General features: G+C 37.7%; 2 protein-coding genes across 3 annotated transcripts; one reads left to right on the plus strand and one right to left on the minus strand.

Annotated features, from left to right (window-relative positions):
* Positions 1-9,476: 9,476 nt before the first annotated feature.
* Positions 9,477-68,372, plus strand: B4GALT6 (beta-1,4-galactosyltransferase 6). Of its 2 annotated transcripts, none has more exons than XM_039843909.1 (9): positions 9,477-9,607; positions 27,697-27,813; positions 33,987-34,100; positions 48,402-48,526; positions 54,158-54,274; positions 60,488-60,675; positions 63,965-64,087; positions 64,367-64,468; positions 64,971-68,372. In XM_039843909.1, exons 2-9 carry the CDS (start codon positions 27,714-27,716, stop codon positions 65,116-65,118), a joined length of 1,017 nt encoding a protein of 338 aa, XP_039699843.1. In that variant the 5' UTR covers positions 9,477-9,607; positions 27,697-27,713; the 3' UTR covers positions 65,119-68,372. The 2 variants fall into 2 exon arrangements, with proteins under 2 accessions (XP_039699843.1, XP_039699836.1); XM_039843902.1 differs by lacking the exon at positions 9,477-9,607 and adding an exon at positions 9,668-10,018.
* Positions 68,373-83,223: 14,851 nt separating this feature from the next.
* TTR (transthyretin) lies at positions 83,224-89,547 on the minus strand. Its single transcript, XM_039843923.1, has 4 exons — positions 89,405-89,547; positions 88,377-88,507; positions 86,486-86,621; positions 83,224-83,477 (listed from the first exon to the last, which is right to left on the minus strand). Exons 1-4 carry the CDS (start codon positions 89,471-89,473, stop codon positions 83,370-83,372), a joined length of 444 nt encoding a protein of 147 aa, XP_039699857.1. The 5' UTR covers positions 89,474-89,547; the 3' UTR covers positions 83,224-83,369.
* Positions 89,548-113,491: the final 23,944 nt, after the last annotated feature.

The raw sequence follows: 113,491 nt of genomic DNA on the forward strand, positions 1-113,491 counted from the left end.
CTGAGTTTTCGCTGGGTAGTCTTTGAGTTTTAGCCTACATATTCTATTTGCTTAGAATTTGTTTCAAATTATTGATATCCTAGAGACATCATTCCTTACTTATTAGTCTTTGTGTATTGAGTTCCACAGAAGTATTAAAACCTTCCTATAATCATCGATGATTACTTGGCCATCTGTGTTTCAGAATAACATGGAATCTGATGAACCTTGAATGAGAAAGATTATAGAGGATGTATATTTATAGGCTGCAGAATTCTCACTGTCACATACCCCAGTGCCTGTTTTTTTTTTTAAATTAGAGAGAAAAGGCTCTTTTAACTTATGTAACTCAATACTCCCAAAACTAACAATTTAATTAAAAAACGAGCAGAAGACCTGAATAGACATTCCTCTAAAGAGGACAGATGGCCAATAGACATATCATATCACTAATCATTAGAGAAATACAAATTAAAACCACAATGAGATGTCACCGCACACCTGTCAGATAGCTGTTATCAATGAATCAGTAAACAAGTGTTGGTGAGGATGTAGAGAAAAGGGAACACCCATGCACTATTGGTGGGATTGCAAATTGGTGCAGCCACTATGGAAAGCAGTATGGAGGATCCTCAAAATTCCACTTCTGGGTATTTATCCAAAGAAATCCAAATCACTAATTCAAAAAGATATATGCACCCCAATGTCCATTACAGCATTATTCACAATAGCCAAGATATGGAAGCAACCTAAGTGCCCATCAATAGACAGCTAGATAAAGAAGATGTGGTACATATATACAATGAACTATTTCTTGGCCATAAAAAGAATGAAATCTTATCATTTGTGACAACATGGATAGACCTAGAACGTATTATGCTAGGTGAAATAAATCAGAGAAAGACAAATACCATGTGATCTTACTTATATGTGGAACCTAAAGAACAAAATAAATGAACAAACAAAACATAAATAGACTCATAGATACAGAGAACAAACTGATGATTGTTGGATGGAAGGAGGTTTGGGGGATGGGTACAAATGATAGAGGAATTAAGAAGCATAAATTGGTAATTATGAAATACTCAAGGGGATATAAATTACAGCATAAGGAATATAGTAAATGATATTATAATAACTATGTATGGTGCTGGGTGTGTACTAGACTAATTGGGGGAAATCACTTCGTAAATTATATAAAGACCACTATGCTGTACACCTGAAACTAATATAAAATAATACAGAATGTCAACTGTAATTGAAAGTAAAAAAAATAATATATAAAATAAAACAATAAAAAACAAATTAAATTAAATACACTAAAAAAGAAAAGAGCTTTCAGAAAAGCTCTTTTCCTGAAATGTGGTCAATTATAAAATAAAATAAATTGCTTTGTCATGGAACTAAAGAATGTTAGAGGTGAAAAGTGCTATAGGTTAATCTAATCGAGCTCACACATTTTGCAAACAACCTGATGTAGGGGAGATTGACTTGTCAAAGATAGAGCAGCTAAAGAGTAAAAGATACTAGAATCTAGCGCTCATCCCATTTACTTTTATTGCTTACATTTGCAACAGTTGTGGAAATTAAATACATAGGTAGAAGCCCTGATGAAATGAAACAAGCATTTAAAATTTAAAACAAGCATTTCATAATAATGCATCTAGAATGACAAACCTGGTCTCATTCTTTTTCAGTCACTTAGTCTAAAACCTGAGGATGGCTTCTATCCCACATTACTATCACTATTTCGATTCTTTATAATTAAGTATGTTAGTTGAATAAATGAATTCTTTGCTTTTTTGACAATATTATTTTCTTTTCTCCTGCCAATATCTCCTAGTATCTTCTGTTGAACTTTTCTTGTCCTAGCTTCCTTTGGCTCTGTATTTTCTCCAAAAATCTATCTAATCTTTAACTGTTTTCCCTTCCATGGTATAAGTGGGAAAGTCAGAGTCTGGGGGAGAAACAAGGAAGAAAGGTGGAAGGGAATAAAGGGAGAGAGAGAGAGAATAAAGATAAGATCCTTTGTAACTTTCTATTTTTTCTGTTTTTCATTTGTCAATATTCTATAATGTTGTATATAAAAAAAAACCCAAAATGTAAAATGTCCATCAACAAGAAATCTGTTAACTAAGTAGTCCTCAAAATTTGGTCTGTATCAGAATCTTCTCTGAAGAGTCTAAAAAATACAGATGTTTGAGCCCCACATTAGATCTTCTAAATCTAAATATGTATAAGCTGGACATTGACAGCAGGATAATTATTAAACTTCACAGGTGATTGCAAAGTAAACTGAAATTTGCTAATTTATATATTAGATTACTTCATGATAAATTCAAGCAAAGGAATACTATGCAGCTATCAAAAAGGGTAATGTAGATCCATATGAATTGACATTGGATTAATGTCCATACTATGTTGTGTGAAAAAGTCAGAATAAAGAATGATCAGGGTTAAGATTTCATTTATTTTCTAATATATATCATACATATAATATGATATATAGCTTATGTACTATATGGCTTATTATGTAATATGTATATATATTTATAAGTCTAGTATCTGAAAGAGTAGAGTGCCAATATTCTACAGTGGTAGTTCAATATATTTCTGTTTTCAAATTTTTATGAGTCTATTATGAACCATGCATAATTGGGGGGAAATATTAAAATAAGAAACTACTTAGAAGCTCCTCTCCTTAAGTGACAATATCAGGGACACTTCTGAGGAGGATTAAATTAATACCATTTAAATAATTTACCATTGTGAAAATGGTTTATTCATCTCTTTCTTGAGCTTACTCTTTTCAAACATGCTAAATTACAAATAGTACATGTTTAACTTATCTTCTAAATTAACTTTCTATCAAGTACAGGGAAGAATACAAAATTCTCTGCCTACCTTTTCATGGTAAAAGCAGAAACTCTAAATGAGGTCAGTTAATCAGCTTCTATGAGTGAGAAAGAAATAAAATAATCATCTTCAAGCCAGATACATTGGGTCATAGGCACTAGTAAAATATTTCATTGTGTACTAACAATATAGTCTCTTAGAACATGAATGAATATTTTATTGAAGAGGGATAAACAGACTCTGTTTTCTTAGGTGGCATTAAATGTAAAAAACTTTTTTAATAAATAAATTTATCACTTTTCACAGGTAGGGGTATAGTTAATCATTTTGGGTCCCTGAATAAAAAGTTCAGGAATAGTTCACTTTCTTATTTTCATTTGCAAGGTCAATGGTTTCCCAGACACTTTTCTGTGCAGCCATCCTAATGAAGACAGAAAAAGTACAGACAAGTAGTACTTATTTATGTTTCTTTTTGCTGTTTCCTTCTGCTTTTTATTGAGCATTTACTATGTTCCAGGTATGTTGTCTCATTTAAATACCATAATTATGGATCTAAATAGAATTTTCAAGAAACTAAAAATGTGATTCTCATTCTAATATACAATGAACACATACTAAAGATTTATTAACTCATTAATGAGTGGATAAGCAAGATAGTAAAGGTGTTCGAAGAGTATTTTGAAGAACTATGTACTTATAGGCATTTAAGAGGAATATTAGAATAAGATAGATCTACAGGGCAACACAAACACATTCTTGGGGGCTTCTTCTCTATCTGACAGAAATTACTTGCAGCTCCACCGTATCTACCCTGAAATGATCACGTAACTTCACAGAGCCTAAGATCTTAATTCATTTACAAATCATACAAAAAGGTCTGCACAAAAGTCAGACAATGAACATTACCTAGATAATGAAATAATCCGTGAGGGGGCTGGTTAAACTATGCTCCAGTATGACATTGAAAACACATGCTGCACTCTTTGCCTTACAGCCAAGTTTTAGGTAATATCTTTTAACATACCCTATTGCGTAAATACTTTTATTATCCTCATTAATTTGGTAGAGTTAAAAAAATGGATCAGTTTTAAATATGCTTAATCACATATATTTTATAAAGCAGCAAAAAGATGTTTGAGTAGTCTAGCTTCATTCTATAATTCCATCTATAAATTCCATCTGTAAATAGTTTCATACTTATTACATGGCTTTTACGTTATTCGTCTTTGACTGATTTGGCATTGTACCGTATCTGTGATTTTTAAATTAGAGACTATGCCAAATTCTTTTGTAGGTATATAGAATATTAATATAGAGTTACGGCTATAAAGATTTAACTTTGTATGCCTGTGTACATGTCTCTATATCTCTTTCTCAAATTGTAAATTAATTCCTAATAATGTGACTCTCTTCACTTTCCCAAAACTCTGGGTCGCTCAGCCCAGTTGAATATTGCATGTATTATACAAATGAGATCTCTAGAGGTTGCTTAATTTTAATATGAAAAAAACTGATGGCCATTGCCTGCAGCCCTAAACCAATTGGTTAATTTACTGGTATGCATTATTGTTCCAGAGAAAGCAAAACCTTACATATTATATCTTTGAAAGATGCAACCCATCGTCATTCTTGGAAAAATAAATCCAAATAACTATTTCTCATGTTTTATGTATTTGGAATAAGGCATAACAAAAACTGTGCTGAGGATAAATACAAAAGAGATCTCTTACGCTCTTATAAAAGATCTTGGTTTTGTTCAACCAAATTTATTATTCCCATATATCTTAAAGCCCCCTAGGTTCTTCAGGTTAGTAATTAATTATAAAATTATTATTATTTGTACTTGATATTCTGACATCATTTACTGCAAAACTTGTAGGACCAATTTTCTATATTCAGTTTTTGCTGTCATTGATATTTTTGCTGAAAACAGTATAACAAGGAAGGATTAAAATCTTGGACCTGTATACATGATTTATTGCGATAAAAAAAAAAAGGAAAAGTCTGTTAGCCTCTTCTACATCATAAAGTACTGGCTATAAACTCCCAGAATAATTTGAAACCTCAAAACCCCGCTGATATACAAAAGAGCCTATGCAAAGCAGCTGAGGTCAGAGCTTTACATATTTCTTCGTATGAATTCTTAGACATTTGCAGAATACCTGAGTCAGATCTGGCCTGGAATATATTTATCTGACTTTCTTCTAATTCTATATATATCACACAGCTCCCCAGGCATCTTCGGAGCTCTAGCTATTCAGGCTCACTCTTTTCTTAATACTGCCTTGATCTCCGACCTCAAATATGGCGAGAATCAGCATTTCTCTTACATCGCTGAAGACTTTCTAGGTGCTTATATTTTCCTAAGTCAGATTCTGTCCTAATTTCTGACTTAGAAAGAAATGTTTTTTTGTGTCTGGGCAACTGGAATTCTTCTTTATTCTCAGTCCTGAAACAGTTCAAATAGGAAACAGAGTCCCTATTCCTTTAATTTCGCTCACCTACCCTAACCACATACCATGAACACAAGGCAGAGAATGTAGCTGGTTTTTCTAAAGGATTGGGGCAGTACGAAACCGAGTATTACTAGAGAGCCTGTTCTTAGAATTCTGTGTTATCCTTGTCTTTTTTTCTCCTCAGGTCTCAGCTACCCAGTATTTTCTGGGCTTATTGTTTCTCTCCTCAAATTCTTCACTTTTCCTCACTATGTAGCTATTCCTGAGTTCCCTCATTCCCTCTAAATTATTCTTAACAGAGTTTTAGTTTTTTTTTTGTTTTTTTAATTTTAACTACAATGCAGTATTATGGTGAAGTTCAGTATTATTTCATATATATAAGGTTATTAAAGTCTGGCTTTAAGATGATTTGTTTGCTCTCAAATATGAGACTTATTTATTTTTAAATTTCTTTAATAGAACCTAAATAAGATATAGGGACTAATACTTTTTCCTCAGCAGAACTCATATTTATAATGGAAATCAGTAGGAAAATTGGCTTTATTTAAGAGAAAATTCTGTACTACAACAATCTTTTGGAATACATACTCCATTTTATGACTCATGTAAGATATCTAACTTTTATACAATCCACATTCCAATTATATAAATTAAAAATTCAACTGTCTAAGCACAATTAATCAACCTAACAATTTTCTTTAACTGAATCTCAGATGCTGAGAGCATGCATTTAAATATATAAAATTACTATATTTAATCAGTGATTGTAATATGGAGGTGAGAACCCTCAGCCACCTTAAAAATGAGATTCTATGTGCTATTTTCTTTCATTCCTATTTTTTAAAATTCATAGGAAGAAAACATTGATTTTTATTTTACCAAGGTTGTGAGCAAATCAGAAATACTTAAAGGATATTGTTTGTTGTCACTCAGCACAGATCGAGTAAAATGTTGTCCATCTCTTTAAACATTAAAAAAGTACATTTTTCTTTTTTGTTATTGCAGTCTCAGTGATATATTTCTGGTTAATATAAATAGAAAACCATAAGTTATAACTTAACTTATTGATACTTAAATATTTAAGAACATGGTGTCTCCAGCAGAAAGAAAGGAATAAAAGAAATACTTGGTGGTAATAAATGTAGAACAAAGCAGTTAAGTGAAATTTACTTGTGGCTTACTATTATGTTATGTTATACTATTAAGTAAGACAAGCTATGTCTTACTATTGTAAGTTTAAGGTCTTTTCCATATCATAAAAATAAACTTAGTAATTTCTGCAAGGTCACTGTTGTGAGCCTTACCTGGTTCCTGATAAAGTATTCAGTTGATAATCTGGGCTTGAAAAGGTTTGGTTAGCATTTCTCAGGCTCTGAATACTTCCATCTTTCTTTGCCTTACAAATAAAGGACTCAGACATTCCTCAGACTATTAGAGACAGAGATTTCATGGGTGACTTAGTCGGAAAATTTTTTCAAAAATTAAATTTATTGGGGTGACATTGGTTAGGAAATTTGGTTTTTAAACAGGAAGAGACCTGCATCACTTCTCACTGTTTGCAGAGAGTGAAATAAAGGAGAGATTAAAAAAATTTTTTTAATAAGTATTCAAATACTGCTTATTAGGTACTAGGTTCTTTAGAGGCATTAACTCATTTAATTTAATCCCCACAACAACCGTAATAGGTACAATGATTACCTTCTTTAACTGATAAGGAAATGGAGGTAAGGAAGCTTAAGTAACCTATGAAGTCACTTGCGGGAGAGTGATTGAGATTCAACCCCAGGTTGCCTGACTCCACACTATGTGGCTGAATGAAGATAAACAATGCTAACCTGTCCACCGAATGAGCTGGTTTTCTGGTACAGGCTTTACACCAGGATAGAACCAATTACTCTCAACAACTACTGTGGTGAACTTTGGAGCGATACTAAGGGCAGTCACCTATGCTGGCCAGGTACATTTATACATGGACTTCGTATTTTTTAAAATAAGATTAATCATCAATTTCTAACATGTTAATACTTCTTAGTTTTATTGTAAACTTTCCTTTTAAAAAGCCAACCTTGCCTGAGAATTATCCATCAGTTGGCCAGCACCATGGTATCATGTTTGTAAACAACCAGTCGAATGGGTGCAAATAAAGTGATGAAAAGTCAGCAGTGTCAGAGATGGAAATATTAAAATTTTGCTTCCTTACATTCATGGAAAGCTTTCACTTGCATATGTTTTTTTTTTTTTAACAAGTGAGTTTTACCTTTTATTTAATATGTTGCTCCATTTTGCATTTCAGATTCTGCTTAAGCATCTAAAAATGTTACTAAATAGTGTCATATCCTTTCACATTAGATATCAAATTAGCTAGGGAAGTTGAGTTAACTTGTAAGTACTCTAACAAGCCAAATATTAGAAAGTGAATTTGAATTTGGTGATTCCATCCAGTCAACTGTCCAATGGGGTGTAAGGGAACCTCTTATGTGCCAGACGTCATGCTTAGCATTTTTCAGTTATCTTGTTTAATTCCACAGCCTTGCTAAGTGTTATCATACCCACCTTTTGAGGGCTGAGAAAAGAGGCTTGCAGAGGGGTAGTAACTTGCTATGGGTTTCACAGTTAATAACGGCCTTGGTGGAATGATAAACTCGTGTTTCAGGCTACACATAGCATAGTACTATCTCAGCACAATCTAAGGCATGAGTATCTTGCTAAGAAGGTTCCAAATTTGCTGGCAATCAAGTGATACTTTGATACCACCGCATCTGGAAATAAGGAGCAAATAATGGCAGTAGGGGGCAGGCATCAGTTACTTCCTACATGATTAGCTGAAAAAGAAACACCTGCACACACATGTTGGAAAAATGTGATATATCTAAGGATCCGACCTAATTTAGGCAGCAGGAAGAAGCGGCTTTTGAACAAAGGATTGGTCACGGCCTAGGTGAACTGAAACAATTTGTCTATGGAAGCTGGTTGGTGCTGCAGAGCTCAAGGGCCTATAGGCTGCACAGGAGTCTTTCCACCCGCCCAAATAGATATACAACAGCAACAGCAGAGCTACCCACTGCTCACCTTCAGATGGGAAGGCAAGTCCTATTAAAAGAGATATACATAGATCCACACCACATCCTGACAGTACGTTTCCACAGGAAGTGCAGGATGGGAGGTTTCATTAATTTAAGACGGAAAAACTTGTTCCCCTGGCGTGTATTTTGGGAGGAAATTACACCATTGAGGTCACGTCCCCGAGATACTCTTTTTCCCTCCAGGTACATCATCCTTCATTATCGATCCCTAGGGTGCAACTATGAGGCTCAAAATCCGTCCCTCGGCCCCAGGGTGCGCGGCAAACACTAGGGTCCCCAGGCGGGCGGGGGCGGCGGTGACGCAGGAGGTGGCCGGGGCCCAGGTCCAGGCGCGAGGAGTAGGGGCAGGTTCTCCGCGCGGTGCGGGCCAATCAGCAGGCGCGGCGTTTAGGGCGCAGCGGGGGTAGAGGAGGGCCGGGGCTCCCAGGTTTCCTCGGGTGCCGGCGCAGCGCCGCCTGCAGTTTCCAGGGACGGCGCGGAGCCCCCGGGGGTCTCCGGGAGCGCCTGCTTGTCCCGCTTTTCCTCCGCGGCTCCCCCGCCCCTTCAGGTCCGCCCCCGCCACGACCCAGACGCGGCTCCGACGGCGTCCGGCCTCCTCCTTTTCGGGCTCCTGGGCTGTGCCCGCAGCGGGAGACGCCGGGCTGCTTCTCTCTTGGTGTCCGCGGGCCGTGCGGGGGCGGCGGTAATGCGGCTGCGGTTGCCGCCCTTGCAGCCGGGCGGGCAGCTGGCGGTGGCAAGAGCCGGAGCGCGCTCGTCGCCGTTCGGGACGCCACCTTCGCCTGCGCTCGGTTTCCGCGGCCGCCGCGGGGCGCCGGTGCCCGGTGCGGCATGAGGAGGAGGCTGCACGCCGGCGAGCGCCCAGCTCCGCGGCCCCCAGGGCCCCCGCAGGCCCCCGCGTGCCGCGCGCGCCGGTCGCGGCCCGGGCGCCCACGCTAGCCCCGCGCAGGCACCGGACGCCGCCGCCCGGAGGAGGAGGAGGAGGAGGAGGAGGAGGAGGAGCAGGAGGAGCAGGAGGAGGAGAAGGTGGTCCCGGCCTGCGGAGCGCGGGCGGCCCAGATCCTGAACGCGGGGGCTTCGCGTCCCGGACCCCGGCGGACGCGGCAGCCAGAGCCGCGGGAGACACCGGGCGTGCTGCAGTTTGCTGCCGTCTCCGCAGGGGCGTCGCGAAGCGCAGCCTGCGCCTCTCCCCACCACCTGCAGTTCCTCCTCCCGCCTCTGCCGGGCAGATAAAACGTGCGTCCTCGGCCTCCGCAGGTCCTTGCGTCCCCGGGCCCCCGCCCCGCGTCTCCTCTCCGGTTTCCACCCCGGCGCTCTCGTCCTCCCGCGCCTCCCCTCCCCGGCCTCCCATTCATTTTGTCCGCTCCCTCCACTTTCTTTCTTCCTGCTCGAGCCCTCTCCCCAGAGGCTCACCGCGTGGACCCCGTTGCAGTCTCGGGGTTCTTAGCACATTCATGGAAGTTTAGGGCCTGGACGTTGCCCGCATGTCCGGCCGGAGAGCGCAGCCCGAGCTGCCGGCCGGGAAGAGGAAGATGTCTGTGCTCAGGCGGATGATGCGGGTCTCCAATCGCTCCCTGCTCGCCTTCATCTTCTTCTTCTCCCTCTCCTCATCTTGTCTATACTTCATCTATGTGGCTCCGGGCATCGGTAAGCACAGAGACACACCCTCACTTCCCATGGTCACACTGGAAGAAACGCAGAATGTTACTTAGCGATTTGGAAACTGTGTAAACAGGCCCGGCAGAAAGCATTTTATTTGAAATGCTTTTTTCAAATAACATTTTCTGAAATGTTATTTCAGAAGTGTCAAATGAACTGCTTCCGGGCATGGCCTTTGTATCTTGAGTTTTGTTAATGCACGTTTAAGTAACTTAACGACTGCATTAAATGGACATAGCAAAATTACGGACGATGGCCCCAGGTGCCCTGTTCGCTTTCATGAGTATTCATGACAGCTTTATCCATCTAATATCAAGTTTTAAGCTTAAACTCAGTTGTTAATCGTACTTTTATTAAAACACGCTCAGCTATAATAACTGGTTGTAAAAATATGATGGAGAGACCAAGAGCAGGAAATGTGATTGAGTTCAAGAATGTCCGTATTCTAGTGTTCTAGGTCACTTTTTTAGAATGGGGTCAGTGAACATTTGTGCTATACTTCAGGAATTTTCAGGCGATGAGTTGTCTTGTAAAAACAATGCTCCATTATTTAATCTGCTTAGGTCTGCTTTTAAAGGGTAATTAGCTTCTGCTACCTGTTAAGATGACTTCTGAGATAAAAGAATGATTAAAATAACAATTATGTAAGATAGTTTGTAGTTTAAATTTTTAACCTATTGTTTGGCCTTTGGTCCAAATTAGATTTATATAATCTGCTTGAATTGGCTTCTTGATTAAATATCCCAATTTCTCAGCCCCCCTTGGTTGAAAAGGTGCCAATGTAGCATTCTAATGAATAAAAGATAGGCATTTCTTATGGATATTAAAACATTTTATTTCCAAAACTTTTCCGAGTTTTTCCTGGTTATTATGTATTTAACGTTAAATTACTTAGTAACAGTGTGCATCTTCTATCGTTTCTTTTTAGATACTAGTAGTCTTTTAAGCCAGCGTCATTTCTTCTCTTGAGTTAGCTACAAAGGGAATGGGTACAGTGTGAAAACACCTGCAGACTTTTGAGATGGAATTATTATCAAGGCATTGTCTTGTGTGGTAATAGAGTATTGTAATAAATTGCGGGAGGAGGGAGGCGCGGGTATTGGGGGAGGAAGAAGTAAACCTCATTGAGACCATTTAATTTCCTAAAATAACTGACTTTTTTTTAAATGAAATACTTTATTGGCTCTTGAACATTTTAATTTATTTCAGTACTCAAAATAGAAAAATATGCACTGAATTAATCTTTATATCTTATTTTTTTATTAATTTTTATTAAAATAGTTAACATATGATATTATATTAGTTTTAGGTGTACGACCTGACTTTTTCTTGATTAAATTTATGGATTCAAGTAAGATACATGAGTTCAGATAATGCTTGAGAAGACAAATTGTTGGAGCACTGATGTATCCCAAAATAGAAGTTTGAGCTTAAAGTATGAAGTATGAATATTTTAACATATTATTTTCCTGTAATGCACCTTTTTTTCATTGGGCTAAATAAGACAGACCTTGAAGCCTGTAGTAGAATGACAGTGACAGCTCAGTGGATTTGAGAGTAGTTAACCAAAATATTCAGCAGGCTTTTCTTAAAATCCTCTGCCATTTTGGAAATCTTATAAATTACCTCCTCATTCTGTAATAATTTTTATTTTCTCATGTAGCTCTTTAAAGATTGGACATCTTTGGGGGATGTTATTTTATTAGATATTTAACAGATTTTGGAGAATTTTTTTTTACAGTTAGATCTAACTTTTTTTTTCTTTAAATATTTTTGGTATTTTGGTTAAAGTTATGTTACTCAAAAAGCTAACAAAAAGAAATCAGAATTCCAGCCATTATTTGATAGTCATTTCTTTTAATGCATTAATATATTATCTATAGATTCTTAAAATTGAATCGACATGAAATACTAATATATTTTTCTTATTTGTATGTTAATGTTTGCCACAGAACAATTACTGACATGTCATAAAAAATTAGGTAATTTTCTTAGGTTGACAGAGTAAACTATTGTTTTGATGGGTCTTACAATTTATACCTTTAGAAAATTATTAAAGCCAGTAAGAATGAAAACCAGAACTTACAAACTGCTATCAGTTTATTAAACAAAATTAATTTCCCGAACCCAATGTGAGTAAGCAGAAAAAAAAAGCCTCCTTATTTATTTTAAGATTCAGGAAGCAGTTTTCCAAATTTCACATTTTTGCTTGAAAGCTCGAATTTTATCATTGGTTACAAATAACTGTCTATTTTCCTTGAAGTGTCAGGCTCACTGTTCATTTTTGGGAAAATGCAGGTCAAATACAGAAATCTAAATAATTATCTTTCGTCATTTCTTTTAAGTGAAAATGATGTTCCATGAAAAATGTGGCCAGTTCAGCTCACAATGCAACAATCAGTTGCACAGTTTGATTTTTAAAACAACCATGGTACTTTTGGTATGCTTCAGAAACGCCTTATGCATACTTTCTGTTTCATCATAGATTTCTTATTAATGAGATATACTCAAAACTAATTAGGTTCTTATAACTAGTTTACATTATAGGTACATAGAATCTTATTGAAATAATTCGTATTTTACATCTTGGTGCAAAATTTTCTTATGATTAAAATATATGTTGTATAAGAGATCACTTTATTAATGTAAATATTTTGAATCTCTTCTGTTAAGTGATTCTATTACTCCTATCCACATCAACCTGTTAGTAGACATCAATTATTTTTCCCCATCTTTTCTATCTAGAGACGTATTTTTGTCACGTGCCTTTCCCAGGCAGTCTTTCTAATATTTTACTTTTCCTTAGTCTCCTTCACCTGTGTTCTTCCTTTTCTCCATCTCTTCCTTCTGAGCAGGTGGTACCACATAGTTGCAGATAGTATAATCTGTTTAGTTTCTAATGTTTTCTCACATTGCTCAACATTTTTTTGGCTATTTTGGCTTAATTTGCAATGAGGCCCATCAGACTCAAAGCTAATTATTTTAAGAATAATTTGAAACATTTCCCTTGAAATTCTAATTCATGCAGGAAACACAGGGATAGTCTTTATATTATGAACTTTAGTACCATAAAGGGAAATTGGTCAGTAGACATCCCTTCCCCTCTTTCCCCTGGAAGTCCATGGACAAATTGCCCTAGCCCACCCAGTAAAGGCAGGAGCCATGAATCATTTCTCATTCTATTTCCACCTTTGTGCTTGATTGAAAACAGATGAGTAAAGTTTCCGTCCAAGGTCTTGACCTGGCTGGATTGAGATTGGAATTCCATTTAGTATGAAACAGTTCCTAGTATAACTTCCAAAACAACATAGTCATTTTCCTGTGATAGTATCAAAAGAGATTGATTCAGCAAACATGAACAGAGCACCTCAGATAGGCTGGATGTTGTCTGAGGCATGGAAGATGGAGAGATGACTAAGATGCAGTTCCTTTCCTCAATCTACAATGGGGTGAGCATCATGAAAGAGCTGCAGCAAGTCCTTGGAGAAAGCATGCAGTGAGGGCTGGGTAAAGATTTCCAGAGAAGATGGTGGTTGGAGTGGGCCATTGAGGATGGATAGGAGTTATCTGGACTGAGCAAAGGGATTCTAGTCAGAAGGAACAGCGTAACCAAAGGTAGGTTCCAGAAAATAGGATTATTTCCATCTGGCTACCAGTTACAGTGTAGGGTGGTAGGTGGGGGCAGATTGGGAAAAGCCTCTGGGTTCCCCCACCCAGCCTAGTGTTCTGGTGCTTGAGGTCCCTAAATTTTGTGGCAGAGAGAAACTGGTCTTGGCTCACACAGCTTTCTTGAAGCTGTCTATGGGTAAGAAAGCAGTTTATGTGCCTGTTATCAGTGGGGTGATATTGTGGGGACAACTGCGTAACTCCCCTGGGAGTGGGGGTGTCACTGTCCATTTGACTCACAGGAGGCCCTATCTTCTCCTAGACAGCTGAACAGGCTGTTTTATTATTTGAGCTGAGGTGGAATCCGGTTGGGCCACTTTGGTCTGAATTCCTATGGACCCTTTGAAGGAATTACCTGGCCAAGTGCTTTGTTATTCAGGCCTCCAGGGGGTTTGTGCCCTGCTAGAACTGGTGGTGTTGGTGATGGGTGGTCAAGGTGTGGGGTTATATGTGCAAGCATAGGTGTTGTGAGAGAGGGTGCCTTAGGGCCTTGTTCAGAGGCCCCTGACCTTTGACTGGGTTTCTCTTGGCTAGCTCACAAGGTAGCTAGTTGCCCTGTAGCTTTCTTATTGAAGTTTTTTAGTCTCCTGGCCCTGGTTGGGTAAGCCTGGTTGTGTTCTTTTTGATCTGTTACAGTCTGCTTTGTATTTCAAAGGTCCTTTTGTTTCTTTCATCACCAAGCACTCTGATCTACACCACTTCTTTCAGGGTTTTGGACTTGGGCCATGGATTTGGGCATTTCTTTCCTTTGGACCTTTCTTCCTAGCCACGCATCCCATGTTAAAATTTTTGTCCTTTGAGTAGCAGGAACCATCCAAACTTTTGAAAAGGGAGATAATGAAATTCTCTATTTTAGAGCAATTGTTCTAGCATGGAGTACAGTTTAGATGGCTGCCCAAGGAGAGCTTGTGGAGGCTGAAGAGAAGGTAGCCACAGATAAAATCCAACAGGGGTCGGGGCTGAACCCAGGAGATAAATCTTGCTCTAGTTATACACATCCTTGTAGGCTGGTTTTGAGAACTTGTTCTTTAACTTAAGGACGGTGTCAAACCAATGAGCTTAAATTTTAAGTGGGAGAGTGACATGATCAGATTTGCATCGTAGAAATATTTAGGCTATACAAGTATGAACGCATCGAAGGGAGCAAGATTGGAATCAGGGAGACTGGGTAGAGGGAGTGAGATCAAATGTGTAGGTAAATTAATTTTGAGATGGGAGAGGAGGAGATAAAGATGTTTATGATAGCAAAAATTAGATAGATGTATATGGAGAGGGAAGTTGAGGGAGTTCATATCTGATTTAGTGGGTGACTGAGTTATCTGTTAAAGTGAGGGGCTCTGTTTATGTGAACAGATCTTAGTATAGAGTGAACTGTTTCCTAGACTGGGTTAAGAGATTTGATTTTTCCCTTAGCACATTCAGAAGACTTAGGAGAGAATTGTTGATTGACTGAATGTTCCTGATTAAATTACTTCCTTTGATATGGCAGCTCCAGTTTGTTCTCTCACCAGCTGACTCATCAATGCTCTTCTGATGTTGGATGTTAGTTTGGGAGAATATGGAAGAGATTAGGAGCAATGGAGAAAATGCCAAGATTGGTTAGAGTAGTAGTTATCTATTTAGACTCTGTAACAAATTACCTCCAAATTTAAGGACTTAAAACAATAAATATGTATTATCTCATAGTTTCTGTGGGCCAGGAATCTGGACGTGGTTCGTCTGGGTGCCCCTGGTTCAATGTCTCTTACTAGGCTACAAAGTATTGGTCAGGGCTGTGGCTGAAGGCTCCATTGGAGGAGGATCTGCTTCCAAGTTGACCCACATGATTTTGAGGGTTGTCGGACTGAGGACTTCAATTCTTCAAGGTTGTTGGCTGGAGGATTCAGTCAGTTCCTTGACACATGGGCCGCTCCATATTTTCTTTGCCATATTTTCTTTATCAGAAAAGAGTCACTAGGTTCATTCTACACCCAGAGGGATGGGGAGTCCTTCTTAGAAACTGCCTACAACACTCAGATTGCCATTCTTGAGCAGCATATGTAACTCAGATGTGTTGTTTCAGCACAAGTGAATCTAAATCCTCTGGCCTTGTGGGAAATGAGGTATTTTTTAAGGGAAAGTTGGTTCATTAAAATCTGACAATGCTAAATACCATTCTCCATGTTATTCTTTTTTGAATAAATTTGAGGTGTATCGAACAATGAAATACTGGTGAATGAAATACTGATGTATTTATTCTGCAGCCGTGTTTATCATTACTGCCTTTTAATGTTTATTAAAGGTAAAATAGCCATGTCTGTGGATACTTTTAAAAGAAAAACTCCTAATCTAGGTTTGTAGTCTCCATATATGGTAGGTATTCCAAATACTGTGTGGAATTTGGGAACAGAGTACATTTTCCTCTTGAGCCAGGGTTATAAAGGGTAGGTAATTTTCTCACTCACCCTGGGACCAGCCTGTTTATCGCAGGAGGTACTATAAGGTTTCTCAAGGTGTTTGTGCTGTAGGTCTTGGTCTCTGGTGGTCTCAGCTGTGGCTGCTTCTCTCCCCACCAGAGCCCCTACATGTGCTCCTCTGGCCAAGGGTCCAGGGCCGTGGGAACCTTGGACACAGGCCCGTGTCTCTGGAGCCAAAGCTGTGTGCAGAGAAACCCTAGGAGCAAAATGCCAAAGAAAGCCCACCGTTTTGTCCATTGTTGGAGCTCCATGCAGGTGTCCCTACCATTCCTCCAACCCCGTGCTAGCAGGATAACCTTGTAAAGAAAGAGAAGGAAAGACAGGCTCCCAAATATAGTCACTTGCCAAAAGTCACACATTACTATTGAAGGAGCTGAAATGGACACTTTTTGGAATAAGTGAAATGTACACCTTGGAGTATCTTACTACATTGTGCTTGAGTTGAAGGAACTAATTATTGTTCCCCTGGAAAATTAAATATTTGGGGGGAAATATGAGCTCTCTCTTCTTCAGCTTAAAAGGATGCCATATAGAGGAGAGATGAAACTTTTTTTGCATAGCTTCAAATACAATGAGAGTAATTTCAAGAAGGCAGATTTTCTGCTCATTGTCCAAGAAACCAAACCATTCTAACTGAGCTGCAAAGAATGAAATACGTGGCCTTATAATTACTCCTTTCATTACATGTTTTCGAGCTGAGGGTTTCAAACCTGCTGTCTGGAAAAGATGCCTCCACCTGTCTCTTTTTCCACCCACACTTCATTTTGTGACTCGCTTTCTCTTTCAAGCCTGCCTTTCATGTTTGTTTTAACCTAGATAAAAACATGGAGGTGGGTGGGTAGCTAAGGTGAGACAAGTGGAAGGAGGTGCATTGCAGAGTGATTTTTCTAGAGCTTGGATTTCCTAGGTCATGTTTCAGAGTTCTTAGAAAGTCAAGAGCCCCTCAGGCTTTGTGTGTTTACAGTGTTCTCCTTTTGGTCAATTTTCCTGGCCTCCTCCCAAGCCGACTGTTGTCACCACTGCCTCAGACTGCAGTTTATCAGAACAGCTGTCCTTGTCATTTCTTTCATCTCTCTTTTTTCTCTTTTTATTTCCATTTTCCCTTTGAATCTGGTTTTTTTTCCTTAATTTTTAGAGGACACAGTGATTTAATATTTAAAAGACCTTTTCTTTCCATTTTCTGTCTTTTATCAGGGTAATAAAGTGAATAATATATCAGTAATATTGTGATTTGAGTTGAAGATGAGGTCAATTGAAGGTTGAAAGTAGGTTTTTATTGAAATTGCCTACAATGCCATTAACATGCCATTGGAAAATTGAGTTTATTCCGGTTATTACTAGGTATTTTTACCTCATTTCTTGGGACCACGAAATGAGGTAAAAATACCTAGTAATAACCGGAATAAATAAAATAGCACCCTATTTTATTTTTCTCTAGCATGTAAATCCTATGTTGGACCAACTTGATTTGTTATGTTTCATGGGCATACTTGCTTTTGATTATAGCAGAACTTGGTAGAGTTTGGTTTAAGCTACAGCAAAACCCCTCCTCAGTTAAAATAGGAAAGATAGCTTAAAGAATGTTCTTTGAAAAGATAAACAAAATTGACAAACCTTTAGCTAGACTCACCAAGAAAAAAAGGGGACTCAAGTAAACAAGAGCAGACACGAAAGGAGAAATTACAACTGATACCAAAGAAATATAAAAGATCATAAGAGACTACTAGGAACAGTTATGGAATCTTCCAAAATTGAATCATGAAGAAATAGAAAATCTGAATAGACTGATTACTAGTAAGGAGATTGAATCAATATTCAAAAATCAAAAGTCCAGGACAAGATGACTTCACTGGTGAATTCTATCAAGTATTCAAAGAAGATTTGATACCTAGCCTTCTCAAATTCTCTTAAAACATTGAAGAAGAGGGAGCACCACAATAACCCACAAAACACCACAAAAAGAGAAAATTACAAGACAATATCTCTGATTAATACAGATACACAAATCCTCAGTAAAATATTGGCAAACCAAATTCAACAATACAGTAAAAGGATCATACACCATGATCAAGGGGGATTTATTCTAGGGATGGTTCAACATCTGCAGATCAATCAGTGTGATATACCACATTACAAAATTACATAAAAATCATTTCAATCGATACAGAAAAAGCATTTGATAAAATCCACATCCCTTTATGATAAACCTTTTGACCAAGTGGGTGTAGACTGAACATACCTGAACATAATAAAGGCCATATATGACATGCTGCTAGCTAACATTATACTCAACAGTGAAAACACTGAAAGCTTTTCCTTTAAAATCAGGAACAAGACAAGGATGCCCACTCTTTCTATTTTTGTTTTAACATAGTATTGGAAGTCTTAGCCAGAGCAATTAGGCAGGAGAAAGAAAGAAAAGCATCCAAATTGGAAAGGAAGATGTAAAACTATCACCATTTGTGGATAACATAATTTTGTATGCAGAAAACTACAGATTCTACCAAAAAACTGTTAAAACTAATAAATGAATTCAGTAAAGTTGCAGGGTACAAAATCAATATGCAAAAATCTGTTGTGTTTTTATACATTAAAACTGAACCGTCAGAAAAATTAAGAAAATCTCACAATTGTATCAAAAAGAATAAAATACCTAGGAATTTAACCAAGGAGGTGAAAGACCTGTACACTGAAAACTATGACATTGATGAAAGAAGTCGAAGACAAATAAATGGAAAGATGTTTTGTGCTCATAGATTAGAAGAAATAAAATGTTAAAATGTCCATAGTACCCAAAGGGATCGACAGATTCAATGCAATCTCTTTTGAAACTTTAATGGCTTTTTTCACAGAAATAGAACAAACAATCCTAAAAATTGGAAGCTCAAAAGTCCCAAACAACCAGAGCAATCTTGAGAAAGAAGAGCAAAGCTGGAGGCATCATGCTTCCAGATTTCAAACTATATTACAAATGGTAGTAAGCAAAATAATATAGTATTGGCATAAAAACAGACACATAGATCAATAGGATAGAATAGAGAGCCCAGAAATAAACCCATGCATATATGGTCAGTTAATTTATGATGAAGGAGGTAAGAATATACAGTGGGGGAAAGGACAATCTTTTCAATAAATGGTGTTGGGAAAACTGGATAGCCACATGCAAAGAATGAAACTGGATGGCTATCTTATACCATACACAAAAATTAACTCAAAATGGATTACTTAAATGTAAGACCTGAAATCATAAAAGTCCTGGAAGAAAACAGGCAGTAAGCTCCTTGACATTGGTCTTAACTATATTTTTATGGCAACAAAAGCAAAAATAAATGGGACTACTTCAAACTAAAAATCTGCATAGAAAAGGAAATCAACAAAATGAAAGGGCAATCTACTGAATGGGAGAAGATATTGCAAATTATATATCTGATAAGGAGTTAATATTCAAAATATATAAAGAACTTCTGCAACAATAATAAAGAAACAATTTGATTTAAAAATGGGTAGAGGATCTGAACAGATGATTTTACAAAGAGAACATTCAAATGGCCAACAGGCATGTGAAAAGATGCTCATGAAATTCTATGTCCATGTATTTATCCAAATTAGAAATTGCCGTTTCTAATTATAGTGCTATTTCCAGTTTGCCAAGAAAGTAAATCTTAAAAGTTTTTATTACAAGAAAAATTTGTAACTGTATAATAGGTGGTACCTAGACTTAGTATGGCAATCGTTTTGTAATATATACAAATGTTGAATCATGTTGTACACCTGAAACTAATATAATGTATGTCAATTATACTTCAATTAAAAACAAACAAAGAAAAAACTCCCCAAAATTTCATATAGCATTTGGGTTTTTTCATATAGAAAAGTCATTTTGTAATATCTTTATAGTTAAGTGGCTATATGAGGTTTGTTAATGTACATATTTTGACTGAAATATCTCATGTTTTAAATATTCGAGGCTTGCTAGTCTTACTATAACTTTACTAAAACCATGTTATATAGATTGCCTTCCTGTTAATTAAGTTAATTGCTCAGAAATTGCCATTTCTAATTATAGTGCTATTTCCAGTTTAACTCAGAAAAGGAAAAATTAGACCTTATTTTCATTTGAATCAGGAGACCTATGATACAGAATTATAAGATGCCTTGTTTATTGATTTGAAAATATTTTTTTGCTTTGGAAATCTTTGAAATTCATTTCCCACTCAGTGTCCTTTCTCTCCTGCTTGTTTTATAGTTATTTTCCTTTCATGAATAAGTAAATCGAAATTGTAAAAGGTATTTTAATTGTGGAAACACATGGAAATTGGTGATGATTGTAAAACATATAATTCGGATTGATCTCACTTTTATTTTTTCTCATGAGATAATTCTTAAGGGGATCAAGATTCATTTCACATTCACCTTATGCACTCCGAAATCATTATTTTTCCATAATTATATAATGTTTCCGGGGAGTGATGTTTGTTTATGGTTTGATCTTTTCGTCTGTAATTTCATTAAGTAAATTTCCCTACTGATTTGATTTTAAACCTCTATGTTATTGCCTGCATTCTTCCTTTCTTGATTCCCTCACTTCTTTCCAATTTTACTTTTCTCCAGTGTGGTTTATAACTCTTAACTTTTGGGGCTCCTGTCATGCTTTAAAGAAGCTATGCATTTATTTTAAGTGAATAATAGTAAATGAAGAAATGGCAGTGCTGATAGCTATCTTGTGTTAGATAGTTTTCATATTTCTAGGTTCAGGGTCTATTTTTTTGAATTATCAGCTAAGTTCAAACTACCTTGAACTGGTGATCTGGTTGTTGCAAAAGTAATTCTGATGTTTTAGGCGGTTTTTGCTTCTTCAGAGTTTTGATTTTTACAGAGGAACCCCCACGGCCCCTTAGTTTCTGGTATAGCTTGGCAAATGGTAGGTATTCAATAAACGTTAAATTCATATCTCCACCCTGAACATCTTTAATAAGATCATTGGAAAGTCACATTTTATTTAAAAATATTTAAATTTGATCAGTATTCAAACACAAATAATCTTCAAAAATAATTTAAAACTGTTAAATTGCGGAGTGGAAGTGGTAAAGCACCTGTTGTAGAGAATTTCTTGTTAATTTTTAGTGTCTATCAGCAAAGCTTGAGCTGTTGGCTGAGGTCTAAACTAGATCTGTACCATATATGAGCACTGTATATGATTGCTTGATAAAATGGGATTCTGAACACACAATTCTTTCACTCTCTTTATTCATTAGTCAGCCTATGACTCACTTGAAAGATGGGGTGGAGGATATTATAGGTTGGTAATTATTTGTACTGCAGATTACCTTGAGCCCATACCTGGCTTTGAATAGTTATCACCATGGTAAGATACACTGTTTAAATAGTACTTGGACATAAAGTGAATCACTTGTGTTATAACCTGGCACAGCCTAGAAGTTTGTCATTTTTTTGTTTTTAACCTAAACAATACTTTGGTCTTAGGCAAAGTATGAACTATATGTCATATATAGTGTGACCTTGGCCTAATCCTGGGATTTATAACATTATTATTGGAGATAATATATTTAGCTTTATCAGTTTGGATGAGTAATTTCTGGGAATTTCTGGAACAAGGGGCTAGATGTGGAAAGAAGAAAACCTTTAAGCATCTGAAATAAATATTTAAAAAAATTATTGTGAGTTCTTAGAAATTCAGAGATACCTGGTTCAGATATCTGTAAGTTAAATGGTATGTGTAAGCATTATTTGCCTTTTTCATATTGTTTATTTCCTTATAAAATGTGTAGATAATATGGGAAACCATTTTCTCTCCTGTAGCTTTTAAGTGCCCCTCTGACTTCCTCCTGTCCCTTGCATTAGTTGGAAACTGGCTTATCCCTCCTATTGTCACTTCCCTCATAACTTTTTACATTGAAGATTTTTCTTTTTCTTTGTCCCTCCCTCTTCTCTATGACTTTCAACAATTGCTTTTTCTAACTTGCTGCCCATCGAGTCATTCAGACCTGTGCTTGAATCCTGATTTTTTAATTTTACCTATGTCATTTAATTCTGAGTTTGATTTTTGATCTTATAATGGGGAAAGTTGTAGCTATATCCTGGGGTGCTGTATTAGTTTATTAGGGCTGCTATACACATTACCACATACTGAATGGCTCAAAACCACAGAAATTTATCATCTCACAGTTCTAGAGCCCAGAAGTCTGAAATCAAGGTGTTGGTAGGGCCACGCTGCTTCTAAAGGCTCTAGAAAAGAATCCTTCCTTGCCTCCAGGTTCAGGTGCCTTTTGGCATTCTTTGGCTTCTTGGGCTGGTGGCCACATCACTTCAATTTCTGCCTCCATCTTCACATTGCTTTCTTGTGTGTGTGAGTGTGTGTGTATGTGTAAAATCTCCCTCTGCCTTTCTCTTTTCTGAGCTCTTGTCATTGGATTTAGGGCCCACTCAGATAATCCAGGATGATCTTCTCATCTCAAGATCCTTAATTCTATCTGCAAAGACTTCTTTTCCAAATGAGATAACATTCATGGGGTCTGGGAATGAGGATATGCACATATCTTTTTTGGGGCCCCCATTCAAACTGCTGCACATAGGTGGTTATTAACATTAAATCAAATATAATTTTATATGTGTATATTTGCACGTATTTATATATGGCATTTAACTCAGTGCTTGACCAATTTAGGTACTCAGTAAATGTTAATTCATTTCTCTCTAGAAACCTATGGCCCCCAGCATTCTGCACCCTGGGGTAATTTTAGCAGTTAGTACTCAGTTCAGAATGTTCCCACTCTACTGTCCCCCACTCATGTCCCTGTGGTGATCATTGGGAAGTCAAGTCCTTGTCTTCCATCTTCACCTGCATGTACATGCCCTGGGTGCCCTCATAGCTGTGGCCTGTTCTCCCTTGCACCTTTCCAGACCACAGTCCTCCCAGCCTTCACTTCTGGCACTTTCTCACCTTGTAAACATTTTCTAATCTTCACAATGCCCTCTAGTCCTCGCCCCCTCCTTTCTGATTTTTTTTTTTTTCAAACCACCCATCTGCTTGGACCTTTGCAACTTATTTTCCATCGCTACCCAATTCTACTCTGTTGGATTGTTAGGCCCTGGATATGTGCTGTACCCGTGCACCTCAGAGCCTCTGCTTATACTGTCCTATCAATGGAAATATTTTCTTTCCCTCCTTCCATTTACTTTGTTAGTGCCTTAAATTGAAGTTTACTCTTTCCTCCCTTACTCAGGCCATGGTCATGGTCAGGTCCATCTTGTTCCAAAAAAACTTCCTTTGACCTTGTTCTCACTTAGTTTTTCTGAAATTTAACCGCTTTCATTTTGTCACTATCTAGTTAACTCAACTATTTTCCTTTTGTTTCCATTACTTTCCCCAAACTGTTCTTTTAAAGATGGGCCATGACCTCCTGCTAGTAGCGTTTTTAAGAGGTGTAATGGTGTGGTGGTAAAGAGCTAAACGCTGGAGACAAACTATGGGTTTGTGGCTCTACCACTTGTTAGTAACTATGTGATCTTGAGCAAGTTAACTCCATGCTTCAATTTCTTTATCTGTGAAATGGGAATAATATTAGTACCTACCCTATAGGGTTACTTGTAAGGATTAAATAGGTTAGTGTATGTAAAGCTCTTCTCAGGATGCCTGGCAGAGTATTCACTGAATATCTGTTTTTTGTTTTTTTTTAAGCTATTGTTTCTTAGTTTTTGTTTTTAGCCTCTTCAGCATTTGACATGGTTGACGGTTTCCCCTTCTTCCTTCAATGTGTTCAAGCTCAGACTAATTTATCTTGTGGTCTTTTATCTGTGTGTCTCCTATTTGTGGTCTGTCTCCACATCCGCATCTGAACTTCACTTTATCTCCTTTCTAGATAATTTTTCCTGTGGTAATTTATCACCATAGTTCCCACTTTTACTTTGATATGAATGTCTCCCCAAATTGTACTTCTAGCTCCTCTTTCTTAGCTCAGTCTTATATTTATAACTTCGTGCCAGAATGCCTAACCAACATGATTTCCCTCAATATCGGCTCTTCACTTGGCTTACCTTTTGTTAAGGAAAATGTGGCAGTGTGTCATAACGGTTAGGAATGTGATCACAGGATCAGAGAGATGTTGTGTTTGAGTCTTTCATAGCTCAGGAAAACTTTCCAAATCACTGTATTCTGGCACATAATCTTTGTCTTGGATACTTACCGTGCTTTCACTGAACAAAGCTGGATGTGGAAAGGGGCGGGGAGACCAAATAATAGCAAGTGCACTGCTTAGTTTTCTTAAGTTGAGAATGAGGCAAGTTCATAAATTTCTTTCCTCATAAACCCAGGATAGGATGCCTAGAAGCTGTTGCAAACTGTTGATTTTTAAAGGGTTTTTTTTTTTTTCTTAAGTTGTGGTTTTTCTTCCCCTGGAAAGTAGAACTGATAAATAAGTTAAATTTATGTCTCACAATGCAGAAGCAAATCGCAGATTAAATTAGAGAACACATGGCATGATTTTAATTAAGCAATGTTAGTTTTTAGTGTATTTCTGAGTTGTGTTGAGACCAGAGGGCAAGGCTGGGAAAGATTTCTCTATTTGTTTTCTGAGATGTAGTTTCTTGTAAGTTGAAATAGAAATTTTAGACAAGGGTTTCCTCTAATTTATTAGCTTGCCAATAAGACATCACATTTTATATTAATGATATTAGGCACATAGTTACTTGAGTGTGGGTTAACTTATGGGTTAAGTTTTATGATATTTGGAAATCAGACGATCAGACCATTCTCCTGCTGGTTTAGTGTGCCTAGCAGCACTTTGACACATCATGTTCTTCCTGTTAGCATTTAAACACAGCTTCATGCCCTAATGGGTTTTGATCTTTAGGGATTAAACCCATGAGGACCATTAACCTAAGGAATGTAACTCAATTAGCTGTACATGATTTAAAATAAACTAATAGATTTCCCATTTGGAGAGGTTGGTGTCTCACTTTCCGATAGTTTTCTCCATTGATCTAGTGAATAGTAGATGCATTCTTTTTATCTCTTTCTTTCTTTCTTTCTTCTTTTTTTTTTTAAGGTAAAAGGCTTTATTACTCAGGATCAGCCCAAAGTCTGATAAACAGGGATAATTATTATCTCATTACATTTGACTTTTGGCACCCATTTGAAGTACTAGTTTTCCAAGTGGGACACGTTACACCCAGTAGATACTCAGCAGCTTTTGACAGCCACATTTACCTGAGTATCACTGAGTAGAGGTGTCAGGAGATGTGCAAGGATACAAAGAACAAAATCATCTATTTTAGTTGTCTTTTTCATTTTCAAGGATCCTTTTCTCCACTGGCTTTCAAATCAAGAGAGAGAGAGAGCATTCATTATTGGCAGGTATTGTCATAAATAACAGCTTCCCACAGCTAACAAAGATGCATTATTTAGGTAAATAGTTCACCTTTGTCACAGGTGCCATCAGTAATCATTTTATTTTCTTAACAGTGTTGTAACCTGATAGTTTGAAAGTTTTAGGAAAATTTGACTTCGATTAATTTTTTCTATCCAGATCTTTTTCTTGCTACTTAAATTTGACTTGGTTTCAAGATGTCGAACAATTTTCTTTATATGAGTAGGTACATTAATTAAAATCAAAAGCTATTTTGTTAAAAAAAATTCTGGTTTCAGGACACACAGTAATGTGCATACATTTTTACCAAGCATATTCTTGCTTAGGTCAGTACTGTTTTCTGAAGTCTGAGAAACAATATTGGCCTTGGTTTGACCTTTGGCTTAGTTCTGCTACTTCAAGATGTCTTCTTTTTACATTTTGATGTAGAACAAATATAAAGATGTATACTTCCCTGCTAAGAAGTTTCTTGTATACCTTTAGGGTTAAGTGATACAAGGTGTTGTAAACAAATTGGTGTTAGTAATCTACTTGATGGTTTTTTTTTCCTGCATAATTTCAGTTGAATTGAGATCTTGGTTTAGGTAGAATTGCTAATGTTAGTTTGGCTTTTATTAAACATTTTCCCATAGTTTTGGTTGGCTATTCTTTTTGTTTTTCACTTTGTCTCTTTTCTTTTTTTAAAGTCCACTCAAGAGTAAAAACGTAGTAAAAACGTGTGGTGTTTGTGACCCAGTATCATAAATTCAAGCCTAAACAAGTTAAATCTAATTATAGGACTGCTTTCTAGAGAGAGTATAAACATGCTCTTAAAAATAAAGTAATGCTTATATGAAACCTGGATTTCTGTTCCTCCAATATGAATTGAAGGTGACAGGAAAAGTGTTATTTTACTCTGCTTCTCTACTGGTTTTATTTACTTTGTGCTCATTTGTAATTTGAGCAAGTTCTAGTTTACATAAAAAATAGGAAAGGAGGTAGTAAACAATACATTTTGCTCATCATTTTGTACTATCTTGAGGAAGTAGAACAGGGCCCAGAAAATTAGTTGTCATTTTCAGTGTTTTCATTTGGCATTCATTTTCCAAGAATATCATGACTGTTCAGAGATAGCTTATCTTAAAATTGAGTCATTAAGCCTTGCACTTTCTTGGTTTTCTCATGATGATGAGCCTCCTTCTCTTGTCTGAATGGAGTTTATTATTTTTGGGTTTTATGCTTGGAAAATTTAGAGTAAAAGGGGCTTTAGAGAACATCTAGTGTAATGTTGCCTTTTTTAGATGAGGACACTGAGATCTAGTCAGTTGCCCAAAGTTATGCACTGCTCTAGCAGAATCAGGACCAAGAAAGAAAGGATCTTTTGACTTTAGTTCTGTGCCTCTCTGAGGAGGTGTGGCATCTCAAAAGGCAGAGATTTTTGTAATCTTTGTCAATCTACCAGTTTCTCCCAAAAGAAGACATTAAGGGCTTGTTTTTGAAGCACTTACCACGAAGAATAAAACTGACCAACTTGGAAAATGCCCATTCGATTTCATCTGCTTTTATAATCTTGATAGGTAGAATTGTGATATAAAGGGAGTATAAAAGTTCAAGTAATAAACTCTTAGGAATTATCAAAATAGATATGGATTCTAGATAATCCTGCCCCACACCAACCTAACACATTGACAGTTTGCAGGAATATCCATATTAGATATTATGGTGATTTATGGTGATTTATGATGTATTTATAAGTACGTAAAGAATCCTCACCTTGGTGGAGGTTTTGGTTTGGGGGAATTAATATAGAATTAGAGGAAGTGAATTTTATAACTATATGATTGCATACTTGTAATAAAATTCCTCTTTGAAGTTTCTAAGTATATGTATAGTGGAAAATCATTTATCAATAAAGAAGTTCATTATTTCAGTTTGTTCATTTAGTCTCATTCTATTTGATGTTGCTACTTTATTTTTTTCATCTTTATTGTTTAAAAAAACCGTTTTTGTAAATTTTTGATAATGGGAAATAGTGATTTTATGTTTATGTATTCCCTTTGGACATCCTAATTGAGTCAGTTTGGGTTTATTGTGCAATGTCCCCAATCTGAATATTTTATTAAATTAAAAAAAAAGCGTAACTGAATCATGAGATTCTCTGTCTCTCTTTTTTTAATAGCCAACACATATCTCTTTATGGTACAAGCTCGAGGAATAATGTTGAGAGAAAATGTGAAAACAATAGGACATATGATCAGGCTTTACACGAATAAAAATACTACACTCAACGGTACAGGTAAGATTGCTTCCTGCTTAATCTCAGTACAGGTAAGATTGCTTCCTGCTTAATCTCACTTTGCTGCTGCTGCTTATTATCCCTGTAGTCTAAAGCAGGAAACCGAATCTCTCAAGCTCTGGTTTTGCCTCCAGCTAACTTCCTGTTAAAGGTGAGGGTATCTCCTGCCAAGTGTACTGGGAAGTTCTTTTACTGCTTGAGCCAGGACTGTTAGGTATTCTGTCTATTCTAGGACATATGAAGGTATGGGCAGAAAGGTAATGAGGATTTTGTACAAAGATATTTAAGTTTCTTGAAAACATAGGTTAAACACAATAGAAAAGCAGCTTGTACTTTTTGAATATACCTATTGTATTTAAGAGAAAATTACTACAAAATGAATAAATAATTTGTTCATTTTCGTCATTCTGCCCCCTTTCTTTATGTTCATTTTAATTCTTAAAATGTTTTTCTATGTCTAGAAAATACTTACTGTTTTTAATTATAGAAGGTTCTTACTAATTTAGTAGACTTTTTAGGGGCTAAAGGAGAGATTATATAAAATTAGAAATCAGTAGCTGCTCCGTCTTTTTAAAATATTGTGTAAAAGATGATGATCCATTAGAACCACATAAAGGTTAATATTTAAGTAATAGGCCAAACTACTGATTTAATGATGGTGGAATTGATGTAAATAGGTTTAACTATTGTGGGAGAATGATTATAGTCCTCTATGGCAGTGTTTCCACATTGTCTCTTGAGGTGTTACTTCAAAGCGTTCGACGGCTGATTGTCAGTTTTTGCATCCTCTGTATTCTCATTTTAAAAACTTAAAATTAAAGAATTAAATTGTGTCAACAGTTCTTCATGGTGCCACTGTAAACTACACACACATACCACACACAGACACCACTAATAGGAAGTTCTTATCTCCCAACTATATATGTTTTTTCTTAAAATGCATGTTAAGGTGGGTAATAGTTTTAGATTCTTCTAAAAATTTAAGACTGTAACATAATTGATTTTTTTTATTTAAATTCATACATGCTTCTACAAAATCCTTTATAGTCATTTGCCTAAATTGTATTATGGTGCCACAAATCAAGACAGTTTTATTTGTTTTCTCTCTTTTAATTTCAAAGAAATTTCTTTTAGAAAGACTGTCTCGTAGTGATATTTTAATAGTACAGTCAGTCTCATTAACTGGTCTTCTGCATTAATTGGTCTTCTGAATAGTATCTCAATTTTAGGAGAAATTTCAACATTTTACAAGCTGCTTTAGGACTTGTCCAGGTTGAATAAGTTGACTGTGAAAGTGTTAATTAAAAGTTCATTCAACTGAACGGAGATATTAAGCATCTTTAGTTTACTCTGTATAAGTAGTACTAAAAATCTGTGCATAATCAGGTTCTTTTCCTGGAGTTATATGTGTGAATGTTAAGCATAGTTAAGAGAGCTGATTATTTGGACAAGATGAACTTTCCCCTCAGCTTCCTGCAACTGAAAAGGAAAAAAAAAAAAAAGGAAATCCTCTTTTCCCTTCACCAAATCATAGTTTGAATAAAGACTGACTAGACAATACATACTTAGATTAAAGTTTGCTCCTAAAATTTCTCTTAAACTGTTCTCAGGAGACTGGATTTGGTTGTAAGAGAGACCCACCTATGATGCTTTAAATATAAAGGTTATGTTCTTCTGCAAGAGAAGTTTAAGTTGAATACCTGTGGCTTTTGTGGAGAAAGTCTTTACACGCTTTCCATCATCTGCTCTGTCATGTGGCTTCACAGTCTAAGGTGGCTGCCAGAGCTCCAGTCAGTAAGGAGGAGAGGAAGGAGGAAGAAGAACAAAGAAGAACAAAAGAGTGCCCCTTTTAGGGAGGCTCACTGAAAGCCCTACACAGCATTAGTGCTTAAATTTCATTGGCCAGAACTTAGTTGTGAGGGCACTGGGAATTATAGTCTTTGAGCTAGCTCACTGGTGCTTTGAATGAAATTGGGTTCCGTTACCTAGGGAGAAAAGGAAAAGGGAGTCTGAGTAGACAGCTATGAGGCTCTGCCATTTCACCTATATTGAACAATTAGTATAGTTAGTATACTTACCTAGATACTGAGGATACAACATTAAGAAAAACACTCTCTTTATATGAGGATCTCTAGGCTTCTGGAAGAGATGGATGCATAAATAATTATTTATAAGGCAATTGTTTATTTCTGTACAGACTTACACAAATATAATCTGTGAAAAAGGAGATAATGGCCAATAAGATATACAAAGTGCTAATTGAATTCTAGGGGAGAATTGGTTAACATGTACTGGCTCATTTAAAATTTAATACTTAGATTAGAGCTTCAAAGTTATTAGTACAAAAAAATAAATTTGTAACTATGTGAGGTGATGGATATTAACTTTTTGTGGTAATTATTTTGCAACATATATATATATCAAATTATGTCGTATGCTTTAAACTAATGCAATGTTATATGTCAATAAAAGTAGCTTACAAAAGATAAAATTGAACACCTAATGGCAAATAGGTTGTGATATTCATGAGTACATTTGATTTCAAATGAAGGAGTTTATAGCCTGTACTGACTTCTGGAAGCATTAGAATTAGCAAGTACACAAAGAATCCTGCTCTCTCATAATCAAATGGTGTTTTGTCTTGTAGCTATGGTCTCAAGAAAACAAGATGTATTCAGTGAATAATTACCAAAGCAGATGATAAGGGTCATGCAATGTTAGAGCTGGTAGGTTTGTTAGAAGTAACCCAGCACACTTATTTAATGGGGTGCATGCTCCAATGCCCTCAGACACTGCCAGACTGACATGACAAGCTAGTGATAAACATACTAGAACTCTCACTGAGTTTCTATTACCAATTTAAACTGTCCTTTTGCAGGAAAAACAAAGCCCTCGAGAGGTCTCCTTCGTCCTGTTCTCCTTTTACCTTAGGTGATAAGGTCTAGTGAGAGCTGGGGAGGGGACCTGTCTGGTAGTTTTCATTCTGTGCTTCTTTCATTCAGGTGTGGCTCTGGAAGGACAAAAGAAGGCAGGGGGCCCAGAACACATGTTTCATCCATTCATTAGATGAAATAATGTCTACCTTTTAGAACAGTTGTGGTGGGTCAGTCTCAAATGCATCTATTACACATGTTAAAACTAATCCCAATTTTGAAAACAGTGGTTATATTCGATGGACCTAACCATTTTGTAGGAATATGATTTTGTGGGTTTATTACAATACAGTCCCCAGAACCTTAAATCATTGAAAGCTGTACTATCAGTTGTGAAGTGTTCATTTGCAGTAAATTTCTACTCTGTTGTAAGTGCTTTATCAGATACTAGAAATAAGAGGCAATTGATTTCAGAAAAGAGGTGTTTGAACTAGTGGCAGGGGGCCAGGGTGGAGAGACTTGTATACAAAATACATTGGGATAATGTAAATGCCCCTGGACACAGTACTCATGGAGTGCAGAGATGTTTCTGTAAGTCTGGCCATGAGTTGAGATCCTTATGATTATTTATAATGATGTGGCTAAGAATAACACATTTAACTCCAAAACATTGTTTATGTATACTGATATTGCATGTCTTTAAGGTTTTAAAAAAAATGTTGTGTTTTAAAAACTGATAAAAGTAATGCATTGGTTCTTTTGTGAAAGATTCAGTCCTCCTCACACTAAAATAAAAAGAGAAACAGTCCTCTGGCCCTCCTGTTGCCACCAACTCCTTGGGGAGCTAACATTTTGTTTGGCAGAAATGTCGAGAGAGCTCAGAATTTTTCTGAGTCGTATGTGGATTTATAGACCCCACGGTGTGTGGCTAAGAGAAGGGGCTCCAGCATTAATGACAAAAATTAACAAATTATGCAGATTAAGAAAATACTCTGAAGTTAACGACATGACATTAAGGATTGCATGAGAATGTTAATATTTATCTGCCTCAGGATGATAAGAAAACGAGTCTTGGAACACATAAAGGCAGTGGCTCTAAGGGACAGCCTTGTTTATATTCTGTTTTCAGCTCCTGCAAATACATAGTGTGCAGTAGATGCTTAGCTAGCATAGCAAGAGTCCCCAGCAAAGGAGAAAATTTTTTTGGAATCTAACTTTAAATTTGTACATATCTAGATATATTTTTATAAAGCATCTTAAAGAAAGAATCAGAACTTCCTTAGATTTCCTTACATTTATTTTGTTTAGTATCTTTAAATCTTGCAGATATTTATGGGTGAGATTGAGATTATGGGCTACTGGGGGGATTTTTGTGGTGTTAGTCTGTCTCTGGACATACAAAACAATATCTACTGAGTCCTCATCCCCTTTGGGTTGGAGGATTTTCCTTGTCAAATGCTTTCCAGGGCTCCTCCAGAGAAAGGCGTTAGAAGATTCTCTTCCTGGGGCTTTCCTACTTCCTGGTGAAATAGGCCTTAGCAGTTGTACCAGCATTGGTCCCTATTTGTCATGTTTGGGTTTTGGTAGTACAGTTACCTTAAAACCTTGCTAATGCCCTGCCAGATTTCTAAATAGATTTCTGTGCAGTTCTTTGGAATTGGATCTTCTTCTCTAGCTTCTGTCTCTTCCTTGGTACCAGATCCCTAGAAACCTCTGCTTAGCAGCCTCTGCAGGGCCCCTTACAACCGGTAGGGCTGGAGGTGGGGTGAGTCTCTTTGCTCTGAAGTGCTATTCTGGCTCCCAGGCTGCATCCCATCTCCATCAACTCTACATTGATGAATGAATGAATATTTATGGTAGACAAAGGTGTACAAAGGAGGTGTTTAGTTTTTTTGACTCTTCTCATATACTTCATATTGAATTTCCAGGATTCTACCATTTTTTCACAGTGAGAGGGTTTCGCTTTTACAGTTCAAGAAAGTATATGATTTTGACCCTCAGCCTTTTTTGCTTGCTGGTTACTGGCAGACAGGCCTGTTCTCCTCTTTCCTATCTCTTTTCATGCAGGCTAGTTCAGATAGAAATATTTCTCATCAGAGCAGATTACTGAAGATTGAAGGACTATCTTCCTGTTTTCCTGAAGTGTCTGTTAGAGCTTCATTTTCTGGGTGTACATGGTATGTGATCCAGAAGACAGACAGTAGTTTAATCAGCTGTTTCCATCTCTTGTTTCTTACTACATTTTAGTTTCATTCTTTTAGATCAGCTTCCTCTTACATAGCAGGAAACTGGCAGGTCATGGTTCCCAGATTTGCATCTCAGAACTTTGTTCCAGAAAGGGACCGAAATGTGATCTCTTTGGCTCCATGTTCAAGACTCTTAAGGCTCTGACTGTCCTAGGTTGGGTCAGGTGTTCATTTCTAAACCAATTGCTCATATCTACAGTTATTGAATATTGAGTATGTATGTGGGCCAGGGATTATTCTAAGTACTTTATACATTTATCTTATTGAAATCTGAAAATGACAATACGAGGTGGGCACAGCTGAGAAACCATGTTGTCTTGCCCTGGATCACAAAGCTCGTGTGTGTTGGAGCAAGGATTTGAACTCAGCATTTGACTTTGGGCCGCTAAACCAACGCCTTCTATGCTTTATAACTGGCTGATTCTAAAGACAATGTAATAATAGCTTCAGGGCTTCCTAGGGACTGCAGCCCACCGGTTGGAAATGACTAATTTAAAGATTTAAAATGGGCTATGTTACAGAAGTAAGTAGTGTGGGTAAATCTCAGTTTCCTGAGTGTGGGGTGGTGAGAAAACATTACTCCCACCTCTGTGCTCTGTGGATGCTAGAAGCAGCACTGTGTCTATGTGATGGTCCTGAATACCCTTGGCTGTTTGGTAGTAGAGAGGATTCCTGGAGCCCCTGGGGTACTGTCACACTCTCTTTCAGTCCGGCTCAGCCAGGGGAGGGATGGGAGCAGGTGCTCTCATATGGTCGCAAATGGGCTGGCTCTGTATGTCTGCAGAGAGCAGGCCAGACTGCTTTCTAGACTTGTCCCAGGGTTCCCCTGGGAAATCTTGCTGAGCGGTCCATTCTGGAGCAGGGAATGATAAATGGGAGAGTAGCCATGGCAGCTGCATTTTGTTTTTCGATAGTTCTTTAGAGGTCACTGCTTTTAAGTACTTCTGTAGATTGCATATTGCAGACCTTCTCACAGTGACGGTGACATATTTCATTTACTAGCAGCAAAGCAAAGGGCAATTTTCTGGTTGTAACTTTTTTCTCTCTCTTCAAGATTATCCTGAAGGCAGTAATTCAAGTGATTATCTTGTTCAAACAACAACATATCTTCCAGAAAACTTCACATATTCGCCATACCTCCCCTGCCCAGAAAAACTACCTTACATGCGTAAGTGTCATCTAATTTTGACTTAACTGTTTGCTTGAATTATAATAAAATAATAAAAATCAGAGCACTAGGCTCAGTTCATTACTGTGAGTGCTAATGTTTGTATTATGTAGCATGTTATTCGATTGTTTTTTTTTTTTTGGCAAAGGACTTTTTTGGAGAGGGAGGGGGATTGAAAAGCTGAAGAAAAAACTTACCCTTACCTAGAAGTAACCTCTGTTGTGAGTGTGATGTGTATTCTGACAGGTTATTTTAAAATTATTTTCTACAGAGATGGCTGGATAGATCAAAAATTAAAATGTTTCAGATTTAAGAACTTAATATAAATGATTTTAATTACATTTAATTTTGGAAATTTTTTTTTCTTAACACTTTTTGTGAACTATCCAGGTTGATACAATCTGGATATAGATCTGTTTATTTCTCTTAACTATTGCATAATAGGTCTTTGAATAAATGTACCACATTTCATTTACCTTTTACTTTGCTGATGAAAATTTAGGCTATTTCCACTTTTTTGCTATCACAAAACAGTGCTGTGAAGAACAACATAGTGCACATTTTTCTGTGCACGTGTGTGTATGTTACTGAATGTTCATAGCCACAAGTGGCTATGGCTTGGTGGCGTGCCAGAGCAGCTGTACCAATTTATATCTCCAACACCAAAGCATAAAAGTACCACTTTGAAAAAAAAATGATATCTCATTGTTTCAGCTTCCACTTTCATTGCTAGTGGGTTTAAGTAACTTCAAGTCTTTTTGAATGGTTTTAAATTTTCTCTCTTGTGACTTGCTCAAGAATGTGCTTTATAAGTACCTTATTGGTTAATTAGATTTTTGTATTAATCAGTAGGAGTTCTTTATATATGTCCTGGCAGTGACCTGTTGTCTGCTTTATGTGTTGTAATAACTTTTTAGTCCCTGGATTGTCCTTTTATTTTGTTTAAGGAATCTTTTATTTTATAGCAGTTCAAAATTATGATGTTTTCAAGTGTGTCAATCACTTTATTTAAGGTTTTTGTTTTTTTGTCTTAAGAAAGTTTTCCTTCCCTCAACACCATACAAATACTCTTCTTTATTTTCTCTCTTTTTTTTACAATTTTGTTTTTAACTTTTGTGTATAGTATGAGGTAGGGATCAAGATATTGGACTTTAAATATATATTTTTCAAAATTATGAAGGTAATACATTATCATTTAAAAAAACATTATAACTCAGAAGCCACATGGCTATTTTGGCTTTTTCTTTGTATGTCCCTCCCCCCATTTTAAGTTTACTTTATACATATGTTTATATCTTGATTTTTATATAATTAAAAATCTAGTAAACATCTTTTTGAATTACTTATTTATCCTGTGTTCTAATGTCCTCAGTATCTAAGGATGTTTTGAATGTTTTTACTTGAGTTTTCTTTATTGAGGAAATTAGCCTTTGCCTGCCATATTTGTTAGATTTTTTTCAGTTTATCATTGATAGGTATTATGTATCTATAATAAAAAGAAAGATTCACCTTTTAATACCATCTTAGGCTGTGGTTCTCAAACTTTAGGGTGCATCAGAGTCACCTGGATGGTCTTATAAAACAGATTGCTGAGCCTCACCCTCAGAGTTTCAGATCCATCTGGAGTGGGGTCTAAGAATTTTCATTTCTAACAGGTTCCCTTGTAACATTGATATTAGTGATTCTTGGGTCACGCTTTGATCTAGAGCAGTAGAACTCATTTCTGGCTACACAACAGCCTGAGGGACTTTTATAATTCTTGTGCCCAACCCCTAAATTTCTGATTTTATTGATCTGACATATGGCCTGGGCTTTGCTATTTAAAACAAAAAACTTCCCAGTTGATTTTAATCTTGGTCTCTCCTTGTTGTGTCCCATAATAGAGAATGAAACTATGATTTTTGTGACTGTATATTTGTTATTACTTTGTTATTGCAGCCTTGATTTTCTAAGAATGAATGTTTTTGTCTGTACAGAACTGAAATTGCTGAGTAATGTTCTATTGAAATATTGATTACAATAATTTTATTTTCATAATTTGCATATTCAAAAGTTTTAATTTGAGGAAATATTTCTGTTCTTGATTTAGTTGCCATTTTCTCAATTAGTGCTTTATGAGTACTAATTAAAGTGTTTAAGAGCATCTGCCTGCCAGGACTTCCTATTAGCACTCCTCTCCTCCAGTCTTATAATTCATAAATATCTCTGTCACAGTGCTTGAGAGATTGTGTCATGGCTGCAACTCACTGCCTTTTCACTGAGTGTGTTGGTCTTACTGCTCCTTTTCTCTGTTTCTCTCAGAGTCTTGCATTCTTCTACAAGAGAGGGTCACATTTGTTTGGCCAGTCACCTTTTCACAAAAGGCCTCCTCAGGGGCTTCCAGCTCTGGGTCCATCATCAATCCCTTGTCCAGTTAGCTGTGGCCGGAATGACAGGGTTATTTGGTAGGAAATCTGGCCATATACAGATAACTCCTTAGAAAGGAGCCATGGGCCTAGCCAATATAATGAGGCTTTCTCCAAGTGGGCCTTGCATGAGCCATCCAGGAGAGCCCATTCACTAGTCGTGTGACCTTTGCAAAGTAGAGCCTCAGTTTACCCACATGTAAAATCTGGGATTATAATATCAACTCACTGTGTTGCAAGGATAAATAGAAGTGCTGTGGTTGAAGCTTAACAGAAGTTAATATGACATTCTCTTTCCTTTCCTTCACTTCTTTGAATGATGTAGCTAGTCTTTATAATGAGCAAGGGAATGAGAAACCCAGGAGAAATGTATAGAGTTAGGAGTTTTATAAGCAGCTATGCATCTTTAATTTTTTTAATTAACAGGATTATTTCCCATCAAAGATAGAGAATAGCGTAATAAAATTCCTATGTATAAAATCTTATGATAACATCACACAAAATAATTGAATATGATACCTCCCCAAATAATAGTTAAAGGAAGTCTGTGTAAGAATAAGCTACTTAGATAAAACCATTCAAGTATGAATGATACTTAATTTTCCTATAATCACCAAAACTGAAGTTAAGGCTTAAAATCAATGTGTTTGATTATCTAGCTGTAACTTCTTTTTGATTTTTCTCTAGTGTAGCAATGAGACTACTAGCACTAAATTACTATAAAGATAAAATTTGAACTTTCCAATTGGAATTCAGATAAAATTGATTTCAAGGGGGTCAGCAATATTTTATATTCAGTCATTTAAACCATACAACTACTTTTAATGTGATTATTTATACAACATAAGTAAATGAATACTTCTTTGTTACTGTTAGTATTTAGAGATTTTTCAGAGGACAAAACACATTCAGCTTTATTAAATTTATGTGAGATTCTCTGTGCTAACAAAGTAAAATAGAAATTTTACTTTATTTAGAGCTAGAAAGCAGTAAATGCTTAGCATAGATATGTTGATATTTCTGGGTGAAGAATAGACAAAAATGTCAGTTGTGCACTTTGCATTAAAATGAAGATAGACTTACCTGCGGTTTTCCTACCTTTTAATTCTTATTCAAATAGAATACATTTGCAATGGCTTTTATATATTCTGTTCTTACTGTTTGTGGAATAGTTCACTTTATGGGTTAACCCTGATAGTTTCTATAGTTGCTAGCTTTTTAAACATAACAAAAGCTACAAGGAATTTTCGAGATGTTTAAATAATTCAAATGAAAATCGACAAAGAGGGAAAAGATAAACAAATCAACGTCAGGAAAGCTCAAATGATAATATAACAAATCACTATATTTATTTTTTTTGCATATATTTATTGTAGAAAAGAGAGATGGGAGCCATTTTAGAGTAAGCAAGCAATTTTTGAACTGCGGTTGCACACACAGCGAGCTCTGTCTTGTTCATAGGGGCAGAACGAGGAGAAACAAAGCTGCAGATGATCTTGTGCCTACCAGCTAGAGGAGGTAATGCACTCAGAGAAAGGCAGTGTGCTAATTGTTACACAAGGGCTATTATGTGATGAAAGGAAGACTGCAGTTCATGCTGAAAGGAGAAGGGAGACTTTTGAGAGAGGGGGCATTGGAAGTGGTTCTTGGAAGATAATTCAGTAGGTAGGTAAGGGGAACAGTGTCAGAGCACAAGACGCCTTGTATTCTAGGAATGGAGGCTGGTCCACTTGACTGAGGTGGGGCTTTATAGTGAGGTGTGTGAGAAATAAGGCAGGCGAAGGGCCTGTGTAAAGGACTAACCAGTTTGAGGGCTTCGTGGGTTCCATGAATACCTAGGCATCCATGAGATGGACTTCAGAGGGAGTTGAGCCCCGAAGTATTGTATGCATTTATGGCGTTTTGTTCGATTTATGGCGTTTTGTTCATCCCTCTAAGGCAAGGGCCCCTAACCCCCAGGCTGTGGACTGGTACCACTCTGTGGCCTGTTAGGAACTGGGCCACACAGCAGGAGGTGAATGGCAGGCATGCGAGCGAAGCTTCATCTGTATTTGCAGCTGCTCTCCAGAGCTAGCATCACTGCCTCAGCTCCATCCCAGATCATCAGGCATTAGATTCTCATAGGAGCACTGGTCTCTGGTGCCAAAAATGTTGGAGACCACTGCTCTAAGAATAGGGTGTAGAGTTTTCAAAGTTCCAGAGGCAAAAAAAGGTAAAACAGACACAAACAAACAAATAAACAAACAAAAAACAGTGCTTTAGGGAATTTAACATTCATATGCTTTAGGCAGATGAATAATGTGACTGGGATGGTCCTTCAGAAAGACTATTCTAACGAGAAGCTGAAAAATGGATGAGAATGGGAAAATACTGGAGAATGAAAGACCAATAAGGAGCTTGCTACAAGGGGCCAAGAGGAATGACAAGGGCATGTGACAAGGCTGTGGCACTGGAGAGAGGGGGAGGCACCAGAGAAGAGCTCTAGGGATGTTATTGGCCAGAAGTGGTGATCAGGGTTAATTTGCAGGTTTCTGGCTTGGTGATTATTAACTGAAACAAGTAATGCAGGATAAATAGCACATTTGGACAATGGAGAAGTTAATGAGTTCATTGTTGGACTCGTTTTGTTTAAAGCTCAAGAGAGTTAATTTGGGGGTCTGAGTTTTGTCAGATAGATCTGGGCTACAAGTAAGAGGAAGTGAGACATGAAGGAGTTTCTGGGCAACTTTAGCACTTATGGGTGTAAGGGGCAGTCAGTAGAAGAAGGGAAAACAGTCAGGGACATAGAAGAGTCAAAAAATGGTGTCCCAGAGACCAATATGGAGAGAGTTCCAAGGAGAGAGTATTCTGTCTTGTCAAAGAAAGCAGGTAGAATGAGGAACCATGAAAGGACATTGGATTTGGCACATAGAGTATGGGAACCATAGCGAACTCAATTTTAGTAGAGTAGTGGGGTAAGAACAAAACGTACTGTCCTGAGATGTGAGTCAGAGTGCATACAAACTAGTTGGTTTTAAAAAAAATGTTTGGGAGAATCGAGCAAAATGGTGTTGATGATAGAAGCTTAGCTCATCTGCTCTTGTCAACCACATCAAAGTTGAGATGGAAACACAGAGCAAACAGCAAGCAGAGTTGCCTGGGGTCTAGAAGCCCTACAACTAGGGAGAGAAATAAGAAATCACCCTGCAACATTTGGAGGTAGGACAGGATGAAGAATAGAGGCTGCCTGGTCTCTATTCTGGGACAGAGGCTACGGCAGCTGCAACTGGTGGTTGCAGCTGCCTCTTAAAGGGGCCATGTCTGCAAACCAGACTTTCGCGGTGACGGACCTGCTTGCTCTGAGCACCAGTGCCGGGTTGGCTGCTCGGGGGTCACCAGGGACTTATAGGGATACACTGAATTGTCAGAGTGAGGGCCGGAGGCCAAGCTTTCTATCGTGCAGAAATGCTGGTGGTATCCATTGTCCCTCGGTTGAGCCCTTCCCCTTCCCAGTGTGCAGATGCAATGCCGCCATAGCTGAGATGTCATCAAATTGGATAACAGAGGTCACTCTGTCCAGAGGATTCCCTGAAACCCTGCCTACCCCAACTCACGGCCCCATGCAAGCCACATCCAGTTGTGTCCTCGGCGAGTCCTGTGCCACTTGCTGAGCAGCGCTAAGATTCACACCGGTGGCAGCCGATCTTGGTTTCTGGTGTGGCTTCTTGAGGCAACTATAAGCACAGCACCTGTGAATTGCATGCCAAATCTTAACAGATGGTTCTGGAGGGGCACAGGCTGGGGATAAACTTAGCCTGCAGCTGAACCCCTCTCAGGACTGTGCTGCCGGACTCCTACTACACAAAGCCATGCTAATGAGACTGGGAGACTTAGTAGCTTTAATTAGTACATAGAAATAGACATAGAAAGGCAGCCATAATGGTAAGACAAAGAAGCAGAGAACAGAACAGAGATCCAAGAATAACGGAGTCAAGCCATCTCACAGATGCAGAGTTCAAAACACTGGTTATAAAGATGAACTCAGTGAGAACTTTAACAAAGGATGAAAAAACATAAAGATGGAAATGGAAATTATAAAAGGGAACCAGTCAGAAATGAAGACTACGTCATTTGAGATGAAGAGTGTATTAGAGGGAATCAACAGAGTGGAGGAAGAAGAGGATCAAAACACTGATATAGAGGATGGGGAAGACAAGGACACTCAGCCAGAATGGCAAGAAAAAAATAACCAAGAATACAATAATTTAGGGAGCCTATGGGACAAAATTAAGGGTAACAACATCCATGTCATAGGGGTACCTGAAGAAGGAGAACAAGAAGTTGAATATATATATTTGAAGAAATAATGATAGGAAACTTCCCTAACCTGGTGAAGGAAATAGACAAACATAGAACATACAACCCCAGGAAGTGCAGAGAGTCCCCCAAGAAAATGAATCCAAAGAGGCCCACACCACAATACATCATAATTAAAATGCCAGAGATTAAATGCAAAGAGAGAATCTTAAAAGCAGCAAGAGAAAAGCAATTGGTTATCTACAAGGGAGCTCCCATAAGACTGGCAGCCTATTTTTCAAAAGAAACTATGCAGGACAGAAGGGCTTGGCACAAAATATTCAAAGTGTTGAAAACCCAGGATCTACACCAAGAATACTTTATGCAGCAAAGCTATCATTTAGAGTTGAAGGACAGATAAAGAGCCTCCTAGACAAAAATAAGCTGAAGGAATTCATCAACACCTAGCCAGTATTACAGGAATTGTTGGAGGGACTTCTTTAAGAAGAAAAAAACAGGTATCTAAAACAAGAATAAAGAATGGTAACAACTACATTCCTATCAACAAGTACCTCAAATGGAAAAGAATTAAGTGCTCCAAACAAAAGATAAGAAAGCTGAATGGATAAGAAAACAAGACTCCTATATATGCTGCCTACAAGAGACTCACTTCAGATGAAAAGACACACACAGACTAAAAGGAAGGGGATGGAAAAAGATATTGCCTTGATGGACCTAGAGGGTATTGCGCGGAATGAAGTCAGTCAAATAGAGAAAGACAAATACCACATGATTTCATGTATATGTAGAATCTAAAGAACAAAATAAGCAACAACAAAAACAAACTCATAGATACAGAGAATACTAGATGGGAGGGAGGTTGGGGGGACAGTGAAAAAGGGCCAAGGGATTAAGAAGTACAAATGGACAGACACAAAATAGTCATGGAGATATAAAGTGTACATAATGAAAATAGTCAACAACGTTGTAAAGATATGTAAGAGATTTAGTGGGGTGACCACTTTGTGAGTTATATAGATCTTTAATTACTATGCCGTACAACTGAAACTAATATATTATCGTATGCCAACTATAATTGAAAAAAGCTCATTGAATTATACAATGTAAATATGAGCAACTAATGGTCTATTAGACTTCAATAATACTGGGGAAAAAACAAAGTTTGGTGAGAAGTGAAAGGAGAATGAGGATAAGGAATCTGTGGAGGTGGGGCGAAGGGAAGAAATGGATTTAAACTAATATTAGGCATTACAGAAAGAAACTATGGAGAGAGAAGAGAGAGAAATAAGAAGGAGAGTAAGGGAGTGGGGTGTCCATGGAGCCAAGTCTGGAGAAAGTGAGAGGAAACAGAAATATGCTTAGGTTGAAGAGTTAGTTTTGGAAAGCAGTAGAAATACCTCCTCCCCTGAGGCAAGAGTACATTAATTTGGAGATGAGGTGGAGAAAATTAAGGGGGTTCATGCCTGTTGCTTCTATGTACCTGATGGTATAGGAGGCCACATACATATGAGGTAGTGGCCAAGAAGGACCAAGCAGTTGAAAGGGAGGAGTAAACATTTAAAAATTGTTATAGGGAATTAGAAGTGGAGTCAACTAATTATAAATTGAAAGACGACGATCAGCCAAGAGAACCCCTCTGACACCCCTGTGGGGTCAAAGTGTAGACATAATGTGACACTTGTTTTTACTGAAAGCTTACTATGTTCAAGGCAACATTTTAGGTACTATCACCTAAATTATGGGATTAATCTATGTGCTTATGGGATTTTCTTCAGTGATATTTGTTGAGTGGAGAATTCGAGCATGGAAAATTGTTGATCAGATGTGGCAGGTCAGTAAGAGAGGGGCAATAAGAATGTTTGTTAGTATATAGGTGTGTCTTAATCCATTTGGGTTGCTAAAACAGAACTGCCATAGACTGGATGGCTTAAACAACAGATAGCAATTTCTTATGGTTCTGGAGGCTGGAAGTCTAAGAGCAAGGTGCTGGCAGATTCGGCATCTGGTGACAGTCCCTCTCCTGGTTCATAGATGGCCATCTTCTCACTGTGTCCCCATATGGTACAAGGGGCAAGAGATTTCTCTGAGATCTCTTTTATAAAAGGTTGCTAAGCCCATTCATGAGGGCTTAGCCCTCATGACCTAAACACTTCCCTAAGGCCCCACCTCCCTAATACCATCTCTGTGGGGGTTAGTATTTCAGCATAAGAATTTGAGGGTGGGAGGTGGTCAAACATTCAGTTCATTGCAAGGAGCTATAGTTATATGAAGCTCATGGAGCTGTGTTTCTCCGAGTGTGGTCCAGGGATGATCTATACCAGAATCAACTGAGATGCTGGTTAAAAATGAAGGCCTCTAAGCCAAACCCCAGACATACATCAAAAGGCAGGTTTCTTGGTTGCGAACCACAGAATACAACTCGCTTCAGTTTAAGAGGAAAGGGAATCCGTGAAGAGATATTAGGCAGCCCTCAGAAAACCTGTGTACCACAGAAGTAGGTTCAGAGGCCGAACAGCCAAAACAAGGCCTAGACCACTCTCTGAAGAGTCTCCTGCTGGCACTAGGCAGAAATTGTAGCTCCTGACAGCAGTGCTCAGGTCTAGAGACCAGAGGTGCCACTCCTGATGTCCCTAAAGCCAGAAGCTTCTGTTACTGTTTTAACTGAAATATAGTTTGCAAAATGCTCATGTCTTCATATTGTTGACTTATGCTTCAAAGATTCCTGCAGGTGTATCTGGTCATGTGACTGCTCCTATCTGTTACAGAGGTTGGGAGAGTGGGTTCTAGCTTCTTCCTCTTGCAGGCAGGACTCAATGGTGGGCAGTTTAAGTAGCTGAAATGTGTTCAGATAAAGCTGGGTGGCTACAGGTAGGACTCATAGGCATCTACTGACACAAGCGCTTTGAGAATGGGGCCAGTAACCTCCATTCTAAACAGGCGTGGCTGGCAACTCTTATCCACACCACCCAAATTAGTGAACTGGTTTATTAGGAAATGGATAGACAGGAAAAATGGGGATATAGCACAAGGAACTTTAAGCCAGAACTGACAGGCTTTCAACACTGACACTGCCAGTCAGTTCTAGGTGACAGTGATGCTTAGGTTGTGGATACAGAGCTGAGTAAAGAAAGAGGATGTTCAAGGAGGGGAGGGTACCTGACAGTGAACATGGAAGGTAGTATGGCTAGAAGTCATAAACGTCAAAGGAGATAAATTTATGAGAGAAGAAGTAAATGATCTTTTGTAAGGTGTAGGTTTGAGTGTACAGAATGCCTTCCTTTATGTCTGGCTTCAAGATTGTAGACATTGGAAAGTGAGCACTTAGCACAGTTTGAAAGGAAGAATAGTGCTTCACTTCAGATGAGGAGTCGGGGGAGGTATTCTGGAGAAAACATTGAGGTAGAGTATATGGAAATGTCTTGGCAATTGAATGAGTCCAGAAAGCATATTTGAAAAGGCAGGAGTATATGATGTGCCATATTTCCTTGACAAGACACAGCTTTAATTTTATAATGGCTTTTTGAGAACAAGGAAGAAGCAGTATATTAAATGCACACATTGGAGAATATGTCCCTATGTCAGAGTGCTAAAACTTGAATGAATGTGTCTCAGAATTGAGGAAGTATAGTAATAGTGGTTGTGGATTCTGGCTTTAAAGGTTTTCAGCTTATCAGTAGTCAGGGACTGGAAAGACATTTTGAAAGCATGTGATGAAGGTTACGAGGCCTCCAGGGGTGGACCAAAGGTTCACTGGGTGGATTACGAGGGAAAACTGGAAACAGAAAGCAAAGACTATTAACTGGAGGAAAATAGATGTTAAGAACTGTGTATTGTGGCTGAGATCAGGAGACAAAAATTTGGGCTGAACAGAGGGCTGTGGGACCCCTTTTGCGCAAATGTCTTAAAGGCATATTTTAGTACCTGATGGAGCCAAGGAGTGGAAATGCAGGTAGAGAGGGAGGTGAGACAGAGTTGGACATGGCCAGCTTTGCCATTCCTACTAATTCATTCATTCATTTGTTCATTCATTCATCCTATATCTATGCATTACACTCGGTTTTGGGGATTTGTGACTGAAAACTACCCTATCTATGTTTAGAATACTCAGATTTGGTTCCTTCAAGAATAGTTGAGTAGGAAATCATTTACATAAGCAGAGGTTATAAAATTCCACAAGGCGAAAAGCCTAAGTAAAGCATTGGAAATGGTATTTTCTAGCGTTGGTTTCAAAAGGGACAGTGGGAGACTGTGGGCAAGACGACTCATGTAACTGGTCAGCCTCAGAGCTGTACTCAGGAGGCAGCTTAGAGAGCGGGGAGGGAAGGTGCCATCTTATTGTAAAAATGGTTTTCCAACTTTGGAGAGGAATTCACTTGAAGGGATATGCCTAGAGGAAAGTCAAGTCTTTCTCTGATATTGTCTCAGGCATTTGGGTGGTACACATTTGAAACCTTGAGGGTAAAACAGTGACAAGAGCCCAAGAATACAGAGTTAGGCTTTAGATATAGGCTCTCAAATGAATGAAATAGTCATTTAAAACTGTTAATTCATAGAGAAAACAACTCTCTGCCTAGAGAGTATATGCCTTAAATTTTACTTGAAATGCAAGAAAAATATAAATATAGGCAATTCATATGTATTGGATATTTATTTAAAAGTTATATTTTAATAGAAAATACAATATTCTAAATCATGTCATGTGATACATTAGGATCCACACTACCAAGAGCCTTTGGTTTGGGCCCACGTGTACCTAACAGACCCCAAGCCCATTTAGGGAGGCATTTTGTTGCATGTCTTACAAATTCAGCATTAAGAGATTATAGCAAATGTCTTGTGTCACCGTTGGTGCAACTGAGTTGTTCTCATACATAACAGAAGTAGTTTGGGCCCCAGGCTTCATTGTCAAGACTCCTGGGTGGCTTAGAGTTGACCTTCATTCTTCCGCTTTACCCTCTAGCTAACAGGCAGCCCCTCTTCTCTTCAGGCCCCCAATTCTCCAACTCTTTCCTTTCTAACTCCAGTCTCACCTTCAAATTATCCAAGTCAGGATTTGATATGTAAATATTTTTACATTTATGTCCTGATTGATTATACTGCTGGGTAAATGGATTTCAACCAATACATTTATTTTTCAACCTTTCAATCTCTGATTGCAGAAGGAGTGCACATGGTCTCCCTGGAAAATCTCAGATTTAGCAGAGGTGCAGAGTGAAAGTGGGGAGCTCTCTGTGGAGCTCTGGATCCTTGCTCTTTAGTTGCCTTTAAATCTCAGCAAGTGCAGTAAAGGGGGTGGCCCGGCTGATGCTTACTTCTTAATGGTAAAGAAGGCTGTGTCCTTTCTTGGCTTTAAAGCACTGGAATGCTTTCTGGAGTGAAACCTGAAGGAAATGTTCTGTATGTAAAGAAGGTGAAAGTAGTCTTGGTACAGTGGGGGGACCCCAAGTCCTCACCTTGAGAGAGTCTCCTGGAGACAGTTTGGAAACCATGTCACCACTGGCTCATCTGTTCAGTGCCTCTTTCTGGCCACATTCTGTAATAGGCCCTTTTTTCTTCCATTCCTGTGTACAGGGTCTTCACCCTAACACCCCCTGACCCACTAATTGGTATTTATTCTTCCTTCTCTCTCTCTTTCTGATTGTACTTTTGCTGTTCCCAGTGGTGGCAGGGCCTGTCCCCCACTCCAGAAAAAAAGGGACGTTGCTGTTATCCCTGGCACTGGGTCATCTTTGGCCTTCAGCCAGCAAGTTATTAGGATTCCAGATCAAAGAGTGATGAGTACATAGGAAAGCTGCTCAGGGACTCTGAGGAGTGTGGATGGCGGTACCATCAGGAGACAGGTGAACTTTGGGTACCTGGGGCATCAGGAATATAAGTAAGTGACAGACATGAGAGGCCCTAACCACTGAGGAGAAAGTTATAAGACCTTCATCCTAATCTGTCGGCACATGTGTGTTCATAATGAAAATTAAACTGCAAATGATACTGGAGAAAACTGCTGACAATGATGATGATTACAGCTGTTGAAGAAATAAAGCCAGAAAAAAGGCAAAAAAAAGGGGGGGATCTAACAGTGCATAAAGAATACCAACAGTTACTTATATGAACTGCTTATTATTTAGCCTAATTGCTATCGTTTTAGCAATTATGCATACCATTAAATGCATCAGATTTATTTGTGTGAATTTTATTTGATTACAGTGCTGGATTTCGCTTTTGTCAGCTGTCATGGTAGTCTGTACTTACACTGACTGATCACTCTTACATTTGACCTGTCTACCCTTTCTCTGCAAGTTCATAGGTTACTCTTTTCTTTAGGTAAATCTGATCTTTCTAAGATTAGCTATTTTGCATACTTGCCACAGTAAAGGGTGTATATTTGGTTATTAAATACTGCAAACATTGTCAATAGAACAGGCAGACAGAAGATTGCAAATTTTTTCCTGGCTTTCTCTGTGAATCAGGCATTTGCATTTTAAAATACTTTTTCTAGCATGCTTCAGTGCTTAGTGGAAGCTACTGATGTTCCTGCCTAGTTAGAATGAAAAGAAGGATGGGAAGAGAGGCAGCTGCAGAAGCCTTAGAGAATGCAGAGTAGCAGGAATGAGAAAAGGGGCTCCCTCGAGAGGAAGTGAATGTGTTGTATTGGGAAAATCTGGCTCCTGAGCTCAGCAGATGGTTGTTGGTTTCTATTTTATGAGATGAGGAGGTTAGAAAGAAGAACTGAGTCCTGTTAGTTCTCAGTTCTCTTTTTGAGTTAATGGAAATAATTTTCCATCCAAGATTCACTCCTATCTCAGTGGTATACGTTAGAAAACCTATTAGTAAAAACACTCTAGTAATATCATATAATTGTTACTGTGGAAGGTGAACCACAGTAAACCAGGAATAGCTTAGAAGTCCATGGTTTTTCAGTTTTGCATATCAAGAGGATATATGGTAAGTGCTCAAAATAGATTTGCAGAATTGTGTGCGCAAATTTTCTTTTATAAGAAATGTCAGTAAAGTAGATGAAGGTAGTAGTAGCTGATGTTTATTGTGTACCTTTGTGCCGGCACTGTACTTGATCCTTCACAAGCACTATTTCATCTAATGGATACAACCACATTGGGATGTAGGCATTACCATCTCTTTGTACAGATGGGGAAACTGAGGCACAGAAAGCTAGGATTCAGCTTCTGGTCAATCTAACTGCTTAAATGACTCCTTTGTATTGTGCTGTCATTTCCTCTATGTTGACTATGTTGAAATTAAGAATAGTTTTTAAATACTTCAGTAGTTAAATTGCATGATGTGCTAAGTTGTAATGCATGCACACATTTCCCAAAGAATATTAAAACATTCATTATATCACTCCAAAAAGTTGAAGTGATTTAATTTTCCATGGCTGATTTACCAAAGGTAGTAGTGTGACCATATAATTTTTCATCCAAACTAAAATCAAAAGAGAGTGATATTAACGATTATGTAGTGATAACAGGAATAAACCGTACTATTCTGGCAACTAAGTTATACCATTACCCTAATGATTGTTGCTTGTCTTACTTCATCTTTGAGGCAAAAAACATTAAAACAATTCTTCATATCTTTTATCTTCTAGGGGGATTCCTCAATGTCAATGTAAGTGAAGTCAGTTTTGATGAAATTCATCAGCTCTTCTCCAAGGATTTAGATATTGAGCCAGGAGGTCACTGGAGACCTAAAGACTGTAAACCCAGGTGGAAGGTGAGGTAAATTTTTTCATAAGTAATGTGACTATTACTATGCATTTGAGGAAAAATGTGCTTGATTCAGAATATGTAGTGAAATACCTTAATGTCTTGATAAACTTAAGACATCAAAATTTTGATATTTAATGTATGTGTATTCACAGTTCAGATGTGATTTAAAGGTGTTACTTGTGAAGACTAACTGCACCTATGCATATACAAAATACATGCTCATGTGTTATTACCAGTCTCTTGGAGAGCCTGGTAATAAATACCTCACTTGAGATTGGCCTAGAAAACAGATTTTTTCGGTTGTGATCTGTTTGGAAGAGAGGTTATGGTTTCTCTGCCTCCTGCAACTGTCCCTGATGATTACTGACACCTGCAGGCATAGCCTCACCAAGTCCTTCCTGGGAACAGTGAGAGCGTTAATATCCTGATTTCCAGTTGAGTCTAGCATTGGGGTTTTCCAGCTCTGTTCTTCAGAGTCTCAGAATTCTAAAGTGGCCACTCAGAGGTGACTATGAGACAAAAAGGGGGACTTTGGGCTCTTCACCTCTGTTTCAGAAGGGAGAGCACAAACTTTCTATCTTTTTGATATGTCAGAATTCTACTTAATGTTTTGTTTGAAAAACTCTAAAGGAAATGGCCTGCTTCAACTGCTTTAAAAAAATCGAAAACTATGGTTTAGACTAGATTTGCTCTCAATACTATAAAATTGGTCAATAAGTGCATATTCATGTAATGTTTTTATGGTCGAGTAGGAAATAGCATTGACATAATTCAAGTGAAAACTACATATGATTAAATCAAATGTTATGTCCTAAAGGATTGTGACTTAGCCTTAATTTGAGACTAGTTTTCAATTTCTCTTTTAAAATCTTAGTATATTGCTAAAATATTTGTCTTTTAATTTTAAAAAAAAAAAAACACTGCTGGGGAGAATTGTATGCTGTTAAGCTTAGGATAAAAACCATCTGACTTAATTGGGGGTATATGTTATTTATATCTGCACCCCCAACGCAGAGCCTATTGTCTTGTATAAAGTAAGCACTAAACCTAGTTTTGTTGAATTGAGTTTATGAGACAAATAAATGCCTTACAAGTATTTAATAAATGTTGTCCCCATACAAGTTGTAAAGCTGCTTAAATGAATTCCAGTACAAATTTTGGCAAAACATTCTATTTTAAATTGTCTTATGCTCTTTCCCAGATCAGACTCAGTTAATAGATGAATTTTTTCATATTTGATGATTGATTTTTCTCACTCAGTCATATAGGTTGTTGGCTAGCATGGAGATTGGTCCTCAGACACCTGTTCATGTGGAGTACAATGTGCCTTTCAGGTGTGCACTGTGTGGCATAGTAGTAGAATAATTTGGGATTGGAAAAAAATAAATATTCTTGTCCTTTCCCCAGTGGTCTATATCAGATGTTGGATTTGAAGTTTTATGGTTGGTTCTTATTTACTGGGAGAGAGGTATATCACACGTAGTAGTTCCTATTTAGAGATTTTAGTAGAGTATAAACTCCATGTGAATCAGTAGGTAATGGTGTTGAAAGTGGAGCAAGTTAATTCAAGGATCTAAAAATTAGCTTATTTCGTTTAGGAACTATATGGTAATGCTGCTCTTATTTCAGATTTGTGCAAACTCTTCTCAGAATACAGTTCTGAGCTACACAGCTAAAGGTATGAGAGGAAATTTAGAGATCAGAGGTGACCGGTACTTGCCGTATTAGTACTCCTCCCCTCCCTGTTTCCATTCTAATAATGTCCATTCTAATCTTGGGACAGAGTTGAGAGAGGGGGAAAGAAGAAATAGCTAGATTTATGTTAAACGTCTGCTATCTGCTAGCAACTTGGTTGTTAATATTTGAAGTTCTTTTACTAAAAAAAAAAATCAAGTTAATTGATGGCCAATTGACTGGAACTGAGATCTTTTAAAACTAGTCATTTCACCAATTCCTAGGTATTTCTGAACACTGCATGTTTGAGTGAAACGTTCAGCACAGGTTGGATGCCTCATAGAGGCAAGCTTATTTCTATCAGAAATAGATGAAAATGTTTACCTGACATTGTCTTTCCATTCAGGATTCAGGTAGAGGTCTGAACAACTTTGGTCTAAAACCTAAAGGCTTAAAGACTCAGGCAGCTGCTTTGATGCTGTTACCTACTTAGAAGTCTGGAGTTCCACTTCTAGTCCAAAGTTCCTCAAATATAGGTCTTTTAGCCACTTGTCTCAAAACTACCTGAGGTGTTTGGTAAAAATGAAGATTCTTAAACTTAGTCCTCAGACATTTTGATTCTATTGGTGGGAAGGGACAAGAACCTGCATTTTTTTTGTAAATCAAGTGCCTCACGAGGAGCACCTATAGGCACTGGAAATGAGGAGGAAGAGGAAGACGGACCTGAAAACATTGCAGGAGAATTAGAGCGTGGTAGATTCTACTTCGTTTTGTCTTAGTGGCAGATAACTAGTGCACCCTTAAAGTAGGCAGATCTGAAGCTATGTCATTTAGGGACACTGTAGCTGGTGGCGTGTTTGAAGTTTGAAAGTAGGACAGAAGCTTGGTGGGGGAATTTATGTAGTAAACATTTTTCTTGCTAATCTCCTCATGGTGAGTACAGGAGAAAATAAGCAGGATAGAAAAATAGGTGCATAAATTCAGTAACATTAGTGATTTTAAAGTGGGAGTGAACTGCATGGGATAATTTTGCTTGAACAAGAGATGGTGAAGAGAGATTTTTGAAGATGAAGTGTTGTTTTTCAGAAGGTAATGTCCAGATGTTCTTGCATCAGCAGGAGAGTGGGGCTTAAACAGAAAATTAGGGCACATGCAAGAAAGAATGTCCTGGAACAAAGGCTATTAAACCTCGAAATAAATTATCACAGAACACTGAGATCTTCTTTTTTCTAAGACAACAAATTGTAAACTATTGAGAATGTCCTTTCACAGCCACAACAAGGGACATGCAAAATGAAGTTTTAAGATAGTATTTAGCTTTATTTTAATAAACTTTGCTTCAGTCATATCATTCAAAATCTTTGATAACTATCTCATTAAGATGTGGATATTTATTTGCTATTAAAATAAGTTTTGCTTATTTAAATTTTCCAAGACACTGGTAATTTTTTTTTCTCTTATGACATTCTCAGCTTCTTTATGAGATTTAAAAAACAAGCAACTCTTGTTATCTTAAATGCTTCATTGAAGAAATTAGGGGCCATGACTTTGCCTTTGTTTATTCTTATATATTTAACTCATCACTCAACCTAATTGTATATAAATAATATGGACTTTTTAAAATGGACTCTGAAGCTTTTAAATAGCTTCTTCCCTTAAGTATCTATAATTCACTTTAATTGCTTTTATAGCCCATTTACATCATGTCTGTGGCAGCCACCTTGTGGCCAGTTCAAAATCAGGAAGGGCAAGCTCGACCCTCATTTCAATAGAAGTCATCACACTGATACACTTCAGACAAGGTCAAGGGATCTGTAATCACTATCTAGTTCCATTCTCTCCTTTTATTTTTCATAACAGTTTCCCATCCTAAGAGTAAACCCAGGGGTCCTGAACTGCTTTTGGAGTTGTATTGATCTGGGACTTCCTTGAATACACCAGTAATTGATCCCAAAGTCCATCAGCAAGTTCCCAGTCAGTAGGGAGTGCCAGCAACAACAGTTGCCGTCTTGTGGGAGTCTGGAAGGTACTCTTAGATGTCGGTTGCTCTGGCAGCTCTGTGGCCTCAGATTCATAACCCAAGAGCTACCTTATGGGGCAAACCAAAAGGTAGTGGGATCCCAAGTGGGGCTGGCAGAGGTACCAGAACCTCTTATGCCTACCACTTACCAGGTATAAAACAGTGTGAACATGAAAATATCAGCCTCATGGCAGCCATTGTTTCTTTTTCTTCTATCCCATCAGCATTAAGGGCAAAATTAGTGGTGGAGTTTCTCGTTCACATATCTTCAATTTTTTGTTAACTTTTTAAATTAATCTATTTTAAGAATTTAAAAATTTCTCTCACTTATGATCCTGGTAATTTAAAATACCCAAGTAAATCTTACTATTTTCTCTTGACTATATCTAATGCCATGTCCTGATTTTACAAGTAGGAGTAGCTCCTAAGCCTATGCATTCCCAATTATTTATATTTATCCATTATTAGTAAAACGTATTTGGTATATGTGACATTTTAATAAATCATAGACTTAATGTTCTTACATAATTTTCAGTTATAACCAATTTAGATTGTATTTAAAAATCCACAATATAGAGTGACACAGAAATTTTGATTAGATATATTCTGACTGTTACATTCTTTGAAAATCGAATGATTTTAGAATTTATAATCTGTAGAAAACTTATTTTAATTTCAATAAATTTATTAGAAAATTCACAATTATAATAAAGCCAGTTTAGTTCAGAAATTGCTAAGAAAAGTAATGTTTGGAAAAGATTTTAGTTTTTTCAAAGGCAAAATGAACTGTAGGGTGACTTGGTTTATATGACAAAGTTTGGATGTAGAAAATAAAGAATTTGAGTAAACGATGATGGATAATTATTCATTTATTCCCATATTATATAACACATTTTGTATAGATGGTATTTTTTAGTCTTGATTTTGATAGTTCCAATAAATGGTTTTTTTCCTATTAAAGATTAATCTACTGAGAAACCATTCTAATTTCCATATACATGGTTTTTCTTTTATATTTTTGGGTTATATAAGAACAAGTTTCTTTGATTTATAAAGGACAAATTTCTCTGTTTTCTGTGCCGCTTACATGATCTTTTTTTGTTAAGCTTAATATGCTAACACAATTTTATCATTAGTTTTATTTTAAATCGAGTATTATTCTACCACCGAAATAAACATAAAATGTAGCAAAAATTATATTGCGCATTTTGATTAAGTGAGAAATATATTAACGTGATTACAAAAATTCATGTATATCCCATGACATATCTGTTATATTTCTTAAAAATATCCCTAGGCCAGATAAGCCATGTATAGGATAATAGATATTCAAGTGGAATCTCTCTTAAATTCAATTTAAATACCATTGTTATTATTTATGATCTACTTTAAAACCTAGACATTATCTTGAGACAGAGACATCCCTCTCCCTCACTCCTGATATCGCATCCATAAACAAATCCTGTCTGTTTACCTCTCAAATGTTTCAAAACTCCATGCACCTCTCTTTTCCTCCACCCTCACCTCAGGTCAAGCTTCCATTACCTTTTGTCCCAACTGTTTATTGTGTTAATTTCCTAACCAGTTCCCTGAGTCCATTTTTGGCTTTCTCTAGTCTGTTCTTCATAGTAGCTTCTGCTGTCACCAAATCTGATTTTATCACTGGATTTAATTTTTTCCACAACTTTTCATACTGTTCAAAGGATAAAGACCACAGTTCTTAGACTGGCCCTCAGAGCCCATTTCTACCTCCCCAGGTTCCCAAGACCGCAAATGGCACGAAGGCAAGGGCCATGTCTATTTTTGCTCATTGTTAGGTCTCTGATGAGAAGATTCATAAGGGTGTGACTGTGAAACCATCAAAATTTTAAGGGTTAGTTTTCATCTTTACTTGTAGGACTTGATGCAATATTATTTACAGGTGACTATTTTGTTTTAAAGGTGGCAGTTCTCATTCCTTTCCGTAATCGCCATGAACATCTTCCAATTTTTTTCTTGCATCTGATTCCAATGCTCCAGAAACAGCGGCTGGAATTTGCCTTTTATGTCATTGAACAGGTGAGAATGTTTTTCAAAGTGGTAACTAAGTCTAGTAGAATGTAATAAACTCAGATATGATTTGATCAAAAATATTTAGCTTAAGGTTAACCAGATAACGCAAATCTTTGGTTTTATATTTGGGTAAAATTGAATTTTAGATTGGGCTGTTAGTGGTACATACCACATTACTCTATTTGTCAGTTGATGTGCTCCTGTCATTTTTAATCGTCCCATATCTTACCTATTAAAATGAATTTTTTCTCTATCCTTCACATTTTCAGCTAATTTTTTCTCTAAATATTTTTCTTGTCTCAGCATAGCATATATACAATTACTTTCCATCTTTTTGAACCCTTTAGAGATACTTGCCATACTTCTATTTTTTCCCACTTTTGTCGTTAATTTTATACTTAAAATGGCATCTTTGATTTTTTTCTTCCCCACTCCACCTCCCAAACATTAAGGCACTTGATGAATTTTATCACTGATTTCCATGTAGCATTTCTAAAATCATACATTTTGTTTGTGTTTCAAATACAATATAATTTGGATACTTCTGATTTCAATATTGATGAACTCATTTTATCCTGATCTTTCCTTTTTTTACTCACACTAAAGCTGACTGAAAATGTATTTCCTTATTTATAAGTAGATAGAAAGTGACCCAGTTTATATTATTAGATCCTTCTTTTTTTTTTTGGTCAAAAATATTCTAATTTTATTCCTAAAATTGTAATATCTAGTGTGTTTTGCCAGCTCCTTTGTAGTTTATTCTAGGAACTCCTTTATTTCTTCTTTTTTTAAAATTTCTTATTCTTTGCTTCTTGCCTCTATTCCTCGGCAATATTTAGTTTTTAATATAATTTACACTTTTCTGTACGTAAATCCCTTTTAAGATTTGTTCTCCGTGCATATATTGATGCATATAGTACATATTGCATATGTATGTTTTAGTGTAACAACCTATACCATGAAAATTTGACTTTTTTTTTACTTGATAACAAATCAAAAATTTTAGATACTTTTATGAATCGTAGCTGCAAACTTCTAGGTTAGTTTTACGAACTGCTAGTTTCCTTTTTCAAAACTTCAGTCTCCAAATGTGTCAGGAGATGAGCTATCTGCTGCAGTGTTTTTAAAAGCGTATTCTCTTGAGAGTTTAGCATCAGTGAATTATTTTGTGTATGTGATGAAGTAATCTTTGCGAAGCAATTTAAATCCATATTTTATACACTTCTTAAGTCAGAATCTCAACCTGGATCAATATTAATTCAGGCCAGTACATCTGATAGTGTGTGGTTTTGAGCAGTAACATCTTTACCACATATGAAATAGCAGAGTAATTTTTCTGCTGGACTGCTGCCCAGAAGTGCTAAGCAATTGAAGAGCAGCTCAGAACTCCTAGTTAAATATGAAAGATTATATACACATTTACTTGTTCTCCTTTCCAAACTCCTAAAATGGGAATGAAAGAAAAAACTTTAAAAAGGTTATTAAAGCACAAGGACAAAGAGATGGGAGTAGTCGAGAGATTTCAACCCGTTTCTGGAAGTCAAGGAACAGGTGGATCACTGGCAATTCCCTTAGCAGAGCAAAGGATGTTGAAACCCATGTGCTTGATGAGGGTGATTGTGACAAGATTGAATTAATCTGCTGGCCAAACCCTTGCAAATCTTAGCTCTTGAAAGGTGTCACAAAAGGTGGACTGAAGCACTGGCTAAAATTAAGGGAATTGTGTGAAAGTTTGATTACAAAACAATCAAATCCCCAGTTCCTCATCTTTGCTTGTGTTGCAGGTGATTACTCTGTTATATCTTATAGGAAAATGTAAAGTTTATTTTCCGGAGAAACCATACTAGAGAAGGTCCCGACTGTGCTGACAAAGCTCTCCTGTGGGGCCTCAAAACAGAGGGGTTAAGTAAGTGTGCATGCTGACTGACCCTAGGGGCCCTCGGCCCTTTTCACTGTTTGGCTTTTCGAAGCCAGTAGTTAAGTATGAATCTCCCCAACTCCACCAGCTGAGGGAGGGCACGAGTGCTTTCTTCAGTAGAGAAATAGATTATCCCCAGGAAAAAGATGCCCAATCTAATATTTGGAAGTCTGTGTAGGGGAAGGCCAGTTTGTCACTTTGTCACCTCCATGACGCCCACTTTCATTCATTCAACAAAGAGGATACAGAAGTGAACAAACCAGGTAAGGCCTCTCCTGTTCTCATGAGGAGAGATGGGCAATAAATAATTGTGTGATATATCAGGTGGTGCTCAGAGCTGAGTGAGGGCAAAGAGAGTAGTAAGGACAAGGAGGGGTACTCTTTAATGCAGTGTTCAGAGAAGGCCTCGTAGAGGAGGTGAGGTTGGAGCAGCCATGAATGATGTTGGGGGAATGTGCATTTCAGGCCAGGCAAGAGCTGCGTGGTGTGTTTGGGGAACGAGGTCAGTGTCACTAGAGTGATGAGTGGAGGACATCAGAGAGGGGTTGAGAAGCAGATAATGAAGGACCTAACAGGCCAGGGTGAGGACTTGGACTATTCCATGTGAAGTTGGAAGATTCTGGAGGATTTTGAGTAGAAGAATGACATGATCTAAGTATTGTTTTAAAAAGATGATTATTCAGAGAATAGACTGAGGGGGACAAGGGCTGAAACAAGAGCAGATAGGAAGCTTTTGCAGTTGTCCAGGTAAGAGGAGAGGTTGACTTGGGCTGCTATAGGAAGAGGTGAGCAATGGTTGGGTTTGGGCTATGCTGGATTTAGAAATGATATTTACTGAAGAGTTAGATGTGCTGTGTGAGTGATGGAGAACAGTTAACAGTAATGTCAGGGTTTTTGCCTTGCACAAGGCTGTTGCCATTTTCTGAGCTATGGACATGTAGAACACTGCGGAAGAGGAATGAGGCTTTGTGGTTTTAGTTTGGTTTGGGGATTCGCTCATGCACACTCAGGTGTGTATGTGTGTGGTGTAGGTGTTTGAGTCAGGAGTGGTATGCCGCGATCCTTACATACATACATGGTGATTTCTCTTAGCTCTCCAAGTGTCTTACTCTCAAGCATGATTGGGCGGCCAAGGGTTCTCAGATTTTGAAGAAAGCCTCCACAAGAGGAGACAAAATCAGTCGAACAAAAGGGTGTGTAGAAAATAAGAGACATTGGAGAGAATAGAGGAAATCTTAAAAGGAAAAGAAAAGAACAATAACAAAGTCATAATCAGTATTCACAGAGAATGAAGGAAAGATAACAAATCCATGTAAACAAAAACAGGACACTGTAAAGAAAGAATAATCAGTACAAGCAAGTTATTGAAAATGAAAATATGGTAACTAAAAGAAAACTCTCAACAGAATGGCTGGAAGATAAACTTAAGAAAATAACCCCTAAAACAGAAACAAAACAGGAGTACCAATATATCACAGGGTAACCAGCTTCTAAGATGGCCCCAGTGAACCTCTCCTCCTTGTAACCAGGCCCTTGTGTGGTCTCCTCCCTCAGTGAGTAAGGGCTGACTTGTGCGGGCAACCAAACTTCAGAGTGACAGCATGTGACTTTGGAGGTTAGATCATAAAGACATTGCTGCTTCTGTCGTGGTCTCTTGGATCACTCGCTCTCAGGGAAGCCAGCTGCTAAGTCATGAGGACATTCAGGCAGCAGCCCTGTGGAGAGGAATCAGTTTGCAAGCTTCATCTTGCTGGCCATGTAAGTGAGCCAGCTTGGAAGTGTATCCTCCAGCTGAGGCCCAGACATCATGGAGCAGAGATAAGGCATATGTGCTGTGCTGTCAGGATCCTCTGTCCACAGATGCTGGAGCACAAGAAACAACTATTACGTTTTGAGCCACTAAATTTTGCTGTGATTTGTTACACACACTAATAGATACACATCAATGGAGACCACTAATAAAACTTCACCTCCGTTCTGGAAAAAATTCTTGGCAGAACAAATTAGGGTGGAATGGGGAAAATGGCCCAAGAACTAATATAAGAAAATTCCCAGAAGCAAAACATGAGTCTTCAGATTAAAGAGGCCCAGATGCACACATGGATAAAACATAGGTCCCTTATTCAGCATGTTATTTGAAATTTTAGAATATCACAAATTAAAAAAGGGAAGATAACAAAAGGTTCTGCAGGACAAATTACCATTGAGTCTTCAGATTAAAGAGGCCCAGATGCACACATGGATAAAACATAGGTCCCTTATTCAGCATGTTATTTTTGAAATTTTAGAGTACAAATTAAAAAGGGAAGATACCAAAAAGGTTCTGAAGGACAAATTACCATTGTATCATAATCATATGACCCTTCTCAACAATTCTGATAGCTAAAAGATTGTAGAACCATGCCTTTAAAATTCTAGGGGAAACTGATTTTCACCCTAAAATTATTACCCAGCCAAAATGTCTATCAAATGTGAGGATAGACTGATGGCATTTTCAATCATTCATTGACTTAAAAAAAAATGTTTTTTTTTCCATGGACCCTTACTTAGGAAATTGGTGAGGGATGTGCCTCAGCAAATTGAGAAAGCCAAGTAAAAATACAGAGGATCTAGAGAATGAAAGAGAAGTCCCAGTGTGATAGTTGTACATGGTCAGACTGGTCCAGACTGGAGCAAGAACTGAGGGCAGTGGGAGGTGGAGAAAGAACTGATAGATGATTTGATGTGTTTGAATGATTATATCAATTATTAATAGATATAGGGCATATTTATGGGGACTTTTGTATAAAGTAATATGGGAAACTAAGAAAACAGAAGATAGGTATTATTCCCAGTTTGAGAAAGAAAACAGAATGCTAATCCTAATTCACTCAGCACTCAGGAAATATTTCCACAGTCCTAATAATGTAAGCACTATCGATTTAATCAGAAATTATGATATAACTATATTGGGAGAGGGCACGGAGGGGCTGTGAGTGTGGTGCTGTAAAAAAGCATGGTAAGAAGTCAACAGACAGTCTGAAGTTAATAAAGCAAGGAAAAATCAGAACTCTTATTATCCTGAAACATGGAGATAAGCACCAGAATACACTGCTAGAGGAGTCGAAATGTATTGCTTTCGGAGGATGAAAATGGGTTAGACATAGAATCTTTTATTTATATTACAAGCCATTAAGTATTATGTCCACATTTAATAAGAACGATTTTTAAAACCTTGAAAGAAAGTCGTTCAAGCTGATGTTGATAAACCAGTAATAACATTATAACTGAACTCCCTTTCCATTTTCTTCCATCCATTTCACTGGTGAAGAAAGAAGCTATAAAAAGTAAAGTGATTTCTGTTCCCTCAAGTTAGTGCAGGACCCAGGAGTGAAAATTAGCAGTTTTTCACTCTTGAGGTAGTACTCTGCTGATGACTGCTTTGTGTATCTCATTTGTTCCTGTCCTAATCCTTTTTTGTTTATATTTTGGAAATGATTTTGAGAAATATTGCTAAGGCATAGGTAATTGCTGTTTAATATTCTTTAGATACAGAATGAAACTTTTTATTGCTAATGTACCTTAATATAATTTCTTGCATAAAGAAAGGTAAGTGGTTATAATATAGGAGGTTGGGTTCAGTGTAATAAGTTCCCATTTTTTTTTTTGTCCCTTAAAATACTCTTGGTGTTTATCATAAGCAAGAATAATAAAATAGGAACTGTTTGTTGCCTAGGCATTTTAATGTATTTTCCCTAGTAATAAAGGAAAATGACTTTAATAAAGGAAGTTGGGTTTTTTTTATAATAAGTTCCAATTGTTTTTGTCTCTAAAATTGCCTTTGTCTTTATTATAAGCATTATAATACAGAGTAGCCCTCCTTGGCCTTGTTGTGTAAGAGAAGGGTTACTGTTTGTTGAGTCACTTTCAGTTTCCTGTTTTTCTTAGTCTTGACAGCATATGGAAAGCTTCACTAAAAGAATACAACCTCTATTATTTTTAATGGCTTTATTTTTTTTCTTGTCATAAATAATCTATATCCTGATGTATTTGAAATAAAAGAGAAATGTGAATGATGTCATTATGGAAATGTGATAATTGACCAATGGACTAGACAATAACATTGTTTTCTCGTATGTTACCAAAGTATAAAATAATGCAAGTAAATTTAAGCAGTATATTTGAAAACCCTGAGGGGTATTCTTTTATCTATTTGATTCAAATGCATTTGTTATTTGACCATGATTCAACAAGTTAGAGAAGTATAGAAAAAAATCAGATGACAAAGCCTGAGCACATTTCTGTTTTTTCTCCCTGTGGAGACTGGCACACAACCTTTTAACCGTGCAATGCTCTTCAACGTGGGCTTCAAAGAGGCCATGAAAGACAGCGTCTGGGACTGCGTTATCTTCCATGATGTAGATCATCTACCCGAAAATGATCGAAACTATTATGGATGTGGAGAAATGCCACGTCATTTTGCAGCAAAGCTGGATAAATACATGTATATGTAAGTAATTTGCAGTCTTCCAGATAGCATACAGAGTACTTACAAAATTGTCACTGAAACGGTAGCAGCATTATATGCCTGGGTCTGAATGTCCAAGAGCCTAAGGAACACCTTTAACTCCTGCCCGTCCTCATAGGGAGCCAGGATGTAGAGTTGCTTGTCATCCATCTAGGTGCTTCCTCACACTGAGGTCTGAGTGTGGGATGGTGGAAAACAGAGACTAGTTTCTGCTGTCAAGCACATGTGGATTTAACTTTTGTTTTTCACACTTAACAGTTATAAGACTTGATTAGTTACATGTATCTCTGAACATCAGTTTCCTTGTTCATTGGAGTAACAGAGCCCATCCACAGGGCTGCTATGTGATCACATATGCTGGGCCTGCCCCAGGTAGGTACACAGCACCTGTTGTCTCCCTTCTGCTCCCCCTCCCCAGTGACGTTTCAGTGTGGTGAAGGGCCTCTCTTCTGCAGTGTTACCTTCTTTCTAAGCTAGGGATTCTTGACTTGCCTTTAATAATAAGAAACATTTTTTTTTCCCTATTCTATGATTACAGATACTTTGAAATGTACATAGTCATTGGATCTGTGACAATAACTTAAATTGGCATTAAAGCATGCAGGTCTAATCTGGGAAAGAGATCATAGTTTTCATTGGCTAATGGAAGTGGACAGAAGAGAAAATAGCCTGGCACCAGGGAGATGGTGCCTGTGTCCTACCTGCAGGGCAGGGAAGGGCAGTGACTTGACCAGGTGAATCAGCACTAAAACAAGGAAAGAATGGCTTTTTTATTTTTATTTTTTGCTGGTCATTGTCATTATTAGAAAACTTTTTCCTCAATACAGCAGTATGTGAACTCCAAGTCTGCTGTTACCTTGGGAAGGTCATCTAGGTTGAGAATCTGGTTCTTAGCACTTCTGGAAACTCAATTTTGGTCAGCCTGCTAGACACAAATTAGATTCAGGATAATTGATTTTCACTAAAAAAAGGTTTATATAAAGGTTATATAAACAAAGAATTCTGAATTAATCGTTTTACTTGGAAATATTAACTTGTAGAGAATGAACTATTCATATCCACCTAGGTGAACCCTAGGGTTAGGAGGGTATCTTGGATTTGAATAGAAATTCAAATGTTAGCTTAGGAAGAATGACAGCGGGTCAGGGAGTGACTGGGCAGTGCACAGACTTCAGCCTTGGGGAGGAGGGAGCCTGATGGAGAATTTCTGCCCCCCAGTGGTGCCCATATTCTGATGGCTGCTGACCAGGAAGCTCAGGTCTGCAGATCAGTGTCTCTCTCTCTTTTGTAAGATAAACACTGCTACACTTTTGCTTGTTGAGCTTACATTTTCTTTTCTTTATTCATACCTTTATTTTATCTAATCTTTTCCATTCTGGGTATCATGCAATCGATTGTTTCCATTTAAGCAGAACAGTAAATGGAATTAATGTGCTTGCCAATTTATACATGTCACTAAGCGTAATGCTTTCACATGCATCTTGTGTGCCATACTACACACACACACACACACACACACACACACACACACACACACACATTCTTATCCATATCTACCTATCTACGGATCTCAGGTTTCTCCAAAACCACTAGCCTGGGCGAGAATAATCCAAATGGTGTGGGAAACAACAGTGCCATGAATGCTTGTTGGCCATAGTGAACCCCAACTGGTGTTATTACTAGAATCCTAACTTCCCAAGTGCGAGCCTTGTGAGGTCTCTTGGGACACCCTGGCTGTCTGTGGGGTCTGTGTTGCTGATACCGTGTTGGGGTGCCCTTGGTACGGGGTGGGGCTAAGATTGCTTTCTCCTGCAAGCTGAGAGTTTCATGCAGGAGCTCCCTCTCCCATCTTCTGTGGCCACACAAAATCACAGCTGGCAAACAGCACTTCTTCCCCAAAGAACAAGATGAGAACCCCTTTAACAGAAAAGTAAAAATTTTCTCCCTTTCTCTGAGGAAGCTGAGCTGTGTGGCTTACGCCAGCGTTCCTTCAGCTCGATTTTCAGATGCTGTGCACGGTCGTGTTTTCTCTGCTGCCTTCCTCATTGGCCTGACCCCTTTAGGGACTCTGGCACACTACTCCTTGGTAGCACATTTGGGGCCACAGGAATTTATTCAGGTCTGCAAACTCAGAAAACCAATCTATATATAAACGAATAACTTAGTTTGACAAATTCCTTGGAGGATGAGTTTAAGAAACAGAAGGAAAATAAAATCCAAACTAAAAAATATAGTCATTTCTCTGAGAAAGACAAATACTATATGATCTCACTTACATGTGCAACCTTAAAAAAGAAACTCAACCGATATATACAGAGAACAGATTAGTGGTTGCCAGAGGTGGTGTGTCAGGGATGCGTGAAGTGGGTGAAAGTGGTCAAAGGTACAGTCTTCCAGTTATAAGATAAATAAGTCTTGGGGATGTAATGTACAGCATGTATGTACATTACATGCTGGATATAACGTAAATTGTAATATACAGACTGTCGTTAACAATACTGTATTGCATATTTGAAAGTTGTTAAGAGAATAGATCTTAAAAGCTCACAAGAAAAAGAATTTGTAACTGTATGGTGATGGATATGAACTAGACTTATTTTGACAATCATTTCACAGTGTATACATATATCAAATCATGTTGTACACCTAAACTAATACAATGTTATGTTAATTATATCTCAATTTAAAAAGTAATCATTTCTCTAAATATTACATTAAAAATAAATATACTTGCAAATATCTATTGAGCATTTTGGGAGTATAATCCAAACAGATATGATTGTTATAGGAATAAGCACTTATCATTTCAAAATTAAATGCTAGACTTGTTTTTATAATTTATATTTATTCTGGTCTAATAACTAATGCATTTATAATTAAGTTCAATTAATTTAGAAAATTTTAGTAGCTAAGCAACATCTAACATTACATTGACAGTATTGATATACTTAGTCAAGTTTACTATGGTGTGAAAATATACAATTTTGAACGCTATTTAGTAACAGTACGAAATATTAAATTTTAATTACCACAGGCGTTTTATTTTGTGGTTTACATAACACATTTAGATGTACTTGTTTCTCTAGAATATAAAAATGTTTTGTTTCTTGGCGTACTTTATATTTCCCAGAGTATGATTTAATCAACGTAATTGTTTATTTGGAAAATAGGGGTATATTTTGCAAAGCACATAAAAGATTAAAAACTTAATTTCATATGGAAAACTGTTTTGATTTTATTTTTAGGATGCTATATTCTGCTTTCTTTTTAGTCTTCCATATAAAGAGTTTTTTGGTGGTGTAAGTGGACTGACAGTGGAACAATTTAGAAAGATCAATGGTTTTCCTAATGCCTTCTGGGGATGGGGAGGAGAAGATGATGACCTTTGGAATAGGTATGTTGAGGTCAAATTGCTTAATAACAGAATTTCTATGAATTTCCTTTCTACTAGGTAAATTGTACTTTGCTAATTCAAGGAAAGGTTCTTTGGGATGGGAAATTTTTGAGGCTCCTAAATCCTATTTTGTGTTTCTCTTTTTTTTGAGTGCCTTCTGAAATTACTAACAACATATACATTAGAGCATTCTTTTTTATTTTAAATTGAACTCATGTAATCAATGTTTATGTCAGATTTTATTTCTTTATATTTTCATTTCCACATGTTGTATTTCAGAGTTCACTATGCCGGATATAATGTAACCAGACCAGAGGGAGACTTAGGAAAATACAAATCTATTCCTCATCATCATCGAGGTGAAGTCCAGTTTTTAGGACGGTAAGTTTAATATCATCTTCAGATACCAGGGTTTCAAAATTTGTTAATGTATGAAAAATATTAAAAAATGCATTACACCCTCAAAAAAATTTTCTGAAGGGAATTTTCTGTCAATATCATTTTTTATAGAAGTAAAGTATTTTTGTGCTTGTTTTAAAGAGAGAGATATATATATATCTACATATACACATACAGTTATGTTACGTTAAAGAGCCCAGTTAATTATTTATATGAAAAGTGTTTTCTTAATATAAAACATAATACATTTTATTTCTTAAGGATGTTTAAATTGTAAGGGTGCAGAATAATTTTTTCAGGTGGATTTTAAGACTTGTAAAAATGCTAATTTACAACAGTAGTTTAGAAAGGTTTTTAATTATGTATGAAAACCAAAAATTATAAAGAACTTTAACTACTTTAATTTATAAAAATGACCTTGAGCATTTTCCTCATCATTTTCTTTTTGTATATGTTTTCTGATACTTTTTTCTCAATACTATAGGTATAAATTGCTAAGGTATTCAAAAGAACGTCAGTATATCGATGGATTGAACAATTTAATATATATGCCAAAAATACTCGTTGATAGGTTGTATACAAATATATCTGTAAACCTCATGCCAGAGTTAGCTCCAATTGAAGACTATTAAAACAAGTCACTCTGTTGGCAAGATAGACCCGAATGCTGGATCATAAACTTGGAATGCACTCTTCATGGAGGTCAGTGAATGGATGTGTCACAGTGCCCTGTCCTGTGAGAAGAAGAGCCGGCAGTCCTCAGTGTTTACCGTGAGGGTTTGTAGTCTTCTTCCTCCCCTCCTCTGCTTTGAGACACACTCCCATGACGAGCACTGCAAAGACTAGCTGCAATTGCTTAAGATTGGAAGTTAAGAGAGGTCCCTACAAAGAAAAAATTTTTATACTGAAATCTATAATTTAATTCAAGAGAATGCTTTATTTCTGTTTAAACATATTTTGTACATATGTGATGTAAATTAATGTGTTCAAAATGTTGAAAAATAAGATGTGTTGCAGTTTTGCATGTAATTGATTATGCCTTTATTGGACTTTTATAGACTTTTTTTTATTTGCATGGAAAAAAAACAATGTAAATTTATGTCACTAAACAAAGGTTAACCCTTGTGTGAAATGAAGGAACTGTCAATAATTGACAGCCAACTAATACAGTTAACTGTTATACTAGTTTTGAGCTTTAGACCTTCAGCCTTCTGTGTGGAAGAAGTCACAGCTTTCTTAGGATCTTAAAGGGTAAGAAGAAAAGGCTTAAACAGCTTTTCTTCTTACCAGGATTACCTGTATTTTTCCTTGCTTGCAATCTCATCAGATTTTGCTAGATCACAACCATATCGTTTATGCATATTGCATGAGTATTACCAAGAAAATCTTAAAAGTTGTGATGTGACATGATATAAAGGACTTCTTTATGTTAAATGTCTTTCATTTACCTCTGGTGTAAGTGTCAGGGATTTTGTGCCTCAAAAAAATGTTCCCAAGGTTGTGTGTTTGTACACTTTTTTGTTGCTGTTGTTTGTTTTATTATTTCTAGTTCAGAAGAGCCAAAAATTTTTTTTAAAGAACAAGTTATAGAAAACCCAATAGTACTTATACCAATGAATTATACTATTAGATAAGAAATTAAATGTTCTATTTTTATGAAGATAAAAGCTTAGTAGATAAAATTTTTAAGTTTAATTCTCAGACTCATAGAATTTCAAGTTTGGGAAGGATTCATTTTAATGTTGGCCAATATCGTTTAAACTTTTTTCACTAAAAAGTTACATCTCTGGTGTTAGTTATTAAAATTTTCTCACTAAAAGCATAATTTAATAGAATTACATTATAATACATAATCAGTTATTTAAATACATTAATGTTATAAGACACTTCTCGGAAAACAGGTCTTACTACCTGCAATCGAGTATATTACTTTAACTTAAATTTGGGTGAAGTTTTTATGGCAAAACCAAATATTTTTATTTTGAAAATTGTCAATTATTTTAAGCCAAAGATTCTTTAAAATAACTTAAGATATTTTCACAAATTTAAAACAAAAAATTATGTGTGTATAAAGTGAATCTTCAACAACAGTGGAGAACAATAAAGATCTATTTTTGAGAGATGTTTGAATAACATTTGCCTCATGAATTGTTCACCTAAAACTGAAATATGGCTATTTATCTCAGGTTGTAAGTTTAATTTTGAAGTGTCATTTTCTATGGTAATTTTGGTAACACAAATGGCCACAAATCTAATCACAAAATAATGGAAATTCTTGTACTTTCAGAAAACTAATAGCTCTCTGTTAGGATACCAAACAGAATTCTTTCACATTTATTTCTTAGAAATAATTCCAAAATATTTGTGTCTCAATTTTTTTTGCTTATAGTGAAAATAATGAAAAATCAAAACTTCTGAAAAGTAAGATGTTTGTTTTTAATTTGTGTATCTCTTCATTTTCTTTCTCATAACCAATGCAGATTTTTAATTCGAAGAAATGAAAGAAAATAAATTGGGAAAGTTAACATTCATTGATCGCTAACAAGATAGCAGGGGCACAGAAGCATAATTCATAAAATAATAAACCAATTAAATATTTTAGTTAGGGGAAAATTAGGTTTATTTCTGAGTCTTATTAGGGAAACATTTTAATGTGAAGCTGCCCATAGTTTAGAATATTTTCATTTTGATATCCATTTTATAATTTCAAGAAAACTTAGTTCTCTTGATTCTGCCTTACTTTCTCAGATTAAGTCTAATAGTAATTTTTGTTTTAAGAATGAATCTGCAATGAATCTTGCTTTTTTCAGTTTTGAATATGATATGTCATCCTGTGAAAGCCATCTCATTAGTTTGCTTTTTGTCTTTTGATTTTTGTTTGTTTTTGTGCTGCTTTTTAAGTGCAGACCTAAAATTGATTTTTGTCTATAAATAGTGACTTTTATATGTTTCAATAAAAGTAACAGTTTTGCCCTGTTATCTTTATTTTATGAAAATACATCTGTTTCATAAAAATTAACAAATACATTACATATGCAAACTATCTTCTTTATAGTTATGTTTGATGGATTTATTAGTGAACATGTATTCTTGACTACTTTATCAGGTGCTATGCAAGGTATGTGTATGGAAAAAGTATTATTTAATTTCTAAACAAATCAAGTCAAGCAAGTTGAAATAGTTCTAAAATTATGAAGATATCTTCTGATAGCTTATTCATTGTATTTCTTAATCTCAAAGTCAAGAAACAGATATATATGGACATAGAGTTAATACGAGGTCCCCATGGCAGTACTAGGAAAGATATATAGTGCTTTTCAACTAGAGAAAGTAGTGATTAATGGGCCTGTTTGTAGAAAAAGGAAAAGTGTTCACATTTGCTATAACATTATGTCTAAACCATAGTAGTGATAGTCATTTAAATCTTTGCCAAAACTAATGAATATTTTTTAAAATCTAAATTTAAATTTCTGTTTCTATTTTGTGAAAAGTTGTTCAATAAGAAAACCCTGTTTGCAATATTCTGTAAGTACAAAATTACATCTTAAAAACTTGCTTATACTCCTTTCTCAGTCAAAAGATTGATATCCATTTTTTTAAAAAATGGAAAAATATGCAATACAATATTCTCCCTCTTTTGGAGGCTCCCTATGAGTGAAAACAGATTTTGCATAATTTTATTTGGCCTTTGCTCATCTCTGTTATTTATTTTTTTTTTTGTATTTTACAGACAAATATTAGCACTCTAGATTTATTGCCTTGTATTTGCAAGTATGCCAATTGACAGAACCCAAATGGCCATAGTGGTGTTTATAAGAAAGAGGAAGTGTACTTAAGAAAGGCTTTTACATAAATGCACTGAAATAAATGCTAGTAATTTCTTGTATTTTCATTTTTTTTTTTTTGCTTCTCATGAAAATGTTTGTACTTTTTTATCATTGTCTTTTATGAAATATAATGTTCTAAAGACTTTGTGTGATGACGTAATTATTTTCTCTCAGAAACTTTTTTTTGGGTTATCTGGGTTTTTCATTGTCGTGTGTGTTTTTCTAAATTTCAAATGAATATTTTTATGAATAGCTTGGTTGCACTAGGTTTGTAACATAAACATAAGACTATCACATCATCTACTTTTGCAAGTTTTAGGTAAATAAATGTAAAGATCACCTTATAGCTTTTTCCTCAAAAGAGACACAGTAATATTTAAATATTTGTCCTCAATACAGTTAGGAATTTCTTATATCAAGATAAATATTTAATAAGCCATTTTCAGCATAACTTTTTTTTTTTTCTCCAGCACAACTTAAGTAAACTAAACTGGTATGTTATGGTCAAGTCCCTTTTTGTTTTTTAGGTATCAAGTAGTATTGAAGATGTAAGACAGTCAAATCTCAAAAATTCTTAGGGACTAGATTTATATTGGGGCTAGATTATGAGAACGTTACTTTTATTAATTTATTTGTATAATGAATTCTAAATATTATTAATTTTTCTGCATAGTATGAGCTACTGGGCTATTGTCACTATATATCACAAATAAAGCCAATCATTAAATCATAAACATTTGTTCATTTAAATTATGCAGAGCCATAAATTGAGTCAGCTTTACCTTTCCCAGGTTTCTATTTACGTATGGTATTAAATGTGTCCTCTGATGAAACATGCCAACTCATTTGATGGTCATATATATATATATATATATAATTGTGCCGTATTTACACACATAGATTTAAGGTTGTGAAGATATTCTGGACCAAAATTGTTTTACTTATAGAGAAGACTGTTTTTAGGGAGAATGTAATGTATTGCTCTTAATTTAAGTGATTTCAGAAATGATAGTGCTATATCACTCAAAACTATACTGCAATTAAAAAAAAAATATGGGCTGAAAAATAAAACTTGTATCTTTCTCAACACATCTTTATAACATATTGTGGTAGACCTGAATTCCATTGCTAATTTTGCCTTCCCAATTCCATCAGTTGAAGTCTGTGCTCTGGAGGATCACACATTGCCTACTGTCAAGGACGTTACTTACTACATGTAAAATTGACATAGTGGAAACACCTGAAAACCCACGTACTATCAGATAAGGTGCTCAGTTGTGGCCTCTGCACACACTGGTTTTACATTTCACTAATGCAGTGGAGCAGCTTTGTAGGAGCAGCTTTTCTTCAGGCACACAATATTTCTTAGCTATAAGCATTATACTTCAGAAGAATAGTTCTTCTGCAATGGACTGTGAAGCTTTGCAGTTAATTTTTAGGGGGGCTGTGTGGCAGGTGCTGGGTGTAAGCAGACTCGGGAATCAGATTGATAGAAGTTTGAATTAAAGGATTCACTATCATTAGCTGTGAATTATTAGCAAACTTTTAAACCTCTCTGGTCTCCAGTTTCTTGAGCTCTCCATTGAGAATGATAGGAACTATCTGAGGATTGTTGAAATGGTTAAATAACCTAATCCTAACAAGAGGCTGACACAATGCAAAAACTTGGCTCAGATTAAGTCAGTTTTCAGGTTTAGAGTAAGATGCTATTCTCTCATGCAAATTGTCTTGGATCATGAAGAATGATACATTCTTTAATTCTACTGGGAAATCAAGTCAGTGATTACCCTAAATATGTGATGATATATGTAAACAGTAAAACAAGCAAAAGTGCACAATTAAAATGCAACAGTCATAGCCATGAAAAGAAGTGTAGCGAATGAAACTCAGGTGTATTTTCTCAAAGAGTTTTGCAATCTTAGGTAGATGATGTGGAAAGCATTTAGTTCATGGAGGGCATTCAGTCATTTGTACCTCCTCTCAGCATTACAGCTGAAAAGTTAAATGTCCACATGGACCCGATCATTTGCTTTTTCTCTCCTGCCTTGGCTTTTGGGTTTGACTTTTTCACCTATCCTCAATTTTTTAAGAAGACTCTTCCTCTGCCTTTCGTTCTTCCCCTTTCTCCTCTTTTCTGATCAGTAACTTACTTTCTAGGACCACTTTCTAGCACTGTCCAGGAAAATGTTCTGTGATGATGAAAATGTTCTATGACTATGCTATCCGACATGGTAGTCACGGTCTACATGTGGCTGTTAAGCATTTGAAATGTGAATAGGGCAAGTAAGGAACTGAATTTTGAATTTTGTTAAATTTTAAATAAAATAGCCACATGTAGGAAGATGATCTCTTGAACTTACAAGGTTTTAACTACATGGCCCCGTAGGTGTATGTAGTTACCCTACGTGGTATCTCCAGCTCAGAATTCTAATTTACTGATCCACTTATTGGTCACCTGCTCAGTCACAGAAACTTAAAACTTGGAATGTCCTAAGCTGAGTTTATCATATGCCACTTCAAAACCTTGTCTTTCTCTTGCTTTACCACCCACTCAGTAACCCAAGAACAAATCTGCGTGTCATCCTCCCCCTTTCTTCGCAGTCAACATTAACTACACCTCTCAAGCCTTTTCTAGTCCAGCTGGTCTTTTGTTTCCACAACTACCCAGATCCTCCCTAGTGTTTTCTTACTACAAAGATCTGTTATCTTCTTTGACTCCATCTGCCATCTTGCCAAGGAAATTGTGTCTTTCGAAATACTACGATGCTTTAAATCTTTCAGTGCTTCCCCATTGCCTACAGGATGAAGGTCAAGCACTTCTGTTTCTCATACTAAGTCCTTAATGACCTGACTTCCACTTGCCTCTCCAAGACCAACACCTCACCCTTCGTTGTACCCTTTTAATTCCCGAGCCACCTGTGAATTCTCCCAAGGGCCAGCATCATGCCCCTTTGCACACCATCTTTTCCGTCCTCATCCACCAGAGGATCTGTTACATATCTCTTAAGATTCAATAAGCTCTTCTGGAAGCCTCTGGCCAACTCAAGAAAAATTTGCCATTCATTCTCTTGCACTCCTTCCCCACAGTATGTGAACCCTGTTAGAGCATGTCTTCCACTAGTCATTTGTTTGTACTTTATTTTTTCTCCCAAAGACTATTAGCCATTTGAGAGCAGTGATGTGTACCTTTCAATTTTGTTCTCCAAGCTAGCACAGTGCTCAATGAGTCAATGTTTCTGTCAAGGGGACACTGTTTGCCACCTTGTAGGAGAGGACTCTGCACTGCATTCTAAATTACTGTTTCATTAATACATATATGCCATACCTACTTACTGTACCATGTTAAGTAAGGTTCAGTGCCTTAATATGACTGTTAAGGGCCACCATTAAGATAGGTTTTGACCCGCCTATAAATACAACCTAACAGAGAGCCAGGCTCATCTTTTTTACTCAACATATTTAAAAATTTTTTAAATATTTACTAAGCTTTAGAAAATTATAGATCAGTTTATATATAAAAGAAAAAAGCAATAGCGAAGAATTCACTGCTGAGATTTTTATTAAATAAAAAAAGTCAAACATGGAAAGTGAAAGTCACTCTATGAAATAAATGTCACAAAACACTAATAGTTTGAGAAAAAATGCTGAAAACATCTGTTTGACTTAGTAAAGAGAAGGTGTTAATTTACCTCTAGAACATTATTTCCATCTGAGATAGTTTAAAAATATATATCTAGCTCATCTCCAAGAGTTATTCTGACTTCCTCTTACACAGCCCTCCCCTGCTTCTTCCCTTCCTTCACATGCTCTTCCCTCTAATTTTTTCTTTTCTTTTACCACCACTGTGGTTAGAATCGGGGGAAATCATGGTGGTTGTTAGTCTTCCTGCAGTGTTTTTGAAATCCTGTGAGTACTTTTGTTCAGGCAGAACAAGGTCACTATGGAAACCAGACTTCCCCTTCATTATACTCTTGTATAAAAGTCGTTTTGCACTGGGTGATTATGTAGTCTTTTAACCTGTCTAGCAACTTCTAGCATCCTGGTCTCCAGTCTCTCCAACCCCAATATTTTCGGGCATTTATTAAGCACCTACTGTATCTCAGGCATGTTTCTTCCCAGGTAGGCTATAGCCAAATAAGGAAGATGCTTGCCAAGGATTTCTCAAGGGGCCACCCCTGTTTTCCTCCAAATAGTTTATAATCTACTTGGAGACCCAGTGGAAAAATGGGCAAAAGTTTCGGACAAGTCACATTAGGGGAATTCACACAGAGTTCCTCCCCATCTCTAGGCTCTGTGGTAGAGGGCACAGCTTTGTCGCAGTGGAGCGGGTGGAGGAGGTGAAGGAGGTGAGGAGGGGAGACAGGCTTCTTTTCTTTTGGAGTTCCCTTTTGAGGAAAAGAGCTATATTTAAAAGGTGCCTGCCTGCGGGCTTGTGCTTTTCTCGGTTCTTAGGATACAGAGAGCATGCTTTTATCTGATGAGGTGGGTGGGGAGAGCGAGGAGGCTATTCTTTTTCTTTTGATCTGCTCTTGTTGGCATTTCTGTGTTACAGATGTCTCAGCACCCAGGCTAGGATAATGAAGAGGCAAGAAAAACATTCCTGGAACTCACAGCTGGGTTGTTCCTTGAGAGTCTTGATCTCCTTAGGCAGTTCACCTTTACTCCCCCTTTCAGAGTCTTCTGATTGGTTGGTTGGTTGGTTGGTTGGTTCTTTTTTGCTCATTAGTAAGAGAAAAAAAGTGGAGTATGTTTACCTCATGTTGTCCAACTCATATAAAAATGGCACATAAAAAGAAAGGTAAGGAACTGTGCTGTATCTGGACTGTATGGCTGTCTACATGGTGGTTGTGACATTGCACTATAACCTTGTGGGATATTACCATGTGGAGTTGGGGGAAAGGATACAGGGATCTCTGTATTATTTCTCACAACTGCATGTGAGTCTACAGTTACCTCAAACTAAAACATTTAAGTAAAAAAGATGCAAGGAGCTGTATATGAAAGATGATTGACCCTACTCACAATAAGAGATGCAGAGTAAAATTACATCGAAATACCGATTCTGACTGATCAGATTAGCAAAAATTGAAGTTTCACCAACACTGCTGGTGAGGCTGTAGAGAACCAGAAGCTCTTACACAGGATGCAAAATATCAAAACCCCTGTGGGGGGATTGAGCAACATCCAACAAAATTACTAAAGCATTTACGTTTTGTCTCAGGAATCTCTCAGAATCTATCCTAAAGACACATCTCTGTAGATATTAAACCACATATGTGCACGTTTATTCATGGAGGTGTTATTTAGAATAGCAAAAGTTTGGGAGTGCTTGAGCATCTATCTAGAGGGAGCTAGTTAAATAGGCTCTGGTCACTCACACCCTGGAGCACTCTGTCTGCATCCGAAAAAAATGGCCATAAATTTTATGTTCTGATATGTACAGGTTTCCAGGCTAATGGTGCCCTGTAGGGAAAAATAAGCTTCGCACACCATAAAGTGATGACTTTTGGAAGGAAAGTAAAAATGTATGTATGTATTTGCTTCTTTTTCACGAGAGTGACTGGCAAGACAAACCAGAAACTAACACAAATGGTGGTCTGTGGGGAGGGAGGCAGTGGGGTGGAGGGCACAGGGCTGACAGTGAGACTCTTTAAGTATGATTTTCTATAGTGAGGAACAGGAACCATGTCAATGTTTTTATATAATCAAGAAATAAATTTTAAAAGCAAACTCTAAAATCAATTTTAAACAGAAACAAATTTTAAGAGTTATTTGGATAAAACAGCAAATGTTTAGGGAGCTTGTTTTTAACTAATGATGAACTTTAGCAAGTAGAAAGAAAACGATTCCTATTTGATCACTGTCCTTGCTACATTACAGAAATGTCACAAATGGCATGTTTGCTTGTTTTCCTGGCTCTTTCTTCCTATTTTCACTGTGCATTTTCCTCTGTACACAGTTTACTTTGTATCATTAATGTGAGGAAGGTGATAACTCCCCTCCAGTGGCCATATCAGTAGGTCTGGCAGCTCAGCCCGTGGTCCCTCCCCAGTGACCCTGCCTTAGCTGCCTTGTTGGAAGATGAGCTCCACGCACCCTAGCTTTCCTGGCAAGGTAAGGGGTTGCAGCGGGCAAGGAAAGCTGACCAGATTCTCAGCATTTGAAGGCGCTCAGGGACTGAGGCAGTTGATTTGGGGATGGGGATGGAGGGAGCACAGCCTAAATTTCCTTCCTTGTGGTTAAGTGAGCAGAGAAGCTGGTCTGCAGAGAGAAGGAAGGAGACTCGCATTATGAATCTTGCAGCCCAGAGACAGAAAAATATAATCACTTTGATTCCCGATGTTTTTCCAGCCCCAGTATCTGGTGAGGCCCAGGTGTGTCTGTGTGTTCGGTGAGATTTGTATAAATCCTTAAAAGAATCCCTCATCATTCAAGTTAGCTGGACTGCGTTTATGTTTCTTAAATCAAATGACCCCTAGTTGAGGCACTCCATTTCTCTTTCAGAAAGGTTTTTGATCTCATTAAAATCAATTTTGATTATGTCGATCACAGTTACAAACTATTCATAATCAAGTGTGTTCAAATGTACATGAAAACAGCCCTCCTGGGGTGAGATGTTTTTGAGGACAAGGACCATTTCTTTCTCATCTATGTTGGCAACTTAACAGGAGTTCAACAAGTATTTGTTAAATGAACATTTTTTCATTTATAGCCCTTAGAGTATGAATTCTCTTTTGTAAATTGCTTTTTTTCTAGGGCAATAGAATGTAGAATCTCAAGGGATACAGTTTCAATTGGAGTTAGATTGAAGGAGCTATAGGTATTCTGGAACAATTTTCTAGTGATATGGTCCTCATCCCTCCCTGACTAGGAAGTCCTGTGAATCTCATTCAGGGCTGGCCAGGGTTAGGGAACTGTTTCCATGAATGATACTCTCAGCCACTGGGTCTCAATGCTGACTGACAGCATCACTTGGAGGAGCTTTTTAAACTATAATCCCACATGGGCATCACCTCCAGAGAACTGATGTAATTGGTCTGGGTTGGGGCCCGGGCATGGGTATTCTTCCAAACAATTCCAAACATTTAAAATGCAGCTAAGATCACAAAACATGGCAGTAGACACAACCTAAATCGTTCGTGTGGCCTTGCAGCTGGTGCAAACTCATGGGGCTTTTCAAACAGACGCAGACCTGAGTCCATGCCTGATTATTTGAGGCCATGGCTCTCAAAGTGTGTTGGGCTAGTAGTGGCAGGACCTACAGGGAACTTAGTAGAAATTCCAATTCTCAAGCCCTGGCAAGGCTCCGATAGAACCTGTGGAGTTTGCCTTGGTCCATGCCTCTTGCCCTCCCCTTGTTGAGTCATAAATTGTTATTGCTTCAGAGAAAAAGTTACTGGAGACTAATGATAGACTATTTAATCAGTTATCCTAATTTTTGAATATTTTGTAGGATAACATGGTCAGTTCATAAAGAGTTTTACCTAGATAAAGATATTTCACATATTACATGCCCAAGATGGACCAAGCGCGTTCTGAGCTCTTTCCACGTAATACCTCATTATTGGTCTTCACAGCTATCCTAAAAGAGTGAACGTAGGATCAATCGAGAAGCCACAAGAAAGAGGTTCAATGGCAAAAGAGAAAAAGCTAAATGCTAGGTACTGTTGCCCACTCAGGATGAACCAGGAAATGGAGGTGATTAAAGAAAATTTGAAGGCCCAAGGAAGTGGAATAAGGAGCAGTAGATGAGAAATTATAAAAACCCAGAAATTTACAGGCCTTATAAAAATTTTTCTAGAAACAAATTCCTGACTCAAGACTTTAATCTCGAAGAAGTCCAACAATTGGTTAAAGTTAAAATAAAACTAAACAAACATTGGTTGATGTAAGGCTGCAGTCTACGAGCGATTTTTGCTGCTTCTGAATTTTGAAAAAATGTGGCATTGCTTTCAGAGTGTGCTTTTATAAGGAAATAAAAGCTATCCAAAGGCTTATTAGTATACATTGGAAGAAATAATTGGGCAATTTTTAAATAACATTTTTTTAGTAGCTACTTATCTGAAAACTTCTTTTAAAAGTCATTTCCTGGGAGTAAATGTAATTTTTCACTTTAGACCTAGAGTCTAAAGTATTATAATTACCTATTGGGAGAACAAATTGAAAAAACATCATGAAACCACAGAAATTTAGATCAGGAAGGGAACTTTAAAGCCATCTATTCATTTTCTTTCCTTTCTATTTACTTTTATTAGATATCAATTAAAACAGAACTATAAATGGAATTTCCCACTCCTCCCCTGGACAATTGTAACAGATTTTATGTTCCCCTCACTCAGTCTACCACAAGACTGAGCTTTAGAAAATATTGATCAGATCAGATCATGACCCTTCTTTACCATCACTAACTTTCCCATTACCCATAGGTTCTTTAACTTAGCATAACACTTCAATTTTCGGTCATTCAATATGAGGTATCCTAGTCCCGAACTAAATCAAATTGCTTGCCTTTTTCTGAATCTTTGTCCCTTTGTAATTCAGTTTCGTCTCCAGAATGGCTTTTTCCTACTTATTTGCCTGATACCTCCTACAAAGCTTCTAAGGGAAAGCTCAGTTGTCCCCTCTTCTGTGAGACCTCCATGCCTCCAGGAATCAGAACACGTTTTTTGCTGTTGTCGTTGTTATACTATCATAGCATTTCATATATTTTTTGGCAATCCTTTCTTTTCTTCTCTCGTTCCTTCTCTTCCTTCTTTCTTTCTCTCCTTTCCTGTTTCTCTTCTTTCTTCTCTCTCTCTCTCTCTCTCTCTCTCTCTCTCTCATCTGTCTCAAATGCTAAAAACATTTCCCTGAAAACTGTGTTTTAATTCATTCTTATAGCTCTAGCACCTGGTACAGCATAGGTGCTCAATAAATGTGTGTCAAATAAATCAGTACACGTATGCTAATTGAATAATCCCTTCGCCTTGAAAGATGTCCATGTGCTAATTTCCAGAACCTGTGCAAGGAATGACAGATGCGATTAAATTAAGAATCTTGAGATGGAGCAATTATCTTGGATTATTTGAGTGACTCAATGCAATGGTGGTATTCTTTGGGAGGCAGCACATTTTTATCTCACCATGAAAGAGAAGTCCTGGGTTTCCCTCTGATGGGGCCATTTTACGTCCCCCAAATACCCCTAAACTAAACACCCTGGCAAAGATGATGAGATACTGATTGTTTTAGACCAGCGGGCTCCTCAGTCACCTCCTCCTGGAGCTCAGGGCAAGAGCGTTTCCATTGCTACTCAACGGAAGAGGAATGAATGGAAGGGATGCTGGCAATGTAGCTAGAATATTCGTTATCGAGCACACATGGATTTTACTGTGCGTTTGCTCTAGAAACCCCATGCAGGAAGGGTCTTGACTCCTGGCAATGCCCCAACTTCCCATGTGGGACCCCTACTCCCTGCATTGGGTCTCGACCTCCCCGCAGTGCCCAGTCCCAGACAGGGCTCCTTCCCATGCTGTTTCTCCATGTGAAGGCCTGGAATAGCAGCGGGTCTGTGCCTTTGTAGATGCTGGACAAAACTCACTCAGTAGGCTTTACTTGTAATTTTGAATGAAGGGACTCCTTTGTTCTTTTGGCCCTGGCCCTAGGCAGAAGAACATTTTAAATAGACCGTTTTTATTTTTAAACATTCTCAGTGACAAAGTTCTTGAAACAATCCAAGGATGCAGAAGCTGGCACTCAATATGTGAGCTAGGTTACTTCCGGGAGCTGGTGGTCTTTCAGTGTTTTCCTACAAACTGGCCCATTTCTTGTATATTGGTAGGTCATGGGGCCATTTCTCACATATCTGTATGCGAGGAAAATACTACCCTGGTAAGGGCTCAGATGGGAACTATTTACTTACCTAAAGCCAAGCCTTTTATTCATCCTTTAAGTGAATATTTATTGAGCACTCACTGTGTGCTAGGCACTGTCCTCCAGATACTTGTAATCTATTCCAATATATTTCCAAGTATGTTTTCCCGGGGAAGGCTGTTGAGAGAGTTTATTCAGCTCAGCATGAGTCTTCATCTAGGCAGCTGCCTAGGGCTCTCATGCAAGCTTCAGCGTTCTCTTTCTGAGCCCACCATTGCATTTTCATACCATGCTTTATATCCAGTTTCAAAACCCTCAGCTTCCTGGGAAGTGATATTAGTGGCAGCGACAGCGGGTGGATGACTGCTGAGCCTGTAGGAATGCTCCACATCTCAAGTGCTTATTTAGCCAGACTGCACGTAACCCCTCTCTCCATGCTAGTTGACAGTGGTTACGGAACAGACCTTCAGCATTTGCATTGATTGCCAAAGATGAACTACCATCTGCCTTGGCTTTAAATTAACTAGGGCAGTTCTAACCCACAGAGAATGGGCAACTAGGAAGATGGAATTGATTCTGAGCTTATTTCCATTTTGAAAGGCAGTAAGAAGTAGTGCTGCTAGGGGAGGAGTGTGTTCTATGAACTGTGAAGTAAAAGGAAGGAATTGGCTGTAAAGCTGAGGGTTTGGATGAGAAATAAAAATTCCTAGGAAGTGCTGCCTCTGTGGACAGAATATACAGTTTAAGGCAAAAATGTCCTTAATTTCATTGTTGACAAGTGCTATCCAAATGTTTCAGGAGATATTTTAGTATTAGTGAGTTTTGTTTTCTGTCTGTATGTGTACACACAATGACAACTTCCAAGGTATGAGACTGAAAACTGGTTTGATTACTTCAAGCTCAGCATGGCTAAAACCGAACTCACCATCTCTGACTAAAATTTGCTCTTCAGCTCATATTCTTGAGCTCGATCACTGGTTCGTTCATTCAATTTGCTATCTAAAATGGATGCCTGAGTTTTCACAGCCTCCTCCAATTTCCTCCTTTCCCACACAACGCTATCACTGCTATCTGCTGATTTCTGTTCTACATGCCTCTATAGACACTGAAGGAAAGGGGTGAGGAAGCAGCTCCCGACGTCTGGGAAGTGGCCTAAGTGTTGTACAAGCTTCTCTGGGCCGTGTTGTTATATTGGACATGACAGTCTCTCAGAATATCAACATCGAGCAAGGTTGCTCTAAGCCCACAACAAAGTACAACAAAAACAAAATCACAGTGAAACCCAAAAAATACCAAACCCATTCTCTCATTAAAAAGAGTAACTGCTCTACTTTGCCAGTTATAGCTTTGTCTCTGCTCTGGTTCGCCCTCTCTACAGATAAACCATTGAGACACTCACGCGTTCATAGATTTGCCCCCACTTTCTGGTATCATCTAATCTAACTGAAGTCCCACTTCCTAGGCTCTCCCCCAAATCACCCAACCAAAGCCCAAATCCTACAACAGATTCTTTCTAACATTCTGTTAGTGAGAGTGTTGTATGTTTTCTCTGGCTGGAATGAGTAACAAATCCAACCTGTTCAACGACATAGACGGGTTCCTGGTAGATTTTAGCTGGAGAGTATTGATATTATTCTCTCCACTTTTTTGGTCGAATTCTGTTATTTATTTTATTTTATTTTATTTTATTATTTCATTTTATTTATTTTATTTTTTTAATCATCACCAGCCTACAATGCTGCAACTACAATCCTCTGTGTGTTTTCCCAGGTTCCAGGGCTCTTTCTTTCTGATTCCTCTTTCTAAAGGTTATGAGATTGCCGCATGAGCTGTTCGCTGTCCATCAGGCTGGCCTTGCTCTGATCTGTGTCCTCTGGCAATACCAACCATACCACACTCATTTCCATGCCTCCTCTTCCTACCATGGAAATTTATATGACCCCGATTTTTCATTTTCTCTGATACCTTCCCTCTTGTCCTCTGGCAGCATCAATCCCAACCCACTTCTTCCTAGTCTTCCAAAGCACAACACAGGGCCTTGAGGAGGGAGAGGAGAGGAAGGCTAGAGAGATAAAAATATAGTTAGAGGTATGTACAGAGAGAACATTCCATTTCTTTTCTACATTTATATCTAAAACCATACGGGGGAAAAAAGTAACCATGTGATATGATGATGTGTTAACTAACCTTATTGTGGTCATCTTTTCACAATATATATGTAGTCAAGTCATCATGTTTTATATCTTACATGTACACAATGTCAATTATATTCCAATAAAGCTGGGCAAAATATAGTCACGTCTAAAAATACCTTCACAGCAACATCGAGACTGGTGTTTGACGAAAACCTGGATACCATAGCCTAGCCAAATTGATACATAAAATTAATCATCACTGTTCCACTCCCCAAATTTATCCATCACCAGGTGAAATCTTTGCACACCCTTATTCCTGAGTTCATTGGGAAATTGATAAAACATGATGAAGATCTCTCTAGCTTTAGGAAAGTAAGAGATGCCTATGGTTTTTGACTAGTAGGAGAGGCCATGAATGGAATTAATATACTTATCTCAGGCAAAGAGAGTAGGGCTGACTGGAGGCCACCAGTTTGATATGTTAGAACCACATAACTTTGCACTTGTGGTTTATTGGCAGGATTTTCTTGTTAGCATTCATCACTATGTCAAATCTTTGGGTGAGCAGTTCCTCACTGTCTAAATTAATTGAGAACCTATAAGCTACTATATTGGATTAGAACCCACCCTAATGACTTCATTTTTACTAATTACATCTGCAAAGACTATTTCCACATAATGTCACATTCACAGGTACTGGGTGTTAGGACTTCAACACATCTTTTTAGGGGACAGAATTCAACCCATAACCATGGTCATGAAAGGGTATAAGCCAAGATATTAACACATAACAACAAAGGACGAAGGAGAAAACGATCATTTCAGTAGAAACAGCATGGACATAGGACAATCAAGGACCAGACTACATCTTCCAATTTATGCCAAGACGCTACATAGCTTCCAGGGGGCAGATGAAACTCAGAAAGAAAGGAGAGGGCTGAGTATTAAATAGGAAGTTAAACTGAGTTGATTTCAATGGATTAGATTAAGTTTGTTGATAGCAAGAGGAAGTGGGGGCAGGAAAGTTAAATTCAATTCATATATATACATACACATACACATACACACATATATATACATATATATGAAAGATTCATATTTTCAAATTACTTGGGTAATAAAAATCCATAGCTATTTTACAGAAGCCAAATGGAAATGTGGCATTTTATAAATAGGCAGGTCAGAGACCAATACAATTACTGTAGATATTAGATTGAATCTTATGAAATTGCCAATATTTGACCATTTAATTTATAAAAATGACAACTTAATAGTCATTAACCCAATATACATAAAAGAAGGACTTGCTAACCTCATTAATCAAAGTCATTGATTTTACCACATACTTTTGCGGGAAAGCTCAGTACATGTTAAAAAGTCCAAACATACATTCTACTCCTTTCAAATGTTTTGCTCTCTCTACACAGCAAGCTAGAACATGACAATTGAGGAAATTTGGAGGAAAATGGAAAGTTCATTTATGTATGTTTAGGCCTGAGCCTTGGGTCTAGCTCAGGTTTTCCTGGAGAATCCTGGTTAGAGATTATGTACAAGAAGTAACTACTCTGCCTCAGACACACGGGAGATGACTGATGACAAGGTTCCCATCAATGGATCCATATATGTCTACAAGATAAATTCACAGCTCTAACAGGCCGCTTATAAAGCCTTCACTTCAGCCTCATTTCCTACCGCTCTCAATCTTTCTATGGCAGAGAAGGCTGTTGACCAACACAGATTAGTGTTTTTTTCCAGCATGCTAGGTTGTTCTGGGAAACAACCAGCCAGGAGCCACATTGCTCAGGTCATCTAAAATGGGATCATGTAACGATTTCTGGCCAGTGAAATGTCAGTAGAAATCATGTCTGTGACATTTCATCACGGAGGGGGCTAATACCATATTTTCTCTCTTCCTCCAGTTTGCTGATTGGATATCTGTTGAAGCCACAAAGTAAGTCAAATGGGGCCCCGAGTCACCATTTGGAGGAAAGCCACCCTGAGAGTAACCAGACCAAGAATGTCTGCATTGAACTTGGCACGAGGGAGAAATAAACTTTGATTTTGTTCAGCCACAGAGATATGAAGTCATTACAGCAGCACAACCCTTGCCCACCTTAATACTCCCTACATTTCAACATTCTGCATCCCTATCTGTTCCCTCAGTTTACCAAGTTGTTTCATTTGGCCTAACCTTGCAATCTGTGGTCTCTCTACCTAGAACACCTCCTCTCTTTTCTATCTGATAAGCCACCAAGATTCAGATTAAGTGACATTTATGCTGAGTTCTTCTCTGACTTCTCCAAGCTGTTTGCTACTCCTTTCCTACCCTCATTGTGCCTTGTGCCAAAGCCTCTGTCAAATCTCATTGGCATAGTTATCTTCCCAACAGAATGTGAGCTCTTTAAATGCAGGCACTCGATCTTATTCTGTATGTTCAGAGCACCTAAAATAGTGCTTGGCATATAGTTATCTCTCGATATATGAATATTGGATTAGTCTAACTGAGTTGAGGGTGTGCGGGTTCTCTGATTACATCCCTTAGCTGGCCAAGTGGTGCGTAGTTGCTCTGAATGGGATCAGAGGGCCTGAGTCACTGCAGGTTTGTCTTGGTGGAGCCATGCTACTCTTGAAATCAGTAAAGCACTTAAAGGGAATGCACAGAGTAAATAAGTAGACCCTTAGAATCTGACCTTTGCTTTGCACTTAAGATTAAAGGAAAATAAAGCTTTTCTATGTTCAGAATGTGTGTTTTTAATGGCTACAGACCATGCTGAGTATGTGCTTAACTTGAAAGACAATAGAAACTTAAACATCTCCTGGAGTTCAGCTAGAGACTTTTTGAGTTCCTTTGCTTCTCTGTAAACTTCAGACTTTTTCTCTTTTGGGGAGGACAATAAGGGAATTAAAAAAAAAAAAAGATGGAAAGTGCTTTTAATAGGAATGTTTTATTGTCTCTGCCTGAGTTTCTAACATAGCTTATAAAGTGAAAACACTGCTTTAATAAAAATGGAATACTATTGGTTTCATAAAATCCTATTTCTCCTTCTCCAAATTGACCAAAGGAGGGGTCCCTTATGCTTTGGGGTCGCTGACGAGGGCTGTGGTGGAGTAAGAGTAGGGGCTGAGCAGAGCAGCGATGGTGTACTGACGCTGGCCAGAGTCATTTGCTGTGAACACCACCTATGAGAGAACACAGACAGGATCCATTTCTAACAGAGTCCAAAAGCATGAGTCACAGACAGACTACTGGAAGTCCAGTGGTAAAGTAATTATTTTTATTATATTTAGTTTTTGGAACAGTTAAAACAAAAGGCAAAAATCAAAATATGCTGGCAAGCTAACCATTGGAGTCATTAAAACAAGAGTTCTTTTCTAATGCCTGTGTGATCAGGTCTCTCTGTTTGTTTGTTTGTTTGTTTTGCGAAATCACACTGAAAATTAGGGTGGCCCTAGCCTAATTGAGGGAAATCACAGAAAGCCTAAATGCTTTTGACTGTTTTCTTGGTTTCAGAAAAAGGAGGGGGAGAATGTAGAAACTGGCATTCAACGACCTGAAGTCTTGAGAATGGTGACTGTCAATCCCACTGCAGACTTAGAGCCCTAGAATGTTAGAGCTGGAAGGAACATTCTTCTCTTTTTACAGATAAGCAAATGAGAGCTCTGAATTTAGAGTGTTTGGTCCAAATTCACACAGTGACAGAGGTAAGGCTCCTGTCTCCAAACTCAGAGTTTTTCTCTTATTATTCCTTTGCATTTTCTACCATGAACATTATACATATATTTTATGTATGTTACAAGCAATGAAATATGGAGTAAAAGCATTATAGATAGGGTTCTATTTACAATACAAGCAGAGTGTGGAAGATCATGCTGGAATTCTGAAATATACAACATGTGTTGGAGCTCATTTAAGCTTTCTAATTGAGCAAATTGTCGATCACAGTGCTGTTTCAGTTAGTCAGGTACTTCAGGCAAATTTAGTAGAGCTTTTGAGATTCAGGTGCTGGGATAGTTAGGTGCTTGGACTGAGGCAGTTAGGGAAAACTTTGGTTCAGGAGAGTAATAGAAGACAGTGAGGAGGTGTTTTATTTTACTTAGTTTGTATACAGACCCTCAACTGTACTGTGGACACACCCTGGATAGTACATTTGGTTCCAGATATAGAAGAAGAAGACATTGATTACTTGGGGACAGGAGAAAAAAATATCTAATTGAACCACACCAAAAACATAAATATGTCAAGGCAAGAGAAGGTGAGATTCACTTAAGAATCTCTGAAGGAGAAAGAACATTCCTTAAAAGGCCAAGTTTCTGGAATCAAACCAGGAAGATTTATCTCTTAGAGTGACATTGGGCTCCATCCTCATTTTATTTTTCCTAAAAATTGTAAATGGCATAATCTATGCCCAGTCTCTCTCATTCAATGAAGAGGACTAAGAGTTCTAAAGGAAATTCCTGATTTTCTCTGTAAGCCTAATATGGCACCTAGGCCATTGGCCAAGGAAGAGCTGACTAATGCTGAAGGATAGCAACATTCTGGGAGGTACTTATCAGAAGAAGCTGGCAGGAAAGAAATTCATGGCTAAACCCACCAGGTACCAACCGGTCACCAAAGTGCAGCAGTGGGGCTCATTCTTGACTACTTATTCTCTTCCATTCCCCTTATTCATTTAGGCTCCAAGTTGGGCTCATGGTCCTGCCTAATTCATTCCAAGGGCAAAGATGTATGTATTTTCACTTCTGAGTCTATAGCATCTAGCAGAGCACTCGCCATGTAGAAGGTTTTTATTTTTAAAATGTTTATTGATTGAATACGAAAAGAGTGAAGAGCAGACAAGGAAGCTGATGTCTAGTAAATAGGATCAATAAGTTATGGGTAGTACGGCAGAGAATCTTCTCAGGTGGTCTCATCAGATTGAGATCCAGGGCAGACAAGGGTCGCAGGGAGGCTGCTCCAGTTCTCTAGGGTAGGACCTGAAATTCTAGGGCCATGTGTCTTGTGGTGGGCACCATAAAAACCCTGCATCCGACCTTGACCAGGTTCCGTGTCTTGCTGCCTTGCTGAGAAGTAGCCAGAGACATGCTTCTTGGTAGCTGGGGCTTCCTTGGTGACTTGTGGGCCCCAGAAGTCAAATAATGCCCGATGGTTTCCCTGGCAACATTGTCTACTAAAAGAACCATTTTATGTCAATTGAAAGTCTTACCCATGACTAAGCCAGAGAGAATGGCTCCCTTTCAGGCCGAGCTATTTTTCATAAAACTAGTTGATCTTTAACTCTGAATGTCATGTCTGGATTCTATTTCCATGACAGCCATCTGTTTTAAATGACTTAAAGAATTACAGACAAGAAGGAGGCAAGGAGATTGGGCCCATGTATAACTACCTCATAAATAGAGGAATGCAGTGTACACCAAGGATTACAAATGTAGTATTATTGCTGTTGTTGTCATCATCATCATTATTATTATTAGCTTGGCTTCTCGTAGAAAGACAGCTGAGGCATAGTTCAGCCTGAACCCTGTTAGTAAATATTACTGCTCCTTCCCTTACTAGTCCTGTGGCAAGTTATTTAACTTCCTTGAACCTCATTTTCTTCATCTGTACAATGGGGATAGAAATAAGACTGACTCCAATTGGTTATTTATAAAGATTAAATAAGTTAAATATAGAAAACATGACAGTGTCTGGCATGTGACATATGCTTGATAAATGTCATCTATTGTGTTGCTATTATTATTGCAAATTCACTATCTCTATATGCATTGTCCCAAATCACTTATGCAAGCCTCTGGGTTCTAGATGTGTTTTGGAATGAAGAATTTTTCAGATTTAGAGAAGTAAAATAATACATCTATCATTTGTTACATAACACCCTACTAACATTAATAATTATTCTAATCTAACATTAATAATTCTTCAGCAAAGAAATATTCATATTCAGTACAATGAATGAATACTATAAAGAGCATCCCTGTAAGTTCAGGTCATGTTATTAAATGAGTTTTTACCAAACTTAGAGAGTTTGTTTTTCAGAGTTTTGTGGATTTCTGATTGTAGAAATGGAAAAGGGAAACTGTGCTAGTTTAATGACATTTGATGGTATGCATTTCCATGGTATGCAAAGTGCAAATTGTGCATTTCATGGGATTGAAAACAACAACAAATAATAAAAATAAAAACAACTCACCTCTACATATTCATGGAAGGGAGAAATGCCAAGTGCCTTCCAGTAGGATTTGGTGTCTAACATCACTTTGTACATACCTTCTACAAATTTATCATTAGTTGTGAGTCCGTGGAGCTCTCCAAATTCACTGGTTTTTCTAAAAGGTGGAAATGTCCAGGTTAAGTTAGGCATTAAGGGAATAAATGCCATGTCGAGGTGACACTACACAACACACACACACACACACACAGACACACACACACACACACACACACCACATATGCACGAACATTTTGTGTATGAATGAAAACACATATTTTTGCAACTAGGTCAAGATAGGGAAAATTCTATTAAATGTCTGAAATTAACTGACAGGAAATTTGTCAGAGACGATTCAAAATCTCATTGTAGATTTTTTTCTCTTATGAGAACAAGATAGAGGTATAATGTTTCACTTCAAAAGGAGTCATTGTGGTTCAGGGTTGGTGTTTGGGTGAAGCTTCATAACAAGCCCTGGAAGCGGCTGTAAGCCATTCTGAATGCAGTTTCCCATGACACCAGGGTCTCACTCCTCTCCCTCGCGGTGTGAGGGTATCTTTCAGAGGCGGTATCATTTGTACACACAGAGTAGTCCAAAATACAATGAGAAACGTGTATCTGACTTTTTCACCGTTTATATATTTAATCTCTTTGGTTACTCTTTGCCAATAACAAATACCAGGCAACTCCTTTTTAAGTTTTTAAAAACTAGGCAACTTCTATTTCCATATAATTACTAGCTCAATAGCTCTTGTTTGAAACTGCTCTTCATCAGACTGCAAAAACTAGGACAGATAAAGCGAAGTTGTCTTTATTGACTCTGACCATTCCTTTCTACCTTTCTTTTTTCCAGGAAGAAAATATTTAATTTCCTTTTTTTCTGGCTTGTCCTAAGATTCACATGGTATCCATTCTATCTCTTGTTTAGTATATTTCTTAACTACTTTCCACATGTGCTTGGCATTTTTATAAACATAAATGAATTAAGAAATACAAACTCAATTGGAACCACACCAAAGAAATTGATCTTCCCAATGATGGGTGAAGAATCATAATGTAGTTCTTGGGATTCAATTAAAACCCAAGAGATAGAAACACTTAGTAGTATTGCTTTCTGCTGAGGGTTCTTTTCTTTCAGTTAGTTGGTTTAGGTTCACTAATATGCCAATGTTGTAATTGCCAATGTGCCAATGAAGGTGAGAAGTCATTCTTGTACTTGACAGTTGGGTGATGGCGAGATTGGCCTGTGGCTGTGCTGTGCATGTGTGTCTTTCTCTTTTGTGTCCTTTCTTTTTGAGTTCGACAGCCCCCAGCCATGTAGAGCAGATGCTCCCTAAGTATTTGCTAGACAAAAGCCCTGGATTCTGGATGATCCTGATAAACCGCAGACAGGTGCCTTGTCAATGCTGCCCCTCAATTCTTTTCCTTTAATTAACAAATTAACACAAATTGTATACCTTTCCTAAAATTCCAAGAGACAAATAAGTCAGCTTGAGCATTATGCCAGGGCATAAAGGAATCTGTGAAACTCCTGAAATCACATATGCATTTTTGTATGTGTGTGTATAGGTGTATTTTTCTGGGCATGGAATCCATAGTTTATATCACCTTCTTACAGTGGCCTGTGACCCACTGCTGGAGTAGAGGAGGTGCCAGCTGCTTCTTTTCCCCATCATCTACCCTAAATGCTGCCCAGGTTCTTCATCACTCCCAACTAAGCCAACCAAGAGGAGGACACCCACTTGACCTCTACTTATATTGTAATCTACTTGTAAATTCTTAAGTGAATAGATGGGAGCCCCTCTTTCCAACAGGTGGTGGGCGAATGGAAAGATATAATGAAGCCCCACATCTGGGTTTGTTGGCAGCTTACCCAGAGGCGAATGGCTCCCAGGTTTCATCAGCAGCCTTTTTGAACACTTCCACAGCCACATGGGCAGCAGGACTGCCTCTGACAGCATCTAGGACTTTGATCATCAGAGGACACTTGGATTCGCCAGTGCCCTGGGCATAGAGAAAACAAGTGAGAAGTCAACAAAATTGGTCAGAGTGAAAGGATTTATTCTTCATGGTGTTAGGAGTCTGGAACAAGTCAGGGAGTATATGCTAATCCCATTTCTAGCAATGTAAGTATTGACAGTTAATGAGCTTCCCTTACTCAGTGTAACACAGACACAATTGTTTCCAAAGCAAGAATGGTTTCTGCTTCCAGATACACTGCAATGGACTGGGGGCATGTGCAATTAATTGGGGGATGGTGAGGGTGGGGGAATAGGCCCTCTGAGAACGGTTGCTTTGTTAAGCCTCACCATTTTGAGGAGAATTACTGAAAAGATGTAATGTGCCATAGAACCGAGTAGTTTTTCCCTGAGAGCATTTTAGTCAGTTGTTGCTGTAGTAATTCTCTTCGTTATTGTAAAATAATGACAGACTACTTCATGATCCATTTGATAGTATTAGTTAATTCTAGGAGACTTAAGAATCAGATGTCTGACTTGAATGTTGCCCACCAAGCCTTTCAAAGATTAACCAATGAATATATTTTTATTAGTTAAGAAGAAATAAACTTTGTATGAGGATGTATTTCTGAAAATTCAATATTAATAGCTTTGTGAATATCCTATCTTTATTTTTATCGTCTGTCTGAGGAATTTGAGGCACTAGGCATTGCAACACCGATGAACCAGAGCGATAGAGAGCACCCAGAATCCAAGCGCCAGTTCAGTGAGCTCTGCAGAACATCATTCTTTCTGGAGTTTGAATCAATGGTGTTTAAAAATAGATGCTGGCTACCCTTGCCCTCATAACAAAAGCTGTGGCAAATCTGGAGGAAGTCACTTCTATTTCATCTAGTGTATATAGGAAATGTATAAAAGGGACTCCACAGAATCAAGCACTCACCACAGGGCTAGCCTCAGACACAAATACCAGTCCAGCCAGGCAGAGGAGGAGGAGACGATGAGATGCCATCCTGCCAAGAATGAGTCGGCCTCTGTGATAGTTTCGACAAGCCTGGGGTTTTTATACTCACTTCTCCCAAGCCAGGCTGCTGATCCTGGCCAACCCGACTCCAAACCTGCTGATTCTGATTATTGACTTAGTCAACAAAAGGAGAATAAGTAACCCACACAAATATGGACCTTGCCTAGAGGGATTAAAGCGTTGGAACATTAGCGCTATGAAATATTCTTAACAGGTCATTTGACTAGCTAAATGACCAAAAACAAAACAATCAAAACAAAACAAAAATATTTTGTTTTCTCCTGGCTAAATATAGCAACATTCTTGGGATTTTTTTCCTCTTTACCTATTTCTATGCATGTTTTCCATTTTCTATACAGTTTATCCTTCAGTTTAAATGGTAGATACAAGTTGTAATAATTCGTTTCACATTAAATGATATTTGGCTGCACAGGCTTAAATAAAGTGCATTAGAAGACATTATTGCATTTGATGTATGTCCATAAATTAGCAAGGAAAAACTCTTGGCAGTAGTTACATTTTTTAAAGTCTATGCTTTAGCCAAACTAAGTTATTTGTAAGCTTTGTTAGTCAGCAGTTTCTCCACAATTTTGGTGTTCTAGCCAGACGAGGTTCATGTCAATTCAAAGAATAATGATATATTACAAACTGTCACTGATGAGCCTAAAATACAAAGAACCAAATATTCTTCACTGCTTCTCCTGCACTGACTATGCAGAAACAAGGCTACCCAGCTGGCTTTTGTCAGAGTCAAAATTTCTGGGAGAAAGGAGAGACAACTATGAGAACTAGAATCCACAATTGACAACAGATTCTCTTCCTCCTGGCTGACTTAAATGTCCAAGAATTATAATCATTTGATGATTCAATGATCAAGTACCAATTCTTATGCACATGTGTTTGTGCATATGCGTATGTGGCTTTGTTTATGGATTAATTAAGACAGGTTTTGTCCTTTTAGAGACAAATATATAGAAGACATGGAGAAGAGAGACAAAAATTTTGGACAAATTCATTTTAAGGGTGGTCCAGTTTAGAGTACCGAGAGTTGTAGGAGTGTTCCTATGGCTGACAGATTTGGGTTGGAATAAACTCAACAAGAGACCATGAAGGAAAGAGATTTCAGGGAGTCACGGAAGGGTCTGGAAGGCATTCGGGAATATGGAAATGTGCAGGAGAAGACTTGGGGAGAGTGGGTTGACCACAGGAAAGCAGCAATGAGCAAATCCAGTTCAGAGCATAGCTAGGACTGGAATCTTATAGCTTTAGAGTCTGAAGTAGCACTGGAAAGAGTTTTGAATTTTGGAGTGAGATGACCTGAGTCATCCAGTTCCTAGTTTTGCTGCCTAGTTTTTCAGATGACCTTCTTTGAGTTATTTAATATCACAGATACTCAGCTTACTCATTTGTGAAATGGAAATACCTACTTTTCTGCTTAAAGAACTGTTATAATAACTTTTAATATGATTTGATATAAAAGCTCTTTGTAAATTGTAAACCACTTTTCTGGTATAAATTGTAATTATAACAAAATTTGGTTCAACATCTCTGCTGAGAAAATCTTTTCTCTGACTTATCTCATATATTGTCACCCAATATTCTCTTGACTATTTCCCATTGCTCAGAACTTGGATGGAGAGCCTATTTTCTGTATGAATTCCAAACATTTGAAAATTCTGTCATATCTCAAGCAAATCTTCCATCAATGCATCTTAGTGCTACATTCTGTCGAAACCTAGAAAGGTCATAGACATTACAACTCACAATTCTGGGCTAACACCAGTCCATAGATATGTTTGGCCCATGGAATATTTCATTAAAAAATTTGAACTAGTTGCTAAAATAAAAAATTGAGATGTGTTACATAAAAATTTGAATTTCTGGTTTCTCTTGAGAAATGAGAAAAAATGGCAGTACGAGGCCCATATTCACATGTGACGATAATCAGTGGGCTCTCACTCTCAGACATTTCAACTCTGTAGACCTGCCTTCCAACTCTGAGGCCAGGGAACATTCCTAGTGGCACTATCATGCTTGAATTTTTTTCGTTTCCATGTCCTGTCTCTCTCATCTGTGTTTCTGCCTGGCTTCTTGGAAATTTGAGTTTGCAATTGATGTTCTTCCTATAGCCAATCAAGTAGTGAATGACAGCTTATTTTGTTTTTGCCAAAGAAACATTCTTACTTCTTTGAACGAACCCTTTTCTTGTTTGTTTGTTTTAGTCACCCCTTGTTGTCCTAATCCTGAAATTTGCTGGGTCGATAATTTCAGAGGCAAACAGGCTCTGCACTCACTTATTTATTTATCCTTTCTTCATATAATTTTTTAAAATTCCTATTCCTCCACATCAGTCCCCTCTGATAACTATCAGCTTGTTCTCTATATCTCTGTATCTGATTCTATTTTTGTTTTGTTTTTTGTTTTTAGATTCCACATATGTGAAATGATTCCTCTTCAGACACAGTTCTTGGAATCCTTACCACCTAGAAACTTCTTCCTCATATACTCCCATTGGTCAATATTTCTCTACATATGGGATGTTCTGAATGGGACACATTTTCTGGATGGGGTTAGCCCAACACACTCGACATTGAAACTTCCCTTGGCAAAGAGACCCTACTGCAAATGAGGCACCCTGAGTGCGTCTGAAACTGTAGTAGCTATAACTCACTCCCCCACTTCACCATAACACTACCCATTGTGACTTGGTCACAATCATATAAAAATCACCATATATTATCCATCATTCTGTGCTTTTATCATTTGCAAATATTATTTTATTTTTTCAGCTTTATTGAGGTATAGTTGACAAATAAAATTGTAAGATTTGATATGTGTATACATTGTGAAAGGATTCCCATCATCTAGTTAATTAACACATCCGATACCTCACACATTTATATTTGTGTGTGTGTGAGAATATTTAAGTTCTACTCTCTTGGCAATTTTCATTATATAACAGAGTTATCAACTACGGTCACCATGTTTTACATTAGGTCCTCACACTTGGTTCTTCTTATAGCTATAAGTCTGTTACTCTCACTCCCCAGCCCCTGGCGACCACTTTTCAACTCTCTGTTTCTATGATTTTTGTTTGTTTATTTATTTTATTTTTTTTTACAGATTCCATACATAAGTAATACCATGTAGTATTTATCTTTCTCTATCTGGCTTATTTCACTTAGCATAATGCTCTCAAGGTCCATTTATGTTGTCAAATAGCAGGATTTCATTCTTTCTCATGGCTGAGTAATATTCCATTATATATATATATATTTCTTATTTATCCATTCATTCATTGATGAATATGTAGATTTTTTTTTCATATCTTGACCATTATGAATAATGCTGCAATGAACATGGGAGTGAAGATATCTCTTCAGTATCTTGTTTGAATTTCCTTTGGAAAAATACCCAGAAGCGGGATTGATGAATCACAAGGTAGTTCTCTTTAAAATTTTTAAAGAAATCTTCATACTGTTTTCCATAGTGGCTGCACCAATTTACATTCCTACCAATAGTGCACTGGGGTTCTCTTTTCCCCACAACCTCACCAACACTTTTTTTCTTTTTGATGATAGCCATTCTAATAAATATGAGGTGATATCTCATTGTGTTAATTTTTTATTTATGAATTTTAACGTAAATTGGGAACCTATGTTTACGCCCGATGCATCTCATCCTGTTAGTTCCACCCTACTACTTCATCTTTTTGACATCGGTTATAGTTGATTCTGTAATTCACTGCATTATCATGATCTCCAAGCCTCATGCCCTTGGCCACTTTGACTTCTTGCCTTCTGAACTGTCATTAACCTGGAAATCATGAATAAAATTTGAATTTGAATAAGATAAGGATGTGGAGGAATAGTGAGGCAATTCAGAATTTAGGGAGAAGCATACTGAATCTGATTGTAGAATCATTGATAAACTTACAGAGATAGAGACTTTTTTTAATATAAAAAAAAGAGGAAATTTTGGCAGAGACCTAATAATCAAATGTAGATAGTCTGAAATGAAAGTAAGAGAGTCCCAGGAGAAGCTGACGATGTTTCATTTGAGACGTAGGAAGGAAAAAGCATAAAAGAGAGTGGGAATGCATTCTTGGTCAAAGGATGTTTGAGTGGAACAAATGGCAATGACAAGTACAAGAAAAGTCCAGTGTTTCCTGCCTGAGAGGCAATTCGTGATGAGAAAGGCTTATGTGGCTAAACATAGACTCACTAAGATAAGGGGTCTGCTTTTTTCATGTTTATTTAGACGGCTGCATGGGATCTGCCAAGAGGGCTGAATTAAGGTCAAAGGTCACTGCATGCCCGAGCCTGAGTGGTTGCTGTAAAGGCTGTGTTCTAGAGTGAATATCAGCAATAGTATGACCCAGTACCAGAAAACAAAAGGAGCATTATGGAAAACATTTATGGAATAAATTTATGTTCTTTCTTAGCCACAGACTGTTTTCTTCACATTCTGACCACAAGACTATAGCCTAGATGTTTAATTGAGGTAAAAAAGACTAATTTGATGATGACATTCCTCCTCCTACTACAAAATATATGGTAGTTAATGAATAACTCAAGCCTCTTCCTAGTTTAAGGTTTTCCTGCCCTCTCCCTTATAATGGACAGGTTTAAATATTAATTTTTAAAATATCATAAACTCTTTATTCTTTATTTATTTTCTGAGGGTGCATGTCAACTGCCAGTCAGCGATTTGTTGACCTTGAAATGCCCACTAATATTATTTCAAGTAAGCTGATTAGCCAGAGTGGAGAACTAGCTGGCTAAGTGCTTGAACTGGGTCTTAAAGGGAATGGGAGGGGGATGACAGTATTTTGAGGCTCTGGATCTTTGCAGGTTAAAGAATTCAATTTTGTCAGCTCCCCTCAGACTTAATAAACCCTGGGGGTTTGATTAATGGTGAGCAAATTATAAAAGACTCATTTTAAAACCATAATACCAATTTAATTAATAGTCAGATGCTTGCTGAGTAAGCAAGGAATTAGCGCAAAAGGACTTGGCTGATTTTTTGAGAATATTTCATCCAGACTACAGGAGAACCTAGAAAAGTTTCTAGCATGTCTTTCCTCCAAAGATTGTTGAATAAACACTGAAAAAGCCTTTTCTTTTGCCTTCCCTTCTTTCATGGTCCATGTAGACAATCATCCAAACAGCTATACTATGTTAATTAGATTGCATTTTATTTTTCGTTAATTGTAGTTTTAGTTTCATGAGGTTGAACTTTAATGTCCAACCTAGCTGGGAGCAGCAATTGGGAAGTGTCTAGTATGAGAAACTTCCACAACTTTTATCCTGCATGCTGCCATATTTGGTGACTTTATAACCAGGAGCAGCCACCTCAGCCCCAACTTAGCTGAAGAACGCACCCTGTCTTTATCTGGGGGATTTCAATTAGCCTTATAGCAGATGATTCAAAGTCAAGACATCTATGCCTTGTTCCTAGTTTATATGTGTCCCAGCCATTACATGTATGTTAAGGATTTTTATCCATAAAGAGTCATTAGATGAAGTTAAGAGTTTTGGCTTCTAGAGTCACTCAAAGCTCACCTATCCCCATTTATGAGGGGTAGAAATGCAGACAGAAGAAAAGATTTAAGGCACTTTTATCTAGTTGGAAAATTTTCTTTGAGTTTCTGTCTGTTTTCCCCTGCAACTGTCAGGCAACTCTAGTGACAAAATAGGTCTGAGGTTGCTTGCCACTTGGATTAGCCTATGTGGTCATGCCCTGTGAAAACTTGAGCTTTTCCTATAAGCAAGAACATAAACCTTTACGGTAATTTATGGCTGTTAACCATGATGTGGGTGAGCCCATTGCCACTAGAGTATCCACATGAAAGCTCACTGACCATTGTTCCAAAGTATTGGGCAGGGGGCTCCTCAGTGGGTTTGCGATGAGAATTTATGACCTTCAAAGTCTCTTCCGATAATAAGTCTATATAAAGGGTTAATTGAGAGTTCTCAGTGATAGACTGATAGGATAAAACTAGGAAGATTGACCCAGGAGAAAGATTCACTGGAGGAGGAAAATCTGCAGGCTGAGAGACCACTCAGGAAGCTAACGTAGTTGTCTGGTCACTAGGGTCAAAGTTAGCCCCACCCCTGTCCTCTAGGGTTGTTGTAGATCCTTGAGTTTACATGTACTCATGTATTTCTCTATGAATTGATATTAAAAGTACAATTTCTATTAAGTGAAGATCCACATATGTTTTCTCATAGTTTTAAAAGATATATTATACTATAATTTACACATGGAAAAATTCTCCCTTTGTAAGTGTACAGTTATATGAAATTTGACAAAAATATACAGTCATGCAACTACCACCAGCATCATGAGTTAGAATATTTCCATCTAAAAAGTTCCCTCACACTCTTTTGTAGCGAATTTCTTTCCCTCACTCCAGCCCCTAGTAACCACTGATCTGTTTTCTGTCTGTTTTGCCTGTTTCATAATGTCATATAAATGGAATCACACAGTAGGTAGCCTTTTGATTCTGGCTTCTTTCAGTTAATACAGTTCTTCGGTATTAATTTATGTTGTATATTTCATTAATTTTTTTTCCTTTTAATTTGTGAGTAGTTTCGTTTGAGTAGATATACCACATTTATTTACTTATTCAGCACTTGGTGGATACTTCAGCTGTTTTTTGTTTTTAGTGATTATCTCCTACTTTTTTTTAAATATAAGGAAAAATGTTCTTGAAACGATGGAGAACATATCTGATAACTGTAGGTAATATATATAGACTGGAATGAGTTACCCAACAACTTAGAAATTGTGATGTGAGAAACACACTATAATAAAACCAGCATGCAATGGAAAAAAGCAGAACCACGCCAAGTCGACTTAGTAAGAATTATTAACCTAGGTTCCATAAATTGTTGATGTCCGTGGATAAAATTCAGAAAACTTGTGATACTGGATGGAAAAAAATTACATCTCTATTTATACAAATCTTTGACTGAAATTGAGCATTTCACTAAATTACGAATGTAGACAACAAACCAGAGTAGTTATTAGTAGTACCTGTGACAGTCACCAATAGAAATCACAGACATCTTCATATACATCTAGATGACAGATATATTTTTAATATCTTTGATGTTCATTACTACTTTGAAATTATAGTAGTTATTAGACCCAGTGCTAGATTTTGTAATTAATCAGGATACACACATATTACTATATCACAATTTGAAAAATGTTTTAACAGTGTTGTTTCAATGTAATTGGTTTACTTTTGTTATTTAATGTTATGCACAAAGAAGATAAAAACCCAGGCAAAGAGATAGACTAGACTCCAGGGCAGCATGGTTTGGTTTGCTATCTAATGGAATCTACTAGCATGCTTAGAGAAAGAAAATGGCAATCATCCCTGAGATTGGTTAGCAATGGAAGGAATTAAAAAGGGAGTTGTAATGTTGGCTGTTTGGATTGAAGATTTATAATCTTAGGGACAGGACTTTCCCTGAAGTATGAAAGAGTGCTACAAAAACTTCCCATGGAGATAGAGGACATATTAGTCATTCTGACTCGTGTGACTGCTGGATTTCTTATGGAATATTACTACACCGAGATTCTTATTAATGCTTCGATGTTTGTGAGCTTGGTTAGCAAGAGCCCCTCTCTAAGGCTTTAGATGAAATGGTGGTTCTGAACCTCCACAGTTGGCTTTGGACATTGGTTGGCCCATGTGAATTGGTGAATTCATCCAGGTAATGTCCCCGTGGAGGGGGCCAGCTGGGCTCCACCTGGAAACACTGACCTCACCAAAAGTCTCTCCTGCAGTGTCAGTAATAGCATTGGGCTGGTGTGGCATCACTGGTTTAGAAGTGTGAGACAGATACAACAGACAATGTTAAGCAGGTGGATATCAGAGGGACTGTCATCATTGCCGTGCTTGATGAAAAAGAGAAGTGGCAAGGTCAACTACTCTTTAGCAATAATAGGAACCAGAAAGGTGGAATTATAGTTAAAGGATTGGGAGGTGGGTGTCACCTTGGATGATATGAATTAATTTTCAGGGAAGAAATAGGTGGGGAGGAAATAAAGGGAGGAAAGAGATGGGGAGAAAGCAGGTAAAAGTACATTAAAGAGTACATAGCAAATTATCTTAGAAGACAAATAAATTAAGAGCAAGGTCAAAGTGGGAAATAAAAAATGGGGGAGTAACCCAGAAGAAATAATAAACTCTCTTCTAAATGGGGGACCAAAGCAGAAGGAACATTAAGGAATAATTCACAAAAGAAATGAAGGTTAAATATTTAACCCAAGTCTTTAAGAATAAGTAGGAAATAAAACAAGGAGTCAATAAAGTATGAATATGCATATAAGAATATTCAAGCTGTAATGAGGATTACACAAAAATTAAATATATTTTTAAGGGCACGATTAAGATACTTTTGTTACTTTTTAAAAAGAATACCAATTCTATTTCCAAAACATTTCTCCCATGTTTTATGTTCTGTTTCTACAACTGCCAACTGAATTCAAACCTTCAATGCTAATCAGATATGTCCTAGCTGGTCTCCTTACTGCTAATCTATTTTCCATATAATCTTTTCTATAAGCTACTGCCAAAATAATCTTCTTAATGCCTGCCTCTGATTATATCACATCTCTTTTCAAAAGTTTTCTCGCACTCCCCATGGCTGACCAAATAAAGTTAAATGTCCTTTTCTTGACATTCAGAGATGGCAAAGACTTGGTTGTACTCCATCTTCATTTATTGCTATGGTCCTTCAAACACCAGCTGAACCTTGGGCGGATTCTGTGACATGCCACCCCTGGGCTCTTAGCCCTTCCTCATCCATCATCCTTCATACTGATAACTGCATGAAAGGGCAAATGAAGCTTCTCAGCGGCCTTTTAGGGTGTGAAAGACAGTGCTCTATGGAAGGTTAAGACTTAAGCAGAGATTATAGAGAAGAGGAAGTTTTAGTAACCTAGTGAAGAGATAATAAAGGCAGTGACCACAGAGAGGAAAGGCTGGATGGAAACAGTTATGGAGGCAGAAATAAGAGATCCTGCTAACATCAGGAATGCAAAGTGAGTGAGAGGGAAGAACCAAGGACAAGTAGAGTATTTCAGATTGGGAGGCTGTTTAAATGATGAAATAATTCACTTTACTGTTAGAAATACAAACAAAAGCAAATTTAGTTTTGAACACATTGAGGTTCAGGGGTTGATATCCAGGCATATTGGTCCAGATGGCTGTTGGAGATGATAACTGGGGAGATGGAGTGTGGGATAAATCAGGCTGTGAATGGAGAGTCAGGGTCATGAGCATGTGGATTGAATTCCAGCATTTGGAGGTCACCAACAGACATTAACAATAAGAAGTCTAAGGCTAGAACTCTGGGATAAACTAACATTTAGTTGGTGATAAAAGCAAGAGAAGCCTGAAACTGACGTTTTTCCCAAGAAGAAGTTACCTCTCTCCTTGAGGTGCTTTGTACCTTTCTTCAACATTTATGCCGTTCATCAGAGTTGCATATATTCACACTTTCTCCTTCTTGGAGCACAGTGTCTTGAGAACAGAGGCAATGCCTTCTTACTTTTGCATCCCCAGTCCTTAGTGCAGGGCTTGGCACAGAGAAGTACCCATTAAATGTTTACTGAATGATTCAATAAATGAATGAAGAGTCACCTCTAGTTGCAGCTGGGTTTTACTTCCTCTCTGTGAGTCAATACTTGCTCTCTGCACATGAGTTTTGGTGTTTCTGATCACAGCTCATCAGTCTAATTGCCATTTTCCTATGTTCTTGACTGCATGTAGTGTATGACCAGATTAAGCCAGACTGAGTCTGTGCTCTAGTGCTCATCATTTCATCTCCTGACCAGTACGTTTTTTCTCCCCTGCCCTCTGGCCTGGGCTTGCCTTCCATCTTCATCCAGGTTATTTTCCATGGACCTCTAACTGGCTTCTATATTTGCCTGAGGATTTTCTCTTCATCTTTGATTACTGCCTCCAAAATATGTATTGTAGAAGACAGTTTCAACCTAACTTACTTGGCCCAGGACAGACATGGAAACTGGAACAAACTGCTTTATTCTGAGTTTTTAGATGAATCTTTTGTGTTTCTGGGATCAGAGGAACAACTTCTTACACACATCCTAGATCACTGTGGGCCCCAGACTAAGAGTATCTATATTCCCTAGGAACTTGTTAGAAATGTAAATTCCAAGGCCCCACCCCAGACCTACTGAATCTGAAATTCTGGGGATAGGCTGAAATTTGTGTTTTAACACACCTCTAGGTGATTCTGATGTGCTCTAACGGCTGAAAACCATTGTCTTGACACATACTCAGGAGTGAGGTTGGGCCATGGAGTCAAGTCTGGTTTCTTTAAGTTCAGATTCTAGTTTTTTAACAGCTCTGCCACCTCCTAGCTGGATAAACTTAGACAAATTACTTAACCTCTCTGAAGGTTAGCTTTTTCTTCTATAAGATAAAATTGTTGAGTCAGTTGATCACAGATTGGAGTCATATTATTCTATGGCTCTGTGAACATCTGCAAAGACAACAATACAAATTACCAAGGTGTCAGTTAACAGAGCAGAGCTTCGAAGCTGACTAGGTATACTAAAAGAGCTAGGCTAGCTGGTGACCAGGTGAGTGGTTACTTTTAGTTCCTTCTAACCTTGCTCAGAAACAAATCCATCTGGCTAGATGTCTATGAGCCAAGTGAAAACTTCCCAGCCTCCTTGCCAAAGTTCTGTGTTGAGAAAGGCTAAGCGAATGATCTGTGACCTGTGGTTCTATTGAATCAGGGTCTCTTCAACTTGTATAGAAAGACCTATTTGCAGATATCATCAGCTTAGAAAGGCTGATGCACAAACAAGGATCAACCCAGATTTCAACAGGCAAAGGAGTTACCCAAATAATGGCTTAGTGCTACTGTGTTTTAGTTACTTATGAATTCAGCAGAGGAGATTGTTCATTGTGTTCTCAATTTAAAGAGTTTAAACTACAAGGTCATTCTGAAAATGAGTGATGATTCTTCTGGAGAAGCAAACCATGTCATTAGCTGTCTGTATAGTCAATATAAATCCCTTGGAACATAACTCAATTTCTTTTCTTTTAATGTGCATTCATACCAACACTATAATTCTTCAGTTGGAAAAAATGTTTGCATAAAAAAAAAAACAAAATAAATTTATCCATAGCTTTATTTGAGTCATATATAACCCCATTTGGCCTTCTTCCCACAGCTTAGTTCTGAGAACTGCTCCAAAGTCATCATGAAGATAACTGGTATTGCTGGATGATTTGGGTTAGCAGTTTTCCTAATAGCACAGTTGCAGTCAGTCCACAGCATTTGCAAACTCTTATCCCCATTGTTGAGAGTTCTGTGGGGATGAAGCCAGCTCCTGACACTGAGAAGCTCCCTTGTCTTGCATCATGCTCATCCCACAGTGTTCTTCACTGACTTAGCTCCATCTAAAGACCATAAGGGCTATCGATTTGGCATCTGTACTTGGAGCTCCATCCTGGACACTCGCCACCCATTGTTTAGGAAATTACAAATATGTGTAAGTAGGACATGTTTGCTCACATTTGGTTTTTGCAACATCTTTGTTAGCAGGGCCAGCCGAAGGAATACTGCTTTAAAAACTCCACTGGAGCTCTTGTGTGAAGAAGAGTTTGAATTTTTGGTGCCACTAATTTTTAGGCCTTCCAGGTATCTCTCACTCTCCTATACTAGGGTCAGACCTAAATCTGTCCACCAACTCTGGCTGTGAAGGTTGCTAGGCAAAGAAATATTTCTCTTGAAAGGCAATGTAGCATAGTGGAAAATGTATGGACTTTGGAGTCAGAAAATCCCAGTTTGAGTCCAACTTTGCCACACACTAGCTGTTTTACCTGGGTTTTCTTATACAACCTGTGAGGCTTAATGTCTTTATCTGCTCAACAGCAGTAAGAATAGTATCTATCTGTTATGGAATGTTAAATGCAGTAGACAAAAGCACAGCACAGTTATTGGCATGGGCTAATTCATAAATGTTGGTTTCGTCTCTAGAGGTGATGGAGAGGTTGGCAGGCTGGCCTTAATTTTCAGTTAATCAATTTAATCTTAGGCTTGGTTGGTTGTGGATACTCTACAAAGAAAGTTGCAAGCCCTAGCTGTCTCCTACTAGGTGCTAGTTTTTGGAGTAGGAATCACTATATCACACCTCAGTTTAAGACCTATTTCATTTTTGCCCTGAATATAAATAATGTCATCATAAAATATGGAAGTCCTGTCAGAATTTGGATATTTATTGGTTAACCTGGCAGTTGCCTTTTGGATAATGAAGCATGTAGAAATTTAAGTATCAGGGCATTCGAGTGACATCCATTTATTTCTATGGGATTCACTATGCCAAATAGCTATAATGCCAGATAGTTTGTGAAAATAAAGGTAATGAATTTCCACAATAAAAGTAGTGAAAGGTCAAGGAGGCAGAGGAGCCTAACTGATTCTGTTAATGCCAGGAAACATGCGGAAGCTTGGTGGTCTCCTGCTCCTGGCCATGCAATGATGGGACTCTGAATAATCTGCATTGGGGACAGGAAAGGATTGGAACTAGACTTTATTGTTTATTATAAGCTGAAAGAGAGCTAATGGTTTAAATCACGTCTCTAGACTATGTATGGTTCCAGCTCCCAGGAAATAGGCCAAGGTGATAGTTGCATCAGTAGCATTTAAACTTTGCCCTAGGCTTGGAGCTTTTGTAAATTCAGAAACTCTTTTTTCGGCAGGCTCAATAATAACCACTCAAAGGAACTCGCTCTGTGGCAGGTTGAGTTCATAATGGAGAATCTGGACCCTGCGTGCCAGCTAGCAGCGTGTTGCCAGACCAAATGAGGGATACTTTAGCATTTGGTGTGTGGTTCAGTGGTTCCAACTTTTTCTAATATGATGTAGAGATTATTTTTTAATGTAAAAAAATTTCTTGAACCCAAACTTCTACTATCTACCTGTTTAGAAAAAAATATCCATGACAAAAAAGTTCATAAAAAGTCAGCAATGCCTTGACTTTGTATTTTAGAAACCAAATGTGTGTTTGAAAAATAGTAACTGGGTGAGTCACTGATGAACAAATAGTAGTTGATTTCTGAATGAAATAGCAACTTCAATCACTTTCGGTGGTTGGGCCAAGGATTGGCAGGCCCTTGATAGAGCTCTTGAGGCTTCTTCTGCCAATATCTGCATCTATGATCCCACGCTGGCAGGAGGCAGTTCAATCAATGAGTGAGTCAATGCATATCTTGTGGTGAAATGTAGTAGTAGGTCATATCTGTAAGAGAAATTTCAAGCATAAACTTGTCCATAAACAACTAAAACTTCTGGCTGGGACAGTGTGTTAGGATTATACACTTAAAACCAGAGGCATATAATAAAGACCTTGGCTCGCAGTTCAAGCTGAAATCGTCCAACGTGTTTGGGAAAAGGAGAGGTGCCAGTGTTGAATTGTGATAACGAAGAAGACTTTGTAGAAGAGAATTTTTTAGTGGGGGCTAAAGCAAAATCTAAGATTTGAAGATCCAGAAGAGAAAAGGAGATGGGAGGAAGATGAGTGTTGAATCCTGAAATTTCCGTGAATCATTGCCTATCTAGACCCAGCCTTTATTTTCTTAATTTTCCCTTCCTTCATCTCCCTTCCTCTTTCATATGCCCTTGTTGTCCATCCTGCTAACTTGGTGTCTCTGCTTTGTGGCTTTCTAGCCTCTAGTAGAAAGTAAGGAGAAGTGTAGAGCAGGTAAGTCTTCCATAAAAGGTATACTGAGTCAGCTACCGTGTGCTCCGGCTTTAACTGGGTGACCTGGTTAATCTTGGGAAGAGGGATCCTGTAGACCATCTAGGGCCTAAAGTCCCCAGGCTCTTTGCTCAGCATTGAGGACCCTCAGGAACAATTGTTCTGGAAACACACCTGAATGTTCATATCTCTATTTACCTCTGGGAATTTGCTCATTCTTGTAGTTACATCCTGGTTTTGCCCTTCAATTATTGTGCTGGATGCTTGTCCCTGAGAAGTCATTAGGGCCAAATCAGAGATAATATCTAAACCTTTGAGGCAGCCTGCCTGTACTCTGACCTGGGCTCATGGGATGGGACTGCATTGTGCCTGCTGCCTTTGCCCAGACTTCCTCCAGCCCAGAAGTGACCTCTTTGCTTCTTCTGGGGCTGTGTGCACATGCCAAAGGCTGTTTGAATGGACTTGAGAGTTGGGAGCCAGTTGGAAACAAGGAGCATACTTGGGGCCTTGGTACCATGTTTGATTGGATTCTTGGCTGAGATTTGACATTCAAAGCCATCAACTTTACTTTGCTTGTTCTTTCAATTTAGAACTTGGACTTTTCAGGAAAGCAGTATAAAAACGGTGCAAATGAGGTTGGAGAATTATCTGGGGCTTTCAACAATGGCCGATTCCCTTTAAGATGGATAATCTGGACTTGAATGTATAAGGGTTGCAGTTTCAAATCTTACACAGGCTGCAGAGGGCCAAACTGGATGAGCGAAAGCCAGTGAATACCAGAGAAGTGAGTTATGCACAAAAGGAGACATGTCTCACCATTAGAGCTCAGGAAAATTGGTGTTCTCATCAAACTTCTTCTTAGCTCTGGGGCTGGAGCTGTTGAATCAGCAGGGAATCGGGGTGAGAGGCTCTTAGAAAACATTCTTTTTCTCAAAAAAGACAGAACAGACTCATTCAGTGCTGTCTTTCTGGCATGTCATTGTGGCTGTGAACCTTTTCGAATGTTTATGTCTCTACTTACCTCTTTCATTAACAGGATTCATTATGCTTTGGTCTGGCAGATAAAATCTCCTTAGGCAATCACATCACAGTGTTAAGTCATTCCCAGTATTTTCATGCCTGCCCCTGTCCTGGTGGAAGACAAGCTGGGTTTCCTGGAAGTAGATAAAAGTAGTATGTAGTAGAGGAAATAACATGGACTGTGCTGTGAGTCAGACAGACCTGTGTTCAAATTTTCCCTTTACCACCCTTGTGGTGAGTGGAGGAAACAAGGTATGGGAATTACTGGCTTAACAAAGAACCAGCTCTCAGTAAATATCTTTCCCTTACTTTTTTATTCCCCCTTGAATGGCTTCTCATAACACTTAGTTTCAATGTGTTGGCTTCCTTCAAATCTCCACAAACCAGGCCTTGTTTCTTTAGCTGCAGAATAGAAACCTGAAATGCCTGGCCTAGAAGACACCTAAGCAGTCCTCAAGTACAACGTCCCCATTTTACAGATTAAAACACTGAGGTTCAGAGTGATATGGCAGCTTTCATAAAGTCATATCAGCAGGCATCTACAGAGGGCTTGCTATGTGCTAGGTAGCAGTCCCCAACCTTTTTGGTACCAGAGACCGGTGTTCCTATGAGAATCTAATGCCTGATGATCTGAGGTGGAGCTGAGGTGGTGATGCTAGTGCTGGGGAGCGGCTGCAAATGCAGATGAATGTTGTATTTGCTTCACATTTGGTTTTTGCAACATCTTTGTTGCAAAAGATGCTTCCCTTGCTCACTGTTGCTCACCTCCTGCTGTGTGGCCCGGTTCTTAATAGGCCACAAACTGGTAATGGTCCATGGCCAGGGGTTTGGGGACCCCTCTGCTAAGTCATTGCACGTTTAATTCTAACAACAGCCTCGTAAGATAGTTATTCTTTGAATCTACCTTTCATAGATGAGAAATGGAGAAAGATTTGGGCGATTAGCCTACACTACTATTCAAGGCCACACATATCTTCAGGGAGGATACTAGACCTGTGACTAAAACAGAGTAAGTAAGTCCAACCATTTTTCTGCTCAAGGATGCCTTTGCAACACCCTGAATGGAACAGTCTATCTCAAGGTTATTATGCATTCTCTGAGATCAAGAAAGTTCTCTGACTAAACCCATGAAAGCATCATCTACAGAGACCTGGGAAAAATTTTAAAAAGTTTTAAATAGACTTTATTTTTTAGAGTAGTTTTAGGTTTACAGAAAAATGAGTGAAAAGTACAGGGAATTCTCATACAATCTTCTCAAACTCCCGACCCTACAATTTCCCCTCATTAACTTTTTGCATTAGTATGGTACATTGTTACAATTCATAATCTAACATGGATGCATTATTATTAACTAAAGTCCATAGCTTATATTAGGGTTCACTCTTGGTTTTATACATTTTATGGTTTTGACAAATGTATAATGACATACCACATAGTATCGTGGAGTAGTTTCACTGCCCTAAAAATCTTCTGTGTTCTGCCTATTCATCCCTCCCCCGCCCAAACCCTGGCAACCACTGATCCGTTCACTAACTCCAAAGTTTTGCCTTTTCCAGAATGTCATAGGTTGGAATCATATAATACATAGCCTTTTCAGACTGGCTTATTTCACATAGCAATATGCATTTTAAGTTTCTCCATTTATTTTTGTGGCTTGATAACTCATTTCTCTTTATGGCTGAATGATATTTCATTGTCTGGATATACCACAGTTTGTTTATCCATTAACCTATTGAAGGACATCTAAGTTTTGGCAATTATGAATAAAGCTGTTAGAAATATTTGTACGTAGGTTTTTGTGTGGCAGAAATTGTTTTTGACTGGCAGCTAGAATGATTGGTCCAACTTTAAGAATAATTTCAACTTCTCTAATTACACTTATTTATTTTAATCTGGTTTGCTTCATGGACCACACATAGGGACTCCTCAGTTCCCTGAGCGCTTACTCCTTTATTTAAAGAGAAACAATCCATATAATTCTGGAGCTGGAGAACCTCTTAAGGCCTATGTTCACCTAGATCCCTAGACTTGATTAGACTTAGGGGAACTTAACACTCTCAGAAAACAATCAGCAACCGTGGAAACAACCCAAAGAAAGGTCTCACGTGGAAGATTCTGGAACATTGCAGATCATTCATAGCACTTTGGGCACAGACAAGATTCTTAGTAACTTTCAATCCCATTGTTCCTTCTCCTAAAGTTGGCTCAGGAAAGTACAATTTCTCAACAGCTACACACACACACACACACACACACACACACGCGCGCGCGTGCAATCTTATTGCTGTCCACCTAGGTGACTAAAGAGCACTTGGCTTTTCTGTTTCCCAGCTCTGACCAGTCTACCCAGCCAGTGCTTCAAGAGGACTGGACAGTGAGTTTACTCTTATTTCCCCTTCTGGATTTTTGTTTTCTGAGCTCCTCTCATAATTGTGTCAGGTCTAATACTATGCTAAATCTTATCCCAATACATTCAGGGTGCCTCTATTTTGCCGAACACAGTCTGACTGAGGCAAAGTGCTACTCAAATGCATATGAAACTGGTCTTCATTTATTTTCTATAGCCCATGTTTGGAGCTCCTATTTCTACCAATGACAGGAAGAGAGGTGGGATACTACTTAAACTTGCCAAAGAAAAGAAATTCTGTCTCTTATAGTTTAAAACAGTCATTTCTGGGTTAACTTAAACTGTTTTGCATTCTCTCCCTCTTCTTTTTTCTGGGAGCACTATCCCCAGGGTCAAGAAGAAAGGGGCCTATACTCCTGGTGGGACGACCGCCTCCTGGCATGCTGATCTCGGCTGCAGTGTTCCCAGGCTGTCCTGGATGAGATGTCCCTTGAGATGTGGCTAATTCCACGTGGTCCTTTGGTCCTCTGTGCTGAAACCTGGAATTCCAAGACCTCTGACATTTGCCTCCACTGACAAGGTGGCCTTTTCTGGCCTCAACTCCTGGCAGCCCAGCTGTTCTCTCAGCATCTCCACAGCCCCCTACCGGGGCACTCATCTTCCCCAAATTCCATGCCAAGGCTGCGGGGTAATCAGGGTGCGATCTCAGAACCATTTATAAGGCTCCTAAGAGTTCCTGGCAAATCCATAAGGAGGGAGGAAAAGATTTCTAGAAGTCTCCAGAAGCCTGAAGAGTAGATGTCGTAGGAATGAAAGTGTGCCCTGGGAAAGCCAGGACTTGAGACAGAGTTTCCGGGGTGGAATGGTTCCAGGAATTGATACTCTAGGACATTCCCCCAGAGTGGGGAACAGAAATGAAGTATAGTGGAAAGTCTAATAACTAGAGAAATCGCACCTTGTCAAGTGCACTTGGGAGAAGGTTCCAGGAGAGCAGACGGGAAGCCTTCGAGTTTGGGGGAAATGTAGAAGGAAGCTTAGGACAGTGGAACGGCCATGGACTTTATGAGTTAACCTCCTGAGTTTAAATCCTGGGTCTAAGGTTGAAGTTAAATTCTTTCTTTGTGCTTCACTTTCCCCAGATGTTAAAAAGGGACAACAATACGATGCTATCCATTCTGCAGGACAATTGTGAAATAGTCAGTGTACAGCAGGTACTTTAGTTCAGTGTAATCCATCATTAGTTGCATTCATCACTCATCGTTAGCAATCGACTGTTAGAAAGGAAAGCAGTTGAAAATGTACCAGTGTCTTTCCTTTAGATGTCTCCGCATGTCCCTTTGGATTTCTAGAATCCAGAGGACGTATATATTTATTGTACTCATTTCTATTTTTGGACTTTTTGTTTTTGTATTAAAACAATGATGCACCTTATAATTTATGCATTATTTATTTCCACTCCAGGTAGGTACAAGGCTACAAGATACGTTCTGGTGTTCTTTTTTATTTCATTTTGCCACTGGAGGGCATGTCATTCTTTTATTGTGCCAACACTGTTCACCTCCCCTCACGCCTGTCAGCTCCTCCCTCTCCCAGTAGAAATTAAATAATTGAATTTTAGTGATTAAAAGATAGCCGAAACTTTGAAATGGAAAAATTAAGGTAATTTTCATTGGACAAGCATCAAAACACAAAGTTTCCAAAACAGAGAACTCCTGAACTTCACACAACACACTCTGCTGCCATTATTTCTTTAAATATCTACTTCATTCCATGAGACCAGTAAGCTCCTTGCAGGCAAGGATCATGTCCTTATAATCTTTCTATACCCAAGACTTAGCCTAGTGCTAGGCCTAGTAGATGTCTTTCTAATGAGTAATTTAAAAATTGAACTTAGAGAAGAGATAGGTCCACGTGAATTCATGATGAATGTCAAGTAAATAAAAGACTAATAAAAATCTTAAGAAAGATAGATGCCTTCATTATAAAGAGTACAAGAAGAGCTTAGCTTGAAACGAGTAGCAGGAAGGACTCTAGTGAGACTTAACAAAGAACTTCCTGTTACAGAAGCTGTGAACAGGAGCGTCTAAGAAAGGATGATAGTGTCCTTCTTTCCTACTTGTATTGGTTCGAGATCGTGCCTCTGAATGGGGGCGGAGTGGGGGGCAGGATAGCTGACCTTCCAAGCTCGTTTTAGCTCTTTGAGATGAATGTCTTTTCTTCATTTATTGCAAATCGTTGCTGTTTTCCCCACTGGTGAAAGTTAGCTTTGACAATTTTCTTTGTACGTTTCAAAGCATGTCACAGTTGGTCTTTATTATCATGGGCGGGAGTGGACTTCTGTATATGTAGAGTCTGAGAAGCAGCACAGGCTGAGTAATGGGCTTTAGGTCTCCCTAGGGTTCAGCGACTGTATGGACGAGCTGGGGACCCTCTCTGCAGTCCAGAGCCTGGCCCCTTTCATTCAAAGACCTGAGTTTTATAAATCCAATGAACAAAGAGAATTTGTTTTTCACTGAAGGAAAACCAAACCAAACCAACAACAACTTTGCCTGACCTTTAAAATACTGTAAGCCTCAGGGCTGTTGGCTGCACCTTGTAATAACTCTGATCTTTTGACTAAAAAAGAATGCTAAGCAACCCGGATTCAGCAACCTCTATTTGTTGCCCGGTTGCTAAGAGATAACTAAAGAAGATTAGCCCATCACAGATCTAGGTGAATGGAAATTTCTGCCCTTGCTTTTGTTTGTAGTAATGAAAAATAGTTTAGGGTATTTGAGGGAGAAAAAAAAAAAACCCTCCTCTATGTCTTTGGCTCTTAAATTGTTTTTAAGGAGCCCCTCTTTATCATAACAAACCCACATTGAAAGAGGCAATAAATAATTGTCTGCCGTCCTGAAGTATCCCTCACTCTTGGCTTTTCTCTTTCTCCTGTCATCATTTCTTTAGCTAGGGCTGAACGTCTGATGATGTAGAAGCCACAAAATATATCATCCAGCTGTATGTATTGTGTAACTGCTCTAACCCTAACCTTATTCCTTCATAAAATGGGAGAAATAATAGAATGTATTTTTAAGATTACTATGAAGAGAAAGACAGATATTAGTAGAAGAAATGCTTAGTTAGCATGGTGGCTGTTCATAGAAAGTACCCAGTAAATATTGCATACTATTATTATCACCACCATTATCATATGTCACTGTCTCTCTGTGGCTTCAGAGTATTATTATTACAAAGAGAAACATACATTTATTTTCCTTTCTTAAAAACTGACTGTAGTTACACAAATTTTGACCAGGCGAGAACCACTGAGTAAACAAGGTCACTGCATCTGAAAGCTTTATTTAGCAGTGCGTGTACATGTGCCATATATGTATGAACTCCACCTTTGGTTTGCTTGTATGGAAAGTGGGCCATTAAGCCTGCTGTAGCTAACACTCATGGTTAGAAAGGTCAGATGGAGTGGTGGATTTATTCCATATTCCCTTGCACCCTTGTAATTACCAAAAACAATTTAGGAGTATCACCATCCTGTAACTTTAAGTGCCTCATTAATCCACATGTAACCCTGCACAGAGCAAATTTTTAATGAACTCTACCAGTAACCTGTTGCTTACAATTTTTATGTGATAAACAACACTGTGATAAACATCCTCATACATACATCTTGCCATAATTATAAGATTATCTCCTGAGGTGAACTCTTAGAAGTTGAGCTGCAGAATCTGATTTTTTTTTTTTTTGGATTAACTATTAGAATTATCATGGGATGCATCAGATACTCTTTATCCTTGTTACCAGGGCCACTTCAGAGTTGGGGGGATAAGAATTGGAGAATTTTTTCTGTTCCTTCTACTTCTTTTACAGTTTTTCTTAGTTCGATATGCTTTTTTCCCTAACCCCTTGATTTTTACTTATGGTCAAATATTACTGGAGTATTAAAAAAGGGAGAAAGAGAAAGAGAGAGAAAAATTTCTTTTTATCTTTATCTTTATTTCTATTTCATCACAGCTTTTGACTGTGGATCTGTAAACCAATATTTTTTTCTAATTTTTAAGACTTTAAATCCTGCAATAGTAAAATAATGTGGATTATACTACCTTTTCTGAGACTGTTTCAGATTATATAGGTGTTTTATTTTTCTTCACTTGCAAAAGAAATTCCTGGATGAAAAATCTCATTCCTTAGAAAAGCGTGAATCCCTATCTATCTTGTTTAACCATGGATTTAGCTGCTCTCAAAGGAATATGAAGAATACTTGGTGTGTCTTTTTTCCTTCTGTGTCCACTTCTAACTAAATGCCTTTTTCCAGTGTATCCATTTCGAATACTCATAGAAAGGAATTAACTGGATGAGTCATTCACCATCATTAGGTTGTGGGGGCATGTCTTTGATACCCTCTGTCTCTTGGGCTTCTAGATAGCCTATAGATGACTACTTCTTTCTCTCATCTAATCAGCTGTCAGCTGTGTGTGTGTGTGTGTGTGTGTGTGTGTGTGTGTGTGTAGGATTCTGTCATAGTCTGTTCTGGCTGCTATAACAGAATACCATAGAATGAGAAGCTTATAAACAACAGAATTTTTTACTCAAAATTCTGGAGGCTGGAAAGTCCAAAATTAAGATGCCAGCAGATTTGGTGTCTAGTGAGGGCCCGCTTGCTGGTTTATAGACTTCTCACTGTGCCCTCACATGGTGGAAGGGGTGAGGGAGCTCTTTGGGGTCTCTCTTATAAGGCCACTAATCCCATTCATGAGGGCTCCACCTTCATGACCTAATTACCTCCCAAAGGCCCCACTTCCTAATACCATCATATTAGGGATTAGTTTTCAACATAGGACTTTTAGGGAGACACAAACATTCAGTCTATAGCAGCTGTGTATCATATGAAACTGAAAGACTCCTCTGATGGTCTGGTATTTTGAGTGGGGTGTGTAGCAGTCAATGAATCTCTATGAGTACTCTTTCTTATTCAGGGATTTCTCTTAGATTATCAAGCTGGGGGAGATCGAGAGTGGCAAAAATTGTCCAGCTTTTTGTAAAAAGGAGCTCCTAAAAATGTCTAAACATACATTTGCCCTATGACCAGCAATTCCAATCCTAGATCTTTCTCAAGAGAAATAAAACATATGAGAACAAAGACTTGAATAAGAATGCTCATAGTAGCTTTATTCTTGATAACACAAAACTGGAAAGCAGCCCAGTGTCCATTAAATGGAGTGCTAAGCAACTTTGATGTAATTATACAATAGAATACTACTGATAACAAAGAGAAATGTATTACAGATACACACAACATAGGTGGATCACATTATGCTGAGTGAAAGAAGCCTTATCTCAAAGAGCACACTCTTTATGACTCCATTTACATAAAGTTCTGGAAGAGTCAAAACACAAAAATAAATAAAAAATAAATGAAAAATTTGTTACCTCTCAGGGTGGGCCTGAACAAGAAGTATTTTCTGGCGTGATAGCAATTTCTACATCTTGAAAGGAATTTGAGTCAAACAAGTATATGCATCTGTCAAAACTTAGCAAATTACACTTAAAGTTGGTACATTTCATTGTGTACAATTTTATCTCAGAGGAAAAAAAATGTAGACAAATCTTGAACTCTAGTTAAAGATATGTACACTGACATACTTAAGGGGAAGTGTACTTATGGCTATCATTTAATTTGAAATTCATAAAAATAAGATGGATTGATGAATGAATAGAGAAATGGGTGAGTAGATAGATATATGATAAAGCAAGAATGGTAAAATGATAATGGTGGAATCTAGGTAATGGAAACATGGGTGTTCACTGAAAATTCTTTCAAATTCACGGTGTGTATAAAGTTTCCCAATAAAATGTTGGGGAATATGTCCAGCAACACAAGGTATGCCATTCAATTCATTTCGGTAGTACTGTTTAAGGACAATTCAACAACAACAAAAATAACTGGGCACCTGCCACACATAAAGCATTGCCTTATGTACTGAGAATACAAGAATGAATAAAGACAATGTTTTTCATAGAAAGCTTATAATTTCATAAGGGAGATCAAAGCAAAATCAGACTTTCCCGGGAAAAAATGTATGCCAATGGTTTTCTGGAATAGTCTAATTTCGAGAACATTTATTATTTTTAAATGTAAGGGATTCCTTAAGTAAATGACTCAATGTTATTTTGATTGCTTAACTTCATAAGACCTTTTATATAAATAAATTCACAAGTCAGGGAAAAAGAATTTTTTTGTTAAATGCTGTATTCCAATTTTATTTAGGGAAACATTTTTGCCATAATTATATCTTACTTCTCTGTTGATTCTTTGACCTTGCTGACATAATGTTTAAAATTTTATAGCAAGAAAAAAGGCACTGATACATGGAAAAATCAAGGTAAGTCACAGGAAAAAGAATAAGAGGTTAATATTTAACGTTCACATGGGTTGGAGTTATCTTCAACTTTCTTCCACCCTCTTCCTTCAGAATTTCCATTCTGCAGCCCACCCCTCTACTACAGCTTGAGGGCTCTATCTAGAACCTGATCATAAGATGGTCTTGCTGAGAAATTTTCAGTGGCTCTCTATTAATTAGAGACTAGCCTTAGCCTTGGTCTGCACCTACCTCCTCATCAATCCATGCATTATGTTGCATCCACTGCATCTCATTTGCTTAGAACTGGCACACTCCCCTGTGTGAGGTGCGCCTCTGATCAAGTTGATCCCTGTTTTCTTAATCTTCACTTTTCATGAAAATCCCACCTTTCTAAGAAGACTTCTCAGATACTCCCCATTCCCCACCTCACAGAGAAATTAATCTCTCCAATCAGCTTTGGCATTTTCTATCTTCGATGCTTTGTTTATTATAGGCTGTCTTGGTTTTCAGAATAAAGCGTTTGTA

This window comes from Pteropus medius, unplaced genomic scaffold (genome assembly GCF_902729225.1).
Source record: "Pteropus medius unplaced genomic scaffold, Ma_sr-lr_union100, whole genome shotgun sequence".
NCBI classification, from domain to species: Eukaryota; Metazoa; Chordata; class Mammalia; order Chiroptera; family Pteropodidae; genus Pteropus; species Pteropus medius.

Coding starts and splice junctions, on each gene's coding strand:
- B4GALT6 (XM_039843902.1), top strand. CDS start 9,856: ATGTCCGGCCGGAGAGCGCAGCCCGAGCTGCCGGCCGGGAAGAGGAAG. Junction 48,527..54,157: donor ACTGTAAACCCAGGTGGAAG/GTGAGGTAAATT, acceptor TTTGTTTTAAAG/GTGGCAGTTCTCATTCCTTT. Junction 60,676..63,964: donor CTGGATAAATACATGTATAT/GTAAGTAATTTG, acceptor CTTTCTTTTTAG/TCTTCCATATAAAGAGTTTT.
- TTR (XM_039843923.1), bottom strand. CDS start 89,473: ATGGCATCTCATCGTCTCCTCCTCCTCTGCCTGGCTGGACTGGTATTT. Junction 86,622..88,376: donor TGGGAGCCATTCGCCTCTGG/GTAAGCTGCCAA, acceptor TCCACCTTTTAG/AAAAACCAGTGAATTTGGAG. Junction 83,478..86,485: donor CCTTCCATGAATATGTAGAG/GTGAGTTGTTTT, acceptor GTTCTCTCATAG/GTGGTGTTCACAGCAAATGA.